The sequence below is a fragment of the Dreissena polymorpha genome, chromosome 13 (assembly GCF_020536995.1).
Source record: "Dreissena polymorpha isolate Duluth1 chromosome 13, UMN_Dpol_1.0, whole genome shotgun sequence".
Lineage (NCBI taxonomy): Eukaryota > Metazoa > Mollusca > Bivalvia > Myida > Dreissenidae > Dreissena > Dreissena polymorpha.
In genome coordinates this window covers 25,971,883-26,116,061 of record NC_068367.1, presented here as the reverse complement: position 1 = coordinate 26,116,061, position 144,179 = coordinate 25,971,883, and the positions used below count along the sequence as shown (strand labels likewise).

The window sequence follows — 144,179 nt, the reverse complement described above, 5'->3', positions numbered from 1 at the left end:
ACGGCCAGTCTCACAGAAATAAAATAAGCCTTGATATAAATATAATAATTGTTTGCAGATATTACACATAAATAAGTATCTTTAAGATATTACCGGTAATAACAATAATAACAATCATTATCAGAAGTAGTTGCTTTTTTAACAAAAATAATAGGTAGAAAACATTTTAAGTCGAAATGAAATCAAGAAACAAACATAATAGTAGATAAATTTAATATAATGTTTTAATTCAATTATGCTGTATTCTTCACAAATTTCATGCCATATTTATGTTAAAAACAGTGATTAAATTTACCTTTTTTTTTTTTTTTTTTTTAGATTTTTCATCTTTGCTTTCAGGCAGTCACGTGTTAGGGAAAATTCTGGACCACTGCTCCGGAAGATAGAGTATGGGTACTTTGCTCTTTGAAATTTCCGCTCAATGCGTCCCACGATTCTACGCAATGTGACAGGTTCGTATTCATCATCATTATTCTTGCGAATGGAGAGCAGATATGTGGCAAGATATTCATCTAGATGGTCGACTGATAAATTGTGGATTGCCTTCGTTTCGCCTTTCTTCGAAGGATATTTTTGGAATCGACTGACATCTGCCAGTGTTTTCCGGATATTGTTTTTGTTATCTTCAGCTTCAATGATTTTTTTTTTACATCTTCGGTTGTTATTTCTATGATGTGGTCTGATATGTTTTCACTGTTCTCAATTTCCGATTTTGTTTCAGTAACCATTTTTGGGGGAACTTATTAACTGTTTTTACTTGCTACATTAATTGAGTCTTTTATGGCTTTACATAGTAATAAAAAATCACGATTTCATTAAATCTGATTATTTTTGCACAACATTTAAACACATTTCTCAGAAAAGAAATCTGATACGAACACAATCTATTCAATAGATAGCATTAATTGAAAATTAAATTATTAAGTTTACATGTACCTCTAACCGCTCAATAAAACTCATGATCTTGTGCAGGTACTTTGAATGTCTGTCATAAAATAAAGATTGCCAACAGGAACAATTACTAAATACAAACCTGAAATAAATGATAAAACGTGCCCAATTCTTCATAGGCCGAAAACACCCACCCAATCTTATATAACGATCAAACTGTCAACTAAATGACCACGTAAATACAAATCACCAAATAAACCAACAAGGCTTAGAAGCTGTTTAGGCAACTTATCAACTTTCAATACTGTAAAATTATAATTTTTCGTGGAAAGTTAATTTTCGTTGATTTCGTGGGTTCATTTTTACACAACTTTAACATAAACACATTTGACAGTGACCGAGTCAAATTCGTCTTTTTTTCGAAGTCAGAAATTCACTAATTAACAAGTCCGTAAACCTTGTTTTGTTTTTTTTTAAACAAAAGTTTATTCCTACGAATATAAATGATTTTTCAAAGGAGACGAGAAAGTAAAGATCAAGTCATTCAAGCTGGAGATTCGCCCTTGAGTAATGCTGGTCATTGGTGTTCTGTATGACCTCACCCTCGAACACTTACTCGATAATCTGCCTCTCTGAGATAGGGATGATCGACTCCACCGAGTTGTCAATCTCGATCTGCTCTGCTGCCAATATGACCTGTTCCGTGGACACCATCTGGTCTTCCGTACCCTGAACGACGACCTTGATAATGTGGCCCGAGTTGATAGTCACGTTCTGAACGGTGGTCTGCATCGTTCCCGATGACGTCTGGGTGAGATAGTTGAAGTCGTATGCGATGTCTTGTAGGCTCTGGACTGCAACACGGGTCTGTACCAGAGTCTCGTCATCCTCGTTGTCCGAGCTGTTCTGCACAGGCGTTTGAGTGCAAGTTGATGTTCCATCTGGAATGGAGATTGTTGGAATATTGAATTTAAAGAGACTTGTTAGCAGTTTTTGATTTACTATAAAAACTTTACAGAGGTATATCAAAGTTTATAGTGTTAGTGTTGGTTTATCGGTTTGTATCTCCGTATAAAATGTTATAAGTTTGTGGAGCGAACTTCTTAATTATTTAAGCAAGTTACTTTTAACTTGAAATGTTTAATTACAATGCTGAGCTTAGTGATCAACATGTTCCCGAGTAATTGGCACTTTTACTTATGCATTTTTATTTTTATTTAATTGAAAAAATGTATTAGATTTTACGTACTTCCACTTTTCCAAAATGATTGAATTAAACTTGAATTATATGTAAGAAGATTATCATAGACACTGATTTCATGCGTAGTGATCCAGTCGTTCCTAAGTTATCTTGATCTAAGCCATTCTTATGACAGGTGCATACACGGTTCAAGCACATTCTTTTCACATTTCTCAAGCGATTTAATTAAAACTTGAAACTTGAAGTTCATTGTTAAGAATCGTGAATGTGCTTGACACAGTGTATTGTGCGGTGAGCAATTTATTTCTGAGTTATGTGGGCTTAAACATAGCCATGGGTATGGCATCTATGCCTGTAACAATGCGGTGACTTGTTTGTTGTAACAATTGACACAGCTTCAGTTTGTGTTCCATTTACAATTCGTATTCGCTTAAGAGTACCGATTGTGTGTCTCAAAATATATATTAATATTTTTATTTTTTTTGAAAATGTTATCACAAGAATGATTTAAATGGTTTATTAATCTCAGTTGTAGCATGGCCATCTTTCTTAGTAGACATATACACTAGTGTGTCAATATTGTAGTTGTATATCAGAATTAAGCTTAAGGTCTTAAACAATGGCCACTATTTTTGTCAATTTTTGACAAAAAGTATTATTCAATTAACTTATCCCTCATGAACAGTGTTTCGTGACCTTAACCTATTATTCGAGTACCCAGAACATCTATGTCATTGTGTAAGGGACACAAAGTATAATGAACAGATTAAGGATTTATTGAATTCCCCTGTCCTGCTCTGCTGCCCGGGATAATAAATAATGACAAAATGGATGGTAAAAGCCTGAAGCGACAGCTGGCTGCGTCAACTTTGAACGTCCAATGGCCTGCACTCCGAAGTAATCCGGAGTAATTCTAAGATTACTTGGGACACATGTTTGCCACGATACAATGTTCTTTTAATATAACTCTTCAACCAATTATGTAAGTTTTAGTGACGCTTAGATAATTTTCATTGTAAATAAAATTTTATCAACGTGTTCCCTGTAACTATAACTTAAATTTGGCCGTATTAATAGTACACTGATCTTTGGACCAGTTAAGTAATTTTGTATGTCTTTGACAACACATTTACTGATAATTTATTGCAAGTTGGTCTCTAAAGAGAATATATAAATCACAATTCCCTGAATGGATGATAGAATAAAAACCGTGTATTTGTGTCATTCTATATTATTTAATGGTTGATGTCTAACTTTCAAATGTTCTATAATTTACATGCGCAACGTAGTACAATTTTCAAGGTTTAATGTCAACATCACTTTATGTCGGATGAATAAATAAATGTGCATTATTATTTGCGACATATACACTTGAATACATTCTGGCAGTATAGCAACATAAAAAACTGAAATGTATTCTGCTATAAGCAAGTAATGCATTTCTATCTATACAGTGCATGTGGCTGCTTTTAGTCGGAGCAATTATATGAAACACATCCTTATTCTATAACATAATATAGAAGACAACATGCCTAAATTACTATGTTTCGCATAGATAATGTTATTTTTTGCTTTTTTATGACATCAGAAAGTCGATAGCTATGTAGTATCAAAACTAGTTCACTGAAATTGATCACGCTTTTCACAGATGGCGAAAGGATAGAGTGTGTTTTAGAAAAAAATGATCATGTTTTCTTGGTATTGCAAAATCTTATATGGATTTTTATTTAAAGCCATCTTCGAGTTTTAGTATTTCGCATGAATTTGATATTATATTGTAATATTTTGGTTAAAGAGGCATATCTTTTTTCTTCAATAAATTTCATAGTATGAGGTTCAGGATGGAAACAATGTTAAAGTGATAATAACATGTCATGACTGTTGATCTCATAAGCTGTTATAAAAACTTATACATAGTGAGCTTTAAGAATACCGTGTTCAATGCTAAACACACCAAATAGATAAAATATTTTGTGCAGATAAACTGTATAAGCTTATCAAGCTTGCTATACAGTATTCTTTTGTGTATACCTTTAAATTCAGCTTCATATACATTCCGAATTGTTTGTTGAACATTTTGCTGTGAATTGGTATACACACATAACCATTATGATAATATATACTTGATATTTATAATTTTAAATTCAAAAAATAATATACATTCATGAGGGTTTAAGGGCCTGTTATGTATCCTGTAATGAATAACAAATTGCACTTGCCTATAAATAATATGACACACAGTTAGATGTTTAAGCCACAGTTACATTAAAATACGTTTTTTATTTGAAACTGCATTGATTTTTAATTATGAATTTTGCGTTCACGAATCAGCCTTGCACAGTTTAACAAAGACATAAAGCAAACATATATCTATTTATTATGTAATACCGTACTAAGTATCGCGCCAGTAATTTTTTATTGCAAAGGGTAACGCATATATAATTATACTAAAATTCCATCAGTTTGGCATATTTAAAATTGCAACCGTCTGATGCCGAACACTGACCATGAACTTTCAACTATATCACACTCCATCTCATTGCCGAACACTGACCATGAACATTGAACGCGGACCGTTTGAGTTATATCACACTCCATTTAAGTGCCGAACACTGACCATGAACATTGAACGCGGACCGTTGGAGTTATATCACACTCCATTTCATTGCCGAACACTGACCATGGCCATTGAACGCGTACCGTTTGAGTGCTTTCACACTCAATCTAAGCATTCAGTTGCAACAACGATGACGATGAACATTGAACGTGGATCAGTAACGTTGAACACTGACCATGAAGATTGAACGCGGATTGTTGGAGTTGAATCATACTCCATCGCAGCATTAAGCAGAAACGATTTAAATATCAGTTTGCTGAAACTTTATACCGGACAGAATGTAACATCAAGATAAAGCACTGATCAAGTCATAATTTCAGTACGGAGTAGGCAGTATAGTTCGTGCCATCGAGTACCTGCATACTTCACGATATGCAGATTTAATTAAAGCGACGTAAAATCTGTAAAATTGGCTTGCATGGCACGTATAATTTTAAAAAAGTATTAATAGAGATGTGAAAGTTAACATGCTTTGTTTTCCAAAGTTGACTTTCGCAGAACGGAAAATGAGGATAGTCGCAATAACCTAGTTTAAACGATACATTTGGATCAAGCAGTAAAATCGTATAACATTACTTTATTTTCGATTAAATTTAACACCATAAAGGCACACATCACATTTTGAGACAAAAGTGTTATCCTAAATTCTGCTAATGGTAGTGGTGAGAGTAGTTAATTTGCACTGTCATTTGAAAGTCAAAGAAGAGTCTATCATCATCATCATCAGCAGCAGCAGCATCGTCATCATCATCATCATCATCACCATCATCATCATCATCATCATCATCATCATCATCATCATCATCATCATCATCATCATCATCATCATCATCATCATCATCATCATCATCATCATCATCATCATCATCATCATCATTATCATCATCATCACCATCATCATCACCACCACCACTAAGATCATGGTCATCATCAGCATCATCATCAGCAGCAGCATTATCATCATCCTTATCAGCAGCAGAAGAAGCATCATCATCATTATCATCATCATCATTATCATCATCATCATTATTATCATCATCATCATCATCATCATCATCATCATCATCATCATCATCATCGTCAAACCCTTGACCGGTTTGGCCGTTGGGGGCTAATGAGGGATGACGATACATCAAATCCCCCTCCACTCAAGGTCCTCCATGGGTAATTAGGTGTACTCTTTTAGATTGTCCATCCAGCTTTTTTTTCTGACGGCTTCGACGTCGACCTTCCTCTAGTGTACACTGGCGAACAGTCTTGCACATGGAGTCTTGCAAAGTGACGTGTCAAAACCAAGCCAGCTTTCGTCGTTTGACGGTCGCCAGTAGGGGCTCATGTTGACCAACAAGTGTTGCAGTCATGTTCCAGAAGTACTCGTTGGTCGTGTGCTTCGTATATGAGATGCGGAACAGTCTTCGGATACATTCATGTTCAAATGCCTGTTTCATGCGTTCTGTGTCCGCGTGAAGCGTCCAGGTCTCGCAGCCGTAGAGTAGGATGGCGACTAAGACGGACTTGTAGAGCCTGTACTTGGTGTGGAAGCTGATGGAACTGCTTTTCCACAACCTGCTCAGTCTAGCCATCGCTGCGGTCGCCATGACTGTTCTTATTCGGACCTCAGTAGAACTTGGACAGGCTTGGGCCCAAGTACTTGAAGCTGGTCACTACTTCTAGTTTCGTGCCGTTCATGATGATGTCTGCACTGGTGTTGGTCGTGCTGTTTACCACGATCTTCGACTGTTCCGTGCTGACCTCTATCCCGTATTCTCTTGCTCTTTCATAGAGTCTCTTGGTGAGATCTTGAAGTTTACTGCTGGTGCCACCCATGAGGTCAATGTCAATTACGAATCTGAAGTTTGAGATGGGTCTTCCACAGATGGAGACAGAGGTGTTATGTTCATGTTAAGCCTCCTGTTTTATCTTTTCAAGGAAAAGGTTGAACAGAACGGGAGTGAGCAGACATCCCGAACGGACGCCCATTGATGTCCTGAAGAACCCCCCCCCCCCCCCCCCTACTGTCCGTTGAGAAGTACTGCACTGGTATCGTTTCCGTATAGCTGTTGAATGATTTCCACCAGCCCTTCGTCAATGTAATATCCTCTCATAACATGCCATAGACCATTATGCCACAAGCAAAAGAAACAACAATAATTAAAGAAGAAAATGTATTTCACATATAATCACATGTACCAATTGAAGCATTTGCTGTAGAAAAGAATAAACAGCTGGAAACAGATGTAAACGTGTCCACGAAGTAAACAATAGAAACAGAAATATGGAGGTCTGATGATTGATGAAGACGATGTAATGATTTCGCTTACTGACGATATAAATGATGTTTCATATAAAGAAAACAATGAAAGAGACAGAACTTAAAAGGTCGTTCGCCATGAACTTCCTAATACAACGGATGGTGTAAATGATCGTAAAGGTACAAATGACGATGTAGAAGAAGTAGCATTGACTAGGCAAACAGTGGTGGACGATACACATAAGGTAGTAGAAAAGCAATGTGAAAAGGAATCCAATAATTAGAGACATACTGACAAGAAGAATAAAGACTCAACAGTGAAATCCAAAAAGACAAACCGGACAGGAAAGAAATTGTTAAAAGAAGACAATGATGTAAAAGGCGACTTAGCAGATAAAGATCTACCGAGGGAAATCAGGAACTTCAAGGCATGTTATTAAAGGGAGCTTACTCCAAAGAAGATATTTGCTGATGGGAGAAAGATTCCACCAATTGAACTGTTGGCTCAGAAGGAACATAATATCAGTGTAAGGTATGTGGAATCCTTGGTGTTTCCTGGTACTACTTGTTAAACAACAACAGGTCTTACGTCTTTCCATTTAAAACGAAAAATTGTAGTAAATGGAAAATAATCAATCTGGTATAGCATTTTTTAGTAATGTGTCCAGTTTATTTATGAATTATTTATAATTTATTTGTATTTACCAAACAACAACAACAAACTTTATTTTATTAAAGCCACACACCTTGAAATGAAATACATGTTAATCAATACATGTCATTGATGCAATTTGAAAGTTTGCAAAATTGTCTTTAAATGTATAGCCTAGTTAGCAATTAATTTATTATTTTTCAAACGGTACCGCTTGTAAAACCGAAAGTAGGATTTCTATACGTAAACGTCCATTTCGACAAACGCGATTATTTTTAAGTTTTAAAGCGCAAAGAAGACGTTTTTCTACCTTGCGACCACAGTATATATTCTAATTGGCATAGATAAAATTAAATCTATAGCGTAGTTAGCAAGTAATTTATTATTTTTCAAACGGTACCGCTGTTAAAACCGAAAGTAGGATTTCTATACATATACGTCATTTTCGACAATCGCGATTATTTTAAAGTTTTAAAGCGCAAAAAGACGGATTTCTACCTTGTAACCACCAGATATATTATATTTAGCATAGATAAAATTAAATCTATAGCCTAGTTAGCAAGTAAATTATTATTTTCAAACTGTAAAAAAGGTGTATTAGTACTATTGAATTCCCTTTATTTTTATATTTAAAGAAAAGCTAATTATATATGATTTTATTTTGTTAAGTGTGGCGTATTGTTTTTTTTATAAATTATTTTTTGGCATCTCTTAGAACAGACATAGACAACAAATCAAACAACCTCTGCCAGTGTTTTTTTCACTTCACTTATTTTTTATATAAGGGAGGGCACTGCATCAGGGCTTATTATTTGATGACATGAGTTTTCTCCCTTAATATGGACAAAGCAACAATATAAATAAAATAAACTTTAAAGGTTTAAGAAGGTCTAACTGAAACATAGATTACTGATCTGCTGTTCTGTTTGCCCACCCTTTTTCCCCGAGGATTGCATGTCAATCGATAAAATATAAAACCTTGCGTAATTATATACTGTATAAGTGAATATTTCCGCGTGTCGAAAAGTTAGCGAATTCACAAAAACAGACATTTCGCGTGTGGAAATGTTAGCAGAACAGAACAGAACTTAATTTCGACTTGTACATAGTACATCGTCTGTCTTAGCCATGTTATATTATACATTTCAAAACGTCACGTGAAAAAGAAAGTGGGTGTACAATAATAATTAGTGTACATAACGTATTACATAATACATGACAGTGGTTGGAAACAATCGTAATGTTAAAACATATTGTGACAGGTGGCAATCGATTATCATGCTGTTTATATATTTGTAAAATAAACAAAATTGAGAGTGGTTTATCTTACGCATATCATGTGGATGAATATGCTAATAATATTGATAGACAGTGCACATTTTTGTTAATGTCTACAACAAAAATTACAAAATAATACAAATTAAACTATGGCAACAAATTAAACAATCAGGCACGTATATTTCACATCTTGTACGAGTAGAAATTAATTATTTCTTTAGTCGTCTAGAGAAATGTGAAAGATGAATAATAAATTAGAGACGATACGGATCATTATACTAATTAAAAAAAAACATAATATATATATGCATTAAATGCGGAAACACAAGCACGCATGTCTATTTCGCCTCATGTTGTTGCAGGTACTGGTACTGCATTATGAGGATTATATACATACAACAAACAAGCAATCAGATAAACAAACACACAACCGAACCCGCGGAACATAACATTTCAGCTGATATTTAAACAACATTCAATATGGCTTTCCTAATTATCAGAGCTTCTTTCACACAAAAAAGACAACTTAATGAGAACATCTTTATTACATGTGCTCATAAGGCTTAAGAATTTAAATACTGATGGCCGTTTGAGATAATAAGATTTTATGTATTTTTTCCTAATATCTGTATAACATGGGCAGATTAAAATAAAATGATATTCATCTTCAATATCACGTGAGTTACAACAAAAACAATATTTTCTTCCCTAGCTATGCGGTTATTACTAAACCTACCCGTTTGAATTCTTAATGGATGACATGACATTCTTAATCTACAGAAGTAAAATCTGAGACTTTTGGGTAAGATATCTAAATATTTTTCATATTCAAATGATATTTTAAATTCTTTGTACAAAAATAAAACTGGATTTTCAAGTGTGTGAAACCAATGTTGTTTAAAACAGTCTATGACTCTGCATTTAAACTCGGAGAGAAAAGCATTATTATTAAGGTACTGGTAATTTTCAAAGATGTACGCAAATCCATATTCGTTCAGGAGAGTTTTTACACTCGTGACCCAATTTTACTTCCCACTAATACATTCTTTAAGGGCCTCGTCATACACAACTCTCAATATAATGTTATCACTGTCTTTGATTTTTAACCAATATTTGATTATTCTTATGTATCTGTGAACATACAGTGGGTATCTGCCCAGTTCGCCGTACACTGCAGCAGAACACGCATTACTTCTTACGCTTAATAATCTTTTACAAAATTTAAGGTGTATTCTTTCTAATTCTTTGGATTTGGTATAACCCCAAACTTCACATGAATAATTAAGAATTGGCGATACGAATGCATCGAATAGTTGACATAATGTTTTTGGTTAAAGACCAAAGTCGTTGCATTTGCAAAATAGAACATTTAAGGATTTCAAGGCCCTTCCATTAAGATGTTCAATGTTTTTACAAAAGTTCCCAGTGTAGTTAAAAACAGTACCTAAATAGGTAAAATCATCAACTGCTTCGATTGGTTGGCTATTATAGGTCCATTTTATTTGCTAATAATGCCCCGCGTTTTCGAAAAACCATTATTTTTGTTTTTGTAGTATTTACAGTTAAACCCCAAGAACAACAGTATGAAAACAAAAGATCTAAGTGCCTCTGTGTTTCTTCAGGAGTTTTACCTATAATAGCCATATCATCAGCGAACAATAACAAAATCAAAGTTAAATCATCAATACTTAAGCCTGCATCAATATTACACTGCAAATAAAGCTCTAAATCTTCAACAAATAATGAAAACAAAAGAGGTGACATAACCTCCCCTTGTCTCAAACCAACAGCGTAGTTAAAATATTCAGAATAAGTAGAACATGCCTTGACACAAGATTTAACTTTTTGATACATGTCTTTAACAATTCTAAGCAGTTTTCCATCAATACCTGTTTTAAACTTTTTTAACCAAAGTGCATTTCTATAGATAGAATCAAAACATTTCATCGTGTCCACGTATATGACGTAGAGCCTCTTATTTTCATTGAGATATTTCTGGACAAGAGAATGTAAAATAAAAATTGGATCTACTGTGGAACGCCCTTTACGAAATCCGAATTGTGCGTCCGAAATACTGTTATTTTCCGTGCAAAACTTATCAATGCGTTTATTTATGACTGTAGTAAATAGCTTGGACAAGCAGCTTACAAGAGTAATACCACGATAATTATTAACATCGCTTTTGTCGCTTTTTTTATGAAGTGGTATTATCAAGCCTTCCATCCAGTTTTCTGGGTAGTATAAACCCGAATTTAAAATCCCGTTAAAAATACCACACAAATGACTAGCAAGAATATCAATACATTTTTTTAAATACTCGTTTAATAAGTGGTCGCTACCTGGAGCTTTATTACGCTTGAGCGATTTAACTGCACTAAGAATTTCACTCACGGTAATAGGCTGGTCAAGTTCAGTATTACAAACAGATACATTATTAAAATCATGATGTTCACAAAAATATTCTGCTTCTTCATTGTAACAGTTAGATAAATCATTACTTAGATTAGCAAAGTATTCTTTAAATGCATCAATTGAAATATCAGCATAATCGGATTTTTGTTTACTTTTAAAATATTTCCAAAATTCTCTGGGTTTGCATCTTTTAAGACGTTCAATATCTTTCATTTTTTGTCTATAACTTGCATTTTTACATTTCCTTACGATTTTCTTATAAGAGGCTCTACGTTGCATTAAAAGTACCCTATTTGCGTTATTATGATCAGAATTAAATAGGCGTAGTGCTTGCAAATACAATACCCGCGCAGAGTTACCGTCATCATTAAACCAATCTGCATTTTTTAACACAGTTTTTGTTGAGAAAAAAGGCTTGTCATTAACAAAATAGCACCTAGAAAACAATGGAATAGCCACGGATCTAATAATTTCAGAAAAATCATCAACCGTTTTATTAATAGATTTCCTACAACATATATCAATACTTTTGGTAATAATGTTGAAACGCGGTAAGCACCCTATAATACCCAAACGGAAACGCTCCGCGTTTTCGTCGTTCCATTTATGTTTAATTTCACACTTAGGATACTCGTTCTGATCAGGCTTTGGGTATAATAGTGAAAAACGTAACGGTGCGTGGTCACTCCATTCATTAAATGGTTCAATAGTAAAATCATTGACTAGTGAAAAATGACGTTCATTCATTAAAAGATAATCAATAACAGAACAACCGTTATTCGAACAAAACGTGTAGTTACTAGTATTAAATATACGCCCATTCGCAATACGTAGAGAGGTAGATTTACAAAGATCTAGCGAATCGCCCGTATCAAAAGGACATAAAAATATTTCACGTTGTAAAAATTGCGAATTTACCTAAATCTCCCAGTACACACAAATTATACCGCTATAGCTTTTGTGTCAAATTAATTGTCGCATATTGACAAACTATCTAAGGTAACTTTAATTTGAATGACAATACATTACCGTGCTTCAGTGATGTGAGGGGGGAAAACTGTTAACAATGCCTTTTCTCCGATAACAATAATCCTATTGTTATCAAGCGATAAGGTGTGAAAACATGTTTTCCTAACGGGACTACTGTATTGATCGATATGCGACACCTAAACAACTGTTTGTAAAATCAGTTTATTTGTTCAGTCATTTATTTTCAGATGTAACCAAACAGCTTTGGCAATCTTTGGTGTATTCAAAGCCCATAGAAGTCAGGCGTTACTGGATAAGCTTATCAACACAACATTCGAGCTGTCTTCGTGCCTCCGTCCTGCACAGATCAACTTCAACCGTTAGATGCAATACCAAATAAACTGTTCAAAATGAACTTAAAAGTTGTTTCCAAGCGTACTATTCAGATTGTGTTGCAGAAAAAATTAAAAACAATTTAAATGTTGTTGATATCGACCTGCGCACATCATCAATAAAGGAAATCCACACAGTGTGGCTAATGAAGGCACACGAAACAATTTCATCTAATATCGAGATGATTACATCAGCCTTTGATACATGTGGCATTTAAACATTATTTAGCATTGTGCGTACGTTAAACTATCTTTCTTAAATGTAAGTTTCGGAATTAATATAATAAATAAAAAAAATATTACCATCAATCATTTCAAAATCTCAATCTGGTTTCATAAAAGGACGTTACATTGGTGAAAACGTTCGTCTTATCCAAGAATGCATAAACTATTTCAATAATTCAAATAATCCTGGTCTAATATTCTTTGCAGACTTTGAAAAGGCATTCGATTCGCTTGATCATTCATTTATGTTCTCTTGCTTAGAAAATATGAACTTTGGTGAAAGTCTCATTCAATGGGTCAAACTATTCTATACCGATATTAACAGTATAATCATTAACAATGGCTTCTTTTCAAACAGTTTTAACATCGAACGAGGGGTTCGACAAGGATGTCCACTCTCATCATCCCTATTTATTATTTGCATCGAGTATCTATCACATCACATCCAATCAAATAAACACATAAAAGGCATATCACTAGAACCTGACGAAGAAATCAAACAATCCCTATTTGCTGACGATGCAACTTATTTTTTAAATGACAATTACGATTCTTTCCATAACCTTATAGAGTCGCTAACCCTTTACGGAATGACATCGGGTCTTAAACTAAACAAAAGTAAATGTACTGTGCTACGAGTAGGTAAATTAAAACAAAGTAATGTTCAATATAATAAAGAAATGAAATTTAATTGGACATCCGATGAAGCCACAACGTTAGGAATTACTTTCACAAATAATGAAAAGGATACAGTTCTAAAAAACATACTACCTAAATTACAGAATTTTAAAAACTGCTTAAAATCATGGCATCATCGTAAACTTACACTTATTGGAAAAAACACAGTATTGAAAACGTTTGCACTTCCTAAGTTAATATATGTATTTACAGTTCTCCCAAATCCACCAATTGATGTTATAAACGATATAAAATCAGCAATATTTAATTTCATATGGGACGGTAAACCTGATAAAATAAAAAGAACTCAGCTAATTCAATCTGTAGAAAATGGAGGTATCCAATTAACGAACATTGACTCATTCTTGAATGCAATCAAATGCAGCTGGGTTAAAAGATACCTAGATAGTACCAATACGAGTAAATGGAAATTATTCCACCAGAAAATCCTAAAAAAATATGGTGACTCCTTACTCTTTGAATGTAACATCAGCAATACTATCTTACATGAAATTGCAAACGAAAACATATTTCTGTCTGATGTTCTATCAGCGTGGAGCGATGTCACTCATAATTTAGAAACCCAAACCAGCAGTAAAACAATAATATGGAATAATAAAGACATAACGTCAAACAATAAGACGTTTTTCTATAAAGACTGGTTTGAACGAAGCATTAAATATGTCGACCAACTATATGACTACAGAATTAAGGATTTCTACTCTTTTGATAATATATGCTACATATACGGAATACCTTCAAATAATTTTCTGAAGTACTACACACTAATCAAAAGCATACCCATACATATTAAATCTGAAATCAATACAAATAATACACCATGTACTCAAACAACATTTGTAGAAAACATACTTGGAAGAAAAAACAAAACAAATAAAATATTTTACACACTACAAATTAAAAACCCTACAGAAAACTCCAAAATCAAAAATAAATGGCAAGTCCTTTTTGGAGAAAATGAACTAAATTGGAAACACATATTTACCATGCCATATAAAGCAACAATGGAAAGCACACTGAGAAATTTTCAATATAAATACATCCATAGAATTATAGCTACAAATAAATATCTCTATAAATGCAAATTATCTAACTCAAATCTGTGTGACTTCTGCAGTGAAAACATTGAACTATAGAACATCTTTTTTGGGAGTGCAAACACATCCAGCCTATTTGGAATCAATTAATATCTTTTCTTGAACAACATCAACTAAACATTAAACTATCTTTCTTAGATGTAAGTTTCGGAATTAACTCATTGAAATCAATAGACTGTAATAATATTGTGAATTTTATGGTTATATTGATGAAATATTTTATCTTAAACATGAAGTACAAAAAACAAGTACCAAATTTTAATTGTTTTGTCCATAGTCTTAAACTAAAAATCCAGATTGAGAAAGAAATAGCCCTCAGTAATGACACATTACAAATCTTTGAACAAAAATGGAATCGGATTAAATTCTCATAATGTTTTGTCCACTAATATACATTTCACTGTAATGTTAATTTATCCCTCTAAATTAGTTTTGTTTATTTTATTTTTTTCTCAATCGGACAAGATCATTGTGAATATACAACAAAACACACAAGTCCAGTATGCTTTCTTCAGACTTTATACAACTCATCATTGTTCATAACTATTTCTCTGTTGTTCTTTTCTTTTCTCTCTAAAAAATATATATATATATTAGCATATCTTGTATAACATGTCTGAACTTTATTGCTTTGTACAATCACTGTGTTGTATGCTCATATACATGTTTACATTGTATGTATGATATTGAATAAAAAAAAAAAAAAGAAAAAAAATAAAAAAAAAAGTTTCGGAATTAACTCTTTGAAATCAATAGACTGTAATAATATTGTGAATTTTATTCTTATAATGATGAAATATTTTATCTTTATTATGAAGTACAAAAAACAAGTACCAAATTTTAATTGTTTTGTCCATAGTCTTAAACTAAAAATCCAGATTGAGAAAGAAATAGCCCTCAGTAATGACAGATTACAAATCTTTGAACAAAAATGGAATCGGATTAAATTCTCATAATGTTTGTCCACTTATATAGATTTCACTCTAATGTTAGTTAATCTTTCGAAAATATATATATAATATTTTTTTTCAATCTTATAAGATCATTGTGAATGTTCAACAAAACACACACGTCCAGTATGCTTTCTTCCGACTTTATACAACTCATCATTTTTCATAACTATTCTTCAGTTGTTCTTTTCTTTTCTCATTAAAAAAATATATATATTAGCATATCTTGTATAACATGTCTGAATTTATTGCTTTGTACAATCACTATGTTGTATGATCATATACATGTATACAGTGTATGTATTATATTGAATAAAAAAAAGCATTGTGCGCTGTGTGCGTATTTGGTTGTCTTTGTATGCTTTGCACGTTCAGTATATTTGTGAAGTTGTGTGTCTTTGAGTAATGCCGTAACTTAGCAGTATGTTAATAGTTAATCAAACATAATTCAATTTTCAATTCAATGTTTATTGCTATGTGGCCTCCGGCCCTTGCAAGTACAAATAACATAGCATAGTCACACATATCAATACACATATAGACAACATACATATGTAATGGTACAGCTATTGATAATTAAATGATATTCAGTAATGCATTTCTTCGTTCAAAAGCATAATACAAATAACATCGCATATTAACATAATACAAGCAAAATCGCAAAGTCACATTATAGAAATAACATAATACAAATAGCATCACATAGTCTCATAATACAAACAACATCGCATATACACATATAGATCCAGCTATTTATAATTAATTGCTATTCAGCAACGCATTTCTTCTTTCAAAAGCATAATACAAGAACATAGCAATACTCCTGATCAACTTTTCTTCACGGGTACTCATGATTTTATTAAATTTATTTGTATTAGCGGGTGTATAGTACTTTATGGGTATATACATTTTACGAAGGTCTAAGTATGTTGTACATATTAGAAGAAAATGAAATTCATTTTCAATATCATTTTTACAAAAAGGACACAACCTTCGGTCCCTGTCGATATTCAAATAGCGACCCTGTTCAATCATGAGCTTATGTGAAGAAATTCGAAAACATACATAAGCGTTACGAAATTTACGGATTGTTAAAATATTTAAATATGACTCAAATTCAAAGTTACTTTTAAATCCATTGTATGTTTTTAGTTTTGAAGAACTATTACACGCTTCTATCCACTGCTGTACAAAAATGTCTTTTAATCGATGAGCATAATTTATCAAAAATAATGGTTTATTAGCAACTGCTTGTTGTTCCCACACATAACCAAACCCTATGGATTGCAAGTGATTTCGTAATGAAGTAACCCAGTTTACGTATCCTATGTCATTAAAACATTTCAACATTTCATAGCACTTTTTAGTATGACGGGAATATGGTGTTTCCAGTAATCGTAACCAATATTTTACAACTCTCATAGATGAATAAATATGTATTGGATATCTACCACAATCACCTATAATAGCATTATTACATGAGTATATTGGTGCTGACATAAATCTTTTACATGCATATGTGTGAACTCTTTCTACAACTTCAAAAGATTTTAGCCCCCATAATTCCGATCCATATAATAAAATAGGCATCACCTTAGCATCAACAATCTTAAAGTAACAATGATATGGCATAGGCATATAGTCGTATAGTGACGAAAGCATAGATATAATGACACGTTTTGCTTTACAAGACATGTTTTCTGCCATTTTAAACATAGACAGGCTAGACGAAAAATGAACACCTACATAATTGAATCCTTGCACACATTCCAATAGTGCATTATTGTAATACCATTTTTCGTTCAAAGCAGGTCGACCACCATTTTTGAATACAACAATTTTTGTCTTATCCACATTTACATTTAATTTAGAGACAACACAAAATTCGTGAAGATGATTTAGCTGCTGTTGTAGACCTGAAACTGTATCCGAAGCCAGTGCTATATCGTCAGCAAATAATAACATAAATATTTCAACATAATCTGGGGTAAGTTGTATACCTCTTATGTTCTTACTTTTTAAATATTCATATAATTCATTGATATACAAACAGAACAGAATAGGGCTTAAATTACAGCCTTGTCGTAAAATAAACATTTTGTTTATAATACGTTTTTATATATATTTCTCCAAAATGTTATAATCGTAATTATGTAAAATCGATAACAAAGTAGTTTTTATCTTAAACAAGTGTCAAGATTAAATTTCTTACACGATGGTATACAGTAATTATCTTTACCCGGTGTCACCGTAAATTTCTACCTCAATGGGGGCGCAATTTTGGCTGGGGGAAAATTTAGCGAATTTATTGCGTTCGCGAAATTCGCAAACATTTCCACATCGCTAACTTTACCACTTATACAGTACAACTGCAGACTATAAGATGCTGCATCTCGATCCTGAATTGACAAATTGAAAGTTAATTGCTAAATATAGAAATTTCTAGACGCACAAAACCCTGGAAATATCCACGGCCAAATAAGCACCATGCCCCAAAAACTTCTGCTTTAAAGTCCGGTTGTTCGAAGATGGTTATTTGGTGAATGTTTATGAATGAAATTGATGCCATATTGTTTATTTTATTATTCAATTATGTCACTTATAAGTATATAAGATTGGGTGAGTGTTTAAAGATGAGTGGAGTTTATACAAAATATGGTTTTCATGCATAAGCAATTCCAATCCCCCAACAATAAAAAATCTGGTTGTTATACATTAGAGTCTTGTTGGTCTATGATAGTGTCTGGTTGTTATATTTTTGAGTCTATTTGTTCTATTCAAGAGTCTGGTTGTTCTATTTCAGAGTCTGATTGTTCTCTGTTAGAGTCTGGTTGTTCTCTTTTAGAATCGCATTGATCAATTTGAGAGTTTGGTTGTTTTTCAATTTGAGAGTTTGGTTGTTCTATTTTAGAGTTTGGTCATTCTATTTAATAGTATGGTTGTTCTATTTTAGAGACTGATTGTTCTATTTTAGAGTCCCATTGTTCTACTTAATAGTCTAGTTGTCCTTTATAGATTCTGGTTGTTTTATTACAGAGTATGGTTTTTATATTTTAGAGTCTGGTTGTTATATTTAAGAGTCTGGTTGTTATATTTTAGAGTAAGTTTGTTCTATTTTAGAGTCTGGTTGTTCTGTTGTTTGGGTCGGGTTGTTCTATTTTAGAATATGTTTGTTCTATTTTATAGAGTCAATTATATTTTAGAGTCTGGTTGTTCTTTAGAGTTTGGTTGTTTGACTTCTATTTTAGGGTCTGGTTATAACATGGTTGTTTGACTTTTGTTTTAGAGTCTGGTTGTTTGAAGAATTTCTCTCGATTGAGGAATGTGAGGGTCTGATCCGAGTGCATGACAGGCACGTACAGGAGCTGTCAAAGGACAATCCCATCCTCTGCTTTGACAGCATAGCGACGCTCCGCAAACACCTGAAGAATGTGAAGATACAAATTAACGTTTCACCTCGTGACTTCACGCAAGGTATCCTCACAATAAAAAAATAAATGAAATCAATTGAAAGCTAAAAGCACATGTTACACTGGCTCGTATTCATCAAACAATTCTTTGACTTAAATACAGTATTCTTTACATTTGAATGACTTAGACAAACTTGGTATTAACCACCTCTATCTACATTATTCTGTTTGTAAAACGTTTTGTTCATGACATGATCACCAGTAAAATCCTTTATATATTCAAACGCTGGATGTATTTTGTTGGTTTTAAGTCTATTCTGTTTTCTAAAGTCTATAAGTACATACATAATTATTTAAAGCATGAAGTCACTGTCCAATTGTTAATAGCTTCGAAGTATCGGTTTGATGCCATAAAATGGCGGGAAATTTATATCAAATCACGTCTTACCTAACAGGAATCGGTAAGATTATTCACTCGTATTACAAACTAGTACATTGCGCATTGACATCTTCTAAAATGACTGTCTTTCTGTAATCATGTATTACCTGACACAAATAAAATGGCATCATGTGTAGCCTAATACTTATGCGATTGTGAAGCGGCAATAAAGCCCTGGGAGCGAAGCTTAAATTCTCTTTATATGTCTATGTATTCATAAAGCTATTAAGAGAAACTTAAGGAAATTTCTTAAATTCTTAAAACAACTTAAACCTCTTGCTACTTTGTGTTTAGGTCATTTTCTGTAAAAATGTTTTAACAAGTAAATATGGCTAAAACAGTTTATATGTTATGATTAAGCAGTAAACATGGAATTTCTTAACTAATGTATAACTTGAGATTAACATAAGACACTTTGTGAATACCAGCCTAGGTGCAATTACCCGTTGTTCCGCAGAAATAATTAAAGGGGCCTTTTCACAGATTTTGGCATTTTTTAACTTATTCATTAAATGCTTTATATCGATAAATGTAAACATTGGATCGTAAAAGCGCCAGTAAAAAATCAAGAATAAAATTAAAAAAAGGAAATGAACATTGCCCGGACCAGGTTTCGAACCAGTGACCCCTGGAGTCCTGCCAGAGTCCTGAAGTAAAAACGCTTTAGCCTACTGAGCTATTCCGCCGAGTACACATAATGTACGTATTTTATACCTTATATAAGCAATCTTCGTAGTTTCACAAAATTTAACGACAAAAACAGAACTCTCCAAATTATTCAATCGTTTCGCGTTGCAACGCTTTATAATTTTTAGGTTTTAAAATCGGCAAAAGATGCATATAATGGCTATATTGGACCATGGTAAATGTTCAGTATTACTGTTTCCTCACAAATATCATAACTAAAACGAAAATTTGCGAATCTGAAACAACTTTTTTCAATTTTGTCAATTTACCAAAGCGTGAAAAGATCCATTTAAGAGTAGCTAAGAATCGCATAATCCTCAAAGTGAAAGTCAGACAAGAGAAAAAACAACATTGATTATTTGGAAAAAAATATATTGTATTCATATTTGCAAACTGTCTTCTATATTTACTTACACTGGGTCTATTAATAGTCCAGTGACAATAGGCATGGTCTTTAACTCCTTCTTGTTGTACCGGTCTTGCGTATATGTTTCCATTTTATTAATTAATATGTATAGCCTGTGACTACACTCCTAGATTTTACTTGTTCTCATTTCGCAGGTTACAAGTACACAGACTGCACTGAGAATGTTACGGACAAGCGAGACCGCGTGGCGACCATACACGTCTACCTGGACACCATAGAGGAGGGTGGGGAAGGCGAGACAGACATCACAGGTTGGTGCTTTTATAAACCCTTTCCTGCTCAAAACTTGCAGGCTGTTCAGTTTTCATGCTGTTTAATGTTCATCAGATTGTAAGGGTTGGAAATAAAGCCTTTTAAACATGTATATAGTAAGAAAGGTCTTTAAAGTTATTACATTTACAACGACTATACACTCGTCAAAATGAGTATCCTAGCGGACAGGGTTTGTTGGATCGTTGTATCAGGAATAAAGGTTAGTGTCATCTCTTTTTTGTTTGTCATTTCATGTAAAACGGCCTCTACCTTGAGGGACTGGTCAAGGCATCTTCTATACTTGATTAAACTCTGCACTTCACTATCGTCTTTTTTTCTCAGCCAATCTTCTTTTAAGCATGCTATATTTTTGATAGACTCAGTGCAGTACTTGATGTCAGTTTGAATTGATGTCCTCATATTCATTAGAAATATGTCCACCTCCTTCTTGGTATTCTTCTCCAGTTGATCCAAAGAATCATTAATTTTCTTTCGTAAAGCATTGATTTCTTCCAGTATTTTCTTGTGAGATTTCTCCAGAGACTTCATATTTTCCTCCAAGTCATCTTTCTTATGTATCAACTGCTGGTATTGTGTATCAAACGATGCTGACAACTGCTTAAAGTCTTCTTTTTGGTGGAGGTCTTTTACTTTGTCAGCTATTAGTACCACATGACTGCATTTCCTGAAAAAAAAACACATTTAAATATACAACATGTTTGTGTTTTCCCATGCATTGTTAAAGTCACTATCACGCACACCAATACATACGGCTACTGTATTATGCTATATAAAAACATTCGACAACAAGTAGTACCATACGATGGTTAATTACAATAGGAAGACCTTAAAAACAAGTAACATTGATGTAAAAACGTTATATTACAAGCATTCGGCATGTTTTAAGCATCTAAATATCTAAATATCTAAATATTGTTCAACGATGTAATATACTTTCGCTTTCGAGTCAGGATCGGATTCATTCGGGTTGCGTTCATTTGCATAATTTATACAAGCCATTTTCGCATTCGCTAAGTTCCAGTTACCCAGAATTCATTTTGATTTCACAGAATGATTATTCATGAGAGCTACGTCATGCTTCCGACGCTTACCGTATCCAATCTCGTGTTTGCCCGTAAATGTTTGGATATTTTACGGGAGATATAAATGGAATTATTTGTGGCCACAAAAAAAAAATAAAAACTAGCATTTTGTATCTCGTTAAATAAATACTACCAGACAACATCTAACGTTGAAATTTTGCATTTTGCTAAAAGGAACATTGATTTTTTTATGGGTTAGCTTTATTTAACGAAATATTCGATATTTTTGAGCGTGATTGTTACTTTAACATACCAAGAACTAAAATTTATTTGAATCAAGTTATTTGCACACATGAAATATCTTTGAAAGCAAATGTCTTTAAAAAAGAATATGTATTTTGCTGTAATATTTTAACTTCCCTAGTTTTGTCGTTCAGTCCTTAGACCATTCATTTTCGTGTGTTATTTAAAGAATGCTTTGATCTATGTACAAAAACATGTAAATTTGTAATTTGGACAATGCTTTGACCAACAACCATGTTAATTGGTTATTTAGAGAATGCTTTTACTTACAACTTTGTAAATTGGTTATTTAGTGAACGCTTTGACCTTTAATCATGTAAATTGGTTATTTAGAGAATGCTTTGACCTGCAACCATGTAAATTGGTTATTTAGAGAATGCTTTGACCTGCAACCATGTAAATTGGTTATTCAGAGAATGCTTTGACCTGCAACCATGTAAATTGGTTATTCAGAGAATGCTTTGACCTGCAACCATGTAAATTGGTTATTTAGAGAATGCTTTCACCTACAGCTATGTTAATTGGTTATTAAGAGAATGCTTTGACCAATAACCATGTAATTTAGTAATTTACAGGAGAGAAAGATGCCTCTCGATTTTGAAGTCAACCGGGCTAGGATTAGAATTAATTTCGCTTGTAACAGTTCATTTGTTTCTACAAAATATCTTGAGGCTTTGCTGCGTTCATTTTTAACTTGATGTATCAATACAAATCTATCTAGAAAAACAAAAAACGAAAATTTCTTTTTTGTATGCTTTTATTCTTTTCCAATAGTGGTATTGTTTTACTTTCCAATTTCATTTGGAATGTAATCTTGGATGTTAAACCAACGAAGTCAATTCAAAAGTGTGAATCCGAAGTTGTTGACCATCGCTTATACAATTACTGTTTCAATTTGGTAACAAAGAAAATTGTGTTACAGTGAAAAACAGAAAATAGTTCATAATATTCTATTATATTTTTAGATCAGCTAAGCATGGAGTGGTATAGTTGAGCTATTGTGATTGCCATTTGTCTGACATATATCATCGTGCATGCTGTGACTAATATTTGGTTGTCCTGATGAAACTTGGTGCGAATGTTTTTTTCTGGACAATATCTAACCCAAGTTTGAACCTGTGTCATGCACGTTCAAAATCTTTGTCAAATCTTAGTGAAGACAAGATATATCTTAGATAAAGATATTAGGTGTATATATTGACTTTGAAATAATGTGAGAAAATGTACTTTTCTAAAGAATTAAATTGAAAAAAAGTGCAAAAAATATCTTTATTAGAAGTGCACCTGTACTTACTGATGATTGTGGACATGACAGACATGACAAATTGTCTGACTGTGGTCCTCACAGAATATTGTCAGTTTTTGCTTTTCGGTGCTGCTTACATTGCTCTAGTTCAACAACATCAGTTTTAGGCCACTGGCTGATGTTTTTCTTGCTCAAAAGTGCTTGCTTTTGTAAAGATAGTTATGGTGCTCGACACATTTGCTACAGTATAATTTTGAACATTTCTCACAGTACACTTCAGCCTCTGTGTTTCTGTCATTTTCCTGACATGGAAAACAAGAAAAGTCAAGCTCCGGTGGCACTTTTAGGATAATATGTTGTCCGTGGTAAGTCAGTCCATGCATGAGTGTGTTACATTTTTTAGCTTACCTGAGCACAGTGTCCGTAGTACATGATCTTAGGCCAACATTTGCCTTAATACTCTACAGGCCACATTTATTGTATATATAATCTTAATGACATGTGTTCAGAACGTTTGTCTAATTATAGCTAGTTCGTAATTAGGTCACGTGATTTCAAACTCTAGATCACTATGCCTAATTCAAGACGAAGCCAGACAGAGCGGGGGGGGGTCCGTTGCAGTTTTCCTTAAATAGCTTTTGTGAACGCTTTTTGAAGAAACTGGTGTCATTAATTTGTATTCAATTTGTATGAGCAGTCTACCCTCTAATGCGGGACGTATTACAGTTTCACCTTGGCGGCGGGCGGGCGGGCGGCGTCCACAGCAGTTTCCGCTCTCTAATTCAAATAGTTTTCATCCGATCTTCACCAAACTTGGTCAGAAGTTTTATCTAGACAATATCTAGGTCTCGATCAAATATGGGTTATGCCGGGTCAAAAACTAGGTCACAGGGTCACTTGGTGCATTTCAAGCATTTAGCATGGTTTCCGCTCTCTAATTGAAGTAGTTTTTATCCGATCTTCACCAAACTTGGTCAGAAGTTGTATCTGAACAATATCTAGGTCAAGTTCGAATATGGGTCATGCCGGGTCAAAAACTAGGTCACGGATAACTCAGTGCATTTCAAGCATGGTGTCCGCTCTGTAATAGAAGTAGTTTTCATCCGATAATCACCATACTTGGTAAGAAGTTGTATCTAGACAATATCTAGGTCAAGTTCGAATATGGGTCATGCAGGGTCAAAAACTATGTCACAGGGTCACTTAGTGCATTTCAAGCATTTAGCATGGTGTCCGCTCTCTAATTGAAGTAGTTTTCATCCAATCTTCACCAAATTTGGTCAGAAGTTGTGTCTAGACAATATCTAGGTCAATTTTAAATATGGGTCATGCCGGGTCAAAAACTAGATCATGAGGTCACTTAGTGCATTTCAAGCATTTAGCATGGTGTCCGCTCTCTAATTGAAGTAGTTTTCATCTGATCTTTACACAATTTGGTCAGAAAATATGTGTCCAGATGATATGTAGGTCAAATTCAAATATGGGTCATGGTAAAGTTATCAAGTTGTCCAAAACCTTCAAACGGGCGAATCTTGTGACAGTTTGGCACTCTTGTTAAGCATTGAAATCTTGTAAATTTTGTTTGCCTACTGTCCATTGTAGCTTCATTGGGCTTTTGTTGTCTGTTTTATAGAAATGATGTTTGCATGATTTCGATTGGCTTGGAATATATAAATCTACTTAAGAGAAACCCAACTACATGTACAACCACTACTTAAAAAGATAATATTAATTATAAAATATCCAAGCTCCCTAGTCAGTTATTTGATAATCAATCACTATATGCTTTTCTAACACTAATACATATTGTATTCAACAATAAGTACGACAAATTGAATTCGGGACAAGCATTTTATGTTTCATATCATACTAGTAGCTGGACAAATTTAAATGCAGATATAACAGTTCAAAACAAAACTTTAAAATGAGCCATGTTTTGAGAAACTGGGCTTAATGCACATACATATCGTGTTGTACCAGATTAAACTGACTAGACTTCCTTTATATGAAATATACCATAACAAGGGACAAAATTGTCACAAAACCAGGTTTTCATTGTGAAAAAAAATCTGATAAAGGGAGAAAACTCAAACTGAACTTTTGAAATGACCAAAAAAAATTAACCCCCTTTGTAATTTTTTTTTTAAATCTATTTTTAGTCGTGGCGACCTTGACATTGGAGATATTGACGTGATTCTTTCGTGGGACACACCGTCCCATGATGGTGAACAAATGTGCCAAATGATTTTAAAATCTCACAATGAATGACATAGTTATGGCCAGGACAAGCTCATTTATGGCCATTTTTGACCTTTGAACTCAAAGTGTGACCTTGACCTTGGAGATATCGACGTAATTATTTCGCGCGACACACCGTCCAATGATGGTGAACAAATGTGCCAAATGATTTTAAAATCTGACGATGAACGACATAGTTATGGCTCGGACAAGCTCATTTATGGCCATTTTTGACCTTTGAACTCAAAGTGTGACCTTGACCTTGGAGATATCGACGTAATTATTTCGCGCGACACACCGTCCAATGATGGTGAACAAATGTGCCAAATGATTTTAAAATCTGACAATGAACGACATAGTAATGGCCCGGACAAGCTTATTCCGCCAGCCCGCCAGCCCGCCAGCCAGCCCGCCAGCCAGCCAGTCCGCCCGCATTCGCCAATCTAATAACCAGTTTTTTCCTTCGGAAAACCTGGTTAAAAACCGAATATTTCATCCCTTATTACTCTATGAGGACTCCACAGGCTAATCCAGGACGACACACGATGCACGTGTGGTCGGCCCAGCTTTATCTAAAGGTGAATATCCCATTTTTATCTGAAACAATCATTTTCAGGTACTACTACAAAAGTATCTATTCCCTCGGCAAGCGCCCTCCGGAGCCCCCACTTCCTGTGCGAGCCCAGAACACTCCCCGCGTGTCGTGTGACGCGTACGAGAACGGGAGCTGTCGCTGGTATGACGAGTGGAACTTTGAGCATCTGATTGAGTATGAGCGCTGAAAATACACTCTAGTGTAGATCTATAATTCTTTAATAAATACAACTCATTGAAATGAATAGTTTTGTATATTTCTCTTCAAATAAGTATAGGTGTAACTTTTAAGTCATTCTATTTATGTGAATTATTTTATTTCTTTTTTGTGTGTATATTTTGTTAAAATGATACCATTTATACCATAGTAAATGAAAAGATTTAGTTTATTCTTAATGCCTTTTAAATTATTTGTATTCTTTTTTTAATTGATGTTGCTCTCTGCTTTTTTTGTTTCAAACTTTCATTGAATTTACACACATATAAAAATATATATTGCATGATTGATTTTGTATACTTCCATGTAACATTTATTTATGATTGGATGCATTAAGACGATGTACATGTGTAAAAGTCTGTTCTGTTCTGTAAGTATTTATGGAAAATACACTCTCGTGTTAAATTTGTAGAAAATTCACTAAAGTGTAAATGTGTGGTGAAAATACACTTTTAATGTAAATGTGTTTGGACTCTCTTGATCAAACTGTGTAGAAAATGCACTCTAGTATTAATGTGTGTGGGATATACACTCTAGAATAAATGTTTGTTGAAAATGCACTTTTGTGTAAATGTGTTTAGATAATAGACTCTAGTGTAAATTTGTGTAGAAAAGACATGATTTGTCAATGTGTATGGAAAATAACCCTTATGTTAATGTACGTATAAAATACATATTGTATAAATGAGTGTTGAAAATACACTCTAGTGTAAATGTGTTTAGAAAATACACTCTAGTAATAATGTTTGTAGGAAAAACATTCTAGTGTGTAGACAGGTATAGACAATTCAATGCAAATATAAGTGTAAATGTGCGTAGAAATTCACTATAGTGTAAACATGGTTCGAAAATTCAGTATAGTTAAACATGTAGATAGAAAATACACTATTGTAAATGTGCTTAAATATAATATATAGTGAAAACATGTGAGGAATTTGTAGACAATACATTTAAGTGTAATACATTAATGTGAACTGAATATTCACATAAGTGTAATTTGTTAAGAAAAAACCCTCCTTTATAAATTGTGTTGAATGAGTTGAACAGCAAGCATTTGATACAGTTCAAGCGCCAAAAATGCAATTGTTAAATATTGAACAGTGCAATAGTTGCTAATAAAACTGCATCTCTTAGATAAAAATTAGAGCTTTGACACAGACGTGACGTATACCCCCACATGCTGCATTGACACAGAATATTTTGCATGCTGTCCAATGAATGTGAACACATGTACAGAGTAATTTTAAAGTCTCAAAATGAATGACATAATTATGGCCCAGACAAGCTCATTTATGACCTTTTTTTACCTTTGAACTCAAAGTGTGACCTTAACCTTGTTGATATCGACATAATTCTTGCGCGCGACACAACGTTCAATGATGGTGAACAAATGTGCCAAATGATTTTAAAGTCTCACAATACACGACAAAGGTATGGCCCCGAAAAGCATTTGATCTTTGAACTCAAAGTGTGACCTTGGAGATATCGACGTAATTCTTTCGCGCGACACACCGTCCAATAATAGTGAACACAATGTACCAAGTCATTTTAAAATCTAACAATAAATGACATAGTAATGGTCCAGACAAACTTTCGGTTAAAAACACACAAAAGTGACCCCTTGGTCTAGTTTTTGACCCGGCATGACCCATATTCAAATGTGGCCTAGACATCATCTAGATACATACAGAATATTACGCTAGTAAATTGTTCCAAGAGTTTGAGGCAGAGCCTCAAGTGTGATGCGAAATAGCACAAGCCACGAGACTGATACAAACACTTGGAACAATTGACTAGCGTAATATTCCTTTTATTATATACAACAACTAACGAAAACAGTTAACAATTGTATTTTTTGCTTTAACCAAACTGACAAAACAATGACTAAAATGGTACGCCATAGTTTATTTAAGACGCGTATGAATACAGTTTATGTAAATAACCGTGCAAACATTTGAACCGCGAAAACACAGGTTTCCGACACGCTTACCTTAATGACATCGTTAATCATATGTTTATAACAATTAAGTTGACAACTGTTATCCAATGTTAATAACAAAAACGTTGAAACGATATGCACTTCCACTTCTATTCTTGAAACGATAATTATGCACTTCCACTTCTATTCTTTCATGTCTTTATCGAAACTTAGTTAAAACCACGCTATTTTATTGTATTCTTATCGAAATTTACATTTATGCATGATAAACACACACTCCGCAATACGTTTTGCATTCGTTAAATGTTTTGAACAAATAGTTTACTGTTAAAAAACACCACTTCCTACATTTCCTTAAATTCCAGAGAGTTTAAATAAAACTATTGTATTTCGTCACAGAAATGACGTCACACAATGTACTACGTAATATATTTCGTAATATAAAATAGGTGTTTTGTATTTTCGGTGCGCGTAATGTGACGTCATTAAATGGATCGAAGAAAGTAGTCCGGCTAGTAGGGTCATACGGAATCGGAATACATCGAGTATCATAATACGGGATTTATTTGAACGATTGATACAACCTGTATTTTGATAAAAGCACTAAACAGGTGCATGTATATATAATAAAACTTCTGACCAAGTTTGGTGAAGATAAAAAAGTAAACTACAGCATTATATACAAAATTTCAGAACTATACCATCATAACAAGTCAATCTATCAAGAGGAAACAGATTTTCTATTGTAAGACACAGTGACTTTGAGATGGACTCAATTGATCCCAACTGAAAATTAAAGCAGGTATACATGTAAGCTGTCAATAAATAGAAATTTAGCAAAGCCCTATTGAAATTGGGGTCAAATGTCAAGGTCACTATCAAGCTAAGTGGGAAAATCGTTTCTGATCATTAACTCGTCAACCAATTGGCCAATTGGCTTAGTACTTCACAGGTGCATTGGCCATGGCCAGTAAATGACCGCTTTTAAAATTGGGGTCACTAGGTCAGAGGTCAAAGTCATTGTTACATGCTTAGTATGAAATTGTTTCATTTCAATAACTCCTCAACTTATCCACTGATTGAATTGATACTTCTCATATGCATTGGCCTAGGACAGTGTATGACCCCTATTGAAATTGTGGTCACTAGGTCATGGTCACTGGCACAATAAGCGGGCAAAACGTTTCTGCTCAATAACTTGTCAACAAATTAACCGATTGGATTTATACTTCCAATGCGCATTGACCTTGGACAGTAGATGACCCCTATCGAAAGTGGGGTCAATATGTCAAATGTCACTGTCACAATAACTGTGAAAATGGTTTCCGATCAATAACTCATCAACGATTTGACCGATTGGCTGGATACTTCACATGAGCATTGGCCTTGGACAGTAGAAGACCCTTATTGAAATTGGGTTTCAAAGCCCTGTTTAGGGGGGGGGGCATATGTCTCCGACCGTGGAACACTTATTTGCAGTTAGTTACCTCAACAAATTAGGACCCAAACACAATCCAAAGAAAGAAAGCCAACAACGAACAACATTTAAGAAAAATATATCCAATCAAACTCAAGCTAGTGAGTGACCTTGCCCTGGTTCCTACATACACCAAATACAATTCAAACCTAAGTATCCATGCAAGTTTTTAATAGCCCAATTTTCATTAAGATCAGTTGATGCAAACTAAAGTTGTGAACGAGGAAGCGCTCGTTCGAAGCCACCACACATACCTCTTTCCAATAATCAGGATTTCTATTTGTAGTGAAATCCTGGTTAATGATCGGAAATAACTTGAAGTGCAGACTGATCAGGACTTTGGAGTAACAGCTAATACTATCATTGCTGGATTAGCAACCTGTAGGCCCATAACCAGTGAAACTTTTGGGGTCCAAGCCCCAGGCCCTCAGAGTGAAAGAGCACTGTGTTTAATTCTACCGCAGTCTTAGCCTCCTAATAAACACATTGAAAACAAATTTACCTGCAAAACAATATTTTTTGCAATTATTAAATTATTTCAGTTTGTAAGGCAATGTTAAGCCTTTCAATGGAACATAACATTGATGTAAAGTAATTGGAGTTGTCAAGTCATTAGATTAGGCTAAATTACGGAAAAATTATACTTTCGTCACGGTCTCAAGGGGCCCGAAAAGTTGCAGGGCCGATAGGCAGCTGCCTACTCTGCCTAATGGCTTGTCCGGGACTGAATACTATGTTAAAATGACTTGCTTTTCAATGGAATATTTGATAACTGACACTTATGTGTATAAGGATGGTCCAAAAAAAATGAAAGTATCAGGATAGTGTTCTCCAACTCTCCATTGCATGATGCCAGTTTAGAGAGAGAAGCTGTACACTAAATTGGCTGAAAATAGCAATATTTAGGACTTGCTCAACGCTTTCAAAGTTTTGAATATTTGTGTCAAAACATGTGATCGCGAGTAAAAAACACCTTCTGAACACAACTATGAGATTTTAGATACATTTTTATCTGAAACATTGATCATTGATAAAATCAAAGTCAAAATGATCATTACTGTATAAATATTCAATGGTATTTTGGTCCTATTGTTTATGTTCTTTCGGCCATAAACTGTAGTTTGGCATCAACTGCAGAAGATTTAGTTGAGCCTAAAATTTTTGTCTATGGTCCTCCACAACTTAAGTTACATATTGCTTCTGTTCTTCATTGCGTGTCAAACTCGAATTGAACTCTTGAATAAATGCCACCCTACGTTCAGCCAGGTCATTGACAATTTTCACAGATGACACGAGATGTTTGGTTTCTTGATACTTTGGTTGATTTTCGCACTCACTGGGATCAACCTTCAAGAAATCCTGCGATATGCCAAGAAGTGTGAAAAAACAGTTAGTGCTCTTTGTATCAAAGTTGTTTAGTTTCTTGGTAGTCGGATGTTGAAATGGCTGTATTCGCTTTAGAGGCTCATCTGAGCCTTCAACTTCTTAGAGTGCCACTATCATTGATCGCTACTCCTATATAGGGACAGCATCTTCAAAGAAGCCAAAGGCAGCAAGAGTTTGAGAGAGATACCGACGGGGGCGCTCATAGGCTATTGTGGCGGCCTTTGCAATTTCAGTGCAAGATCTAATCGTGGAGCACAGTTTGCTGCTGGGCATACAAACCAGTATTTCAAATATACATAAGTGATGAACAGAAATACTCCTTGCAAGTGATGCCATATTTTCTGACCATAGGAAAGACCTCGAAACTGTCGACCACTGGCGCTTGGGTTTTGCGGATCATATTGCTTGTGAAATAGCCACATTTTTATAGAATAAATGGCCCTCCCCATTCAACGAGCCCTGTGTATAGCACCAGGGTACAGAAACCGTACCCTAAGTTCAGGTGTGCCACCCAAGAAAGTTCAAGCAATTCGCAGTAGTCGTCATTAGGTTGAAATCTATTAAGCTGATACTGTGCAAACTTGATGACAAACTTCCTTCCAAGGAGCAATCATACTTTCTAAAGTGTTATCTTTAACTGCTGTACAAAATGAGTCATGGTCAATTCGTAGCCTATAGTCATTGAAGAAGCCAAACAACTTCATGTTAGGAGACCTTGAGATGTCATGAACACTGAAAACCTTTTCAAGAATAATATGTGAGATGTGGTGACGACAAGCCAAATTGATTAATTTTCAACCAAGCTCGTTTTCCATACAAGTGCCACCTTTTTAGAGTATTTGAAGATGTTGTATCAAAGCAGAGACTCTTGATCATGTCTCGCAAGCCCCAGTCATGAATAGTTTGTGGATTGCTTGTGTCATTGAAGCGGCCGTGCCATCTTGGATATTGGGCACAGGTAACAATTTTACCACATCCTGTCCAGAAACCAGAATCGGAAGTCTATCGACCTTACCTCGTTCTGGACCAGTAAAGTCATCCATTACTGTACCGTCCCAATGCAAAATTAGTGGAACTGCTGGATCAAACATTTCCTTTACTTCCGAGCTAAAAGGCTTGCAATGCTTCATGTTGCATTGTCTTATAGCGCTGATTCTAATAATGACTTCTTCGACATCTTGCTTTAGCAGTCATGTAGATGCCATTGCTGAAAATATATGTACAGCCTTTCTATTAGAAATGTTTGTTCTATTAAGAGCAGCAGCTACTTGAGGAGGCCTGTCTGTGACTTGGGAGCTTTCGGTATGTATGGACCAGCTTCAGGTTCAGCATCTGAAGACTGTGACAACTTCTCAATTCTCTAGAAGTAGCAGTTACAAGTGGCATCGGTACTGATGATGACGCTCCTGTTGATTCAACTTCTGATGAATACTTTTCAGCTGAAGGCTGTTTCAATTTCTCAGCTCTAGAAGTAGCAGCTATACGTGGCATCGCTACAAATGTTGTCGCTCATGTTGAATGTACTTTTGATGAATACTTTTTAGATGCTATTTTCCATTTATTGCTCGTTCTTCCTTCAGTGCAAGTGATTTGTCTTCACCACTCATTCTACCTCTGCGACCTTTCTCACGCTGAACAAGTAGAAACACTCGGTCCTCTTTAATCTGTATGGTTGACATGGCATCCTGATGGGCAATTCAAAAAGATCATTTATTGTTTCGAAGAATTTCTCCTCATAGAAAGATTTATTGCAGAAGTCCGATTGATATCCTTCTTGAGACACTGCCATTCAGAGAGAAATTTGCAGACATGTTCAACCACATGATTTCTGACTTTTGTTGGAATTCGGGAGATCTCCCATATTGGCAACAAAAGTGAAACAGATTTGTCAATACTTTCCTTCAAACTCTTTTTCTCATCAATGTGAAAGTAGAACAAATACTTAAATACATCGCCACATGACGGAAGTTTAGAACTTTTAACATTTTATTTTGTCGCACCGACTAACCAAATTATAGACTTTGCTGAACAAGAACTGTATGCGGATAGGTCATATAAACATTAACTGGAATAAAATTGTTCCATATCTGTGAATACTATTAAGTTGATATAAATATGTTTCACTTATAATGCTATTAGGTTTGCTTTAAACTGAAATTCACATTGTTTGTTGAAAATGTTGTTAAACAAGTATTGCGTTGAAAAGTAATCTTACCTAACTGCATTATTCTTCCAATGTTTTCACTATATGTATATACAAAATATTATGCTAAAGGAAAAAGATTAACTAAAATCACACATGTGTAGGTAACATGACCCAATAAGTAAAAACATGCATTTATTTAAATAAGTAATTTGTAAGATATGTATTTGGTCAGACAATCGAAAAAAAATTGACCGAAACGAGTACAATCGATTTTTAAAACCTGTTGAGCAAGTTCTAAATATTAATTCAATTAAGAAATACTTTGGCTTCTGAGTTTTTATACGACACATCATCAAATGGTGGGTTGGTGGAAAAGACATATTTTCTTTACATTAGGGATGGGACCACCCTAATGTGTATAAATGACAAACTTACACATTAATTAACATTAAGATAAGCTAGCAAGGTACTCTTTTCTATATAAAAATGAAACTATCTTCCACCTTTCTATTTGCAGAGGGCATTCCATGTCACAGTCTTGACTGGTTGTACAAAAATACTATCAAGTTAATTTCATAAATGTATAGGTTCACTTTTACACACGTTAAAATTGTTCTGTAAACGGATCATGGACACAACACAAACAGCTGGTAGAAAATAACAAATATTTATTTATCATCAAAGATGCAATAAAATGTCAATATATACAAGAGTGTGTGATATCAATGCCTAAAATCTACTTGAAAATCGTTAAATGTTCAAATTGAAGAAAAAGGATTACTCATTGTTTATGTATGAACATAGGCTGACACTATGCTACTAGAATCACTGGTCAACATATATAATAAAGAAAATTTGGTTAGCTTACATTTTCCAATATAAAACGAAATTCCCCACTGTGTGTTACATATAACGTACAAAATAAATTTTCTGATAGAAAAAAACTAACATTTTGTTTAAATATTGAATAAACTGTAAAGGCTTCTGTATTTAATGACTTCTTTTGTTTTTATAAAAAAACACAAGATTAAACATTTTGAAAATATATAAGCTTTGAATTTTTTTAACTCAAGTCCTTTTTGACAAGACTCCAAATGTTACATTTCTATTTGGCACCTAAAGAACAAACTTACTGAATTTTTCAACTTAAAAAATAAAAAGCAAAGATTACTTAAAAAATCCTGAATTTATATTTGTTGAAGGCACCATTCAAAAATGTATTCAAAGAACAAGCATAACTCTTACTACGGAGAAATATGAGTACTCGATACCTAATCTTAATCTAATATCAAGATATTAACTAATTCCATAATTGTGTTCACAGTTTTGTTACCAAGAAACAGCATGCATTGCTTTCCACCAATTACAACTGTTACGTGTCACTGCCCAAGTTTTATAAATGCAATAAAACTGGTCTTCCGTTTGTAAACAAATCACGTTATTTTATACATGATAACCTTCATATATTCGCTGCATTCCACATTGGGTATATTTTTTTTTAATTTATTACCTCTTCAAATTAAAGTTAAAGATTCTCAATAACAGCATGCTACACAGTAACACATTTTACAAATCACATTCAAAAATGTATTCAAAAACCTTCATGCTTAACCATACGATTGAAGAATCAAAACCCCGTTAACAGGATCATTCTAAGAAAAAAAATTACCTAAACGCACAAACTGTACCATGACTCACTGTTTAAAACAACGTTTTACTACATTTTATCAATTTACTTGGTAGGTTATGATGCTGCAAACTCAGACCAACAAAATTACCAAAATGTTCAATCTGAAACCTTAACCTACAGAAATAAGTTAATCTTTACCAAAAAGCCCAAGTTGGAGATTAACATTATTGGCCGTCATAATGTAAGACAACCCTGACAAATTGGACTCTTTTACAATATGACTTCATTTGTGAAATATGTATACCCAAGGGCCCATATTTATGAAGAATCCCAAGTCAAAAATTCGAAGTCTAAAGAATGATTAAGATTTTCTTTACAAAAATATGCCTTGTTTGACAAATTTAACAGAAATACCTGTTGCAATAATTATCATGATAAAGCGCTATCTTCACAAATTGACCGAGTTGTTCTACTTTTTATCCATCGGTGAAATCTCTCAAGGTAAGATGAATGGGTGCTTAAAAATAAATTTTAAAAAATACGTAAATAAGTCCTTTTTAGTGTTCCGATGCAGTGTTGCAAAACCGCAATTATTTTAATTCCCAAAATGACTTGCAAAAGGATCTTAGAAAATAAGGGTTAAAGGTTATACAAAATGTCCTCGAAGTATGAGTTATGAAATGGAGGAAACATGATGACTTATATATACCAATTCTGTAATGGCAATGACAATGTATGAAATTATACAATTACAAATCTGTGTGCTTATCATGAAGTATTACTATGAACCCTTCTGGCTCAATGAAATGAAACCATGAGAAAAAGTTCTATGGAATGTAATTGAAATATAAAAGATCATTTTTCTCTGAGTGGGTTATAATGTAAGGTGGGGAGTGAAGCGTAAAAAATGCCATGCAAAGAATTTGATTCAATGAAATAGTACAAAACAGTACCTACTTGAAAAATATTGACAATGAAATAGTACAATACAGTACCTACTTGAAAAATATTGACAATGAAATAGTACAGAGTAGTACCTACTTGAAAGATATTGACAATGAAATAGAACAAAATAGTACCTACTTGAAAAATATTGACAATGAAATAGTACAGAAAAGTACCTACTTGAAAGATATTGACAATGAAATAGTACAAAATAGTACATACTTGAAAGATATTGACAATAAAATAGTACAAAATAGTACCTATTGAAAAATATTGACAATGAAATACCGAGAAATCCTACACATTTTAGACCATACTATGATGTACTAAAAGGCATTGCTCACCAATGTGGATCACTAAGCAATGAAAAAGAAAGAACAACAAATTAAGCGAAATTTTGAAAAATTTAAAAATACTTGGAGATTAAACTATTCTGTTAACTTGTGTGAATTAATACCAAACAGTAATAATGACAAACCTTTACAACCTTTTAGATTGTTATTACTAGAAACTATTACAAAACAGAATATTTGTTATGTTGCCTTAACAAAATGTCATATATTTAGCAATAAAAAGATGCTAAATGAAAAAGCTTTTCAACATTTAGCAGAAGTCACACTTTCCATAAAAATCAACAAATTCAATAACAATAAAAAAGATTCATTTAAAACAACAAAAAAGAGAAAATTGTACAAAGACCTTACTAGAAAATGTCCAGATTAAAAGAAAACAAAATACTGTGACGTAGATGTCATGCCTCCCCTTTCCAGAGACAACACTTCTTGAACAAATCTGTAACAACATCGCATTTTGTAAGGATGAAACAATATTAGCTGGGTTTGCAGGTATTAAAACAAATTCCTTGAAAATGAGTTGTTTGCAGAATAAATACATAATCAACATCTTCTTCTTTAGCCAACACAATGCTTTGTCATAATGCATGTAAACGCTTCAGTTAGTTGTGATGCCATCTTAATTAGCAAAGACCAGAATAAGACTCAGATATCACCCCATTGGTGCAAAAAGGTACCATGTGACATTACAATTAAATGTCACATGGTACCTCTTGGCATCAATTGGGCGATAATATGTTAACATTGATCACACATTACAAAAGGGTATGCATGGTAATGCATTACAGCACTTTTATTCTAATGTTAAGTATAAAAAGCATGTTTGTGCAATGTTGGAGCAGATTTTTTACCATGAAAGCGTTATTCCTTTGTGGGGTGCAGCATGGAAATAATACTTCAATGGTAGAGAAGTAAAATAGTAACAGCTTGGAAGAGTGAGACAATAAAAAAATCTCATGTAAACAGGCGGTACAAACAAACGAAGCGATATTTGTTATTGTAAAGGGCTCCTGAAATGTGCACCATTTTTGATAAAAGATGATATTTCAAAGTGAAAACACATACTGATGATACATGTACTGATGAAACAGTGCAAGGTACAATTGAACCAATGATAAAACACACTGGCGTCTGGTGATTATTGGCAGCCTATTGCCAGATGAAATGAACGATAAATGAACTTTGAAAAATGTTCTTGAGACTATTTTTACACGCGGACGGAATCGATTCTTTTGAACTGTTTACCATAAAATAACAAACAAAATTATGCTCTATGGTATGAAGTTGTCATAGCGTAAAACAGGTCATGTTTCGAAACGAAGAGATTCTAAAAGAAATCATGGATATCTATAGGAATAACAGTGTTATATGTTACACAGAAAATCCCCCTTATAAAAAATACAAACTCCATTTATCTATTCTGTGTAAATCTGAAGAAAATATATATCATATTAACCTAAATAGACAGCCAAAAGAAAGGTAAGCAAACCTTTTCAAGTACGAAGCACACAAAACCACGGTTTAGATTGCTCCTTCTAAAAATAGTAGAAAATGGTACTACCTAGAAACAGTTCACAATCACAATTATTTTCATTAAGTGCTATTTGTTTACACTAAATATTAATTTTTTAATCTCTGAATCTAAGAATAGTTTTCTTGCCAAACTATGACTTAAATTCTTAGTTTTATATGTTTAAAACAAAACGAAAATCACACCATTTGCACTAGTTGAAAGACTTTGACTTTTGGGATGTAAGCAAAAAAAAAAGTACCTCTTTTTTAAAGCATTTGGGAAAAGACTTTTTCCTATGCATTAGGTGTTCAAGAGGCATATGTACAAATATTATTTCCATTCAACTCTGTCAAAGACACTTTAACCCCAGCTAAGATCAAGAAGAATATATAAATATAACATAGCACTTATGTATTCTATAACTACAAAACAAAGCAAATAACACTTAAAAGAATACAGGTGGTCTTCAAAATTGGTCCACATTTAAAAAGATAAAAAATACTCATTAAAACAAAAATGTGTAAATTAACACACAACATGGCGTAAAACAAAGAAATAAATGATGTCATAGTATAATTATTTGTTAAGAGATAAATCAATGCTAAATTGTATCTCAAATTGGAAGAAAATGGGAAATTCATTGTAAACACTTTTTCAACAAATAAAGGGTAGACTGAATACTTCCAACAAAATAATACAACACAGTCCTATACTTATCAATTAGTCAAACCATAATATAAAGTTCTTGATGAAAGGGTTAACAAATTGAATAAAACAATCAATAACACAAAAACAAATTATATATCCATTTTCTTTAATCAAGTGCTTCAGCAAGTAAACAAAAAGACTTTTCTTAAAAGCCATTGTTATCAAGGCGCAATTTCATAAATAACCTTTCAGAGTATTTACATCTCAACCTCTCATAAATAAACAGTTTGTGATTTTTTGTGTATCTCTTTTTTTAAGAACTGACTTCATAAAAAGTTACAACATAAATTGCCATTTGTGCGTTTGTTCTTACTTAGTTGCCAACATAAGTCATTAGCGCTTATATGCTAGTTTAAATCTCAAGCAACAGAAATATTAACTAGATCTTAATAATGAACAAGCAACATTTATCGATATGTTTAACAATTGTTTCCAAAGATATGCATATCGAATAACATTTAAGATTGTATATGATATAAATATGCATATATCTTTTTTTCCGGAGTTATCTAATATAAGAACCATAAAACTGCTACCACATTTAAAAAGTCTAAAGCCCTATAAAATAAATAACAGTGAAAACTCTGTTAATGTTACGCCCTTAATTCAGACAATAATTTTCGTACAGCAAATTTTATGCCATGAACAAACAAGCAATATAGTCCCCTACCGGCTCCACCATTGTCAGAAATTCCACCATTGTCAGAAAAAAAAATGTTGTTGCCATAGCAACACAAATTTTTGACTTAGGAACAAAATGAAATGACGTGCATAATGTCCATATTGCCATCTATCCATGTTTCAAGTTTCATGAAAAAATATTAAGAACTTTTAAAGTTATCGCAGGATCAAGAAAACCACCATTTTCAGCAGTATTTCTAGTCTAATTGTTGCCATAGCAACCAGAATTTTTAAAGTAGGAACAAACTGAATGGCGTGCATAATGCCCATATTGCCATCTATCCATGCTTCAAGTTTCATGAAAAAATATTAAGAACTTTTAAAGTTATCGCAGGATCCAGAAAAGTGCGACTGACTGACAGACTGACAGACAGAGCGCAAACCATATGTCCCCTCCGGTGAAACCGGTAGGGGACAAAAACACCTGCCATTATAAACTTTTATGCCAACTGTAACAGTAACTTTTACTTAAAGTTAACATGCAAAAAAGTAACGATTAACAAACGGGCAAACATCTGCTCATAAAGAAGTCAAGAACAGTACAAAAATAATAATTTAACAAGTATATACAGGCTATTAGTCACTTAGAAATAGGTTACACTTCACTCAACTCAAATAACATACGCAGTTCAACTATATTGTATCCTCAAATGCTGAAACTAGTTTCACTTAACATTTAAGAACAAGAAACCGTTGGAGACGGGTGATGCTCCCCAAAGGTTTTTTTGTCACAATATTGCACTATATATTTAGATAAAAGGAAACGTCTTGAGGGCACAGTAGTTGGAGGAACAAGAATTTTTTATAGAAAATTTCAAAGGGCCATAACTCTGTGAAAAATCATCCGACCAGAACCCGCTGATAATATGCACATCTCCTCTTGGTAGTGTAGCTTCCCCTAAAGTTGCATTGAATTCCGGTCATTAGTTGCTGAGAAATAGCCTGGACAAGAATTGCACTATATGTACAGTTAATGGAAAATTTTAAAGGGCCATAACTCTGTGAAAAATCATCCGACCAGAACCCGCTGATAATATGCACATCTCCTCTTGGTAGTGAAGCTTCACATAAAGTTTCATTGAATTCCGGTCATTAGTTGCTGAGAAATAGCCCAGACAAGAATTGCACTATATGTACAGTTAATGGAAAATTTCAAAGGGCCATAACTCTGTGAAAAATCATCCGACCAGAACCCACTGATAATATGCACATCTCCTCTTGGTAGTGAAGCTTCCCATTAAGTTTCATTGAATTCCGGTCATTAGTTGCTGAGAAATAGCCCGGACAAAATTGTGCACGGACGGACACACGGACGGACAGACGAAGCGGCGACTATATGCTCCCCCCAAAATAAATTTCGGGGGAGCATTAAAAAAGTGGACCAAGCAAGTAAACAAGAAATAAATAAGTCATAATAGTCAAAGTATCAACATGTATTATCCGAATTCTAATATTTTACCACAAGAAAAGCTGGCCTTAACAAGAAAAGCATAGCAGTAGTTTTGTTTTTATAAAAAATGAAAGAAAATTAATATCATCTGATGACCATTTAAAAAAATACTTTTGAGAAGAACATGAAAAGGAGTAGAGTTAATACAGTTAGAAAATGATACATTCTTAAATTATTTAATATTCTCAACTGTCCGTACATTCTTAAATTATTTAATAGTGTATACTGTATTGCTTATCAAGTTATAAATATCCAATTTCATATATTTTAATATAGGCCAAAGAAAGATAATATTGATTAACAAAATGACTTTCAGACGCAATTTCCTGCAGTACACTAACAAATGAAAATCGCTGTTCCAAAAACACACAAAATTACATTTAGTACAGTAACCAATGGAAATTGCTGTTACATAACACAAACAGGACATAATTGATATGCTATGTCTCATTATTAGCCAATTAAAATGTCAAATACATAATAGTGGATTTGAATTGGCAGCTAGAATGAATTATACATTGATACTCTTAAGCCACTTGGCAGAAATGTTTTCTCAATGTGTGAGCAAAGCATAATACGGCCAAGACAATAAGAACATCAGGGCCCTTATTCACCTAACAATTTGTATACTTATGTCTAAGAATAAAGAATATTCATTAAGTTGGTATATTCAAGAATTGCTTGAATTTTGAGTGAAGCTTGGCAATAAGCACCTCTATCTATATCATTCTTAATGTAGAACATTTTGTTAATGACATAATCCCAGTGGAGGCCTGTATATATTCAAACACCGAACACACTTTTCTTGCTTCCAAGTCATTTCTTTATTCTCATACTTAAGTCTACTAATATGTTGGGGAATTCTGGCCCAACTTTCCCTGCACTACACACAAGAACAGCTACAAAGTCTTTGAGCTACTGCCCAATGAGCAAGCACAATGAGAACAGCCATTTTCTTAGGCCATTAATTTGTTTCTGAACAAAAATACAACCTTTCAACACCTGCATTTTGATAAGTGTGTACTATTGTAACTGACTTAAAAATGTGAGGCAGGTACAATAGTTACACGTTGACCCCTGCAACAGAAATCACCAACTTCAGTGCATAGAAGTGAATGCTATTAAGGCATCAGCGATATGCAGTAATAAGCTAATTTGCATTGCTTCTATTCACCATAAACACAAACTGGCACTATTATTTATAAGACTGTGCAGTCCTTTATCATTCAGGACATAATCCTATAAATATTTCTATAAATAGAATATAACATCAGAATCTATAAATAACTTATGCTGACTTTCTATAAATAGACCATTAAACTCCATAAATAAGACATGTATCATTTCGTTTAGTGGAAATGTGCATCATTTTCCATATATAAAACTCTCTTTTATAAATAGAACTCTTATAATCTTTTATGAATAGAGCATCTTCTATAGAAAAAACTCCATCATCTTTGATCAATAGAGCAGTCTTCTATAAATAGAACTCCATCATCTTCTACAAATAGAATGCCCTCCTATAGTCCCCCATCACGAAAGAAGACTACAGCTTGCCCAATCAAGTTGAACGGGCGTTCCAGCTAGTGGCCTTCGATAGATGCAGATGTACTGGTCGATGTGAAGGTAGGTGGGGTATACAACTTCTTCAGCGGGCAGAAGGCTGACCTTTGGCTCGGCTTCAGTTCAAACTTTGTTTTCACGATAGGGCAGAACAGCAGAGGCTCTTTGATGGACGGTTGGCTCGTTCTGAATAAAAATGAAATGGATAATTGGTGGTTATAGACGATTTACAATTTCAATCCACAAATAATCAGAAGAATTAGTTTTCGTTTTCAATGGAAATTGAGTTGTCCATAATCAACATATTTTCTTTTTAATTGATGTTTCTCTATCATTTCTTTACAGTTTAAAGGGTTTTACCAGAGAATTTCGAGGAATTATCAATATATACTCTAATATATATTCCTTTTAAACCAAAGAAGCATAAAATATATCATTTTTTTAGACACTTTGAAAACATTCAAACCAGTGTATAAACAAGGGGCAAAATTGTCACAAAACCAAGTTTTCACTTTGATAAAAAAAAGTCTAATAAAGGGAGACAAATCAAAATGTGCATTGTTTGCCCCTTGTGTAAAATTCAATATATTTTTACACATGGCGACCTTGATTTCAATTTAAACAAGAAACCGTCGGAGACGGGTGATGCTCCCCAAAGGTTTTTTTTGTCACAATATTGCACTATATATTCAGATAAATGGAAACGTCTTGAGGGCACAGTAGATGGGGGGACAATAATTTTTTATAGAAAATTTTAAAGGGCCATAACTCTGTGAAAAATTATCCGACCAGAACCCGCTGATAATATGCACATCTCATCTTGGTAGTGAAGCTTCCCATAGTCTCATTGAATTCCGGTCATTAGTTGCTGAGAAATAGCCCGGACAAAAATTGTGCACGGACGGACAGACAGACAGACGCACACACGGACAGACGAAGCGGCGACTATATGCTTCCCCCAAAATAAATTTTGGGGGAGCATGAAAAAAGTCTGATAAAGGGAGTCAAATCAAAAAGTGCATTGTTACTGATTGTTCATAGTTACCTCCCTTGTTTCAAAATCAATCTATTTTTAGTAGTGGCGACCTTGACCTTGGAGATATTGACGTAATTCTTTTGCACGACACACCGGCCAATGATGGTGAACATATATGCAAAAATGATTTTTAAATCTCACAATGAATGACATAGTTATGGCCCGGACAAGCTCATTTATGGCCATTTTTGACCTTTGAACTCAGTGTGACCTTGACCTTGGAGATATCGACGCAATTCTATCGCATGACACACTGTCTAATGATGGTGAACAAATGTGCCAAATGATTTTAAAATCTCACAATGAACAACAAAGTTATGGCCCGGACAAGCTTGTTCTGCCCGCCTCCCCGCCCGCCCGCCCGCCAACATTCGCCAATCTAATAACCAGTTATTTCCTTTGGAAAACCTCGTTAAAAAGGACATAATACTGCATGTGTACCTGTCTTCTTCGTTGGACTGTACTTTCTCACAGCCATCAGGCGGCTCACGTACGAACTTTGGTTTCGGACTGGCAGCCTTCTTGTTGTGGACTTCTGGCGATAGACGCTCTAAATCACCTGCGAATCAAATCAAATTAGTTATGTCATGGCAGCAACAAGCTTTTCTATACATTGATTTTGAATTATATACAGTAAAAGAAGTACCACATGGTGTCCCTATTATACTGAAAGCTTCAGTGATTGATATAAAGCCCTGCACTATACATCAGATTTTCCCTGCTCCTCAGATGATTATGGAAAGGCTTGTGTAAATGTCTTGTTCTGAAGCAATTAAAAACATCCCAGGCATGTTTGTTTTGAAACTACAAACTACATGTAAATGCAAAATAAAGAGACAAAAAGACGACCAAGGGCCCTTGGTGCGAACATGATATTCCTAAGAAACTTAATAGTTCTAAAATGGACAGTTTTAATGCTAGACATATACAGTAAACAGTACCTCCCCAAGAGAAAACATGTTTCAATGGACAAGACACTTTGTCAAAGATATCATAAGAGAAAATGTTGTGAGCTATTTTTATAACAATTCAGGCAAAATGTGTCTTCTAGAGTTTACAAGGTTCTTACATAACCATAGAAGCAAAACAAAAGTAACCTTTCCCTTTTTGGCCATTCTTTCTACATATCAAAAAATTTAATTCAGCTGAGACATTATTAGAACATTTCTGAGAGCAGGTTTCATTATGATTTGGCAAAAAGAGACTCCAAAGTGTTCACAAGCATTTCTTATTTTACTTAAGTTACCAAGTTTCTAAACCCCACTTACAAAGTTGCTTATTCAGCCAAGATATACTTGGGACAAATATTCTGACTAGGTTTGATTAAGGTTGTGCAATTCATGCAGCCTCTCAAGTGTTTACATGCTAAATGTTGACGATGCAGACCAATTGACAGTGAAAAGGAAATCCCAAAAGCTTAGAAGCATTCTTGGCAAGTTTAATCTAAGTTAATCCAGTACATTTTACCACGTACAAAATTTCAACTTTTGGCTTTCAAGACGGGGTTTAATATATCCAATAAAATCAACCTTCATTATCTATTTGACCTGTGGTCTAGAAAAACTGGCCTTAATGCATGTGAATAAATTGTCATCCCAGATTTGCATTAGCAGTCCGTACAGGATTATCAGGGACAACATTTTCAACCTAAACTGGATTTACCCTAAGGAAAGACTTCCTTTAAACAAAAAAATATGATTAAAGCGTAAACAGCTGTCCGACTATCCAGGACAACCAAATTGTTAATGCGGACATGTAAATAAAGAATTTGCTAGTCCGACGAGACAAGTGGTCGTAATAATTTAATTACTTAGAAAAAATGCATTTAAATCAGTTATTTCTGTGGAGTTACCACAAAACTTTTTCTATTATATTTTGTTTACATTTAAACCACAAAGGGTGAGTTTCAATAGTGCCATGTGATACTACACCGTACTGTTCACAAGGGAAGCAACCCTTAACATTTTCTTTGCCAAGATAACAAGAATATTCTCCCTTGTAAAGAATATGCATTTTATGACACCGATACACACCGATCTTACAGACAATTACCGTAGTGACGTCATCTCTATGTATAGAATGATTTGAACATTTTCTGCTGTATGGTGGCAAAACATAAGTTTTTGTCAGGTATTATGGCTTTGTATAATGTTTAAAAATCAATAATCTCGAGTTTTCCTGTTATTCTAGTCAGTTCTTTTTGTATTGAAATTGCCTAAAATTATGTTAACATGTATTTTGAACGATTAAAGTCTTTATGATTTGAGCATTTTGTATTATTTCATTATTTTGCAAAGTACTGAGCAGAATAAGATATAATGGTAAGGACAAATTGCTTTTTGGTCAGAACGAGTGAAATTTTGGTCTACTTGTCCAACAAGTGGCTTCAAAAGTAAATGTCGAGCCCTGGAAGTTCATTTTTTACCGGTCTCATTGTCACTAGACATGCTATATATCCACTACACCACAACGCCCTAATTATTTTTTAATCCAACATTCTTTATTTAATTACAAGACTCTTTACCTGGCTCCTTGTCAGACTTTGCGTCTCTCGGTGTGCTACCAGAGGAGTCGTAGCTGCTGGACGGCCGAGGGGAGGAATCCATTGACACCACTCCAGCCATAATGGGAATTGTTGGACTGTACGACTGGCTTGGGAATGGACTGTTAAACACCGGACTGCACGAGCTACGACCCCCTGAGCTGCGTCCGGAATTTCGGCCTGAGAATCTTTCATTTAGGAGAAGTTCTTCCGAGCCCCGGGACGAGGAGGACGGTGTCTGGGTGTCGATGCTGCGGGTACCTGCGGGAACTGGGGCTCTGTGGCCGTCCGGTATCTGGATCATCTGAAAAACAGGGGACAGTGTCACAGTGTATTTAGTCTAGTTGAAACTTTTTTATTTTAGCTTGATTGCATTGAAAGCCATAGGTTTATTAAAACGCTTGAGTGTGTTTCCTGGGTAGACCAAATACTTAGTTTATATGGAAAGCTCTTAAAAACGTTCCCAAAACTGAGATTAAACCCATGACCTCCCAGTTGCTAGAGGGACATCATATCCTCTACGCTATGGTTTATTTGTCGCATCATCTGAAATATATTGGAAAGTGTTGTGCTTTAAATGGATTTAGTCAAAGATTCTCTTGTTATTGTAATTGCATTGAGCATGTTTTCCAATTTTGATTAAAAGCATTTCAAACACTAATTTCATTTTATCTATTTGTGTTTCTTTTATAATCTATCAAAGAAACTTTATTTTTTAAATATTTCTCTCATTTAAGAATGTTATTTTGAATGTGTGAATAATTGTAATGGATGCATTCTGTTGTCAAGTAATGGCAAAAAAAAAGTGATTAATTATTTTGCTAATGTGTGAATTTGATTGGTCGTAGAATACGGTCACATTCTCAAGGTGGTGATAAGTCAGTGTGTAAGCTTATAAACAACAGGATTTTTACTCTAACCGAGACTTATTTACTCTTCTGACTCACTGACTCCATGAAAGACTCATTAACTCTCTTTCACTTAATGATACATTTATAAGTAACTCATTTATACTTCATGACTCACTTATTTTTTGAGCTACTCATTTTTGTTCAAATTTACTCTCACTGAGTTACTCATTTACACTCACTGACTCACTCAGAGTTACTCATTTACTTTCACTGATGAAGATTCATTGGATTACCCACCCTCACTAACTCATTTACTTTCACTAACTCACTGATTCTTTGAGTTACTCATATGTTCACTGGCGTATCGAGTTACTCATTTACTCTGACTGGTCCACTGACTCACACTGTCAATCATTTACTCTCAAAGAGTGACTACATTTATCTCTCAGAATCAAACGAAGTTACTCATTTACTCACACATAGCAACTCCTTTACTCGCACATAGTTACTCATTTACTCACACATAGTTACCCATTTACTCACACATAGTTACTCATTCACTCACACATAGTTACTCATTTACTCACACATAGTTACTCATTTACTCACACATAGTTACTCATTCACTTACACATAGTTACTCATTTACTCACACATAGTTACTCATTTACTCACACATAGTTACTCATTCACTTACACATAGTTACTCATTTACTCACACATAGTTACTCATTTACTCACACATAGTTACTCATTTACTCACACATAGTTACTCATTTACTCACACATAGTTACTCATTCACTTACACATAGTTATTCATTTACTCACACATAGTTACTCATTCACTTACACATAGTTACTCATTTACTCACACATAGTTACTCATTTACTCACACATAGTTACTCATTCACTTACGCATAGTAACTCCTTTACTCACACATAGTTACTCATTTACTCACACATAGTTACTCATTCACTTACACATAGTTACTCATTTACTCACACATAGTTACTCATTTACTCACACATAGTTACTCATTCACTTACACATAGTTACTCATTTACTCACACATAGTTACTCATTCACTTACACATAGTTACTCATTTACTCACACACTTGCTCATTTACTCACACATAGTTACTCATTTACTCACACATAGTTACTCATTTACTTACACATAGTTACTCATTTACTCACACATAGTTACTCATTTACTCACACATATTTACTCATTTACTCACACATAGTTACTCATTCACTTACACATAGTTACTCATTTACTCACACATAGTTACTCATTCACTTACACATAGTTACTCATTAACTCACACATAGTTACTCATTCACTTACACATAGTTACTCATTTACTCACACATTTACTCATTTACTCACACATAGTTACTCATTCACTCACACATAGTTACTCATTTACTCACACATAGTTACTCATTCACTCACACATAGTTACTCATTCACTTACACATAGTTACTCATTTACTCACACATAGTTACTCATTTACTCACACATAGTCACTCATTTACTCACACATAGTTACTCATTTACTCACACATAGTTACTCATTTACTCACACATAGTTACTCATTCACTTACACATAGTTACTCATTTACTCACACATAGTTATTCATTTACTCACACATAGTTATTCGTTTACTCACACATATTTACTCATTTACTCACACATAGTTACTCATTTACTCAAACATAGTTACTCATTTACTCACACATAGCCACTAATTTACTAATACATAGTTACTCATTTAATCACAGATAGTTATGCATTTACTCATACATGTAGTTACTCATTTACTCACACATAGTTATTCATTTACTCACACATAGTTATTCATTTACTCATACATGATTTACTCATTTACTCACACACCGTTACTAATTTACTCTTACTCACTTGATCTCTCAAACATTCAAAGAGACAGCAAAATTACAACTCCATAATGTATTCTCCAGAACAGTTTAACCTTGTGAGAAAAAACTTTTCCCCACTACAATCATGACAAAAACCATTGCCACAAATATCAAGATAAAAACCTGCTATTCTCACTGGCAAGCCAATTTTCCCACAGTAGCATGGAGGCATTATTTCAACACTGCTGTTTTTGCTAAGCCAATAAAGAGAAACTTTCGTGATGAGATACAGCATGTCTTATCTACAAACTATCTGCTCCACATGTTCTTCTTGTGATTTGCCCGGAAACCAAGGCAGTTATTGGTGTCCCACATCTGAATATATTAATAAGTTGCATCACTTTTTGTGTGGAAAGCTTGAAATTGAGTTCTGCCCCAAGACAGTGCTCTAAACTATTTTTCCCCTCCATTGATAGTGTGATGTACACTTTCTGTGTTTCTCTTCACAATGAAGAAATATATATACATATATATTTGATGATGAATATCTGTAATATTTACAGACTTAGCTATATTCAAAATTAAACCAGAAAATTAAGATTACTACAAGATAAGTGGCAATACCACAAAATGAGTTTGTCATCCCTTTAGCAATCAATTTGATAAAATGCAAATAACTAGTGTTTTTCGCCATGGCAACCATGTGGTTTGTGTTTTATTAGTGTTACCGCCCTCTCCTATTATTTATTCACCACAGCAAACATTTACTAATTACCATAATCTTACAAGCAAAACAAACAAAACGTGAATGATTTAAACAAGCTATGGTGACTATCGAAATAAAATATTCATGACAATGCACTAGTTTTAACAAAATTTGGTACATGGCTGATTTTAAAAATGGTCATTAAAACATTTAGCTCAGATCGCCAATTATTTGCTAAACTGTAAAAAAATTTTTTTGGAAACCTTCAATTGTGATTTTTTAGGTCCCATTTGGGAAAAAAAAATACTTTTTTCAATTAGGAATGGGCTGTTTACCGAATTTGAGAGAAAAAAACCTCACTGTACACAGTCTCAATAAAAGTTCCTTCTAATTAATAAATGTGTGATCAAGTCCCTTCTTATGATAAAGCACTGACAAATAACGATAGAAATGCAAGAATCAATGTACATGTGCAATATGCTGAACAATCGTGCCAAAGTGATTTTGCCTGATGGCCAAAATGCTGCAATAGACAGTTCCAAGAAATATCGATGAAAAGGTTATTGGTAAATCAGATTGAATGTCACTTCCAACATTTTTACATTACTGCACTCTCACTGATGTCTGTAGGCAAAAAGAATCAAATTAATTCTAAGAAAATAGGGCTTAGTGCATGTGCGTAGTGTCATCACAGATTTGTGCAAGCCATTCCCTTCAAACTTCCTTTAATGTAAGCCCTACCCAATCTTTTCCTTTGTGCAATCACTGCTCAAATTTCTCTTCATGCAAGCCCTGTCCAAACTTCCTATCATGCAAGTCTTTCCCAAACTTGCCTTAATGCAAGCACTGTCCAAATTTCCCTTAATGTAAGCCCTGCCCAATCTTTCCCTTAGTGCAATCACTGCTCAAATTTCTCTAAATGCAAGCCCTGCGCAAACTTTACTCAATTCAAGCCATGGCCCAACTTCCATTTATGCAAGCGCTAGGCAAACTTTCCTTATTGTAAGTCGTGTCTAACTTCCTGAATGCAAGAACTGCCAAAACTTCCTTTCATACAAGCACTGAGCAAACACCTCTTACTGCATCTCTGTAAACTTACCCTCTCTGTCTCTCCCTCAATGTGCATGGTGGTCTCCAACCGTTCCACCAAATACTCCACCTCCTGAAATAAACAATGAAATTATGAACCATAATGCTCTTCAATAACCCATATTGCTCCTTAGTAACTCATAATGCTCTTTGATAAACCATAATGCTCTGTGATAACCCATAATGCTCTGTGATAACCCATAATGCTCATTGATAACCCATAATGCTCTTTGATAAGTCATAATGCTGTGTGATAACCCATAATGCTCTTTAATAAGTCATAATGCTCTGTGATAACCCATAATGCTCTCTGATAACCCATATTGCTCTTTGATAACCCATAATGCTCATTGATAACCCATAATGCTCTTTGATAAGTCATAATGCTGTGTGATAACCCATAATGCTCTTTAATAAGTCATAATGCTCTGTGATAACCCATAATGCTCTCTGATAACCCATAATGCTCTTTGATAACCCATAATGCTCATTGATAACCCATAATGCTCTTTGATAAGTCATAATGCTCTTTGATAACCCATAATGCTCATTGATAACCCATAATGCTCATTGATAACCCATAATACTCTTTGATAACCCATAATGCTCTTTGATAACCCATAATGCTCTGTGATAACCCATAATGCTCATTGATAACCCATAATGCTCATTGATAACCCATAATACTCTTTGATAACCCATAATGCTCTTTGATAACCCATAATGCTCATTGATAACCCATAATGCTCATTGATAACCCATAATGCTCATTGATAACCCATAATGCTCATTGATAACCCATAATGCTCTTTGATAACCCATAATGCTCTTTGATAACCCATAATGCTCTTTGACAACCCATATTGCTCTTTGATAACCCATAATGCTCTTTGTTAACCCACAATGCTAGTTGATTAAATTGGCTTACTATTCTAATAAAACATGTAATGTAATTACTGCAAATTCCCTTTTTAGGGAATATATTGTAACTTCACACAGACACTTACTGTAAATGGATGCAACTATATGCAAGAGTATCTATAGGACATACAAGCCTTTTTAAGGGTCAAACAGATAAAACCAACCACTCTACACTATTATTTGAAGTGGAGTTGTATAATTGTTAACATGTTTTCATACAGGTAGATATTTCACATTAAGTTTTTTTTTGTGTACCTTAAATGACATTTTTAAATATGAAAAAATGACAACAACACTAACTTTAAAACAGTGCCATTAAGATGACCAATAAAATGAATTTCTTTAACTAATAAAACTGTGCCTTTCAGTTGATCACTTATTTGAACTGAGTTTTCAAGTAATGAAACTTTTCCTTAACAATGACCCTTTATTTAAATTTATTTTTCAACTAGTAAATATGTGCCTTTAAGATAATCACTTATTTAAAATGATTTTTTTAACTAATAAAACTAACTAATGTGCCTTTAAGATAACCCATTATTTTATTTTATTTTTTTTAACTAGTAAAATTGTACCTTTAAGATGACCACTTAGTAGTACTGAATGATCAAGTGTTCACGGCATCCTAGCATACCGCATATCAAGCAGTTATTATAACTTGGCAATATTTCAAAGTTGAACAGTGCCTCTTGACACCAAAACACTCTGCACACAGCTTTTCATCATTGAACTTCTGTTCTGCTTAGTGTTTTATCTCTGAACTTACTGATCTGACATTATCACAAGTTACCATCTACATGTAGTTATACTCTTCTCACCTGGAACATAATCGTGATGACAATGTAGAGCCTGATCATTCTCAGATTTAATAAGATGTTACTTCAGCTCTAACGGACTTGTTCAAATATAATAGCATGTTTTGAATTTTGAAATTAAATGCTTTTAATTTATGAATGTAAATATCTGAACTAAAAGCTCCTATTTAAAACAAGAATAACATTTTTAAAGAAACAAGTGATGTGTTTGTCAGAAACACCGTGAATGCCCCCTATTGCGCCGCTTTGAAGCCATATATTTGACCTTTGACCTTGAGGGATGACCTTGTCTTGACCTTTCACCACTCAAAATGTGCAGCTCCATGAGATAAACATGTATGCCAAATATCAAGTTGCTATCTTCAGTAATGCAAAAGTTATTGCAAAACTTTAACCAAGGTTAAAGTTTTGGGACACACACAATGAATGAATGACAGACAGACAGGCCAAAAACAATATACCCCCGATTGTTCGATCCGGGGGCATAATAAAAAAGTTACCCATACCTGGGTTCGAACCACTGACCATTTTTCATTGTGTATTTTATATTTTTAAAAGCAATCCAGGTAGTGTCACAAAATACAATGATAACAACAAAACTTTTCAATAATTTCAATGATTTCGCATTTGTAAAGCTTTACAATTTTCAGGTTTTTAAATTGTTCATAGATGCATATAATGGATATTTTAGTGCATGGAAAATGTTCAGATTTATTGTTTCCTCGCAAATAACATAACTGCAACAAACATCTTAAACATTTTTTTTTCCTTTTGTCAATTTACCAAACCGCGAACTAGGTCCCTTTAAAATTTTACACCCATACATAATTTCAATCAGGCATCCCAGCTGTCACCAAAATAACAACCCACACCAATTCAGATCATGGGCAAATTTTTTGCATTTTATTATGGCTTATAAATAATAAAATGATGTGCCATTAAAGTGTTAAGTTGTAAAAGTCTACTTGAGTCTGGAGTATGGGTCTGGCTCAAATTACTGCTAAAACAACACAACAATTCTAAAAGGATGATTACTAATAAACAGACGCTAACTGCACCTGAGGTTGCTTAAAATTCGTCTTCTTAAACATAAGGAAACACAAAAATAAAAAGAGTAATTTTTTTCTAAATTAAGTGAATACAGCCTCACTATTTTGCAATGTACATGAACTTATCAAGGCATTTGCAAAACACAAAAACTTATGTGAAGTGAAATTTAAAAATAAGCAAATTATCATCATTCAAAACAGACAATCAAACCTGACAGAGCATCAATTATTGTTTCCAACGACTCGGTGTCAATGACATACTTACATCTCTAGACCGTCTATTAGCAAACCAGACGTGGTCCCGTGAAAACAATTATACAAAACTAACCTATAGGTTAAGCAACATCCGGTATTTAACGAGTCGATACTATGCAAAGTCATAACACAGGAAATGTTACAAATGAAAAACAAATAAAAGTGTGCACTACTGAATACAGAGTTCTGGTAAAGTGTTGTGAAAATGAATTGAATAATTTATGGTATCAGCAAATTTTTTGCCTAATTGGGAAAAGTACTGGTACCAGCCCTGTTGGGAAAAAATTGTCGAAAAACCCTGAAATTGGGAAAATTCGGATTGAAGTATTCATATTGGGAAATTGGTGTAATTGATTTTGTGCTCCCAAATACTTTAAAATAACTAAGTGTTGTCCAGTTGTCAATATTATATTTACTTAGGTTCAAGCCATAGAGCTGCATACAGAAACTTACTAAATGTTGCATTTTATTATTTACAAAATAAAATCACAACATAGGGCAACCTTCTATTGGGAAATTTGTAGTTTTTTCCCAATTTGGAAAGTGCCGTTTTCTGGTACTTTATAAAGTAGGAAAGCAATCACTGTGCTTATTTTGAAACAAACTTTTAAAAAAATTCATATATAGTTGAATGACTTTACTCAAATTATTTTAGAATTATTTATGACAGTGAATAATAATTCCCTTAAACAACAGGAAACACTATAACATAAAACCCTTATAACACAAATGTTTTCAAAGGCTCATACAGATTTTGGGCTTAAGAATTCAAAATCCATTCACGCATGACAATGTATATTTTAAATTATATCTACATATTTTAAATCATATCTGTTTATTTTAAACCATATCTGTATATTTTTAACCATATCTGTATACTTTTAACCATATCTGCATATTTTAAAACGTACCTATATATTTTAAATCATATCTGTATATGTTTAACCATATCTGTATATTTTTAAATCACATCTATATACATGTAGCTGAGGTCCCTTCCTTTCAAGAATAAAGTCAAGATTTTTCAATGAATTATAACAGGCCTTACTTTATTGCTATTCAATGGACCAATTATTCTGAGGAAGAAATATCAAATACGTGACCGTGTTCCTATTTATCAAGAAGAAAAGTCCTAGTTATGTTTATAACAAGTAAAGTATAATGTACCGGACTGCTGTATACAATTCACAAGACTTTTTGTTACGCTGCCATGTAAAGCAATGCTTTCAATTAATGTCCGCATTTCCATAAACTTAATTTAAAATTTCAAACCCACTGACAACGTTCTTCAAAAAGCACTTTATCATTCAATACACCAGAGTTTGCGATTTATTGAAGGTACAGGAGATAACCACGGACTGACAAGTGCAATGGATGAATGTTCAATCAATATGCAATGTTTACTAAAAATCTTAACGGTAACCATGCCTTCCTATATACCTAATCCAAGTGAAGACTTTAAGTATTTACCAAGGCTAGACAAATTGTATTGCTGTGTTTTACAAAACCAGTAGGTAAACCAGTCGGCTATAATAATCAAGGGGTTATGAAACTTATTGAAATTTTTCTTTACAGATAAATTCAAAATCCTCTCTGATACTAGGTAGGCCCAATATTGTGTTTTATTGATTATCTTCTATGATGTTTGTCAACGTTTTTTGCTGAAAATAATTCCCAGACTCAAGTTAAAGCCTGGTGACAAATCAAGGTTCTTATATCAGCTATACATTAATTTATTAAAGCTGCAAACACCATTTTTGTTTAGGAGATAGCACTGAAATTATAAATGACAGGGTTTTTTAAAACAGACTCGGATAACATCGCGTCATAGGTGCAAAACGGTACCATGTGCCTTCTAGTTTCAATATCACATCGTACCATTTTGCACCAATGGGACGACATGTTCTTTGTGGGATTTGTTTTTTAAATTACTACTAATTTTTACTTAATATAATTGTAATAACCTCTTAATCAAAAGGTTGACAATAAAAATGAACTGTCTCAAGAACAAAACTACATTATTTGAAGTTGAAGATTCAAATGAAGTTAAAACAGTGATGTTATGAAGTTAATTAACCCTTTACCACTAAGATACGTATTTTGAAGCATTTGTAGTCCCTTAGAAAGTTAAATCTAATTTAAGACCTTTCTTACAAGATTCCAGTTTCAAAGACTTAATTTCCAGCCCTTAGTTACTGATGAGTAGCAAACAGCATAAAACCTCAACTAAGAGCGAGAGACTTGCAGTCTGTTCTGGTTTTATGCTGGTTGCAAGAGCCATTTTCACTTTGCTTCTTATGGGGGGGAAGGGTTAAATTTAATTTGATTTTCTAAGGGACTATAAATGCCTCAAAGTGCGTATCTTGATGTTTAATGGTTAAAGGTTAAGACAAAACCACCATTATTTTAAGGGGCCAAGCAATAAATACTACCCCCACAGGCTGGCCACTTACAAACACGGTAAACAACTCGAAAAGGCTACGATAAAGCCATAAACATGGAAATCAGCTGATTTGAAAAATACCAATATATCACTGAAAACATGGCTTTTATCATGGTAAAGCTTTAGTGATAGCTTTAAATTACATTTTAATAGTTCGCAGCTGAAAAGGGTACAGATAAAATTGCGATTTAACATTGGCAATATGATTTCTTTCCACTGTTATGCAACTGAGGTTGAATTTATTTTCTTTTTAAACAATTGTCATTCATTTAACTGTGAGTTTGTGCATAATGCAAGATAGAAAACCTGAAAGTTAAAAAAACAGATTTGAAACTGAGCTTCTTGCAGTAGAAAGCACCTGTCAATTGCTTGACCTCTACAAGCAAATTACGGATAGTACTTGACTGCTTGATCACAGATAATTATATCCACTACCACCAGTTTCATTAAAAGCATATAAAGAACCCAGTGTTTTCTTCACCATCTTGGGAGTGAGGCTAGGTCCCTTTTGATTGGGACTATTTGCAGTGTTTAACCCTTTCAGTGCGGGAACCGAATTTTGAAGGCCTGTGCAAACAGTTTGGATCCAGATGAGACGCCACAGAACGTGGCGTCTCATCAGGATCCAAACTGTTTGCTATTCTGATAGTATTCTTTGAAAAAAATGGAAGAAAATGCTAATTTTAGAAATTTAGCAGACAACATTTTAGCAGACGACAAATTTCCCAGCATGCAAAGGGTTCAAATAAAAAGGAAATTAGTGGTGTTGCTGTTTTGCTAAAAAATGCTTCAAAATGGAGAATTAAAGCCTTTTCAGTATTATATTTCTAAAGGTTGAAATTATAATATAGCTGGATGGGAAATAAACAAAATGTTGAGATATAAAAATATATATGTTTGGAAACCTTCAATTGCAAATTTTTTGGTCACATTTGGGAAAAATATATAATTCTTTCCATTGGAAATGGGGACGAATACCTGATCTGATTTTGATTGAAAAAAACATTGAAGAACCTACTTGCAATTTCAAGCACTCTTTTGTGAATTGCACCAATAATTCACTAGGTGCAAATTTCCACCCAAAATAAACAGATCAACATTTACATAACAAAACCAAATAATCTTAAAGGGTGTGTGGTAAATCTGCATTTAAAAGATTATATTTTTCAGAAATCCAAACTTTTGATTCCATCATAACCAGGGTGCAGAATCAACGGGGTTTTCAGGTGGTTAGACACGGGCTAGACAGAATGTAAACACACCGTTAAACACTTTATTTTTGCAAATATCTCAAGTTATTGAAAAACATAATTGCAAAAATCTTTAGTGCGTAAAAGACGGTTTTCTTGCAGTTAGTGCCGATATCTTAAGGTATAAGAATAAATCCTTGAATACGTCTGAAATCGGTGACAAAATTTCACCTTGCATGACGCATAGTCGTGCAGTATACATGGAATATTTTAACAAAAACACAGGCTTATTAAATAAAGTAATTCTGATGTATTTCACATTGCCATAAGCAGCATAAAAATTTGTCTTTTATGCACTAGTTGAAATTCTTAAGAAAAATCGTTTGAAAAAGTTATGTGAAAAAAAAACAGCACTAATACGCGAGGTTACATCCAATAACGTTTAATTGGGAAAACCCAACAAAGTCACGTGATCCTGCACCCTAATAACAGGTAATTTGTGTATGTGTCTGTGTATGTGAAATGTGTGTGCTCTTGTGTCAATATAATGCTATGCATAGATTTAATCAACATCTATTATAACATTACCTATAATACATCAAGCAAATTAAAAAAATAGTTAACAGATTTGTTATTGTTATTTCTGACAAATTAACATGTAAACAAACAATACGATTTATATTTGGGAATGAATAAAAGCTACATAACGAAAAACAAGAGGCCCATGAGGGCCTGAATCGCTCTACTGGCTGGAATCAATAGGGCTCAAGCCCTTGATAGTATGAACAATCTGAGTAAGTTTTAAACAAACAGACCCAAAATGAGAAATTCATTGCATAAACAAAAAGAAACGTAAAATTTAAACTTCAAATGGCTCCTTTTCAACAAAAAGTTGGACAAATTTTCTTCACTCTCATTGGGGTTCTGGCCCTTGATGATATAAAACATTCGTTAAAGTTTCAAAAGGATAGAACTTTATATTTAAACAAACAAGAAATGTGTTTGTCGGAAACACTATGTCCCCTTCTGCGCCGCTTTGATTTTTTTTTTTTACCTTTGACCTTGAAGGATGACCTTGACCTTGACCTTTCACCACTCAAAATGTGCAGCTCCATGAGATACACATGCATGCCAAATATGAAGTTGCTATCTTCAATATTGCAAAAGTTATGGCAAAATGTTAAATATTTTCATTTTTTCTCAAATTCAAGGGGAGATAATTCGGGACTTATAACTCCGATATTGCTCATTTTCAATAGGGTTTGACTCATCATTGAGATAAAGACACTGTGCAAGTTGGAAAATGATTGGATGAAAACTGAGGACTTAACTGCGTAAACAAGCCTTATTTCACAATTTCAAATTCAAGGGGAGATAATTCTTGACTTTTTACTCTGATGTAACCCATTTTCAATAGGGTTCGAGTCCTCATTAATATCAACACACTGAACAAGTTTGAAAAGAATCAGATAAAAAATGTGGACTTATCGGATAAACAAGAGAAAGTCTAACACACACACACACACACACACAGACAGACACCAAGCCATCCCATAAGCTCTTCTGGCCTATGGCCAGTAGAGCTAAAAACTGAAATCCCTACCCCATAGTCCACTTCGAGACGGTAATGACAGATTTCCACTCAAGATAAACACACAAACTTTTACATAAAAATAGAATTAAGCAAGAGCTGTGTTTGAGAAACACAATGCCCCCTACTTCGCCGCTTTGAAGCCATATATTTTACCTTTGACCTTGAAGGATAACCTTGACCTTTCACCACTCAAAATGTGCAGCTCCATGATATACACATGCATGCCAAATATCAAGTTGCTATATCTTTTGGGACAGAATGACAGACAGACAGGCCAAAAACAATATACCCCCGATCATTCGATCCGGGGGCATAAAAAAAGAATAATCTCAAAATGTGTTGGTTAAATAAGCAAAAACAACAAAATAACTGAACACCTTACCCCATTGTCCCCCTCAAGACTGTTTCGAGGGCATGACCTGTGCGTGGATCGTTGGAAGTTTACAACTGGAATGGGAACTGATCGCATGAGAACTGCGGGAGCTGTCTGCAAGAGAGCATTGTGATTGGCTGGCACAGGACTGACTCGTTGTTTTGTTTCCAGGCCTTTGTTGGACTTGATCTTCTGACGTATACTGCTGAGCTGAAAATAGATAAATGGATGAGATAAAAAAAAGGAGAATCAAAGCTATTGCAGAGGGTTTTTTTGGTACCTTTGGGCAAAAAAATTGGTTCCATTCCCAGTAAAAAAAAGTATACTTTTTTCAAAAATTACTATAATTCCTTTATCAAAATTTCTTTAAAAACAAGAATATCAGTGAAACTGATGGATGCTCCCCGATGATGCGCTTTGTCAATGTATGTGTTAATAAACACCTAAAAAATATATTATTAGCCTCGGTGACCTTGACCCAGTGACCTCAAACCTCATCAAAATGTAGAGGTCCATGCAAGGTACCTACATGCCAAATATGAAAGCGATTGGTAAAGTATTGAAGGCACTATGAGAAACGGTGGCAAAAGTGTGACAGAAGGAAGTCTATTATTAGCCTCGGTGACCTTGACCCCAGTGACCTCAAACCTCATCAAAAGGTAGAGGTCCATGCAAGGTACCTACATGCCAAATATGAAATCGATTGGTTAAGTATTGAAGGCGCTATGAGAAATGGTAGCAAAAGTGTGACAGAAGGAAGTCTATTATTAGCCTCTGTGACCTTGACCTTGACCCCAGTGACCTCAAACCTCATTAAAAGGTAGAGGTCCATGCAAGGTACGTACATGCTAAATATGAAAGCGATTGGTTAAGTATTGAAGGTGCTATGAGAAACGGTAGCAAAAGTGTGACAGTAGGAAGTCTATTATTAGCCTCGGTGACCTTGACCTTGACCCTAGTGACCTCAAACCTCATCAAAAGGTAGAGGTCCATGCAAGGTACCTACATGCCAAATATGAAAGCGATTGGTAAAGTATTGAAGGCACCAATAATGAGAAACGGTAGCAAAAGTGTGACGGAAGGAAGGAATAACGGAGTGTGACGGAAGGAAGGAATAACAGAACTACAAACTGGCAACCATATGCTCCACCGAAAATATTTTTGGGGAGCATAAAAACTAAAAATAAAAAAAAAGTATTGAAATTTCTACATTTCGTCCATTTCTCTTTCCACCTATGTAATTATATTTAGTTAACAAAGTGATTTTTCAATTGAAAGGGCCCTGGCCCCCATTACCAAAATGCTGAAGAAAAATACTGCATTGTAATTAACTGGAACATCTCTAATTAGTTGATGTTTTCCAAAGGCCTCTTTTGGACTTGATCTTTTGACGTAACTAGGCAAAAAACTGACATTAATAATTCATGAAAACAATGAAAAGCAGAATTATGTGCATACAACTTGACTGCAATAGATGGACATAAGCTGTATTGGGACTGATAAGTTGCTTGAACTCTGGGCCTTTATTTAACTTGATTGTTCTGTTCAATACTGTAATAAATATTGCCTCAATGCCACAGTTCAACTATATCATGGTGTTTATTATTGTGCAAACAAACAAACAATACACATTAATAAAAACATGGACTCAAAGAACAAACAAGTGCTGGTAAAATATCATGTATCTAAATTTACAAATGTGTATGATAATCCTTTTTACCATTCAGCCAAATAAAATAGATTTGTATTGGTCACAAGACAGGTAATCATAGATTCTGATTATGTTTCCACAAGACCAAAGAAAATTAACCCAAATCTTTGTCCAACTTTGACATACTTCTTTCATGATTGGATACTCATTATGGATAATTCAACACACACCCAAATTGCAACATTATTTCATGTGACTTAAATGAAAAAAGTTACCCCTGATGTGATAACACGCCTTTCATTTTGTCTTATGCTAACCATACGAATAAAAAATAGGAAGTGTTTATTACACTAAGTACGTGTTATCGATCAAAGAATTATTTCGGTATTGGAATTAAATTGACGTCATTATCTAGTGCTCATATTGTAATACCATGAAATTGGTTGTCCAAATTGGTTGTCCAAATTGGTTGTCCAAATTTCACCAATTTACATTGTTAACATTAAAAAAACACAATTTTCATCTCAATACATTTCAATTTTCATTTTAAAATAGCACATTTGAAATTGTACCTATAATTAAAATTAATAAAATCAGAATTAGCACAACGGCTTTTATTACAGTTCCATGTCAGAATTAAGACAGGGCTTTTTTACTTCATTTTGGGAATATGACATTACCCCGTAAAATTGAGCGTCAATGTTCATTGAATAAGGGCATTGAATAACAGTTTGATTTATAACACTTAGATAAAAAAAATTAACACTTCTAAAACAGAAATTGTTAATGATTAATTTTTCCGTAAAATCAGCATTACTCCTTTAGATGCATTATTTCTACATTAAAATAGCTATACTTTCAAACATCAAACTATCAATTAGGACTTTGATGATAAGATATGGGAAAAATATATTTTTTGACAATTTGAATATGACCAAACATTCGTATTGATTTAAAATTAATTATATTAAATTCGTGATTTAATATAAGAAATCATGTAAGATTGAAATCTTATCATATCTTAACTGAATACATTTAAATGCACGTGAGTAAACAAAGTTTTAATATGATCCACAGAATGACAAATCCAAACAGGGTCATGTCAATACAGCATGAAGATAAGGCAAACATTGCAAATATGTCTGCAGTGTTGTTTTTTTCGTTACAAAATCGGGTCCGGTATTCGGCCCCATTCCAAATTGAAAAAGAGTATATATTTTCCCAAATGGGACCTTAATATTCCCAATAGGTTTCCAAAAAAAGTACTTTTTTATTATAGATTTCAACATTTTGTTTCTCTCCCATCCAGCCATATCAGTTCAACCTTATTTAAATTGATACTGAAAAACACTTCTATTCTAAATTTGAAGAATTTTTTAGCAAAACAGCAACAACACTCATTTCCAAATTTTAGTCAAAATGCGGTGAATTTTTCCAATTCAAAGGGACCTGGCCCCATTCCCATAATGGTGAAAAAAAAACACTGGTCTGCAATAAGCCCTGAAATTGTTGTTGAAATAAGAGCACCCTGATTCTATATTAATTGCTTTAACAAAATACACCTGCCAACAAAGAAGGTTATGAAAATTCTTAAAGCAATATAGCACCTTTCTCAGATGCCAATTTACAAAATGTATGTACAAATATATTATTCAACATTTAAATTTTTCTACATCTAGACTAAAACGACATGCAAAAACAAATAATTTTTCACACATTTTTACAACGACAAAAAAAACAGTCTTTTGCCTTTTTAAATCATTCAAAAATCTCAATTTATTTTTCATATCTTGGGACTGCGTTTCATACAAAGTATTTCAGAGCCTTAGCTGTAATCTGCTCTCAAACAGACTTATCTTTTTGTCACCAATATTAGAAATATCTCTTTTTACAAGCAGCCTTATTAAGCCAATGTTGGTTTAAACTGTTATTCAATACCAAACTAATATTCTTCCTGCCTGCTAAAATCCATTACTGAAATTAACAGTGTCATTTTAACTCTATCACTGTGGTTATATCAAATGGGTATCGTTGTAAAATCGATAAAACATTATCATGAAAACCGTTTTTAAAACCAACCAAACATTTGACAACTAACACCAAAGGCTTGTTTCAATGATGAACACTTAAGTGTATACATTCAATCAAAACACAGTCAAAATTATATAAAACAAGCAAATTCTTTGAATTGATATCCCCCGCCAATATGCTTCTGGACACAAAAGTGTTGTATTTGACACTCAAAAAAGCATTTTTTCAAGATACAAAGGGCCATAACTCCTTTATTATCCAATGGTGTACAATGCAATTTGGCATGCATCATCCTCTTATCCATATATATACTCATACCAAGTTTCAATGAAACCCGCCAAAGCACTTCCAAGATATGGCTCCGGACACAAAAAAGCATTTTTCCAAGATACAAAGGGCCATAACTCTGTTATTAACAGATGGTGTACAATGCCATTAGGCGTGCATCTTCCTCTTATCCATATATATACTCATACCAAGTTTCATTGATATCCTGCAAAGCACTTTCAAGATATGGCTCCGGACACAAAAGTGCCGGACGTACGGACGGACGAATGGACGGAACGACAGACGGACAGACAATGCCAAAACAAGAGCTGTCACCATAGGATGACTTATGCCCCCTATAAACGCTTGATAAAAGTTATGTGCTTCTTTCGAAACCTAAACACAGATTTCGAAACCTAAACGCGTACCCTAACTTCAAGGTCAAGGTCACAGGGGTAAATTTTTTTGTGTGTATGGAAAGGCCTTGTTCATATACACATGCATACCAAACATGAAGGTTATATCTCAAGGGACAAAGAAGTTATGAGCATTTTTCGAAACCTAAACGCAGATTTTGAAACCTAAATGCAGACCCTTAGTTCAAGGTCAAGGTCACAGGGGTAAACATTTTTGTGCGTATGGAAAGGCCTTGTCCATATACACATGCATACCAAATATGAAGGTTATATCTCAAGCGACATAGAAGTTATGAGCATTTTTCGAAACTTGAACGCCGATTTCGAAACCTAAACGCGGACCCTAAGTTCAAGGTCAAGGTCACAGGGGTAAAAAAATGTGTGCGTATGGAAAGGCCTTGTCTATATACACATGCATACCAAATATGAAGGTTATATCTCAAGGGACATAGAAGTTATAAGCATTTTTCAAAACCTAAACGCAAAGTGTGACGGAAAGACAGACAGACGGACAGTCCGATCACTATATGCCACCTTTTCTTTGAAAAGGGGGCATAAAAACAAAAATTTTAGAACATTATTTTACATAATTAAATATCTATTATATTTTTTATAAATTATTTTTCAAAATCATTAAACAAGAGAAACTAATGGACATTCTGTTTAAAATAAGTAAAACTTTAGTTAGACATTTATGTCACAAACACGAGTGTCAAAGATTTTTGATAGTATAGTAGCGAACTAACTATAAACTTTGAATGTAAACAAAAGTCCACCAATGTCCCTCAGATAGAAGGAAAGGACTTGAAATTTTGGGGTCTATGCAAATCACAATACTGCAAAGAGGATTACAAAGTTTATTTATCTATTTATCTATTTAATTTTCATGCTTTAATTTCTATTCTAATCTCATGCACATTTAAAAACAAATAAGAAATTATAGTCTAGATTATCCCTGATGATCGAATGTCAAATGTTAAAAACAAATGTTCTTGCTGTGCTCCGCTGTATACGTCATACATATATTCAGTTCTCAGGTCCAGTTCTTTCCAGTTACCCGATGGAACTACACAGTACACATCACTGCTACACTTTTTGAGGTTTACTATGATATGAATGCTTCCTTCTTGTCAGTGTGTCTCTCTGTATAATTTATTTGTAGTTGTCTTTACGAAACTGATGGCCAATATTCAACTAGTTCTAGTAAGCATCATACGTCTTATTAAACTTCTATCTTCTATCCCCTTTTCCATCAACTTTCTTCATCAATATTCAACTAGTTCTAGTATGCAACATACGTCTTATTAAACTTCTATCTTCTATCCCCTTTTCCATCAACTTTCTTCATCAATATTCAACTAGTTCTAGTATGCAACATACGTCTTATTAAACTTCTATCTTCTATCCCCTTTTCCATCAACTTTCTTCATCGTAATTCTTACACCAACAAAAATGGGATCTACAAGGATATAAGAATATCCATTCAGATCATTATGCTTATGATTAATCCCTTATAACAGCTTTCAATTATACCACATTTTACTACTTATCAAAATCACATGGCAATAACATAATATTTCCGTAACATCAAGCACTACAAGTTTTACAAGAAAAACGAAACAATACAGAATGATTACTACAATAATGCATATGTTGGACGAGAAAGATTATTGTTAAATAACATACCCCATTTAGATTCCTTCTATAAACACAACACTCTAGATGCCTCCACAATGTGGCCGACGATCAGAAATTCTGATGGCACCTCCTTCCACACAACAAACGCTCTGGTCTTAAGCCCAAATTCAACTGACTCAGAAACACACAGAAAACTCTCGAACTCTGCCATACACTAACCAGGCTTCCTTGAATAAACAAAAGTATCCCCATACCCCAGAACTGACCCTAAATTTCTCATTAGATTTGACCGTATGATTTATGATTTCAGGGCTTTCAGTACTCTTGGATGTGTATCCCAAAGCCGGTTTATAGTAACATTTATACTTGCTATTCTAATTAACTATATTAACATTTACACACACAAAAAAAAAAAAAAACCCTATTTCTTTGACACACCCCCCTGCTTAAGATGAAATTCCCAATTTCTGTCTCAACCTTTTGGATTTGTGTCAAGACTAGGTTCATGACTCATGTCCCAGATTTTCGACTGAGATAATCAGCCCCGACATTTTCAGTTCCCTTTATAGCAACAACAGTGAACCGGTAAGCCTGCAAAACAAGAGCCCAACGCATGATTCTACCATTAGAATCCTTTGCCTTGTTCAGATAGACCAGTGGCATGTGGTCTGTTTCTAACAGAAACTTCTTACCATATAAGTATGTGTGGAATTTCTGTACTCCCCACACAACTGCAAGGCATTCTTTCTCAACCACCGAATAATTTCTTTCCCTTTGCAGCAATTTACGACTAGCATATGCTACCGGAAACTTACCATCCTCATGTTCTTGCAGAAGTACTGCCCCTAAACCTACATTAGAGGCGTCTGTACGTAGAATAAATGGCTTACCTAAATCTGCCATTCGGAGAATTGGTGACATCGTCACTCGTTCCTTCAATTCCTTGAATGCCCTTTCATGAGGTGATTCCCAAACCAAGGTATTGGGTTTACCTTTCTTGGTGAGGTCGGTAAGTGGTACAGCCACAGCGGCAAAGTTTGGTATGAACTTACGATAATAACCTACCAGCCCTAAGAAGGATCGAAGTTCAGTCTTGGTTCGGGGTCTTTCGGCTTGAGCTATTGATGTAACCTTCTGTGGGTTTGGTTCCACTTTTCCGTGCCCTACTTGGTGTCCTAAGATATCAAGTCTCTCACAAGCCAACATGCACTTGCTAGGCTTTGCCGTCAGTCCAGCATTTCGCAGGCGCCCTAAGACTTCTGCAATCAACGTAAGATGCTCCTCCCATGTCTCGGTGAACAGGAACATATCGTCTAAAAAGTTATCCACTCCACTAAGGTCTTTCAGCAACATTCTCATCATTCTGCTGAAGACAGCGGGTGCGCATGCCAGTCCAAATGGCATTCTTCGAAACTGCCATAGCCCGGTGTCAGTTGCAAAGCTAGTATACTTTTTGCTTTCCTCGGAAACTGGAATCTGCCAGTACCCCTTTGACAAATCAATTCTCGAAAAGTAACGACAGTGGGATAAGCGTGCAAAAATGTCATCCTGACATGGCATTGGCTCAGCATCAAAGACTGTGACCTGATTTAACTTGCGAAAGTCCACACAAAATCTATTAGTGCCATCTGGTTTCTTCACTATAACGACTGGTGATCTATATGGTGAATCTGATGGTTCAATGACACCCATTCGTAACATCTCCTGAACTTCTTTGTTTATGGTCTCCTTCACAGCATGTGGAACAGGATATGGCCTTGAACGAATTGGATCATCTGTAGTTGTTTTAATATGGTGTTCTACCAAATTGGTTTTCCCAGGAATGTCAGTTAACACGTCTTGGAAGTCTTGAAGTAATGTTTGCAAAGATTCGCATTGTTTGGCATCTAGGTTTTCACCAAGTTTGACATCTTCAACAGATTCTGATTGTTCTATTATAGGACATTGTATCTCTTCATTAAATCGACCATACTCACTTAAACAGTCCTTCTCACCACTTGGTACCTTGTCGTCTTCAATAATGGCCGCTGCGATATTTATCAGTAATCCAGCCTGACCAGTTTCAGCCTCATTGCCAATTCTCTCCACATATTTCTTCAACATATTGGCATGGTATGTCTTCACGTGACCATTGACGTCAAGTCGGTAGTCTGATTCACCAACTTTCTCTACAATTTCATATGGCCCTTGCCACTGCATGAGCAATTTGTTTCGGTTTGTTGGCAACAGAACTAGAGCTCGCTCTCCTACTGAAAATGTTCTTTGCCTCGCTTTCTTATCGAAGTGTTTCTTGTATTTTCCAGCAGATTTCTTCAGTTCTTCTTGTGCAAATTGCATTGTTTCTGCTAGCCTTTCCTTTAGGTCCAAAACGTATTCATAAACAGTTTTTACCTCTGCACTAAGGGTTTCCTGTGTCAACATCTCTCTTAATATTTGCATTGGTCCTCTTACTGTTCTCCCGTAGAGCAGTTCAAATGGAGAAAACCCTGTGCTTGCCTGTGGGGCTTCTCTGTATGCGAACAAGGCTGGCGAAATGTACTTGTCCCAGTCCTTGGGTCGCTCTGTACACATACGCTTTATCATGGACTTCAGCGTGCCATTCATTCTTTCCACTAACCCGTTACACTGGGGATGGTATGGTGTAGTCACTAACTGTTTCATTGACAACAGCCTACTTATCTCCTTCATGAGTCCAGATGTAAACTGTGCTCCCATGTCACTAAGCATTTCTTGTGGAACTCCAACTCGAGTGAAAATGTCTACTAATGCCTCTGCAACGGTTTCTGTCTCAATGTTCTTCAATGCCATCGCCTCCGGATATCTTGTAGCGTAGTCAACCACCGTTAATATGTACCGGTTTCCTCTGTCACTAACTGGTGTAATAGGTCCAATCAGATCAACAGCCACGCGTTTAAATGGTGTATCTATTAATGGCATTTCTCCCAACGGAACCTTGGAAACTTTTCCTTTTGATGTCATCCTCTGACAGGTATCACAGGAGGTACAGAAACGTTTCACATCTGACATTACCCCAGACCAATGAAATTGTGACAGTACTTTATCCAATGTTTTCTGCATTCCTAGATGTCCTCCTAATAAACTCTCATGAGCTATCTTCATGATTTCATCTCGAAATTCCTTAGGGACAACAAGCTGACAAACAGGTTCTCCCTTGTTATGTTTTGGAGACGTAAATTCACGGTACAAGAATCCATTGCGTTCATAATACCGAGAAGTATTCAGTTTTCCACACTGCTTTACCTCTTCCGACATTGCTTGTTCCCGGGCAGCTTGAAGAGTTGGGTCACTTTTCTGTGCTTCTTGAAACATCTGTGGATTCATCCCCTTGATCTGTGTTGGCACCTTTAGCGGTTTGATTTTGCTTACCTTTTCTTTTGAAGCCTGAGCTCTTGTGACTACTGCTGCCTGTTCGTTCACCGTTTCATCCACTTTCTTCTCTTCTGATATGGTCGCATATTCTCCAATTGCAATATTTCTGATTCCGTCAATATTCCCCAATATCAAGTCGTATACTGGACTTTCAACACACATGGCAATAACCTTACCTGTAAAATAAGGTGTTTCCACAAACACTTTTGCCGTGGGGAATTGTCTCACTGTTCCATCAAGTAAGACACAATTCTGAACTTTCCCAGTAAAACTGTGGTTTGGTACAAGAGACCTCTTTACCACCACTGATGAACATCCAGTATCCCTCAAGACACGAATTTGTTTTCCGTTGACCCATCCTATGCACTCCGGCATATTTTCCCGAATAGGTCCATCACACGCTGCCGACATGACAGGTAATTTGTGACCACATGACAGACTTACCTTTCCTTGGGATAGGCCACACGCCGACAAACTAGATTTACTTACCTTTCGGTCATACTTGTCTTCAGGTCTTCTTCCACCTCTTGCTGGTTCCCAGCTTTTGAAACCATTACCTGAATACTGGCCTGATAGGTTACCACCCCTATGGTTGTTTGTGCCCATGGTGTTCCGACCATTTATCCTCGGGCAGTCTCTACGTAAATGTGGTCCATTGCAAACAAAGCAAGCCTTACCTTTCACACCATCTCTAGTTTCATTCCCCGTTTTGCCATTGCCCTCATGGGCCTCAATATACCGATCTGCACAATCGGCCATCTCTGTTACTGAAGCAAACTTACGCTCCTTTAAGAACACTTGCAGTCCCTTTGAGCACCCATTCAAGTATTGCTCACGTAAAATCAAATCTCTTAAACCCTCATAGGTTTCGTCAGACCCAGCCTGGCACATCCAATTGGTTAAGTAATCTCCCAATCGAATTACAAATTGAGACGCTGTCTCCCCTGATTCACATTTACTACTACGAAACTTTTCCCTGAAACCGTCTTCGTTCAGATTGAACCTTTTTAGCAGGGCATCCTTAAGTTTCTGATAATCATTAGCCTCAGCAACTGTGAGTCTCGAATACACATCCAGGGCACGCCCCTGCAACAGTGCACTCAAATTTGCACCCCAACATTCCTTCTTCCATCCAGCACTCTCTGCAAATCGCTCAAATCTTTTGAGATATGCATCCATGCTATCACGCTTGTCATCAAAATTGGGTAACTTTGGCAACTTAGCCTTAGTACCACTCTCACTAGTAGTACGACTATCACCCCTCTGTGACCCACTACGTAATCTTTCCATCTCAATTTCTCTCTCCATTTCTAATTTCTTAAATTCTCTCTCTCTATTTCTCTCTTCACGCTCATAGGCTCTTTCTTTCCTTTCTGCCTCCTCTCTTTCTCTTATAAAGGAGAGCAAAGTTTCCCCGGACAAACCGGACTTTTCACCCATTTGAAAAAGATTTTCCAAATCAGACATGGTGAAAATCAAACCCAATGAATAAGGGATTTAACAAGAAAGTTAACTCTTATAGTAACCTGCTGGCCCCTTTTAACAGTTTCTCCCCTTTGCCTGACCTGACCAGTGCCTGTGACCTCACACTGACCTGTAGCAAGTCCCCTTAGAGATAACAACCCAGGTATTAACAGCACAGCACACAGAGATAAAATTTCTCTTGAATTTACAGACAAGCTTTTATTTCCTCACTGCAGTATTTCTCTGTGATAATCGAATAGCATAACCCCACCCGTACTACCAGTTTTGTCAAAGATTTTTGATAGTATAGTAGCGAACTAACTATAAACTTTGAATGTAAACAAAAGTCCACCAATGTCCCTCAGATAGAAGGAAAGGACTTGAAATTTTGGGGTCTATGCAAATCACAATACTGCAAAGAGGATTACAAAGTTTATTTATCTATTTATCTATTTAATTTTCATGCTTTAATTTCTATTCTAATCTCATGCACATTTAAAAACAAATAAGAAATTATAGTCTAGATTATCCCTGATGATCGAATGTCAAATGTTAAAAACAAATGTTCTTGCTGTGCTCCGCTGTATACGTCATACATATATTCAGTTCTCAGGTCCAGTTCTTTCCAGTTACCCGATGGAACTACACAGTACACATCACTGCTACACTTTTTGAGGTTTACTATGATATGAATGCTTCCTTCTTGTCAGTGTGTCTCTCTGTATAATTTATTTGTAGTTGTCTTTACGAAACTGATGGCCAATATTCAACTAGTTCTAGTAAGCATCATACGTCTTATTAAACTTCTATCTTCTATCCCCTTTTCCATCAACTTTCTTCATCAATATTCAACTAGTTCTAGTATGCAACATACGTCTTATTAAACTTCTATCTTCTATCCCCTTTTCCATCAACTTTCTTCATCAATATTCAACTAGTTCTAGTATGCAACATACGTCTTATTAAACTTCTATCTTCTATCCCCTTTTCCATCAACTTTCTTCATCGTAATTCTTACACCAACAAAAATGGGATCTACAAGGATATAAGAATATCCATTCAGATCATTATGCTTATGATTAATCCCTTATAACAGCTTTCAATTATACCACATTTTACTACTTATCAAAATCACATGGCAATAACATAATATTTCCGTAACATCAAGCACTACAAGTTTTACAAGAAAAACGAAACAATACAGAATGATTACTACAATAATGCATATGTTGGACGAGAAAGATTATTGTTAAATAACATACCCCATTTAGATTCCTTCTATAAACACAACACTCTAGATGCCTCCACAATGTGGCCGACGATCAGAAATTCTGATGGCACCTCCTTCCACACAACAAACGCTCTGGTCTTAAGCCCAAATTCAACTGACTCAGAAACACACAGAAAACTCTCGAACTCTGCCATACACTAACCAGGCTTCCTTGAATAAACAAAAGTATCCCCATACCCCAGAACTGACCCTAAATTTCTCATTAGATTTGACCGTATGATTTATGATTTCAGGGCTTTCAGTACTCTTGGATGTGTATCCCAAAGCCGGTTTATAGTAACATTTATACTTGCTATTCTAATTAACTATATTAACATTTACACACACAAAAAAAAAAAAAAACCCTATTTCTTTGACAACGAGTAACTCGCAGTCTGTTTAGGTTTTATGCTGTTTCCTGCTCATCAGTAGTTTAGGGTTCGAAATGAAGCCTTTAAAACTTGAATCTAGTAAGAAAGGTATTTAATTAAATGTAACTTTCTTTTGGACTACAAATGTGTCAAAATACCTATGTAAGTGGTTAAAATATGTATCTAAGTGGTAAAAATACGTATCTAAGTGGTAAAAATACGTATCTAAGTGGTTAAAATAGGTATCTAAGTGGTAAAAATACGTATCTAAGTGGGAAAGGGTTAAGATGATCACCTCTAATGGCTGTTTTTTATCCGCATGCCCAAAGGACGCAGATCTTCTATGTTTTTTCTTTTTTCTTTCAACTTTATTCTCTTTCATGTGCACTTCATCCTTGAGGTCATCTGGTGCCTGTAAAATATTAAAAATATTGTCTTTTATTTTGTAATGACGACAAGCTTTTTGTGTGCTATTTATTCAAAACATAGAAAGCAGATATTGCTTTATAGCTTTTTAGAGTTTGGTTTTTTTTTCTTTCTGAAAGTGTCCAGTTATTATGAAATAAGCCCATGTAATATAAATCAAAGCTCTTACTCTGCTAATTCTGGAGGGGGCATTTTGGTTAATTCTCTGAAATGACCTAATTAAAATGTCCAAAACGTTCATGGAGTTGAAGTATAAATTTACAATCTTACTGACAACAAAGGTAGCAAACCCCGCCATCTTTCAAGACTGAAGGGGGATGGGGATGGGTGGGTGTATAGTGCTTCAATTGTAAAGTAGTTATTTTTGTCTTTGTATTTTACAGCCTTTGAGTTTTGGATGGAGAAAAATAGCACAATAAACAACAAAAATTGGGGAAAATGAACTATTATAAATATGATTATAAACAACAGCATTCTTATTGTTTTTAAGTGCAATTGTAAACTTCATTTTAAATTGATATTATAAATAGCTACGGAATTTTATTGCTGTATAATAAACTAAAGAAACCAATTACTGAGTTTTTTTGTAAGATTTTTGGGGACAATTTTTTATTTTTTTTGCCATTTGGAAACAGCCAGTCATTTTTGGGAAAAAAAACACTGCAAAGGCATTTAATTTTTACCAGACTTGACAAAAGTGTTTGGCTATGGGTCTCTAAAACAAGTTATTAACCATTAATGGCCTAATAGACTTGAATACAGGCATTTGCACAGTCCTTGTGTGCATATTGTAAGACTTTTTCACACATAAAGTATACATGTACATAGATCGATAGCAGATTTGCACTTTCAATACATACAGACATTTGAAAACAAAACACTTAAAAGAAATATCTCATCAACAACAATTCAGACATGCAATTTTTAAAACAAGAGGGCCTGAAAGGTCTAAAGTCGCTCACCTGAGATAACAAGATATTATTGGGACAAATCTTCTGACCAAGTTTCACGAAGATCGGAAAATAAATGTGGCATCTAGAGTGTTAACAAGGTTTATTACAATAGCCATATAAGGAAAAATGCCCCGCCCCCTGGCAGTCATGTTTTTCAACCAACCGGCATCATTTATGAACTCGTCCAAGATATTATCGAGATGAATCTTCTGACCAAGTTTCAAGAAGATCGGACAGTAAATGTGGCCTTTAGAGTGTTAACAAGATTTTACTATAGCCATATAAGGAAAAATGCCCCGCCCCTTGAAAGCCATTTTTGTTCAAGCAAACATAGTTATTTTCAAACTCATCCAAGATATCATTGCGACCAATCTTCTGACCAAATTTCATGAAGATTGGACAATAAATGTGGCCTCTTGAGTGTTAACAAGGTTTTACTAAAGCCATATCAGGAAAAATGCCCCACCCCTGTTGGCCATGTTTTGAAGCAACCAAAACCATTTTCGAACTCATCCAAGATATCATTGGGAAAACTCTTCTGACAAAGTTTCATGATGATCGGACCATAAATGTGGCCTCTAGAGTGTTAACAAGATTTTACTAAAGCCATATCAGGAAAATAGCCCCGCCCCTGTGGTGGCCATGTTTTTCAACCAATCGGCATCATTTTTGAACTCGTCCAAGATATTATTGGGATGAATCTTCTGACCAAGTTTCATGATGATCGGACAATAAATGTGGCCTCTAGAGTGTTAACAAGATTTTACTATTATATAGCCTTATATAGCCATATAAGGAAAAATGCCCGGCCCCTTGGCGGCCATGTTTTTCAAGCAAATGTTACCATTTTCGAACTTATCAAGATATCATTAAGACAAATCTTCTGACCAAATTTCATCAAGATTGGACAATAAATGTGGCCTCTAGAGTGTTAACAAGGTTTTACTATAGCCATATTAGGAAAAATGCCCCGCCCCCTGGTGGCCATGTTTTTCAACCAACCAGCATCATTTTCGAACTCGTCCAAGATATTATTGGGATGAATCTTCTGTCCAAGTTTCATGAAGATTGGACAATAAATGTGGCCTCTAGAGTGTTAACAAGATTTTACTATAACCATATCTAGGTTGGCACTATAAGGAAACAAGAGCACTGCCTTGCGGGTGCAGACCGCTCATCTAATTTTTTTTAAAGGTGAAGGGACTCTCAATTTAAATCACAAAGGAGGGAGAGGTGGAGTGAAGAGGGGTGTATAGTGTGGGGGTGTGGACATTTATTACATTATCTTCCAAAAATGCGAACAAAAAATGCAAAAATTTTTTGGGGGGGATTCTTGGGTGCGATGGTTGGACGGTATTTCAAAAATAAAATAATCAAAATAAATATTTGAGTTTTTTAACCGTTTCAAAAAAAATAATTGGGTGGGGGGTGGGGTGGGGCGGGGTATAGTGTATATTGTGGTATGTCAGGTAAGAGTTGTTTTGTCAAAGTATCAATCAAATCTAATCATAAATAAAGAAGTTATGGCAATTTTAGCAAAACTTAATAATTTTACCTTGAGAGTCAAGGTCATTCAAAGGTCAAGGTAAAATTCAACTTGCCAGGTACAGTAACCTCATGATAGCATGAAAGTATTTGAAGTTTGAAAGCAATAGCCTTGATACTTATAAAGTAAAGTTAACATATATTCAAAGTTACTAAGTCAAAAAAGGGCCATAATTCCGTAAAAATGACAACCAGAGTTATGCAACTTGTCCTTTTACTGTCCCCTTATGAGAGTTTGCGAGTGTTCCAAGTATAAAAGCAATATCTATGATACTTTAGCGGTAAAGTGGACCAAAACACAAAACTTTACCAAATTTTCAATTTTCTAAGTATAAAGGGCCCATAATTCCGTCCAAATGCCAGTCAGAGTTACATAACTTTGCCTGCACAGTCCCCTTATGATAGTTAATAAGTGTTGCAAGTATGAAAGCAATAGCTTTGATACTGTAGGAATAAAGTGAACCTTAACACAAAACTTAACAAAATTTTCAATTTTCTAAGTATAAAAAGGGCTCATAATTATGTCAAAATGCCAGTCAGAGTTACATAACTTTGCCTGCACAGTCCCCTTATGATAGTGAGTAAGTGTTGCAAGTATGAAAGCAGTAGCTTTGATACTTAAGGAATAAAATGGACCTAAACACAAAACTTAAACAAAATTTTCAATTTTCTAAGTATAAAAAGGGCACATAATTCTGTCAAAATGCACGCCAGAGTTATCTGACTTTGCCTGCCCAGTCCCCTCATGATAGTAAGTAAGTGTACCAAGTTTGAATGCAATAGCATTGATACTTTCTGAGAAAAGTGGACCTAAACGCAAAACTTAACCGGACGCCGATGCCAACGCCAAGGTGATGACAATAGCTCATATTTTTTTTTCAAAAAATAGATGAGCTAAAAGCTTAGTAGCCAAATCTAGGGGGGGCATGCCCCCACGGACAAATATTTGGATCCTAGATCGTCTGTGGTGCATTTTGGGGCTATTTCCTGAGCAAAGTTAAGACTATTTGTTTCTGAAATTAGCCCTTTATTTGCTTGAAGTTTTGGTGAGCCACTTGCGGACATTTTGCAGCCGATTTATTTGTTTACTAAGACACCGGTGGCATAGTGATAATAATACATTAACACCGTTAAAGAGTTTTCGGTACATGTGGTTTTTAGGTTAGAAACCACTAAAACAGCCTTCCCGTCTCGGTAGTAATTATACCAGTGATAATTTTTCATGTGTGTTTTGCATTATTTGCGCATTAAAATCACCAAAAGCGCATGTGACAAAAAATTCTGCGTCTAAAAAGCGCATTGATTTTTAAATAAGACAAAATCGGAAAGATATTTGTCAATACCGAATTTTTCCGCATTTTATCGAAACGCACAAGGGGATTTTTACTGTAACACCCGCCATATGTGCATCGGAAAGCAAAAGATTTTTACTGTAACACCAGCTATATGTGTACTACGTCATACTACAGTACAGCCAAAGCGGCACAAACAAAATCCGCGGTTATGCCACGGCCAGATTATTAGTCCGCGGCGGCCGAATCGTGTGTTCACGCGGCGTATCGCCGTGGCACTCGGCATCGATCCGCGCAACAACGCCGAGTCTGTATTTACCTCGCGTACTTTCGCGGAGTAAATCCGCCGCATACATACGCGGCGGATCGAGTGAAAAGATATCCACCTACATGTACATACATGTATGTGTAGCGTAGAATTAATTACGTGCAACTGTTTATGTTTCGTTCGATTATCATTATTAAATTTGTAATCCGAAACACACTTCCGAATTTTAATGCTAACGCGTCCTTTGGCAAATTCTAGCGTCAAATAAACAGTGCTAAAATATCCTTTGTTTCATAAAAAGCGTGCGAAAATTATGCAGACATGTAGAACGTCGTTTGGAAAGTTTGGGTGTATTTTGTGTTGTATAAATACATGAACATCACGTCAGGCGTAAATCGCGTGTTCAGTGGGGAAAAAAACGCCCCGATTAGACGTTATTTCATCATCTCTATAAATAGTAACAAATGCCAAAATGTATTTGATACTTGAGGAAATATCGAGAATGTTTGTGTATCGTAAATATTTACCAGCATTTGCTTTAAAACTGGAATATACGGGATTATCGGGTAATTAGTAGCGATATTAACTGTATAATATGAACAAAATAAAACGTGTTTATATACGCATATTCAAACAATAGTTATAATAAGCTGATAATTAACAAAACAACAAATACGTCGTCACCGTCTTGATTATTGATGTGGCTTCAAACTGCTAATTTTCTCAGCTAAAATATAATAGCAGAATCAACATGCAATTAATTTATAAATCCACCATATGCTGGAGCATTGACCACTTGTATGTGCGAAAACATAATTACGTGACCTATTTTATGTGTGAAATACATACACTACGGGCGGGAAACAAACTTAATTGGCCAGACACATTAACTATGCTTACATGTATATGATAATACAATCCGCGCACAATAAAATTATTATGATTTTAATTATTATTATAATTGTTCTTTCAAAATTTGTTAACTACATGTAACTAATAATTTTAAAAAGATTTTTTATTTCATGATGCGCATCGACTCGGCATCATGCCGCGGATCGCAGCATGCCTCGGTGGACAGATGCGAAGTTTCGCGGCGAAATGCAACTTGCCGCCGCATACTGACGCGGCTTCAACGACTGACGCGGCATCAACTCGTTTCGCCTTGCCGCCGCGGATCGCGAAATACATTTGTTTCGCTTTGGCTGTACTGTACGTCATTCGTATCCGCGTTTCATACTGGTTATCTTGTATGTGCGTGAACTATAAGGTTGAAATAGACAACTTAGAATCATACAAACGTTCGCATCCGATTTTGCTTTCTGCACTGTCAAAATGCCACCAAAAAATAAAATTGAAACCCTGTCAAGATCAATTAACTTAGAAGGCTGCATTTGGAGTTGCTGAATGTAATAAACATTTAGCATCATCCGAGAGCGTAAGCGAGGCAAGTACATCAAGTCACCTTCACTTTCGAATTTTAACCAACTATAAGTTATTTGCCATTTAGGCAAAAACTTATTCAAAATAGTAGACGTACTTGCCTCGCTGATGCTCTCGGATGATGTTATAACAAACTCAAAACTGAGTGTTAATGATATGTGTTTTTAGTTATAACAGTTACTTTTAGAAATTTAAATGTAGATCTATATGAATCATTTAAAAATTGTTGATTTTTCAAGATTTTTTATTAATAATTTGAAAACCAAAAAAGCTCATTGTTTTTGGAAAAAGCTCATTGTTTCAGCACATGTGCACTTTAAAAACTCATTGGTTAAAAATGAAAAATTATCACTGTTATACTGCATTTTATGAAGTTAAGGCCCCCCTCACTTTCAGGAAAGGGGGGGGGGGGAATTGATCCTCTCTTTCATTTAAAAGAGGGGGACTCAAAAACAAGATTAATTAAACCCACACAAATCTCTTTTAGAACCAAAATTGTATAAACTAGGAATACATGTATGTTCAATCAGGGCTTTCCTTTGACCCGAGCTCCCGGGTTTTGACGCTTGAAAATTACAGAAGACCCCTTTTTGACTCTTGAGGAAATTACGTCATGCGTCACATTTGACCCGGGGGAATATACCGACTTGCGTCAACGAGATCAAAAGTTGTTAAGACTAAGCGATAATTGGCTCGGGGCGGAGTATCTCATTTAGTACACGCTAATCGTTAACGCCCGTTTCCAATCATCGAAGCACAAATCCACCCAGTAGGCGGAGTTTGGTTAATTAAGAAATCTAGTATTGACCAATTAAAACACTGCTGGTTCGATGACGCGTGTATTAACTTTCCATTATTTATCATAGCGTTTGTTATCAGCTGTTTGCGGAAAAGACGTGTATTAAACCCACCTAGTCGCAATAATCCAACTCCCAGCTATTGACCCTCTGAGCTGTACGTATGTACTCATAAAAGCTCAGAGCATTTAAGAAGAACTATAAACCCACCAAAACAGAATGGACTCATCCGCGTCAGTTTTAATAATATTCAATATAAAATAATAACATCCATATCCACAGAACACCGTAAAGCATATTTTGAGATATTTCCAGAGTATTGAAGAATGTATTTCCAAAGCTGAATGCACCCATCACTGTTTTACTTCATGATTGCTCAGTTCAAAGACGCGCGAAAGTTATGCTGGCATATGTACTGTCTACAACGTCAAATTACACGCTTTGCATCAAAGTTGCTAAAAATAACTATAGAACCGATATAACTGACCTTGTGGCAAAGTGACAATTTTTGCATGAGCTAATTGATTACAAAATACATGTAGGCGTAATAATGGACCGTTTGAGGAGGCATAGAAAACGGCGTGTTTGTCGCACGTCTTCAGTGAAGATGGCACATGAAATAATTAAAGGCCGTCGGAATTTTTGATGGGATTAAATACGGAGGCACCTTTATCGGCGAGTAGAAATAATTTCCTTTTATAGTTTACCGATTTATATAGGCTATTGTGTTTAGGTACCACCCGTATGTTGTTGTTTTTTTGTGATAGCCAGCGGAAATGTTGTTGTTTTTTTTTTACATTTTGTATTTCATTCTTAATTTAATAGCCACGCGAAACGGTCAAACAAAGTTATTGGATAAAGTGTAATTGTGCTTGTGCATTCGGAAAATGTCGCAGAGAAACCTTTTTGAATTCGGAATCGGTAGTAACTCTGAGTGTGTGTAAGACGCCATCGACAAAGCGTACTTTAGATCTAAATGGCAGTGCTCCTAACACCCCCAAACGTGCGAAAGAAGAACATATGACATATTACTCTGCTGTATACATGAAGTTAATGTTGTATTAGAATCTTTTGTATTTATTAATCATTGAAATATTGTGTTTAAATGCATAGTGTTGTAGTGACAGTAAAATGTAAGAAATAAATGTTAACATACATTTTTTTTTTTATTTGTTGCTTTATATATATTATATCTCTGAGTAATTTGCTTAAATTGCAAAAAATCATTGACTCTCCTGCGTTATTATTAGGACTCTCAGAAGTTTGATTTTGACTCTTGAAAATATGGTCCCAAGAGTCCTTGACTCTTGAGATTTGAGGTCTAAGGAAAGCCCTGTTCAATGTATGTTCATATTGAAACTATCCTGAACTTGTCAGTTAATAAAAATTGAAGAAATAAATTCCAAAATATAGTTAACTGTAGAACTTTGAAACTGTTTTAAACTGTTTAGATAAAATGGTTAGATAAGCAGTTCCGATTCTGCATTTGCGTCTGCACTATTTGAGACATCCTCCGATCGCGAACCTAACATTTGGTACTTCCTGAGCTTACACTTACTCTCTGCAACTCACTTTCTAAATCAGTCTTTCGAGTAGCATAGTGACTGTAAAGTAACTCTTATCTACTTTTTAAGCCAATCAAAATCGTTGTTTCTAGGGAAATTAGTTTATAGTGGCTATGTCAATAATGCCATAACTCCGCCCATCTTATTTAATGACAATTCCGTACTGGTCGATTCGATAACGTTGAATAGAAACATGTATAGGTCATTACATGGCACGCTTTAGTGATTCAGTTATCATTTAAACTGCAAAGTAACCCAAATATTCGAAAAAGTCTGGTCCCAGTATAAAGCGTGACCAATGAAGACATTAGCCATGTGGATTATCGACCTAGGCGGTCGTCATTATCCCCTGGGGCCTTTCCATTAAGGATGTTTCCTGTGTAATCTAGGCGATCTTTCTGGCGATTTATACGGCCTAAAAACGGGCATTTACTACAGTAGATTGTGCATTTGAAAAGCATACGGTCTATTTATTTCAATCGCCAATTTTATGGAAATCTTTTTTTTTAATCGCCAGCCAAAAATTTAAATCGCCAATGGCGATTTCGCTGATCGGTAACACTAACGTAGCATATAAGGAAAAATGCCCAGCCCCTTGGCAGCCATGTTTCTCAAGCAAAGGTTACCATTTTTTAACTCATCCAAGATATCAGTGGGAAAAATCTTCTTAGCAAGTTTCATGAAGATCGGAAAATAAATGTGGCATCTAGAGTGTTAATAAGGTTTTACTATAGCCATACATGTATAAGGAAAAATGACCCCTGGCGGCCATGTTTTTCATCAAAAAGGCATCATTTTTGAACTCGTCCAAGATATTATTGGGATGAATCTTCTGACAAAGTTTTATGAAGATCAGACAATAAATGTGGCCTCTAGATTTTACTATAGCCATATATAGCCATATAAGGAAAAATGCCCTGCCCCTTGGCAGCCATGTTTTTCAAGCAAACGTAACCATTTTCGAACTCATCCAAGATATCATTGAAACCAATCTTCCAGAGCTCCAGATAAGGATATTTGAAATATGTAACGGTACTGCCACTGACAGAAAGACAAGGAGTAATGCTTAAAATCAATTAGTACCTGTACTACCATATCCAAAAATACAGGTAGTACTGTACTACCCGTGTTCTTGGATATTGAAGGGTGTATAACTGACTTTACAGAAACATTTGCAGCAATTATAATAAATATATGTAGCTTCTTAAACAGTTATTGTATTAGGTTTTCCATTCTGAATTATGATGCAAATACAACTACGCATTAAAACTCATGACTAATACTATTTCTTCATTTTTCTTGACAAGAAAACACAAGCCAACAAGTAAGCTAAGTAAATGAACACTAATTTCACTGTCTCATACATTTTCCATCATGTTTTCTAACGTTTTAAGCCACCTATGCAATCAAATCGATAAATATCGGGGCGATAATGTCTTTTTCTGGGTTTACCGATTTAATGTCAGGATGGTTAGACGACACCGTATGTAGTCATTATATGACAACAAAGTGTTGTTTTGAACCGCTTTCGGTTAAGCCGGCATTCCATTGCGCGCAGAAATATTGTTTTTGACGGATTTACAAGTTACAGGAAATCACACGACAGAATAGACAATACGATATGAACCCAGTCTACAACTTTGGGTAATTTAAATTAACGAAAAGCGCCATAAGGTAATAGACCAACAAATTACGCCCCGCTGACGCAGACGTATCGGTACGGCCAGATTTTTTTTCGTTAATGCGTAAAATGGATATTAAAGTCGTTATTGAACGTCCAGTTTATAAAAATAAATGTGTAAATCTTCATGAAAAAGCGTACTTACGGCGGTACCGCCCTTATCTGGAGCTCTGATCTTCTTACCAAATTTCATGAAGATTGGACAATAAATGTGGCCTCTAGAGAGTTAACAAGGCAAATGTTGACGCCGCATAACGGACGACGGACAAAAAGCGATCACAAAAGCTCACCATGAGCATGTTGTGCTCAGGTGAGCTAAAAATGGACACCTGTATACTTTACCCCCCACACCACATGCTAGATTCTACTACCTGTACATATTAAAACAAGGGACAAAATTGTCACAAAACCAGGTTTTCATTGTGAAAAAAAAAATCTGATAAAGGGAGAAAACTCAAACTGAACTTTTGAAATGAACAAACAAAATTAACCCCCTTTGTAAGTTTGTTTTTTAAAAAAATCTATTTTTAGTCGTGGCGACCTTGACATTGGAGATATTGACGTGATTCTTTCGTGCGACACACCGTCCCATGATGGTGAACAATTGTGCCAAATGATTTTAAAATCTCACAATGAATGACATAGTTATGGCCAGGACAAGCTCATTTATGGCCATTTTTGACCTTTGAACTCAAAGTGTGACCTTGACCTTGGAGATATCGACGTAATTATTTCGCGCGACACACCGTCCAATGATGGTGAACAAATGTGCCAAATGATTTTAAAATCTGACAATGAACGACATAGTTATGGCCCGGACAAGCTTGTTCCGCCCGCCCGCCAGCCCACCAGCCCGCCCGCATTTGCCAATCTAATAACCAGTTTTTTCCTTCGGAAAACCTGGTTAAACATAGAATAAGGGCTTCATTATTCAACCATTTTAAAATAATGGCAGATTTTTTTATCAGGTAAAATAATGAACTTCGCTTTCATATCTTATACATTTGATTAACACCTTAGTTCTTGTAGACGCCATTTTGTGTCTTGATTTGGACGAAATTTGAAGTCTAAAGTAGACTACAATTTAACCCTTCACCACGTACGTATTTTGACCCATTTGTAGTCATTTAGAATGTTAAATTTAATTAAAGACCTTCTTACTAGATTCAAGTTTTAAAGGCTTCATTTCCAACACTCCAAAACTGCATAAAACCCGAACATTTTACAAGTAACTTGCAGGCTGTTCTGGTTTTATGCTGTTTGCACATAGCAATTTTCACTTTGCTTTTGAGTGGGAAAGGGTTAATAAAATAGATTTTTTTTGTCTTCTGCAAATTGTAACAGGTACATGTACTTACGAGTTAATGTTGCCTAACCCAAACATGTATGAAATGTTAGAGCCTATTCAACCATCAAGGACAGCATTGAATATGAACTTATTTGAAAATATCACATTACCCAAGCCTCTAGATCAAAATTCATTTAAACTACCATAAATTTTGTGTGACACACACGCCCGCATACGAGTGCCAAAAACGCCTGGCAATGTTTCAACAACTCAGTGTTAGACTCGTTTTATTAAACGTGTACAAATCTCTACAAATACTACATACATTTTACAACCATATAAATTACAACCGACAAGAGTCCTTTCAAAAAGTAATCATTAACTTTAATCTTCACCTATCGTGTCACAAATTGTTAGGATTACCGTTTCAATGACCAAAATCCCCCACATAGGCTGGTAGGACTAACTGAGCATGTTATCTGATTAGGAAAGTCTGCCAAAATGGTTCATTCTTTAACAAACAACAATTAATGTTATGGAACAATGAATAAGCTCCTATGTCTGTTATCAATTTTACTCTTTAAAGATCATATTTGTCAAATTGTGGCGATCCATGTTCATTTGTCAATGGTTTTTAGCCTTTATTTGCATGTGACGTCCTTTGTCAACTTTAAAAGGTCTCCTCTGTATGGTTTTTGTGAGCTAACAATACAGGTACTACCACTATATGAGACTTGCACTGTGAAGATGGGGCTTCATGAGTGAGCGTAAAATATGGTACAAGATTGGCCTGTCCAATCCACACCTAGGCTAATCAAGGATGACACTTTCCTCTGTAAAGGTACATGACTTGTATGATTCCGTTAAAGGAAGTCTCTTCTAAGCGAAAATCCAGTATAGGCGAAAAATGTTGTCCCTGATTCTTCAGCTTAAGTTGTCTTGGTATGGAAATATTCTTCCTTTATTTTCTCTTTTTATGGGTTTTCATGAAAAAAAAGTTTTTAACAAATGAATATTTTCTTTAAAGGGATCTTTTCACGCTTTGGTAAATTGACAAAATTGAAAAAAGTTGTTTAGATTCGCAAATTTTCGTTTTAGTTATGATATTTGTGAGAAAACAGTAATACTGAACATTTACCATGGTCTAATATAGCCATTATATGCATCTTTTGACGATTTTAAAACCTAAAAATTATAAAGCGTTGCAACGCAAAACGATTGAATAATTTGGAGTTCTGTTTTTGTCGTTAAATTTTGTGAAACTACGAAGATTGCTTATATAAGGTATAAAATACGCTCAGTATGTGTACACGGCGGAATAGCTCAGTAGGATAAAGCGTTTTTACTTCAGGACTCTGGCAGGACTCCAGGGGTCACTGGTTCGAAACCTGGTCCGGGCAATGTTCTTTTCCTTTTTTAAATTTTATTCTTGATTTTTTACCGAAGCCTTTACGATCCAATGTTTACATTTATCGATATAAAGCATTTAATGAATAAGTTAAAAAATGCCAAAATCTGTGAAAAGGCCCCTTTAATACAAACTGTTTTGATTATTTGAAGCCATTCGCTAATTTAGTGAATTTCAGAGTAAGCCTGACAGGGGGTGGGGCTCTTGCAAAGTTTTTCAACAAACCTGTGTGAACTTGTCCCTCATGAAGGATCCATGGGACCCTGTGTCCACGGGCCATCTACCAGCCAGGTAACAGGGGCCTATCGTGTCCAGGGAGTTAGTTCTCCGCAGACTTGATGAGGGACACGCGTGTACAGGCTTGGACTTCTCAGCTGAAATCACAGAAAGAAACACGAGTAAATACAAAATGAGCCTAGCCCTGGGAAAACAGGGCTTAATACATTTGCATAAAATGTCATCCCAGATAAGCCTATGCAGTCCGCACAGGCCAATCAGGGACAACACTTTACACCTAAATTGGATTTTTCAAAAAGGAGAGTCCCTTTAAAGGAAAAATTCAATCAAAACAAAAAGTGCCATACCTGTTTACCATGTGTAAACTGCATAAATACCATCACTTAACCTGAACCCTTAACAACATATTCTTATCAATCTTGTTTTTAACTCACTATTTTAAGAATAAGGCGGGGGGGAGCATTGGAAATGAAATATTGGGTTTTTTGCTAACACATACTTCAGATTACAAATGATTTCAATATTAATTTACTTCGGATGAACTTATAGAGCTGGATAGGGAAATGACCTATATGTAAAAATCTGTATTATATTCTTCATTTTTTTCTTTCGGAAACCTCAAATTCAGAATCTAAGGAAGTCATTTGGTACAAATTGTTATACCTTTTGAGATTGAGAATGGTGCAAAATTTGACACAGAAACACAATACAATGAAACGGAAACACAATTTATCACATTTTCTACTGTTTACGACTCCAATCAAATCAATCAGTCCAATTATCGAAGCCTCCAAGGTACATCATATCAAGGTGATTGTAGCCACGACTTATTACCAATCACTCAGGAGGCAGACTAACAGATCAATATGACCAGTTACATAGAAAACAATGCATCATCAGATTCCAATGTCAGGAATTCCTAATGTAGTAACATTCTTTCCAAATGAGGTCACTATTATATTTCTTCATCAATTTTGCCGCCTCCGCGGAAGTATAAAATATATGACAAAACAAGCATCATGAGACATCATTTATTTCTACCTTATACAGACAGCAATTGACAACATTTATTTCTACCTTATACAGAGTGAGACAGCAATTACCGCAGTAAGAGGACATTTCAAATACAAATATAGATAAAAGACATGAACATGAATTTAAATCACTTTACTTTTGCAATAAAATCATGCCGTTTTGACTAAAATTGGGCAATTGTAAGAATGTTTTTTTTAGCTTACATGTACAATAAATGCTTTAAAATTAAAAATACACGTGTTTGAAACATTATATTTGATAAGGTTTAACTTATAGAGCTGGACTGATGAAGATACATTTTTCATATATTAAACAAGCTATGTGTTTGTGAAACACTATGTCCCCATATATTTGACCTTTGACCTTGAAGGATGACCTTGACCTTTCACCACTCACAATGTGCAGCTCCATGAGATACACATGCATACCAAATATCAAGTTGCTATCTTCAATATTGCAAAAGTGTACATTAAATTAGCGATTTTGACCCATATTATATTTGACCTTTGACCTTGAAGGATGACCTTGACCTTTCACCACTCAAAATGTGCAGCTCTTTGAGATACACATGCATGTCAACTATGAAGTTGCTACCTTCAATATTGCAAAAGTTATTGCAAATGTTAAAGTTTGCACAAACAAACACACAAACCAACCAACAAACCAACCAACAGACAGGGCAAAAACAATATGTCCCCCACTATAGTGGTGGGGGACACAGGGCTAGCGCTGGCCCAAAATATCTTTGAGCCACCCAGATCTAAGGGGGGGGGGCATGCTCCAGCTCCCCCCCCCCCCCCCCCCCCCCCGCCCCAAAAAATTTTTGTAATTGTCTGTGGTGCGTTTTGGGCCTATTGCCAACCAGTTTTCGTTTGTTTCAAATAACAATATATACAGTATACTATAGATTGTTCATATTTCTTTTAATGACAACAAGCACATGTCACATATCATAATATACATCACATCACAATTTTCATAGTAATAGAGATATTTTCATACAACACATTTTTAACAACATGATGAATGGCATGTAAAATATAAGCATACATTTCATTCACAAAATGCATTGCAAACAAATCCGGCTATATACAGAGATCAAAGTCATGACATGTATCATTATTATTTCATTATTATTCTGCGCTGTTTTTTACCAGCCCACAGTTTGTAGATCACTTTAAAGTCAACATCTTTGCAGTCTTTTCCTTCAATTGAGATTTTCATGAGATGTTCAAAAAAATTTACAGTCAAACAATTTCTTAAATCAGTTTTGATTACATTCTGCCTACTGAACGAGACGTTCACAATCAACTGTAGACACTGGGGTTACTAACAACCTTTAATTAAACTTAAATTGCAATTAAACCGCGCGTGTTTTTCACGTTTTCCTTTGATTAAAATACGCCGCTGTTTGTTTGCATAGTGTGTGAGTAAAACGATCAAATTAATTAATTATCACCTTTTCATTTCAATCGAAAATCGGCAGAAAGTTGTAACATCAACGACATAGAACTAATTATTTAATTAACACTCTTTAATTTAGATCGAAAGTCAGCTTGGAAATAATTTATTTATTGTCACGCTTATTTTCATTTTTAATCTTATAATACGACATTTGCGACCGGCCGCTATTTTGTTTGCAGACGACAATATTAACTGTGTATTCAAAGCTCCACCCATTTTTACGTTTCATTCAACATCATTTCATGTGTAAGCGAGCTCAGTTTTGATTGGCCAGCTACCATGTGCACTTCAATAATAATAAGGTCAAGTGATGTCTCGATACAGGTGCAGACCGGTTTTCGTTCACTGTTCAAATTGCGAATACTTTCATTGAAACAAAGAGAAAAATATAGAAAACCAGTTTCTGGTTAAAATGGCGGCTGTTTTTAATGAAATTTTACGAGATTTAAGCATTTTCGCAAATCGGATTTTTCTTGAGCCAAATTCTCAATATTTTCGCAAATGGCTCAAGTGGCGAACGACAGCGCGAGCCCTGGGGACATAAAAAAAATAATTGGGGGAAACCTTCAAGAGGGAATGTTGGGAAAAATAGATACTTTCTGAGATTGGGCATAGGGCCAACTTTAACATTTGGTCGCAAATTTAACCAGAAAAAAACCCTGCAATGGTATAATCTATTTTAAACACAATAACAATTTGTATGTGACTTGAGTGCTTAGATTCTTCTCCACACACATGTGCAAGTATAGTCATTTTGTTACTTGCTTTTTAAAGCCCACTGAAATCCTTTACATGTACAAAAACTAAGGTCAAAATACCCGAAAAACTTGAACTCAACAAACACTGGACAAATTTAATTCGTAAATTATAGTAGAAAAGAAACTAAGGTCAGAGAATCAAAAAATCTAAAACACAAAAATGTTGAACTACATGTAATGTCACCTGAATCAAAGGTCAGAGAATCAAACCAACTAAAAAACAAGCTATGTCACCTTAAACAGAAACTAAGGTCAGAGGTTCTCAGTAAGTAAAGCACGACTAACGCTGGGCTAATGTCACCTTTAACAGAAACAAAATGTCATAGAATCAAAGGAACTGAAACACAACTAATGCTGGGCTAAATTTATATATGACCTTAAACAGAAACAAAGGTCGTAGAATCAAAGGAACTGAAACACAACTAACGCTGGGCTAATGTGACCTTAAACAGAAACAAAGTTCATAGAATCAAAACAACTAACGCTGGGCTAATGTCACCTTAAACAGAAACAAATGTCATAGAATCAAAGGAACTGAAACACAACTAATGCTTGGCTAATGTGACCTTAAACAGAAACAAAGTTCATAGAATCAAAGGAACTGAAACAGAACTAATGCTGGGCTAAATTTATATGTGACCTTAAACCAGGGTTCGCCGAAACCGTCTGTCTGCCGGTCCTGACCGACACATTTTTCTAAGGACCGACAAGTGATTTAAGATAATCGGTCCGACTGACCGACACAATCGAATGAAAAATGGTTTCAAAAAGATCACTCAAAGTGTATAATATGCTATTGGATTAATAGAAGGTATATACTTTTTTTTCAACTTATGTCAATATCCTTTTTTTCTTACCTTCATTTTGATGTTCTGATGTTTAAAGTTGGATTAGAATTGACTATCACATGCGAGTTCAAAATCAACGGTCTTTGTTAAAAAAGCAACAGAGTGCGTCCGCCATTTTATTTGTTCCATTTAATTTCTCCACAACAAAAACCGCATGAAAACTTGTTTCAACAGGCATTTGTGAGCATTTCTGTTAAATAGTTTCATTATTATATTGTTCTGGGAAGGATATATTTTAATTTACACACCAACAATTTCTGAAATCAAAATTAGATTTTTCACCCGATGTACTATATTTAGGATATTTTAAAATTCGGACATAGGGATATTTATGTTTTGATTTGTTGTTGATAGTTTGTAGCAATATGTTTTGTGTTATTTCAGACAACAAGAATGGATGGTGGTAATTATCATGGGCCTTTCTATCAAGAAATAGGTGTGAAAGACATTCATTTAATGGAACCTGGAAATCAACCACCTCAGCTAAGAGAAAATATTTTAACAATAGGTGTTGTTTTAGAACTTGTGAAATCGGCTAATAAGCAGAAATTGAAGTCATCCAAAGTAGTGTGAATGGGTGTGTGCAATTAAGTCAAACTTGATTGGATGTCACCCTAACTTTTCAAGAACACGGATTTGTAGAGCGGTGCAGGCTAAAAAACAGTTTGACAAAAAGAAGTCTAAAAAGAATACCTTTGGTTTATATGTGGTCAGCGCCCTCACACTACTTTGGGGGAAGGGGTCAGCAGCCCTTAGGAGGGGGAATTTTCGCGGCGTTTCCCTTTTTGGAAGATTTTTTTACTTACTCTCTCATTATTACATGTGTAGATGTTTGCATTATATTCATTGCATTTTTCATAATTTAGTATGTTTGCAAAGATTAAATTGAAATAGAATTACGATATAATAATCATGAGACACATCTTTCAATTTAAAAAAAAAATTTTTTTTTTTTTTTTTTTTAGGAAGAATTTTTCCCCCCAAAAGGGGGAAAAAGTATACTTTTCAGGTGGGGGACTGCCGTCAAATTTCGGCTGCAGATTTAATAGATTGAGGGCCCTGGTGGTTTATTATTAATATAATAATTGTTTAATTATATCGACTTTGGACATGTTTTTATTGTATTTTAATGCGATCAAAACCAATAAACATCAAAAAGGTACTCTCTTTTGTTGTGTTTTGCTGTTATAGTTTAGTCGGACAGTGGGACTGACAGAAACTGATTCGGACTGACAAAAATTTCAAGTCTGTCAGTCCGAATGACTGAAAGATTTTTCAAGTTTTGGCGAACCCTGCCTTAAACAGAAACAAATGTCATAGAGTCAAAGGAACTGAAACACAACTAACGCTGGGCTAATGTCACCTTTAACAGAAACAAAGGTCATAGAATCAAAGGAACTGAAACACAACTAATGCTGGGCTAAATTTATATGTGACCTTAAACAGAAACAAAGGTCATAAAATCAAAGGAACTGAAACACAACATACGCTGGGCTAATGTGACCTTGAACAGAAACAAAGGTCATAGAATCAAAGGAACTGAAACACAACTAACGCTGGGCTAATGTGACCTTGAACAGAAACAAAGGTCATAGAATCAAAGTAACTGAAACACAACTAACGCTGGGATAATGTCACCTTTAACAGAAACAAAGGTCATAGAATCAAAGGAACTGAAACACAACTAATGCTGGGCTAATGTGACCTTAAACAGAAACAAAGGTCAGAGCATCAAAGATTTAGGTAAAACACAACATACGCTGGGCTTTTGTCAACATTTACAGAAAAATAGGTCAGAGAATCAAAGAAGGTAAAACACAACAAACACTGGGCTTTTGTCACCTTTACAGAAAAATAGGTCAAAGCATCAAAGATGGTAAAACACAACAAAAGCTTGCTAATATCACCTTTAACAGAAACTAATCTCAGAGAATCTTTGAAAGTAAAATTCCATTAACACTGGCCTAATTTCAGCAGGCAACCTATAACAATTATATTCTCAATGATCACCATTATCTTATTTCCATCTGGGCATGTAGGAAGGTGGTGGCTTCCAATTACTCACAGACCGATAAAGGAAATTATGGGGACTTTACCTTTGAAGTGACAGTCATATATTTCCAATAACATTGCAAATTCCATTGGGAGTTAATTGGGTTAATCATCACAATAGGTGTGTTATAAAAACTCTTTTTGCACTGAACTTGGCATAGAAAAAAGCTTAGTTCTAAATGCTTGACCATGGTTGCCCACCCTGATTCTGTAAATTTGACACTGGCAGTACATAAAATCTAAGGGCCCACAACACATTCTAGGGTCCAGTGGCTAGTGGGCCTCCGCTAATGTCCATCCCTGAAGTGGGACTTGCTATCAAAAACAAATAGCATATGATTCTGTATTGAATAACAATAATCAAAATCTGCACCATTGGTCTGCTGTATTCAGAGCTGCACCATTGGTCTGCTGTATTCAGAGCTGCACCATTGGTCTGCTGTATTCAGAGCTGCACCATTGGTCTGCTGTATTCAGAGCATTTTTTAAACAAATTTAATAACGTTCTGTGCCATTTGATGCCTGGGCAAAGATTTTCACAAAGAGGAGACTTCCTTTAAATAACAAATAAATTTAGCATAAAAGCAGAAAGTGTTGTCCCTTCCCGTAATTAGCATGTGCTGGCTGCACAGTCTTATCTTAGACACTTAATGCACACGCATAAGCCCCTTTTTTTCCAAGATTTTTTTTCTCAAACACAACAATTGTGTGCCATGGTTATTTATTTGATTGTAAAAGTGCTAGGCTTAAAGGTGCCTTTTCACAGATTTTGGCATTTTTTAACTTATTCATTAAATGCTTTATATCGATAAATGTAAACATTGGATCGTAAAAGCTCCAGTAAAAAATCAAGAATAAAATTAAACAAGAGCGCCGCATGACGGAGCAATATACGCCCGATTCGTGTGCCATTGGAGATGATACACTGATGATTGATGTATTTGTTTTGGAAATAAGCAAAAATGAACTAGAGCTTTGTCACTGAATGTGACTTATACCCCCATACCACTTTGACGCAGGATAAAAAGTTGTTTAAAAGTTTCGGATGAATACAATTTGAATTAGAGTCCGGACAAAGTGGCGCCGTTGAAAATGCACTAATTGACCCTATGACCTAGTTCTTGACCCGACATGACCCATATTCGAACTTGACCTAGATATCAACTAGATGCAACTACTGACCAAGTTTGGTAAAGATCGGATGAATACAATTTGAATAAGAGTCCGGACAAAGTGGCGCTGTTGAAAATGGACTAATTGACCCTATGACCTAGTTTTTTACCTGGCATGACCCATATTCGAACTTGGCCTAGATATCAACTAGATGCAACTACTGACCAAGTTTGGTGAAGATAAGATTTATACAATTTGAATTAGAGTCCGGACAAAGTAAAATGCACTAATTGACCCTTTGACCAGTTTTTGACCCAGCATGACCCATATTCGGACTTGACCTAGATATCAACTAGATGCAACTACTGACCAAGTTTGGTGAAGATCGGATGAATACAATTTGAATTAGAGTCCGGACAAAGTGGCGCCGTTGAAAATGCACTAATTGACCCTATGACCTAGTTTTTGACCCGGCATGACCCATATTCGAACTTGGCCTATATATCAACTAGATGCAACTGCTGACCAAGTTTGGTGAAGATCGGATGAATACAATTTGAAATAGAGTCCGGACAAAGTGGCCCCTTTGAAAATGCACTTATTGACCCTATGACCTAGTTTTTGACCCGGCATGACCCATATTCGAACTTGGCCTAGATATCAACTAGATGCAACTGCTGACCAAGTTTGGTGAAGATCGGATGAATACAATTTGAATTAGAGTCCGGACAAAGTGATGCCTTCCGCCCGCCGCCCGCCCGCCCGCCAAGGGGTTTCACATAATACGTCCCGTATTTTATACGGGCGTATAAAAAGGAAAAGAACATTGCCCGGAGCAAGTTTCGAACCAGTGACCCCTGGAGTCCTGCCAGAGTCCTGAAGTAAAAACGCTTTAGCCTACTGAGCTATTCCGCCGAGTACACATTCTTTACGTATGTTATACCTTATATAACTTTAAGCAATCTTCGTAGTTTCACAAAATTTAACGACAAAAACAGAACTCTCCAAATTATTCAATCGTTTCGCGTTGCAACGCTTTATAATTTTTAGGTTTTAAAATCGTCAAAAGATGCATATAATGGCTATATTAGACCATGATAAATGTTCAGTATTACTGTTTCCTCACAAATATCATAACTAAATTGAAAATTTGCGAATCTGAAACAACTTTTTTCAATTTTGTCAATTTACCAAAGCGTGAAAAGATCCCTTTAAAAAGAACCAACTGCATTGAATGGGTGTAGAGACCTGATTTATGGGATTTTCAAAACAGATACTTGCACAGAAAATCTTAACAAGGATACAAAGCCTATAATTAACCTTGATTATTCCAACACTTCTGTATTAAATTACAATGCAATCATCGCATGGTATGCCGTCATTATGAAAAGTCTGTTATGTAACTTGTGCAGTCATGAGCATGTGCTTTTCACCAAAAAAAGTCCAAAGTCTTCTAAAGAATCTGTAGCAGGCTGACTCTATTATCATTTCTTCAATCAGCCAAATTAACAATTATTATATTGAAAGCATATGGAAACATTATCTTAACCTAGATGGCAAAAAAATGGATAAAAGAGTACAAAAAGTAATCTGAAAACCCAAATTAAAGGCATGGTAATTTTGAAATTTTGATGCAAATGTTTTTATCTGATAATTCTTTGTAAAATGCTGATAACCAGGAAGGTTTGTAACAAACACAGGTGATTTATCGATTTCATAACTTTTTGTTGCATTTGGTTTTCATTCATTAATACATTATAGATTCTGCAAAGGCCATGCCTGTATAAAACCTTACAACTCTTAGACTTCAGACTAACAATATAGAATATTATTTAAATTAAAATTTGTAAGAATTTGTTTAATTTTGAGTCAAGCTTGGCATTAAATACATATAATTATGTATGTCTTACTTTAAGATATTTTGTTACTAATCTTAGCACCTTCCGTAGCCTTTATTTATTCAAATTCAAAGGGTTTTATTTGGAATTTATATGTTAATTCTTTATCAAAATTCTTAAATCTAAGAATTGGTTATTGGCTACTTGCCATAAGGCTTCATAAATATCAGCTGTAATGTTGTTTTTTTTAGAAAACAGAGATTATGTTCAATTTCTTTATTTAAAAACCAATCAATTTATTAAATCACTAATTATCTCGGGATAGGGATAGATATATGGTCTGTAAAATTAATTGCACACATTACATGTATGGAAAAGTATACATGCCAGAAATAAAACATAAACTTTTGTTTATTTCTTTTTCAGAGCACAGACTCTGGAAAACGCAAGAAGAATCTGTGTGGCTCACATCTTATGTCAGAGACAGTAATCTTGTCAGCCAGCAATTTGGTCAAGCCATCAGACAAGCCAGAGTGTTTTTTTTCACCATTTTGGGAATGGGGCCGGGTCCCTTTGAATTGGGAAAATTCCAGACATTATTGACTAAAATTGGGAAATTAGTGTTGTTGTTGTTTTGCTAACAAATGCTTCAAATTGAGAATAGAATTGTTATTCAGTGTTATTGTTAATAAGGTTGAACTGATATGGCTGGATGGTAGATGAGTAAAATGTTGAAATTTATATAAAAAAAAGTAATAATAATTTTTGAAACCTTCAATTGGGAATTTTTAGGTCCCATTTGGGAAAAATATATACTTTTTCAATTGGGAATGGGGCCAAATAACGGACCCGTTTTTAACGGAAAAAACACCACTATACGTTTCAAACTCACATCACTAAAATCCAATCATACTTTAAACTGCGAGGCTCCACAAGATTTCATCACCCTAATCATGTGCTCGGCATACTTTAAAAACAAGCTCCATCACCATGGAAGCGGAGTTTTAGTGTGCATCATTTTTGAGGCTCTGGGATGACTCATAGCAAAACAACAACATAATCATGGGACTTAATCAACAAAATGAGTTGTTCAGTCAACATTTTGAATCATTTCCGTCATTAATAAAAAAAATACCGTTGAAATTTCCATCTTTAATCTTTTTTCTGTAAAAAATCTGGAAGCTAAGTGGGCTACCAGCAAAATTCTAAATTTATTAGACACTTATTTATACGATTAAAGAATTCGGAGCAAGTGTAATTCTTTAAACTGTATGTCAATTCTCTCTTTATTGGAAATTGTTTACCAAAAGCTCAACTCACTATTTACATGTACCTTTCAAATTCTATTTTGCTAAAACACATTTAAATAGGATTAAATGCTTTTTCACATAACATTTGCCAAACTCTTTTGAGTAGACCAACAAATTCTACTTAATCCCCTTACATACAACTCTTTGATATAGCTGTACAGTACCGCGATTTTAAAAAAGAGGCGTGTTGTTATAATGCTTAAATGACACTAACTGCAGGGCTGCTTTTATTGAATCTGGCGTCACGCCAGAGGGTTTATTTACACACAGTGTCTTTTGACTTAGAAATGCTCCACTGCTTTTAAACATGCCACTAATACACACACACACACAAAGCACTTGATAAAATAAATTGAAATTCTTTTGTATACTGTGAAAGAGTGATAACAAGTTTCTCAAAGAATTTTATATTTTCTCATGTGTTAATTGCCTAGGTAATTAGTCTTACGGTACCTGCAATGTTTTGTCTTTTGTAAAGCTTTTAATGTTTATACACGTGTAAGTTCTGTTTATACTGTTGTAAAATGATTTATTGAACAAGATGTTGCAATTTAGACTGGCGAAAATCAACCAACCATGAATCTGGCATGAGCATGTGCCAGCTACCAAATGGTCACTTACATTTGTGATGGACCCTTAGATTTACTGAAAAAAAATTATTGACACAAATCAGCTGGGCAACCATGACCAAAATTTAAGTTTCTTTCCCTGACTAACCTGTCTTAGACTCAAGAGTAAATTAATTAATCCCAAACTTAAAAGTAATGAAAAATGAACAGAGATTGTTAAAACTTATTATTGAAATTATTCTAAAATGACTTGTTTAAAAAACGCTTTAAAATGTTGCAGGTGACGGTGAGGTCTAAAGCCGTCCGTGAAAAAAATGCAACCAAGGGGGATCTTAACTAGGTTATAATCATGAGAACAGAGTAGTAGACTGTTTTAACCCTTTACCAACTAGAAAGTCTTAGATACACATTTGGACACATTTGTAGTCCCTTAGAAAGTTTAATTTAAGTAAAGGCCTTTTTTGATACAAATGTAGATCAAAGTTGTAAGAGGTTTCAGTTCCAACCCTTTGATACTGATGAGCAGCAAACAGCATAAAATCTGAACAGAATACGAGTTACTCGCAGGCTGTTTTGGTTTTATGCTGTTTGCACATTTCACTTAGCTTCTAAGTTGGAAAGGGTTGGAAAGTTGGAACAGTTACTTAACTCAAGCCTACTGCTACCATATTCTCATGCAATAAGAGGAGACACTTGAACCATGCCACTAAGAGCTAGCCAGCAAGATCGGTGGAACTTGGAAGAGAGAAACTAGCTTTTTATACGATAATTTCAATGAGCTGGCAACTGACTAATTGCTATTGGTTTGAAAAAAAAACCAACACAATTGCCACAGTCAGTCTCTGAAAAGAAGCTTTCGACTGCATGGGATTTTGCACTGACAATCTTTTAACTCCTCCGCCTGTTTTGTGCTACCACATCCTGCCACCCTGTTAGATTGCTAGGGAACAGTGCCAGTATTTTGGCTGTAATGAGTTCAAGCCCTGCAGCGAGCGCTATTCTTCCCAGGTTTACTAGAATGCTGTTCAGAGTTTATGGCAGGAGTGGCTAGAGATGGCTTAAGAGGTTAATGGGTGATGAGTGAAGAGTGATGTACGGGTCAGCAGGGGGTTTTCTAAGCATTTTGGGAAAAGGAGTCTGGTCAAATTGGGATTTTTTTTAATCCGTAATATGGCAAATGTGGGAAAATGGACCAATTTTGCAGGCTTTTTCCGCCCTATGCCACGGGTCCGAAATTCGGCCCCATTCCCAATGCAAATCTGGTTGTTTTTTTCCCAATTGAAAAAAAAATCCCAATTCCAAAAAAAAAAAATTTTTTTTTTTTTTTACCTTAAAATATATAAGTTAACCTGATCCGGTGTATAAAATAGAAAGTGTTGCATAATTAAATTATCTGTTGCCTTGAATTTGTTTTAAAAACTGTAAAATATGTTAATGATTATTTAAGACTTTCCTTATTTTCCTCAAAATCCGGCACTTCGCACGATTTCTTTCACCTCAAAAAAGACCTGGCCTTTTCCCCATATTCAGATTAAAAAACCTGCACTTATCTCACATTCTCATAATACTTTGAAAAATTTTAATAATAAGTTATCAAAATAGTCGTTATTTACCAGTTAACGGCTTCTTTAAAATATAAGAAACACTATTTACATGCGAAAATTATTCCAAATTGAGCCAATTTTGCGAATAATTTTTTCCCAAAATGGGGGTTTTCACGACGCGAAATTCCCAAAATTCCAGTGTGGCGTATTCCCAAAATGGAGCGGAAAAAGCCTGTTTTGGGTGTTTTATCACCAAATAATCACACAATAGAACTATAATTCAAATAAGGACAACAAAATCATGTAAATGAGTTATATACTTTCTTAAATGTTTATAAAATACAACTGAAATATACTTATAATAATCATTAGACACTTTTTTTGGAAATTGGGATTTTTTTCATCTTTTTGGTGGGGATCGGATCTGTTTGCTTTGAGATCGGGTCCGTTTTACGGCCTTTTTTAAGTAGTAGAAAACCCCCTAATCAAAAACCTTGTACAGATAAGCTCCATTAATAGAGAATTGTGCTAGTGTTGCAGCAGTCTTGGGTTTGAGACATACAAACAGCCCATGGTGTGCATACCTAAGCATTTCAATGTCATCAAATGACTTGGACCAACTGAAAACTGTTGGAAATGCCCTAATCGCCAATTCTACGATTTGTCATGTTCATTAGGCGGATAGGTGTCAACCTGGCAATCACGAAGATTCGATCCTTGCTGTGGGATTGTTGTTTGTCACTTCAAACAGCTTTAATGCCCCCATTGGAGCTCAGGACTTTTCAATTTAGAACATTTTTAATATCTCACACAAATATCTGGTTGATTTGCATGACTTACGGACAAACAATTCCATTTTATAGGTAGAATCTAGAGAGCCGTCACAGTAAACATTATCAAAGGCTCTGGGAGTCGGTTATTATGGACTTCGGTAGTGTTTCCTAAGTCATGCAAATAAAATAGGTTTAAATAACCACCAATACAATATTAATACTGTATAGTGTCTGGTTAATTTTATACCAGTTTTTAAATGGTACAAACACGGTTTTAAACTATTAGACTATAAGGCTTAGTAATATGAGTGTGACTTGAGCTTAATAAAGCAAATGGCACCTGGCCAACATTTTATTTTTGCACATGAAATAGTGGAAATAGCGGCATGGCTTGCTGGCAATATGCCAACTCATAGTTCTTATATGTGAAAGTATACAAAATATTATTTTCTCTTTTTTTTGTTTGACGACAGCTTTAGATAAAACATATATTTTTATATTTCATTACATTTAATGATTCATAGCTATTTTAAATAAGAAACTGATAAAAGTTATGTCATATTTCCTCTAAATAACGGTTTGCTTATACATGGTTACCTTTTGCATTGGGAGAGTTAACTGGCGATCGTCTGTCGGTTCTGAACGGGGACCTACTCTGGGTGGGCGATGATGCACTTGGACTGTGGGTGCCTCTTAGATGAAATGGCATCACAGCCTTCATAGGCCCGGGCACACGATTTGTTTGTGGTTGCCCTGACATTTTCTAGTCTTTAACTGCACTACTACCTGAAATAAACTCCAATCCACCAGTTCTCAACGTAACTCAATCTAAAATAGTGTATTTCCTGATTTCTTTCAGAATAACTGTCACTGACGCTTCGAAATCCAAGCACAAGTTTTTCTCTGCGAAAGAATCTTACATTTACTTAGTCACGTGGTTTTAAGTCGTTTTTCGATTGGTTTTTAAAAGGTCAGAGGTTCGTGACCGAAAAACGTTATTGTTTGATATTTTCGGCATGTTTTCTTAAATTACAGACCAGAATATCAAGATTTTCACATAACACGGTTAAATGCATTACAAAAACTTCGAAAAAAGTTATCTATACTATTTTATTTGGCCATAAATGAAACTATCGATCATTTAGAGTGACTTCCCTTTAGTTCATTCATAAACAAACGCGCCAAATGTAAACATCCGGTCCACGTGTTTCGGCTGTCACACCTGTCAAACGAACTTATACAACTTTCAATCAATTTGTCGACGTTAAAACACTGCGTCATTGTATTTAAATGTGTTGAAGTTGTTAAACAGCAGTTCATATGCACAAAATAGTGGTTTTATATATTAAGTAATTTATCATTATTCAAAATAAAATTAAATATAAAAAATCGCCTCTATTTGTTCGTTGTGAACGAATTTTGTGGGTTTTTTTCACAGGAGTTTGAAATTCTATCAATATAGCTAATCTAATTAGACTAATGGCTAAATAAAAATTTTGTATACCCCTATATAGTATAAAGACTACTATATAGGGGTATAATTTTTTTATTTAGCCATTAGATTAGCTATATTGATAGAATTTCAAACTCCTGTGGTATAAACATTTTATCCACTCATGTGGTATCAGGTCATTATAAAAACATTTTTTGGGGAATGGAATAATTTATCTTTTGCCTACATATAAGTTTATCAGTTGATTTTTTAGTATCATTATGCCTATTTGATATAACTTATACCACAAAAAACAATGAAAACAGCAGTGGTTTTACATGAAACAATAATCATGTTCTAGTGACAAAGGTACTGTAATTGATACCACAGGTGAAGGGCCCGTGGCCAAGTCACTTTAACACTATCAATTTGTCATAAAACAACATTTTTTATCATATTGACCAAAAAAAAAAAAAAAAAAATTTTTTTTTCTGATATGTTATATATGAACCATATAACATGTCAGAAAAAAAAATATTTTTTTTTTTTTTTTTTTGGTCAATATGATAAAAAATGTTGTTTTATGACAAATTGATAGTGTTAAAGTGACTTGGCCACGCGCCCTTCACCTGTGATTGATACTGCATAAATTAATACTGATTTTGAGTCATTTTCAAGTAGTGATCATAGGCGCTCGATGTCAATGACAAAGTTTTTTATCTCCGAAAAACGTGGGGATATTGTGGTGATGTGCGTCTGTCCGTCCGTCTGTCCTGGCCACCTGCTCCTCCTACACTCATAGCACTAGAACCTCGAAACTAACATACATGGTAGCTATGAGCATATGTGCAATGGTGACAGTGACGGAATTTTGATCTGACCCCTGGGTCAAAAGTTATGGGGGTTGGAGCGGGCCGGGTCAGAGATTTTCACTCATTTTTTATGTTATTTTTACATTAACTTCTTCATTTTTGCACCGATTTACTTCAAATTGATACTGAGCCTCTCTTATGACAATACGGTCAATCTCAACTATGCATGACCCCATTACCAACCCTGGGGCGCCCCGGCCACATAGGCCACGCCCACTCAAAATTGCCTTTTACTATAGTTTCTTCATTTCTACACTGATTCACTTCAAATTGATACTGAACCTCTCTTATGACAATAAGGTCAATCTCAGCTATGCATGGCCCCATTACCAACCCTAGGGCACCCCGCCCACATAGGCCACGCCCACCCAAAATTGCCTTTTACTGTAATTTCTTCATTTCTACACCGATTCACTTCAAATTGATACTGAACCTCTCTTATGACAATACGGTCAATCTCAACTATGCATGGTCCCATTACCAACCCTGGGGTGCCCCGCCCACATAGGCCATGCCCACATAGGCCACACCCACCTAAAATAGCCTTTTACTATAATTTCTTCATTTCTACACCGATTCACTTCAAATTGATACTGAACCTCTCTTATGACAATACAGTTAATCTGAACTATGCATGGCCCCATTACCAACCCTGGGGCGCCCCGCCCACATAGGCCACGCCCACCCAAAATTGCCTTTTACTATACTTTCTTCATTTCTACACCGATTCACTTCAAATTGGTACTGAACCTCTTTTATGACAATACAGTTAATCTCAACTTTGCATGACCCCATTACCAACCCTGGGGCGCCCCCGGCCACATAGGCCACGCCCACCCAAAATTGCCTTCTACTATAATTTCTTCATTTCTACACCGAATACTTCAAATTGATACTGAACATCTCTTATGACAATACGGTCAATCTCAACTATGTATGGCCCCATTACCAACCCTGGGGCGCCCCCGGCCACACCCACCCAAAATTGTCTTTTACTATAATTTCCTTATTTTGGTTATCTCCTTCGTCTGTCCGTCCTGGCCACTATTTCCTCCTACACTATAAGCACTAGAACCTTGGAACTAACACACATGGTAGCTATGAGCACATGAGCGACCCTGCACTATTTGGAATTTTGATCAGACCCCTGGGTCAAAGTTATGGGGGTTGGGGTGGGGCCGGGTCAGAGATTTTTACTCATTTTTAGCTCACCTGAGCATAACGTGCTCATGGTGAGCTATTGTGATCGCCTTTTGTCTGTTGTGCGTCGTCAACATTTACCTTGTTAACACTCTTAAGGTCACATTTATTGTCCAATCTTCATGAAACTTCGAAAATGGTTCCGGTTGGTTGAAAAACATGGCTGCCAGGGGGCGTGGCAGTTTATTCATATATGGCTATTGTAATACCTTGTTAACACTCTAGAAGTCACATCTTTAGTCCAATCTTCATGAAACATTGTCAGAACATGTGTCCCAATAATATCTTGGACGAGTTCAAAAATGGTTCCGGTTGGTTGAAAAACATGGCCGCCAGGGGGCATGGCAGTTTTTCATATATGGCTATAGTAAAACCTTGTGAACACTCTAAAAGTCACATTTTTAATCCAATCTTCATGAAACTTTGTCAGAACATGTGTCACAATAATATCTTAGACGAGTTCGAAAATAGTTCCGGTTGGTTGAAAAACATGGCCGCCAGGGGGCATGGCAGTTTTCCTTATATGGCTATAGTAAAACCTTGTTAACACTCTAGAAGTCACATTTTTAGTCCAATCTTCATGAAACTTGGTCAAAACATGTGTCCCAATAATATCTTGGACGAGTTCGAAAATGATTTCAGTTGAATGAAAAACATGGCCGCCATGGGGCGGGGCAGTTTTCCTTATACGGCTTTACTGTATGGTAAAACCTTGTTAACACTCTTAGAAGTCACATTTGTTGTCCAATGCTCATGAAACTTGGTCAGAATATTTGAACTAATAATATCTGTGCTAAGTTCAAAAATGGTTGAGATCCGTTAAAAAACATGGCCACAAGGGGGCGTGGCATTTTTCCTTAAATGGCTATTTACTACAAAACCTTGTTAACACTCTAGAAGTCACATTTATTATCCAATCTTTATGAAACTTGATCAGAACATTTGTTCTAACAATAGCTAGAGTGAGTTTGAAAATGGTTATGGTTCGTTGAAAAACATGGCCGCCAGGGGGGGGGGTAGTTGTCCTTATATGGCTTTAGTGAAAACTTGTTGACACTAAATTAGCCACATTTATTGGCCAATCTTCATGAAACTTGGTCAGAACATTTGTCCCAATGAAATTTTGCCAGAGATTGAAGCTGGGTCATATGAGCTCAAAAACTAGGTCACAAGGTCAAATATAAAAAAACATGTTTAAAGTCACTTTTTTGGTCCAAAATAATCTTCATGAATCAGCTTGCATTTTTTCAGAATAGTCTAGTTCCTTTGGCTTTCAGGTGAGCACCTTAGGGCCTGATGGCCCTCTTGTTTAAGGTTATTTTACTATTATTTCTTCATTTCTACACCGATTGTCTTCAAATTGATACTGAACCTCTCTTATGACAATACGGTCAATCTCAACTATGCATGGCCCCATTACCAACCCTGGGGCGCCCCGCCCACCCAAAATTGCCTTTTACTATAATTTCTTCATTTCTACACCGATTCACTTCAAATTGATACTGAACCTCTCTTATGACAATATGGTCAATCTCAGCTATGCATGGCCCCATTACCAACCCTGAGGAGCCCCGCCCACATCCACCCAAAATTGCCTTTTACTATAATTTCTTCATTTCTACACCGATTCACTTCTAATTGATACTGAACTTCTCTTATGACAATACGGTCAATCTCAACTATGCATGGCCCCATTACCAACCCTTGAGCACCCCTCCCACATAGGCCCAACCACCCAAAATTGCCTTTTACTATAATTTCCTTATTTCTACACCAATTCACTTCAAATTGATACTGAACCTCTCTTGTTACAATACAGTCAATCTCAACTATGCATGGCCCAATTACCAACCCTTGGGCGCCCCGCCCACATCCACCCAAAATTGCCTTTTACTATAATTTCTTCATTTCTACACCGATTCACTTCTTATTGATACTGAACTTCTCTTATGACAATACGGTCAATCTCAACTATGCATGGCCCCATTACTAACCCTGGGGCGCCTCTGCGGCGCCATTTCTAGTTTTATTAATTTATTTTTTAGTTACCCGTTGTTTATTATAATGCATACACATTCTAAATTAATTAAAAAAACGTCTTCTTAAAAAAAAGATTGTTAGACCATGTATGTATAGATATTGACAATATCTATGTACATAGTCAAACTATCTTTTTTTTTAAAAACGTTTCGTCAGAAGATTTTTATTCATTTAGTATGTGTATGCATTATAATAAACAATGGGTAACTAAAAAACAAATAAATAAATAAACATTGTCATTGACATCGAGCGCCTTTGGTTGTGATTACACATTTGATAATGGGTATACAGGCTTTATTATTTTCATTGGCTGATGGCTATTGTCTACCTCTTCTGTTGATATTGGTCTGTTTAGCAGCCTGCCTCAATGAAGTTTTTTTACTTGTCATAATTCAGTAAACAAGATCAGAATGTACTTCCAACTTCGTTTGGTTGAGATGTACCAGTTTTACTAAGGGTCTTCTGCACAGAACAAATACTTATTTGTACAATATGCTTCAGTGGACAACATTCAATGTTTTATTAATATTTTTCTCGAACATAAAGGTGGTTCTGCCTTATACTTTTGTGTTCTCCCAACATCCAGCGGACAATATTGCCATCCTCATAATGGTAGGAATAGTTTTTCAGTCTGTTCTTTAGTGGTAAGAATAGTTTTTCAGTCTATATTCTTTAGTGGATAATGGGTACATGTATATTCAGATACATTTTCTTAAGTACTGGTCATTCACCCGATAATTGGAGAAACTGTTTCTAATGCTAGCTTCAGATTACTGTGCACAACAACTGGTCACTAGACGCAAGGCTAAGATTCAAGGTAAAATTAAGGAAATATGTACCTTGACACTTAAACTTAGACAAATTAATATTTCTCAAACATCAATAGATTTTAATATTACCATTAGTAATTAGAATGACAAGACGGAGTTTCGTGAGTAAGAACCTGGTACCTTGGTCAAAGGTCAAGATTAACTTGGGGAAATATGTACCACACACTTAGTCTAGCAAGGATGGATTTCTTGGCAGAAGATATCTACATGATGAATCAGAGTTTGGCAGTGTCTCTAGGTCAAGGTGAAAGTGACAAATCAAAGTCCAATAAGGCATGAGCACTTGAGCTTAGTAAAGATTCTGAATAACTTCACATAAATTACAAGCAAACCTAGTTGTGCACACTACAACCAAGTACCTAGGTATAAGGTCAAGGTCAACATCTAAGGTCAAAAGTAAATTTAGAGAAATCTTTCGAGGCTTTATCCAATATTGACCATAATTTTCTTTTTACCGACAGTTGCATCTTTGTGACAATAGCAATGTATAAAAATGGAAAATATCATATATCTTTCATTTGAATTAGTATTGGTTTTACTCAATTCTGCATTGCAGAATAATGTTCTACTGTCATATTTTACTTAACTGACTGGCTGTTATACCGGTAACATTCTTTAATGCAATATGCTGGTTGACTTCTTTTCTTCTGACTTCTGGCGTGGAACAAGTACTGGTTCATGCCAAATTAATACACAGGATTAGTAATGGCCAAGTAATTCTTTACTGGTTTCATAAATGTATTTCCATTTACAAGCAAAACCTGTTTTTAACTGTGAGCTGAACAAGTACTGGTTCTACCATTATTATACAAATGTACTACCTATATAGTCTTTGTTTTGTTGCAACTCAAGGTAAATATTGTTTGTTTTACAATTCTTTATTTAGCTGAGTTACTGATGATTTGAGAAAAATGTGTTCCTGTATATTTGCAAATGTACCTGTAGTACTTCTCGAGTAAAAAAAATATTTTTTTTTTTGTTAAGTCTGAGCATGGATTGATTTGAATGATTTTTGGATTTTTAAATCATAGCAACGAGGATTAAGTTGCAAAATTATTAATACAACTTCAGATGTGGGAGCACATTAAAACCACAATAATGCATACATTTTGATAACTTTTATTTATACACTCGTACACAGTATGTGCATAAACAGTAACAAAAAAACGACCATTATGGTTAGTAGGGCGGGTAATAACGTTCAGATGATGAAAACCATTGTGGACTCTCTTCGTAATTTAAGTGTTGAACACCTGAAATGGGAACATGCACAAAACACATAGAAACTGTTGATTGACAGACCCATTCTTGGACTGTTTGTTCTTTAGAATAAAATTCAGGGGAGACTACTGTTTTCAATTTCTCATTGGGAAGACAGGTTTTCTACTCCTTTACTGGTCAAGAACATTTCACATTGTTGGCTAAATTTCCCAAATTATAAACTTGTTGTAAACAATGGCTAAATTTCCCAAATTTTCGTCATAAGAAAGGGAAACCTATTATCAATACTTTTTGGAGAATGTAAAAAAAAATTTTTTTTTTAATATCTCAATTAAATTAAAACATTAATAAGAAATATTGTAAAGATTGTTCAACATGGTAGCTACATAGTACTGGTTGCTGAACATGCATTCAAAACAAGTTTGCCAAGAAGTTAAATGTTGGAAGTGATTATCTCTATTCATGTCTTCAACTTGCGATCACACCAACATTTTTACAGGACACACAAAAATGGCATGCTTTTCTTAACATTTACCTCTGATACACTAACCTCTACTTTTATGTTTCTTCTTGCTTGAATTCATTCCACTCAAATTTCCAAATTTTGTTCAAAGCTCTTCATACATTATTCAATTATCTTCAACAGATTTCCCCAAAATTTATTATCCACATAATCCCTACATCATTCAACGGTCTTCAACATATTTTCCCCCCAAAAGCGTTACCTTGCACATATTTCTTTTCTAGTGGACTAGACCTAACCATTTTTTTCCAAATCTTCAGAAAGTCCAAATCGAACTTCCTTCAAGCTTCACATCTTCAAAAATACTTCTACTCTTCAAAAATCTACTTCATTTCTTCCAAACAACTTCATTTTCTTTTTTCCAAAACTTCTACCCCCTTTTTACTTCAAACTTTATTCTGACCTCTTCTTTTCAACCTTGTTAATACAAAGCAAAAATAATTTAATTAAATCATTTAAATACCAAATTATTTTGAACATTTTAAAACATAAAACTTCTGAGACAAAAATTCTTTATAAAATATTTTAAATTTACAGTATTTGATAACGATTATTATATATAATAAAAAAAGCTGTAATGTTGACAGATTTCAATTTTTTTTTAAGAAAAAAAACAACAACACTTTCTAGTTCCATTCCAAACATTAAATTGACCAAAAAAAATCGAAATAACCTATGCTTTCTTCAGAAAAACTTCATTTTCTTCTGACACTCTTCAGACATTTTCAGACTTCTCTATATCAAGTTGAACTCAGACCCCATGATTTTTCAACTTGATTCGTCAATTTTCTAACTTGATTCGTCAATTTTCTAACTTGATTCGTCAATTTTCTATCTTCAAGCCTTGAGTAAAAACATGTCAGAGAATTAATAACAAGAAACAACAGTTGTACAAAAAAAAATCTAAACAATGAAAAGGATTTAACATCAGTAATTTAGTACTAAAACATACATGGAGCAAGAGGCAAATGTTTAAGGTAATTCCCTAATATAACTTTATCATGAAATAATGTCTAGCAATATGAGCGCAATGAAACAAACTATCAATTTTTTATGATATGGTTCTTTTTCCTAATTAATGGTAAATTACAAGAAACATGATATTACACTTTTGTCAAATTATATTGGTTTAGCACATTTATAATGTTATCAATTCATGTTATTTATTTTCAGTGCCCCAGCTAGGGGTTGAAAGGGGAAGGGTGTTCTTTTGTAAAAAGGTCAATTTAGCGCACTAGGTAATATTAACCCTTCTGCGTATTTTCAAAATACATTGTAGCATATGTTATATAAAAATCATTTAAAATACGTATTTAATAATACCATGTTATCATGTAAAACATTTTCTACATACTTAATAAAACTCGTATTACAATGAAAGCTGAAATATATATTTAATCGTAAAAAAAAATGCAGTATACTAATCCGACCAAAACAGGGCATGGCTTGGGTCCAAGGGGGCAGGGTAGGACTTTTAGGAGTCAGGGTGCTGCACCCTTTCATTTAGCCCTAGCTGGAGCGCTGATCAAGATAATAGTATCAGTAATATATTACATTAACATCAGTTCAACGGGATGCAGTTACACACACGAATTGTATCGTAATGTTGAGTATGTCGAGTTTAAACTGTCTCTCAACAAATATTCATATGTAAAATGGCCTAAGTACAATGATCAGGGATTTCAATACATATCGGAAAGAAAAAATCCAACATACTTTGCATTGACTAGAGCATTAAATCTTATGTGCATAGTTCTTATAGAACAAAAACTGTTTTATATTTGTTAAAGCACACACAAATAAGTTGTTTATCACATAAATAGTCTTCTTTTGTCTTTTTTTGTAACATGACTTTCCACAAAATAAAATTGGTGGAGTATTTGACAAACATGTCAACAAAGAATAAACTTGACCTCAGATAATTTTTGGTCTCTTTATTCCATTGTCCCCCAAAAAATTTCAAGAATTCGGGAATTCATCTTTTTCAAAATCTACTGAAATCCCTGACTGATAATGATAGTGAAGATGATCGTAAGACAAAATCATAAGATAGATAAAGCTCAATGATGATGATGATGGCAAACATGACGATGATGACGATGAAACGACACTACGGGATGATGGTTGTTCAATCTTTAACTTGTTCCTCTACCTCCAAGCTAAGCCTTCAGTAATTATACCGGCCTGTGAACAAGAAACCAGTAAAACAACAATAGTCAACCTCAGACAAAAACACGGCAATTGCAAAAGGCTTAAGCAAACTTACTAAATTTTTTACTTTTATGTTTAACTACATTTGTTAATAAACATATTGTCAAAAGAACATTAAAGTTGCCAAAAACAATCATGATTTTAGTAACTGAATATTTGTTTGGCTAAAAGAGACATTAAAGCATGCACCAATCTTAAATTTGAGCATGAATTGAGAGACATTTTCCCAACACCTATGGGGGGGGGGATTCCATTTAATAACAATAACAAGCTAGCATTTGAATTTATGACTATAAATACAATTTTTCTCAATAACTTTGCCATCAAACGTCTACAAAAGCCTACCCTAGACTATTTAAAAGATGATAGGCTTACATTATTATCCCTTACATTACAAAGTTGTCAAAAATCAAGACTATGAACAATGGAAAAACAATAACCTTGACAAGCTTGTTTTAAACCCCAAAAGTTAACACTTTGCATGCTGGGTAATTTGTCGTCTGCTAAAATGTCGTCTGCTTAATTTCTAAAATTAGCATTTTCTTCGATTTTTTTCAAAGAATACTATCAGAATAGAAAACATTTTGGATCATGATGAGACGCCACGTTCTGTGGCGTCTCATCTGGATCCAAACTGTTTGCAAAGGCCTTTAAAATTTGGTTCCCGCACTGAAAGGGTTAAAAGTCTCGACACAACTTACCCCGTGAGTACGACCTAGATCGTGACCTAGAGTAGGAATACCCTCTCTTTCGTCCGTAATATGGGGACGGGCTTCGTCTGCTACGTCCATAGTAGGGGGATGGGCTTCTTCGTCGACTACCACTGTAACCACGGTCACCGCCCCCGCCATAGTAACCTCCCCTGTCCCCACCACCGCCGCCACCACCACCACCGTAATATCGGTCGTCGTAGCGGCCTTCCTCATGCCTCTCCCGTCTGCTTAAAACAGGAAGAACAGAAATTGCTAAGTATTGCGACAATTAAATTGGCTTTCACAACAATCATTAATATGATCTTAAGAACTCTATAGATGTTTTGTGGAAACTATTGTAGCCTCGATCTGTGAAACAGCGGGTTTAATGTGCGTAAAGTGTAATCCCAGATAATAAGGGACAAAACTTTCTGCTTTTATAATACTGTTTGTTTAGGGCAAAAATATAGTTTAGGCGGGAAGTGTGACACTTAACCCACATGCATTAAACCTCCTTTTCACAGAGCACAGCTCATTGTCATGTGAAAAGCCCATCAGACCAGGGATGGTATTCCAGAAACAACTTAAGTCATTTCTTAAATATTTTCACTTAAGTTCAAAATTACAATGTTTTGTATTTCTTTACTAAATAAGGAAACACATGTTTTTTTGGTATTCCTAAAATAATATTGGCACAATGATGTTATTTAAATGTATATCCCTATGCCAATCTATTGCAATATGAAATGAAACACTTAAGAAAATTTCCCATTTGATTGGCGAATGGCAGTGTAAGCCCTGCAATTGCCTGACATTTACGACCCTAACCTGGTGGGTTTTTCCCAGGTAAACCCAAAAGTTGTCTGACATTAACTACACTAACATGGTGGGTACTAGGGCTGTCACGATTCACCAGTTAACCGGTATATCGCGGTGCATGTCGTTAAAAAAATAGCACGGCGTTGCCGCACCGTTTTTTTTTTTAAATCTTATTATTATTTTATGAACACAGAGGTTAAATACATATTTTGATAAAATTATTAGTTTGGAAACTGTAGAAGCGATTAAAAAGCGTTAAATAAATAATCCGTTAATATCCAGGTCAAGCAAGTGCTTCAACTTGTAGATGTTTAACTTTCATGTATACAAGACGTAGCTATTCATGTCCGTATGGTTCCGTACCTTTTTGGAAGTTGGGACCGATTTCCATTGAAAATCAGTTTATAATTATCAGAAACATGTTTATTCCATTACTTCTTTTCTTTCTTTGCTATATAAATCGTTCAAAACATAGCACTTATCATCTTATCTTTAGATGCTGAATAAGTCGAGGAAAAGTCAGAACGCTACAGATATTTAATAATGGGCTCCGCTGACTCGCTTTTTAAACCTGTCATTGAAGCGTTTGATTTACACAGATCATAGTCACAGCTATTGTGAAACAACATGGCGAACATTGTCCAAAAAGACGTGAATAACTAGAACAGTTAGTACAAAATTATGAAAAACAAGAAAGCGAAAAGTGATATTTGGCATCATTTTGGCCTGAAACTTATTCAAAGTCAAATCAATGAGTCGATAATGTTACCGTCTTTAGAAGTAAAGTGGATCTAAACACAAAATTTAACAAAATATTCAAAATTACAAAGACAAACAAGAAACCGTCGGAGATGGGTGATGCTCCCCAAAGTTTTTGTTGTCACAATATTGCACTATATATTCAGAATAAAGGAAACGTCTTGAGGGGCATAACTTTGGACAAAATAATATGATGGATGGTTTAGCAACTAAAAAATTTCAAAGGGCCATAACTCTCTTAATAAATCATCCAACCAGAACCCACAAATAGCATGCGCATCTCCTCAAGGTAGTTAGGCTTTCCATAAAGTTTCATTGAGTTCCAGTCAGTAGTTGGGGGGACAAGAATTGCACTATATGTACAGTTAATGGAAAATTTCAAAGGGCCGTAACTCTGTGAAAAATCTTCCGACCAAAACCGGCTGATAATATGCACATCTCCTCTTGGTAGTGAAGCTTCCCATAAAGTTTAATTGAATTCCGGTCATTTATTGCTGAGAAGTAGCCCGGACAAAAATTGTGCACGGACGAATCGCACGGACAGTCGAAGCGGCGACTATATGCTCCCCCCCCAAAAAAAATGGGGAAGCATAAAAGGGCCATAATTCCTACAAAATGCTTGAAACAGTTGTCTGCTCTTGTTAATTGGTTGGGGTCATGTTGGTAAATAAGTATGCAAAATATAAAAGCAATATGTCAAGGGACATTGAAAATATTTGAGGTGGTACGCAAAACATAGAGTTATCAATAATATGCATATTCTAAGTGGAAAAAGGGCCATAATTCTTACAAAATGCTTGATACAGTTGTCTGCTCTTGTTTATAGGTTGGGGTTATGTTAGTAAAGAAGTATGCAAAATATGAAAGCAATATGTCAAGGGACATAGGAAATATTTGGGGTGGTACGCAAACTTTAACATTTGCACGCTCAAGCTAACGCCGACGCTGGGGTGAGTAGGATAGCTCCACTATATATATTTCATATATAATAGTCGAGCTAAAAACTGCCTGACATTATCTACACTAACCTGGTGGATTTTACCAGGTAAACCCCAAAAAAGCCTGACATTAACTACACTAACCTGGTTGGTTTTCACAGGTAAACCCAAACATAGCATGACATTTACTACACTTACCTGGTGGGTTTTCCCATGTAAACCCAAACATTACCTGACATTTACTACACTAACCTGGTGGGTTTTACCATGTAAACTCAAACATTACCTGACATTTACTAGACTAACCTGGTTGGTTTTCCCAGGTACACCCCAGGAGTGGGTGTGTGTGCTCTCCGTGTGATAGAATAGTCCACACGGATACGACGTCCGTCTATCTCCAGACCTGTGCATCGGTCTTTCGCCTGGTACATAAACATAAATATTAACTCCTTTCATAATACCTGTCCTCACATAGTTATGATTCTTTTTTGCATATAATAATGTCAAACCAGGGATTTCAAGAAAAGGAGTCAAGTACATGAACATTTCTCGGGCATCTGACCAAATGTTAAGGGATCATTTGATAATACTGAAGCACAAATTTGCTGCATATGCTTCTTATTATTCCTATTAGTCAAATACTATGTCAAAATGATGCAAAGGCAGATCAAATTCTATGTCAAAATGATGCAAAGGCAGATCAAATACTATGTCAAAATGATGCAAAGGCAGATCAAATACTATGTCAAAATGATGCAAAGGCAGATCAAATACTATGTCAAAATGATGCAAAGGCAGATCAAATACTATGTTAAAATGATGCAAAGGCAGATCAAACACTATGTCAAAATGATGCAAAGGCAGATCAAATACTATGTCAAAATGATGCAAAGGCTAATAATATGCAGGAGTCAAAAGTGAGAAAACTGAAAATGCTTGCATAATTTTTTTTTTATAGTACATCAATTGAAATCCCTGTCAAACGCACATAATATTGGTTAATTTGCTACAAATAACATTTGCTGCAAATTGTACAATGCAAATGTTTTTAAGTTGTCGCCTTTTTATTATCTATAATTATAACGAACAAGGGAATGCTGTGTATTGGTTTATCAATCTGTTGTTATGTGAATACTTACATCACAAGAAGACACTTTAGATGAAATTGTGTGGCTTTGTTAGATTTTTATTATTATTTAAGTTACTTTAAACACTCCTTAAATTATCCATTTTAGCTTTAAACAGAGGGGGTAATCACGTAACAAACAAGATGGCGACGTCCATGCCAAGGCAAGTGTGTTTTTTTGTTATATACCCTTAATTTAATTGTAACTTTTTTTATTCAGCTCACTTTCAAGCCATATTATGAAGAAAGTTACTGGCTTTTATGTCATAGTAATATTCGCTCTTTATCTCGACTTTACTCGCTGCAAAATTTCTTATCAGGATGAGATATAAAGCGAATTCAAATGAGAATTAAACGCTATTCACCTTTTTATTGATATGGCTGGAAAGTGAGCGTCATTAAAAAAATAAACAAAAGTAATAAAGGGTATGAAACGGCGAAAAATAACTGTCTAGGCATGGATGTCGCCATCTTGACTATCACGTGATTACCCCCTCTGTTTATACATGGTTAAATTTAAAGAAACTTGCAACTAGCAACTACATGTTCTACACATTAACTAAGTCCATACACAAACTTTAAAATTGCACAGCAGACAGGTTGTATAACACCTTGACCATTACATCAGACAAACAGATTGACGGTCAAGAGTATTGCTAAATTTGTGGAACATCATGTTGTACACACTATAAGCATCTGTCAAACATTTGTCAAGACATGTGCAACAAGACGGACACATTTTCCAAGTGTCTGAAATAACATGGTCTCTGTGGCGTACCAGATATGTCGTCTGCCTAGCTACCAAGTGGTAATGGGTTGAATACCAACTGTGGGAGCGTTCTTAAGATCGCCCTTAACAACATCTCCCTAGGAAACGGACTCCAAAGCAGTTACATATGCTATAGGCTCTATACATGCAATTGAGCTAAAACAAATAGGTTTTTTAAATTAAAAGTAAAATAAAACGGTCATAAGTTCAGAACAACTCACAAAGATGCCTACCTCAATAGCATCGTCAATGCTTCGGAAGTAAATGAAGGCAAAGCCTCTTGAACGGCCACTCTGTCGATCATACACCACATTGACCTCTTCCAGCTCCCCGTAGCGGTTGAACACCTCGCGCAGGTCGCGCTCCTGGGTGTACAGACTCAGCCCGAATATGCCCAGGCACTTGGAAGGTTCAGGATCATCCTGTTGAGTACAATTCTGTGACCGTGTGATATCAGGCAGAGCAGTGAGCTTACTAAAAAATTCAGGCCTAAGCCTGCGTTATTTTTTTCTTGACGGGAGTTAGCGGAGACCGAAGAAAAATCTTCTCATTCTGAGCGTTTTAAAAAATCAATAAGTTTTCTGTAGCTAAATATTCTAATTTGAAGCCATTGCCAAATGTGACCGTCTCACAAATTTAGTACCTGTATGTTGAAAGAAAATATTTTTAATGTACAATTGTGAAAACCCTTGATTTCTGAAGCATCTTTACATTTTGAGGATTAAACTTAAAAAAAATGTAGGGAAAATAATGTTAGCCAAATATTTAAACCATCAATAAATCCTCAGCATAACTGGTAGTTTTTGGCTGTGAATTGTCAGTATATCTCTCTTTAGTTCACCAGTCTATCAACCACTAAGCACACTAAAAATGTATTGTATATCAAGGAGTTATTTGTATCGTAAAAAGCCTCACGAGGCTTAATGCATGTGTGTAAAATGTCGTCCCAATCCACATTTTCGCATAGAAGGGACTTTCTTTAAAATGAAAAATAAAACACAATAAAGCCGAAAAAGCGTTGCATCTTAGTAGCCTGTGCGGACTGCACAGGCTTATCTGGGACAACACTTTACGCAGATGCATTAGGCCACATTTTCCCAGGGATAGGTTTAAATACTGAAGGTTCATAAAAATCCCTGTACCCGGTTTCCATCGTGTCTCCGTCTAGAAGACATCGGTGATCGACTCCTGCTTCTTTCTTTCCTCGAGCCATGGCGATCTCGGCTGCGACTACGGGAACTTATGGAAACAGAAATGATAGTTATTCAAATATGACAATAAGTATAACAAAACTTTGTCTTAATATAAACCTTCAAATCACCCAACATGCCAACAAACCAATGGTCCCCAAATCTCATAAGTGTTTGTTTATCATTTTCCATTTTGAGAATGGAGCCGGGGCCCTTTGAATTAAATAACATTTAGCTCAAGCATGTTTTTTTCAGACCATTTTGGGAAAAGGAGTCTGGTCAAATTGGGATTTTTTTAGTTGATAAAATGGCAAATTTTTCCCGACAAAATGGACTAAATTGGGGGGGGGGGGGGGGGGTTTCAACAAATATTGACAAATCAGGCCTTTCCTAGCCATTTTAAGAAAAAAATCATATAAATTATAATCATATATTTCGTTGGATGTTTATGAAATAAAATTGAGATATGACAATAATTAAACACTTTTTTGGGGGGTTTGGTTTGGTCACCATGCTCAATGCTTGAAATGCACGAAGTGACCTCGAGACCTAGTTATTGACCCGACATGACCCATATTTGAACTTGACCTAGATATCATTTAGACGTAACAGTTGACAAAATTCAGTGAAGATCAGATGAAAACTACTTCAATAAGAGAGCGGACACCATGTTAAATGCTTGAAATGCACCAAGTGACCTCGAGACCTAGTTATTGAACCGGCATGACCCATATTTGAACTTGACCTAGATATCATTTAGACGTAATATCTGGTTAAATTCGGTGAAGATCAGATGAAAACTACTTCAATTAGAGAGCGGACACCATGCTTAATGCTTGAAATGCACTAAGTGACATCAGGACCTCGTTTTTGACCCGGCATGACCCATATTTGAACTTGACCTACATATCATCTATACACAACTTCTGACCAAATTTGGTGAAGATCGGGTGAAAACTACTTCAATTAGAGAGCGGACACCATGCTTAATCCTTGAAATGCACTAAGTGACCCTGTGACCTAGTTTTTGACCCAGCATGACCCATATGCGAACTTGACCTAGATATTGTCCAGACACAACTTCTGACCAAATTTGGTGAAGATCGGATGAATACTATTTGAATTAGAGAGCGGACACTGCTGTGGATGCCGCCCGCCCGCTGCCCGCCTGCCAAGGATGAAACTATAATATGTCCCGTTTTTAAAAACGGGCGTATAAAAAATAAATCCTACATGTAGTCCATGCATTTAAATATTGGCAAAATTATTTTTTTTAAATGTTTGAACAGAAATTTAACAAATACATTTATGAAAACATGATTCGAAGTCAAATGAAATACCAGTAGATAAACTAATAAAGAAAAGTTTAAACTGACAATTTTTTTAAAGCTAAAAACTTAAACACAGCTAAAAATATAAGTTCAGCTATCTTACTGTCGAGATCTTCTAGGACTTTTTGATGGATGTGAACGTGACCTGGATCTGGAGAAAAAAAAAACAGTAAATCACACACAGACTCTATGTAATGTGTAACTTTGAAAATGTTTAAGAAACAATGAGTGAAACAAATGTTGGCTATGTCAGACACAAGGAGTGATAGGACATTTTTTAAGTTATAATAATGCATATATACAAGACATCAAAATTGGTCACACAAATAAGCAAATAAAGTGTGAATATGTAAATGCATGTTGCATGCAAAATAGATCTTTTTAGTTAATGGTTACTTATAATTTGGTGCTCCCAAACTGTAAGTTTCCAGCTATTTCAGTAGATTTTGAAAACCAGGAGTCAAAATGACCCAAAGTCTCCAAATAATGAGGGGTCAAAATAAAAAAGATAATGGTCAAAATACTGAAGTAACTTGAAATGTTCCTAAATGCATGTCTAAGGTTTTGTAATAGCTTATTTATCATAATAATGAATAAAACAAGTTCACAAAAGCTTTATTATTTCCATAAATGATCATTTCTGGTCATTTTTTCAAGTTGGATTGTGGAAAACAAATGATTCAAAATGATGCAAGGCTAGTTTTTTGCAGGTGTCAAAAATGAGAAAATTGCATCAAAATGCAAAATTCTGCTTCAATTGAAATCACTGCAGTGTAACCCCTTAAAAAGCGGATTAAATTATAGCATATGTTTCAAACACTATGGTTAATAATAAAAACACAAACCTTGAGTATGACCTTTTCCTCTTGTGTGAATGTGAGTGTCTGTGAGATCTGGAACGTGACCTTGACCGTGATGCTGACCTACTTTTTGACCTGGGCGGTGCTGACCCCTCTGACCTCAGAGGTGAGCCTTCATTGGGTGCTGGAGACTGCTCAACATCCTGAAGTTGTAGCAATATATCTTTATTGACTGTAAATGTGGTCATTTGATCAATAAGATTGGTTGATTAATGGAAGCCACAAAAGTGAAGAAAAAGTCACAAACTTGAATTATTATATTAAAAAAGATCAAATAAATATTTAAGAAACGAGTAAAATATTTGCAATTTTAAGAACAGCATTTCTTTCTTTTAACAAGGGCTGTTTGTAAAACATGCGTGCCCCCCATATGGGCTGTCAGTAGTATTGCAGGGCTCGGCCGTGAGGGCGACGTGGGCGACATCTTCGCCCGGGACATAATAATGTCGCCCTTAAATTACATGAAGGAGAAGTTGACTTCGCCTTCTTTTTATACAACATCGACGTTTTTTTCTCTAAACTTTTTCATCTAAAAAATCTCTATTTTCACATGTCATAAAGTCACCGATTACGCTTGTTATGTTATCAGTTTATTATCACAGCAAAAGATCGACTGCTGTGAAAGCTTATCCAGGCAACTAGCATACATGGGCATTCACTCCAAACAATAACGGTTTAGATCAAAAGATCATAGCGAGTGTTATTTCGCCGACAGTTTGGATAGTTCTCTGCTCTGCAAGCCCAATTAGTACACGCCTTGAAGGCGGAGTTAAGCGGTACATTAACATGGATAGTTACCAATGAGAACGCGCGCATTGTATATACATATGCAATAGTTTACCTGAGCGATGAAATGACGTCGTTTTAGACATGTATTTACGCTCAAAAAAGTTTACACACGCAATACATCCCCAACAGTAAATATGAATACGATTTATGCTAGTATGTTCTACTGTTTACTTGTTTCGTGTTTCAAAACTCTTAAACACTAATTATCCAGTCGATGTGCAATTTATTTTGTCAGACATTAATTCATAACCATATAAACGAAAACTAACAACCCACCCGTGCAAACTGTAGACTAGTGCTTATTTCCATAGTTTTATCTACCGTATCCATACTTAAACGACTTTATTTTATATCCCGCAACCTCTTTGCGCGTGCTGTAAGTTGTCTAATGATTACGTGACCATTCGATAATTACATGTTTTTGGCAGACGGCACGGTTAAAAAAGTCGGAAAAATTATTGAAGAAAAACGAAATTGATCGAAGGGTCTATTAATTACGTAGATCCACTACTGTAAATGTCCAGCGAGTTTTGTCAGTTTGTTAATCCACCGATAATTACGAGTAACACCCATCTTATATAAACTGGAATCACAGTTCATTTTTATACTAACAAGTCCTAATACTACACAATAGACTTTGAGAAAACACATTTCCTCGATTAGATATAAATTATCCGAGTAGAATAAAATTGCTACGTCATGACTCATGACCTTCGACATTGCACATGGCAGATGTATTGTAACATTAAACCCGCGTTCAATTCAAAGCTGGCGATTCAAATTACAAGTAATGGTGATTCAATAATGGAGAAAGCATTAACTGGTTTTAACAAACATGTACGTGTAATAAGGTTTGTTAAACCAGATAACAACAAGGAAAATTTGGATTATTAAATGATACAGGTAAGGCATTCTCAAGTGTACATATTTCGGATATGTATACAATTCGGATTAACAGTAATAAATATACTATATGTCCCATGCATTAAGATTGTGTTTTGTTAAGACTCGTTTTTACCACAATTTGGTGATTTCATGACGCGAAGAATTCCCAATGGCATTGGTACCGGACCTGTTCCCAATTGGGTGAAAAAATCACTGACTAATTATCATGTATCGATACATTAATATGATGTAAATAGGGTTTGGATTGTCATTGCATTATTAAAGTACTGTTTATTTTTATGATGCACATGGAAATCACAAGTTTTATTTGTATGAATTGATTTATGTGACTTAATATGTAAGGATTTATTGAATTTGAAAATAGTATTTGTTTGTCATTGATGATGATACTAAGGCTTGGTGTAATGAAGGGTATAAAACAAGCGAAGATGTTATTACACGCCGAACAGAAATCACTTTTCCTTCTAGTGGGCTCACTTCTCCCTAATTTCAGCTCAGGGAGAAGTCACTTCTCCCTCAAGTTTGAACCTAGGCTGAGCCCTGTATTGGCAGCCATTGTGTGAATACGCTGTTTGGCACTGTGACCTTCACCTTTGACCTAGTGACCTGAAAATCAATAGGGGTCATCTGCGAGTCATGATCAATATACCTGTGAAGTTTCATGATCCTAGGCGTAAGCTTTCTTGAGTCATCATCAGGAAACCATTTTAATGTGTCAAGTCACCATGACCTTGACCGTTGACCTAGTGACCTGAAAGTCAATAGGGGCCATCTGCGAGTCATGATCAATGTACCTATGAAGTTTCATGATCCTAGGCGTAAGCGTTCTTGAGTTATCATCCGGAAACCATTTTTCTAAGTTGAGTCACCGTGACCTTGACCTTTGACCTAGTGACCTGAAAATCAATAGGGTACATAGATCTGCGAGTCATGATCAATGTACCTATGAAGTTTCATGATCCTACAGTGTTTTTTTTATATCAATTTCGGGGCCAATATTCAGCCCCATTCCCCTCAAAAAAGAGTATATATTTTTCCCAGATTTTGTAGAAAAAATCCCCTTCAGAATAAAAAAATAAAAATATTTAGAAAGAACTCTCTTATGATAAATATTCATTTCATAACAACTGACAAAGTATATAACAAATTAATAATATTATATGATTTTGAATTATTATAAAGAGTTACAATAAATAAGTATTTCCCAAATCAGTGTACTTTTCATATGAATTTTATGCTTTTCCCATAATTGCCAGGAAAAGGCCTGATGTATCTGTATATATTGTGTCAATATTTGATGATAAAAACATTTTAATTTGGTCCATTTTATTGATAAACAAAATGCGAACAATTGCCATTTTATCGATTAGAAAGTCCCAATTAGACTCAAAATGGCTAGGAAAACTGAGACTGTGCATGAAGCCTTAACTGTCTGAAACTAATGTTGAAAAAATCATTGGTATATATTTTAGAAAAAGGACAGAGAAATTCAGCTGTGAATATTACATTCATACATACATGTGTATTCATATAATAAATTTCAGAAAATATAAAAGAGTGAATTTTTAATTTTCCCCTTTTCCTAAAAAACGACGCGTTTTTCCCCTTTGGACGGGCCCCGCCACGATTCTCCTATTTGTGAAAAAAAACACTGTCCTAGGCATAAGCGTTCTTGAGTTATCATCCGGAAACCATTTTTACTATTTCCGGTTACCGTGACCTTGACATTTGACCTAGTGACCTGAAAATCAATAGGGGTCATCTGCGAGTCATGATTAATGTACCTATGAAGTTTTATTTTCCTAGCCCTAAGACCATTACCAACCCTGGGTCAAACATGCGGCGTGGGGATACGCGTCGGCCTCTGCCGCGCCATTTCTAGTTATTTTTTATTTTATGTTAAACTTTTATTTGTTTATATCCCTATTCAAATAGTTTCTGTCCAGATTTGACACTTAAAAAACTATACATTGATCTTAAAGTAATATGCGCATTTAACTCAATACCGTTTTTTCAATGTCAACAAAAATAAGTGTTGAGAAAGTTTATTGATGTAAGGAAGACTGGTCTTTACGATGGAATTCTTTCACTGGAAAAATCTATCACTAGTCGCGGTTATGTAATCCAGAGTTGGGCCCCTTTGAAAAGTTGTGTTTACTTTCTTTTTCCCTGGCGAAAATAAATGGCTGAAAATGACAGGCTTGACGATTTCAAAAGATATTTCCAGCGAAAATAAAAGGCACTGGCGATTGGGAATGGCACCTAGAATTGTTCGGAACGGTAGATATGGAGATTGGGAAAGGTCCGGTGCTAAAATTGGGAAGCCTCCGGTAGGCTTTGGGTAAGGTATTGTTCCCCAGTACTAGTTAGAGGAAAAAAACGCTAGGGCCGTTGCATTACGAAACAAGTCTGAAGAAAATCATGTTTGCTCTCTTTTTGTGTTTATAAAGTTATCCAGTACATAAGCATCAGTTAGGTTTATCCTAGTATGGTGGAGTACTGTTATCACGAAGAAGAAGAAACGGGAGAATCTGACGACACTTGGCCTGCAGCACTAATTTTAAATTGTACAGCAATCGTATTAGCGAAAGGTTTTATGTAAGTAACACAAAGTTAATGCTTTAATTTATGACCAAGAAAAAATCCAATCATAACTAAAATCGATCGTAAATAACATAAAAGTGGATCGTCATACAAAATGGAGGCAAAACATGGATCGCGAAAACTTATGTCAAAGTCAGATGGACAAAAACGTTACAGTTTATGATGACATTAACCAGACAAGAAGTGTGACCATAATTACTATTATAGAAAAACATATTCATATACCCCGTTTTCGCTCATTTTTAATGTGACGATGTGATTGTTTCTTTCAACTTTTGCTTCGAGTTCTGAGTTCGCGTGCTCCTGATACGACTAATTACCGTCTAATACCGACGCACATCCCCTCCTTCAAATATATTGATAGGAGGGAACCGTCAACAGGAGAGGAACCCTATAATAAAACAGGGTCCTTAATTGGCAAGGAACCAATTGTCAACAATAAGGCAGACATCAAATGTAGTAGACAAGAAACATACAAAGCAAAACCGATGCCACCGACTTGGAACGATCAATGGAAATTAGTTTCAAACTTCACTCAGAATAATTAAAAACATATTTCAGTAAATGTAAGTGTAAATAAATATTAACCGCATAACAAAACGATTTTAATAACACATCGATATAATTTACATTAAAATGAGATACATTGACAAATGATAATACATTTCAATTTAATGACAATTTATTTAGACTGGTCTGAATAGAGCAACATAACTTTTTTGTTCTCCACTGCTCTTTTTGTGGGTTTGAAGCATAGTTTTTATTTGCGCTATTAATGAAATATTTTTATGGACTGAAGAAGCTAAACTGAATAGTAATGTAAAGCTATAACATTTCATTTTAGAAAACAAAAGATTTCATGGGGTTGAGTCATCAGCGATCATTCATGCAGAACTTGAAACACGTTTTGTTAGCAAAACAACACAGGTTAAGTTTGAGGATATTCCATCGAATAATTAAATTACCTAGGTCTAATTTATTTCCTGAATAAAAAAGTTGACAATACAAGTGACTTGGTATGTATTAATATTCTGAAAAGAATTTAATGTAACATTATCTTTACACCATGTTACATCGATTTTTATTACAGACCTATTTTTTCATGGATAAGAAATAGAAACATTGACATCGTCAAGTTATACTCCTAAGTACCGGGTACTCACAAAAAGTAATGTGTTGTTTTTATATTGTTGTTGTTGTTGTTGTTGTTGTTTTACTCTTGAATATTTTAATATTGATCATGAATGCTAACTGAATTCATGTATGTCATAAGGACAATTTCGTGTATACATCAAATTGCAATACTTATATACAATACTTAACAAGATTTATTACGAAACTATTAACTGGGGCTCGCATTCACGCAGCTTGTGGAAAACATATTGTTTTCCTTAAAACTTTTAAACTATGCATCATATAAATTTGATATTGTCTTTTTGGTGGTCAAATGTAGTTGCAGGAGCAACACGTGTTTCTCATTTAACTCCTATTACAATTCATAAATTGAAGTTTATTATTACCGGTACATGTTAAATGAAATGTTTTCGGGGTTTAAATACATGTATAAAATGTTATTCTTTTGCTAACCTTGCTGAAATATTGTTCGAAAATAGCTTATAAAATGAAAATATTTTGAATTTATATTCATAATGTGAACATTCATCTAAATGTTTACTTAAAGGCATCTGTCTTGTTGAGGGTTCTCGCATTTGTTGTTCGTGGACAGATCGCCTATGTGATTATATTATTGAAGAGAATTCTTTTGATTTTAAGGGCACAGAGTTCAAAATAAAAACTAATATGTCATGTTATATACAAAATGTGATTTATGTATTAGTATGCAATGAATGCAAAAAAATAATATTATATAGGCCAAACTGTCGATAAACTTAGAAATAGGCGATCTAGCTGTTCATGAACAATATGTATTTTTATTCCACATTTGATGAGAAAGTCACACGTTACTTACAGTACTTAATAGTTTCCTCGATTAAATTTTATAAAAACAATACTGATACTGATATATCGATACTGATAACACAAACTTCATAAGCATTCATCGGGGCACACCAACCACATTATTGACGGTACTAACATAAATGTCATTTACATAAAATATAGCCAAATGTATATAAACTACTAAACTTTTCGTTGAAAGATCTTTACTCGATACAACTGTTATGAGTATTTTTCATATGCTGTCGTCACATCCAAGAACACAGATACATTTAAAAGACGCATGGAAAAACATTGGATCAACCACCCGATGACGTATGATTATAAATGTGACTATAATGTAATAACCGGAAGCAAAACACCGAGACTATTAAATAGTGAGGACGAAGAAGAGGCCACTACAGAGGTTGCAAAGAACAAGTGTCTGGTGATGGTTGAACTCACAGTTCCTTGGGAGTCGCGCTGTGATGAGGCGATGGATAGGAAAACGGCAACATATGCTGATCTGCAGAGGGAATACAAGGAGAAGGGGTGGCACACGTGGCTATTCCCAGTGGATGTAGGCGTCCGAGCCTTTCCGTCAAAGTCTCTCTGGAGACTTTTCACTGCACTTGGCCTGACAGGAAGAGACAGAAAGCGAGCGGTCAACAGACTTAGGGATGCAGCGGAGAGAGCATCGAGATGGCTTTGGCTAAGGAGAGAAGAGAGGAGCTTGCAGCTGTCTACTGACACGTAGGGGATTGATCAACCCCTGCGGACCCACCACCAGGAGAATGTATCGAGATTAATGGGTCGAAACATTCAGTGATCGGTGGCTCTCGACTGAGGATGTCAGTAGTCCAGCAGTTTAACGACTGTTTACATCTCAAAGACCTGCGGTGGTAAACCACCTAAGGTAACCTAAGGTAAGGTAAATTGTGGTTGAATGGAATTTTAAATAACTTTTGCATACGAAGAGTGAACTTTAAAAAGTAGAGTGACCATTTGAAATTTAAGGTTATTCATTAGTGTACGTGAGAGTGCTGCGTTTGATCTAACAAGATTAATTGTACAGTATTTTAAGATACAAATATAATTGATCAACCATAAATCTATTATCTCTTGCCGAAATAACGAAGACGGTATTTACCTCGTTCCGCCCCAAGAAAGTCCCACAATTCATACTACTTCCTGTTTCAAACTCTACGTGAAGTTTAATTTCACAAATATATTTTTGTTAGTTTTTGGCAGTTTATTAGAGGTAAGTCTGACAACATTTATATATGTAAGACGCTTTAAAAAGCAGCTTATTTCTTAATTTGTTAACTACGGTTCATGGAATGACATTTGAAAGATTGGCTTTTGTTTCGAATTAAAAACAAAACTCAGTTCAGTTTTATTGAATGAGTCAGAATATTGTGCAATACATATAGCTATTGGAGACACGAATTATCTTTCCCAATTTACCAAAATCTTAAAAAAAAAAAGAATTATTGTAATATGTTTTTGGTTGAATTAGAATTGTATTTAATATTACAGTGGCACGACATCATTTTAGACTAGTTTAGCACTTGGTTCTTCTTGAAGGCTTTGAGCTTTTAAGAGTACCTACGTAAAGCTCAGAGTTCTTCCTTATAAAACCAAGTTCCTTGTCAAAATAATTAAGTGTCAAGTTTGTCTATAACATTGTTTTCAATCAACATTGTAACAAACGCAATACCTTTTCACATCGACATCAATTGGTGTGTTTTTTGTGGATAAATGCTCAAAACAAAAAGTTGATATTTAAACCTTTATCAAACCAAAAATCAAAGTTTTAAATTGACCATTCAATCTATCTTACTGAGGTTTCAGAGATACCATTTCCAACAAGAATTTGATTGACAGCTGGAAAAATCAATATTGGTCTCTCGCTGAGCAATTCATGAAATCCAGTAGGCAGAGTCAATGCAGTCATTACCCGATTTACAGTTAAGATTTGTTCATGCTGTGTATTAGAAAACAGCGTACATGTGTATTATCGGACTTCCTAGGGACTGCCGTTTTGAGCATTGTTTGCGCCTGGACGTCCACTAATAGAAGCGCTGTTACCAGAGCTCCAGATAAGGGCTGTAAATACGCCTTTTTCATGAAGATTTACGCATTTATTTTTATAAACTGGACGTACAATTACAGGGTTTTTTTTCTACTGTTTGGGAAGATAGCCCATGGCTTTGGAATTGGGAATTTTATCGGCAATTTCATGAAATTGGGAAAATAAATTCATTAGCCTTTTTATTCCAAACGAAAAGTCCACTGATTAGGGAAATACCTAATTTGATATAACTCTTTATAATCATTTAAATGAAAAGAACAAAACCATTTACTACTTTGTTATATTTAATTGCATTAAAATTGTGATAAAATACACATTAGACACTTCTTTCTAAAAAAAAATAAAAAAAAAGGAAATTAGGAATTTTTTGCCACATTTTGGGAAAAAAGTATACTTTTTGGGATTGGGAACATAGCCGAATTTCGGCTATAAAATCGGGCCAAAAAAACCCCTGAATTACGACATTAATATCCATGTTACGCATTTACAAAACAAATCTGGCCGTACCGATACGTCTGCGTCAGCGCGGCGTGATTTGTTGGTCTCTAACCTAACTTTGTAGACTGGGTTCATATATTATTGTCTATTCTGTCGCGTGATTTCCTGTTACTTGTAAATCCGTCAAAAACGATATGTCTGCGCGCAATTGAATGCCGGCTTAACCGAAAACGGCTCAAAACAACACTTTGTTGTCATATAATGACTACATACGGTATCTTCTAACCATCCTGACATTAAAACTTTAAACCCAGAAAAAGACTTTGTCGCCCCGATATTAAAAGATTTGATTGCATCGGTGGCGTAAAACGTTAGAAAACACGATGGGAAACGGATGAGACAGTGAAATAAGTGTTCATTTACTTAGCTTACTAGTTGGCTTGTGTTTTCTTGTCAAGAAAAATGAAGAAAAAGTATTAGTCATGAGTTTTAATGTGTAGTTGTATTAGCATCATAATTCAGAATGGAAAACCTAATACAGTAACTGTTTAAGAAGCTACATATATTTATTATAATTGCTGCAAATGTGTCTGTAAAGTCAGTCATACACCTTTCAATATCCAAGAACAAGGGTAGTACAGTACTACCTGTATTTTCGGATATGGTAGTACAGCTACTAATTGATTTTAAGCATTACTCCTTTTCTTTCTGTCAGTGGCAGTACCGTTACTAATTTCACAAATCCTTATCTGGAGCTCTGTGTTACTGATTATTGTTATTTTTTTAGTAACTGCAACTAGCAAATTCTTAAGATCAAAGTGATGTGGATTTCTTCAAATATTTTCAGAGCTGATTTACAATCCTCTGTCAATTACATGTATCTTTTTTTCCAACTTAAGGCCAAGTGTCGTATTGGAATATTGACATTTGCCAATGAGAGCCTATGCTTTGCATGAGTTACAGCACTCTTAGGCTTACAATACCTCTTGGAAATTGTGCATTTCATGCATAATATGGTCGCAACATTTATTCCACTTGTAAAGCGTTTTTACAAATTACTGTTGAATTCATACACGTAGTACACAAATAAATGGTTTGTAAATTCTGAAATGAGCCATAATTAGATTTGTAATCCGAACAAGCTATCAAATTTTATGTATTCCTTGTTGTTCCTTTGCTTCCATAAAATGTGCACACCAATTATGCAGACAATCACAGGGGTTTTTGTCTGATTTTGGTGAAAGGGCCTGGTTTTTTTGAGGGGGAAAAATCGCGTGAAATGCCGGATTTTGGGAAAAAAAAATCACGCGAAATGCCAGATTTTCGGGAAAATAAGGACAATCTTTAATAATCAGTTGAACATATTTTTCTGTTTTAAAATAAATTCAAGGCAACAGATACCCAAAAAAATTGGGGGGGGGGGAGCATATAGTCGCTGCTTCGTCTGTCTATGCGTGTGTCCATCTGTCTGTGCACAATTTTTGTCCGGGCTATTTCTCAGCAACTAGTGACCGGAATTCAATGATACTTTATGGGAAGCTTCACTACCAAGAGGAGATGTGCATATTATCAGCCAGATATTGTTGGATGATTTTTTCAGAGTTATGGCCCATTGAAATTTTCCATTAACTGTACATATAGTGCAATTCTTGTCCAGGCTATTTCTCAGCAACTAATGACCCGAATTCAATGAAACTGTATGGGAAGCTTTACTACCAAGAGGAGATGTGCATATTATCAGCCAGTTCTGGTCGGATGATATTTCACAGAGTTATGGCCCTTTCAAATTTTCCATTATTTGTACATACATGTATAGTGCAATTCTTGTCTGGGCTATTTCTCAGCAACTAATGACTGGAATTCAATGAAACTGTATGGGAAGCTTCACTACCAAGAGGAGATGTGCATATTATCAGCCGGTTCTCGTCGGATGATTTTTTTACAGCAGGGCTTTTTTTCCTTCTTTGTGGTTGGCCGTTGACGGACATTTCACAATTTTGACACGGCCAATTCACAAACCTGACATGGCCGTGAATATTTACAAAAACGGCCGTTTTAAATCGTGAAAAACGGACTTTTTGTGCTCAAAACTGTCAAAAACGGCCATTTCGGAACAGAAATATAGGTTTCATAACCTTATTTTTAATTCCGAATTCGCGAGTAATTGTCGACTCGCGTTACTGATGTTTGCTTGTTTTAATCGATTTTAAAGTGTTGTGTAAACGGTAAAACCGGCGTTAATAGTAAAAGCTCTGCCTAGCAACGCCACTATTAAAGAAAATGGCGACGCGGAACGCTCGTTACTACACGAAGAAAATAAAAAAAACGCAAAATATCCCGATTTATTGAAATTAGGATAACAGTGAAGAAACAAAAGCTTTCTACAGAAGGGTAAGTCTTGAAACATGCACATTATAAGGAAAGTTATTTGATAAAAGTGAAAGCATCTGCCGCGGCTTATGTATTGATGGAAGTTAGTCAAAACGGTCCCTAGTCAAAACGTCCCCTAGTATTGATGACCGAGACTACTTATTCGTATCTGTTTACGATTGTAAATCTTGGTAATAATGTGGTCCCTTCATATATATTTTTTTTAATTTAAATGCATATTCATGAGGCATATTCATGATTCAAAATTTGTATGTAGTCTATTTATGCTTTGTGAAAAAATGTGAAAAATAAAATATCTCGTTTACATTTCTTACAAAAGTACTGTTGTTCAATGAATACCTAATGTTTCAGATCAAATCACAACCTCCCAGGGAGATCCTCCTGCAATGGAGAGGGTCAGGCTCACAGAACATGAAAATAATCATATAGAAGGAATTTTCCTCTTCAGATATTGAGAGAATTATTGACATTTTTAAGAGTAAAAAGAACAGAGTTCTAAAGCTGTAAAGTCCAGAATATGTCTGAGTTATGTGCCCTTGAAATGTTCTTTGTTTATAAATGTTATTTCTGTGGTAAAGTGTTGGGACCAGGTATTTTAGTTGCATTTGGTACATGAATGCTTTGCAAATCGGATATATGTATATGTGTTGTTATTGTATCAAATACAGTATTCATAGAAGGAAAATATGCCTTTATTGCATTATTTAAGGAAATTTTGAATTTCACAATTTTAAGAAGTTCGCGACTCGTTTTTTCACAATTTTAAGAAGTTCGCGACTCAATTTTTCACAATTTTGAAAAGTTCGCGACTCAATTTTTCGCAATTTTGACAAGTTCGCGACTCAATTTTTCACAAAGTGAGGGGCCAGGGCCGCTTCACAAAGTCAGGAAAAAAAGCCCTGTACAGAGTTATGGCCCTTTGAAATTTTCCATTGTACATATTCTTGTCAGAGCTATTTCTCAGCAACTTTTTACAGGAATTCAATGAAACTTAATGGGAAGCTTCACTACCAACATGAGATGTGCATATTATCAGCCAATTATGGTCGGATGATTTTTCACAGTGTTATGGCCGTTTGAAATTTTCTGTAAACTGTGCATTTAGTGCAATTCATGTCTGGGCTATCCCCTGCCAAATGTTGTTCTGCACTTCACGAATTATTGGTGAAATATTCATGAACCAATTTCATGAATAATTCACGAATAGTCAGTGAACAGGAAATGAGCCATGTCAGTGAAATGTTCTTGAAATTTTAGTTCATGAACTGTTCATGAACACTAATGGTATGAAGTGTTCATGAAATATTCTTGAAACTTAATGGCATGAAGTGTTCATAAACTATTATTGAACCCTTATGGCATGAAGTGTTCATGAACTGTTCTTGAACCCTAATGGCATTAAGTGTTCATGAACAATTTGTGAACCCTAATGTCATGAAGTGTTCTTGAACTATTCATGAACAACAAAAAAAATGAAAAATTCTTCAGGGTATGCTGTTCATGAACATTTCATGAACATTTTTATTTTATTTTTCAATGGGGCCTAAATTAAAATTGAGTTTGTTTACCCTTTACCGACCGACCCACTTTTTACCCCCCGACCCAAAAAAATTTATTGCGATTTCTGAAAACGTATTTTTTTATTTTTGTTTTTTTCGCCGATCATAAAAGAGCAGACTGCAATATTTATTCATGCGCGTATTTATATCCCTGTCCATTATTATCGCCCCTGATCGATCTAGGTCGCTCCGATGGTTGGAATTTCATATGCCCCAGAATGGACAGTAATGCAAGCGTCTATAACCAGAATGGCGATCGGCGGTGTTCGTGAAAATGGCCGAACGACATCATACTTAACTATTGGTTCGCGAAAGTAGTCAAACATATACGAGTTAATGTTGGTTGTACACATGTTGTTAACGTGATCCAAGATGGCGGACAATGGAAAGAAATAACAATGCTCAGCGAGGACAAATGACTATCGAATTTACGATGGACATCATATAATTAGTATGGATTAATGAAAAGAGCGTGTCATTCTACGATGGAGCATACGTTTTAGATACAAATAAAACTCTTTTTTTTTATGAAATGTATGAACTGAATGTCACAGAACAAGTGTTTGAAAATTGGAATGCAGTCTACTCGCAAAGAAAAATACATCTAACAGTTACAGGATTATTGTTCGAAAATGCAAAATAAAAGACAAACATGATTTGATTTATATGCAAGTGGATCTGTGTTTAATCAGATTCATGTGCATATTCTGCTTTATTATGTTTGCCACACTAAACAGTTTACTGTATTGGCATATTAGTGAAATGGATATGTAAAGGTAAACTTATTTAATATATTAATGTCTCTTAGCTAAATACATCGACAACACTCAAGTATATATGTTTAAAGCGTTAATATATCCACTAACTGAAACTAACACCCTTAATTTATTTCCCCAAATCAAGTTTTCATGCTTATGTTAGTTGCAATAATACAACTCCCAGCTATTGACCCTCTGAGCTGTACGTATGTACTCATAAAAGCTCAGAGCATTCAAGAAGAAATAATGCTTATGTTCAGTTTGCCCTTTTATGAATTTACTTTGCCATGCCGAGACTATGCACTAACCGGTCAAACACTTAAAATTGAGGCCTGTAAAAATTTCAACTGGCCTGTGAATTGTTTCTCCTGGTAGGCAAGTCAGGCCTGTAAAATGTGACGGTCTTTCGCCATGTCTGAATTTTTCCATTAAAGGCTTTGGGCTGTCTTTCTACACTCCTTCAATGCTCAGGGGTTTTTTTACTAAGAAAGTGACGCCGATATTCGGTGTCTTCCCCTACCAGAATTTTTCCCTTAAAAATACCATTTCCCCTCCAAAAATATAATTTTTCACCAAAATATAATATTTTACCCTCAAAGAAATGTTTTTTTCTTTCTTTTGGGAAGTCGACACTTATCCAATTTGTACCATGTACAACGATCTCGCTCTCTCCCGACGAACACTCAAATCTAGGAATCCCAGTGATTCTAAATATAGCTCTTAAATTACGTCATGGAAACCGGGCAACTAATCGTATTAATCATGTGACTATTTTACTGGATTCTGGTCTTGCGCGAGAAGGGTGTTTCGTCCATTAATTACCGGAAACCAGTCGAATTTTCATCCGGGTTATGTGAAAGCCAAGATATAAACCTTAAAACAGAAAAAAGTCTCACAATTGGCGTTCATCACGAACAAAATAAAATGTCGGACTCGGAAAATATTAATTGCGTTGACGCATTTTTTTAAAATGAATCATCAAAAACCGTTGAAACCCAGCAGGATTGGAAGGTACATGTAATCAGCATGGATTAATACTGTCGGATTAATGTGAAAGTGAAAGTAGACAATCGGCAGCTGCCGCACCTTTCCCTTCCAATACTGTAGCAGATCTAGATCGTCCACCCATTCATCATGAAATTGAAATCACAATATTGACATCATTCCCCGGCCCCAGTTGAAAACATTTCCCATTATTAGATCTACCCCTGCAGTTTTATTTAGGACTTTGACTTTAATATCATACTTGTTCATGTGTTTTAGAACAAAAAGGTCAGAGACATGCCTCTTTTTCTAAAAAAAACCCTGAAGTTTGTAGATGAGTCATAGACATTGAAATGAACAGTTTTTTTCCCCCCAAATATGTCTCTTTCGCGCTCTATTTTCCCCTTTTACCCAGCGTCCAGCGTCTTCCCCTTTTTCTAAAAAAAACCCCTGAATTATGCTTGTTGCATGCTAATTAAGCCCAATTTAAGGGAAAGGTTTAAGTTAAAAATAAAAGCTGTCTGGCTGTTAAATAATTACAAATGCATTTGAGCAATTAACATCATATAATGAACAAATATTTGATGTAATAACACACAAGCATGCATTTGATATTAATATATGCAAGAAACAGCAAACAAGATAATGTTAAGCTACATAGGGCTTCTTACACTGCAACAGTGCTTTAATAACAGTGTTTTAAATATTCATAGACAATTAGTGTATTAAAAATATAATTTCTCAAATAAAATAAAATAGTTTTCCTACCTACCTACCCACCTGTAAAATTTAGGGTCGGTAAAGGGCAAACCAACAATATTTTAATTGTGGCCTGGCTCATTTCCTGTTCACGGACTGTCGGTGAATAGTTCATGAACCATATTCTTCATGAGTTCATGAACTGAGGTCAAACAAAGGTTATTATTAGTGTAAGCAAACATGAGAGACTACAAACAATGTCATCAGCCACAGACTGCCAGGCTTAGCACAGAGGCTAGTTTTCAAATTGTCTTCAACACACTGCCATTTCCTTTTCTGGAGCATTTTTGAGAATATTTGTAAATTTGTTGCTTTTTATATATTATATCTCAGTAATTTGCTAAAAGTACAAAATATCATTGACTCTCCTGTGTTATTATTATGACTCATACAAATTTTTTTTTGATTCTTGAAAATTTGGTCATTGACTCTTGAGATTTGAGGTCTAATTTTGGAAAGCCCTGGCTACTTTCCGAAACCCATACCATTCTACAAACGTTGCTTATGTCCGCCATCTATAAATTCTCTTTTAGCAAAGTTAAGTACTGCAATATCATATTTCAAAACAATATGTCAACCGAATTATATATTGATTGCGTATTTGCTAGGTTACTTATTTCTGTTTTTCATTTTTTGCAGTCAAACAAAATGCATATTTTATTTCACATGCAAAATATGTATCACGACATGTTTTCGGACAGTCGTTTTCGGATACGGTGTGATTCGTCGATTTTAATTTATTTTTAACGTTCTTTATACATTTTTATAGAATGACGAATACACATGCGGTGTTACAGATGGTCTGATTAATACAATTTCGCATTGTAGTCACAAGAAATTGCACATATAAAGACAATAAAAATAACAATAAGCTAGCTAGGGCTTGATGGCCTATGACCTCTATTTCCTTTATCTTACGGTCTCAGACTCTCTGCTTAATTTTCCGGATTTCGAATTTGGGACAATTATTGACACCCCTGATATATATTATGTTAGTACCAGTGCGAGTGTTTTTTTCGTATTGATTTCACTATGCTGAGCCTCACAATGTTGGTCACAATTGATGTTTACATTTATTGTGTCTTTTATTGACTGGAATACAAATGTATAAGAAATTAATGTTTAGATGTTTGTTAATTTGTTGCTTTTCATATATTATATGTTAGTAATTTGCTTTAAGTACAAAAGATCATTGACTCTCTTGCATTATTATTATGACTCATACAAATTTGATTTTGACTCTTGAAAATATGGTCCCAAGAGTCATTGACTCTTGATTTTTGAGGTCTAAGGAAAGCCCTGCCTATTGATTTTCAGGTCACTAGGTCAAAGGTCAAGGTCACAGTGACTCGAAATAGTAAAATGGTTTCCGGATGATAACTCAATAATGTTTAGGTCTAGGATCATGAAACTTCATAGGTACATTGATCATGACTGGCAGATGACCCCTATTGATTTTCAGGTCACTAGGTCAAAGGTCAAGAGCACAGTGACTCGAAATAGTAAAATGGTTTCCGGATGATAACTCAAGAATGCTTATGCCTAGGATCATGAAACTTCATAGGTACATTAATCAGGACTGGCAGATGACCCCTATTGATTTTCAGGTCAAATGGTCAAAGGTCAAGGTCAAAGTAACTCGAAACAGTAAAATGGTTTCCGGATGATAACTCAAGAATGCTTAAGCCTAGGATCATGAAACTTCATAGGAACATTGATCATGACTGGCAGATGACCCCTATTGATTTTCAGGTCACTAGGTCAAAGGTCAAGGTTACAGTGACAAAAAACGTATTTACTCAATGGCTGCCACTACAACTGACAGCCCATATGGGGGGGGCATGCATGTTTTTACAAACAGCCCTTGTTTTATGAAGTTATGGGCCTTGGACTAAGAAATTTTCTTTACACTCACAGTTTTCCGAACTGTTTTGTTAAATGCTTGCAAATATTTACCTTATTTTGGGTGTGTTCGTCTATCAACATATCTAGCGTGAGGTTTGTTTTGGTCCATGTTTTTTCATGAAGTGACGGGCCTTGGACTTAGAAACTTTCTCTATAATAACTGTTTTCTGGAGGTTTTTTTTTTTATACGTTTTCAGATATTGAGCTGATTTTCTCTAAAAAATCACTTTTCCACCACTGTTTGCAAAACACTTTAAGATATTTACCTAATTTAAGGTGTGTGAGTCAACCAGGATCAGGGAATTTTTTTTGTCCTATTGGGAAAAGTACCCGTACCGGTCCGATTGGGAGAAATTGAGTCGTGAAAACCTCAAAATTGGGAAACATTGAGTCGTGAAAACCTTGAAATTGGGAAAAATGCGTTGTGAAATGTTCAAATTCAGAAATTAGTGTATTTAATTTTTACTAACAAATACCTTAAAATTGGGAATAACTGATGTCAAGTTGTTAATATTATATTTACTAAGGTTCTAGCCATAGAGCTGCATAAATAAATTAATTAAAGTTCATTAAAAAAAAATAATTTAACCTTCATTTGGGAAATATGTAATTTTTCCCAGATTGGGAAAGTGCTGTTTTCCGGTACTTTACAAAGAAGGAAAAAAATGGCTGAGGATGACTATCAGATCAAGTTTGAGTTTGTTTTTTATGCATGTTGACAGCATTTTTTTTCCTTCTTTATAAAGTATCGGAAAACGACACTTTCCAAATCAGAAAAAAAAACTACATATTTCCAAAGTGCTGTACAAAAAAATCCAAATTAAAGGTTTCCAAAACAAATATAATATTTTTTTTATTTTTTTTTATGCAACATTAAGTTAGTTTAACTATGCAGCTCTATGACTTGAACCAAAGTTAATATAATATTGACAACTTGACACCAGTAAGTTATAAATTTTAAAGTATTTGTGAGCAAAAATCAAATATACCAATTTCCCAAAGTCCCAATTATAGGGTTTTTCGCGCAATTTTCTCCAAGTGAGCAGAAAAATGGCTGATTGAGTTGTGAGACAGACATGGAATGAGGGGGGGGGGGGGGCATCTGTGTGCTATAGACATTTATCTTGTTTTCACATATATATATAAAAAACAAAATCAACATCATCCGTGGTCAATATATGATAAAAAAAATCTACACAAAAGAAGTCAGTATTCCTTTTCTGTATTGATTTTAGTCCAAATAAATTCTGAAATTGTTTTATGATGGCAATATTTAAAATGGGTAAGTTAACAGCATAATCATTAAATGAACATTTAATATTAATACCATAATTGTAGCCTGTTTGAAGTACAACTATTTTTGAACATTTAAAACCCATTGAAACGTCTTATAATTAATATGGCATGTGAAAAGCAAAAAATTGAAAAGCTCATTTACAACTTATATCAACCATTACACTCCTCAAATAATCCCCTGATTGAATATCTGCCCATTCATGCATGGCATCAGTTATTTCTTATATCATTGACTTTAATACAGTACAGCCAACGCGGAACAAAAGTATTTCGCGATCCGCGGCGGCAAGGCGAAACGAGTCGATGCGGCGTCAGTCAATGAAGCCGCGTCAGTATGCGGCGGCAAGTCGCATTTCGCAGCAAAGCTTTGCATCTGTCCGCCGAGGCATGCCGCGATCCGCGACATGATGCCGAGTCGATGCGCATCATGAAATAAAAAATATTTTAAAAATTATTAGTTGCATGTAGTTAACAAATTTTGAAAGAACAATTATAATTATAATTAAAATCATAATAAATTTATTGTGGGCGGATTGTATTAGCATATACATGTAAGAATAGTTAATGTGTCTGGCCAATTAAGTTTGTTTCCCGCTCGTAGTGTATGTATTTCACACATACACAAGGTCATGTAATTATGTTTTCGCACATACAAGTAGTCAAGGCTCCAGCATATGGTGGATTTATAAATTAATTGCATGTTGATTTTGCTATTATATTTAAGCTGAGAAAATTAGCAGTTTGAAGCCACATCAATAATGAAGACAGTGAAGACGTATTTGTTGTTTTGTTGATTATTAGCTTATTATAACTATTGTTTGAATATGCGTATATAAATATGTTATATTTTGTTCATATTATACAGTTAATATCGCTACTAATTACCCGAGAATCCCGTATATTCCAGTTTTAAAGCAAATGCTGGTAAATATTTACGATACATAAACATTCTCCATATTTCCTTAAGTATCAAAAACATTTTGGCATTTGTTACTATTTAAAGAGATGATGAAATAATGTCTAATCGGGCGGGTTTTTTTCCACTGAACACACGATTTACGCCTGACGTGATGTTCATGTATTTATACAACAGAAAATACACCCACACTTTCCAAACGACGTTCTACATGTCTGCATAATTTTCGTACACTTTTTATGAAACAAAGAATATTTTAGCATTGTTTATTTGACGCTAGAATTTGCCAAAGGTCACGTTAGTATTAAAATTCGGAAGTGCGTTTTTGATTACAAATTTAATCATGATAATTTGATAATCGAACGAAACATTAACAGTTGCGCGTAATTAATTCAACGATAATTTGTTAAAGCGCATTACGTGCCATTTCGCTTAATAAAACGTGAAAATAATAATTATGAAACCAAGGTAAATCTTAGTTTCTACGCTACACATACATGTATGTACATGTAGGTGGATATCTTTTTACTCGATCCGCCGCGTACGTATGCTGCGGATTTACTCTACGAAAGTATGCAAGGTAAATACAGACTCGGCGTAGTTGCGCGGATCGATGCAGAGTGCCATGGCGATATGCCGTGTGAACACATGATTCGGCCGCCGCGTACTAATAATCTGGCTGTGGCGTAGCAGCGGATTATGTTTGTGTTGCGTTGGCTGTACTGTAGGTTTTATTTAACCCTTTGAGCGCTGGAACCGGATTTTGAAGGCCTTTGCAAACAGTTTGGATCCAGATGAGACGCCACAGAACGTGGCGTCTCATCAGGATCCAAACTGTTTGCTATTCTGATAGTATTCTTTGAAAAAAAGTGAAGAAAATGCTAATTTTAGAAATTCAGCAGACGACATTTTAGCAGATGACAAATTTCCCAGCATGCAAAGGGTTAAAGGTCTAAAGACCAGTGTCCAACACTCACAATGCAAGATTAAAATATTCTGTTGTTCGATTGAATAAATCAGGAGTGCTGGCGAAATGAAAATATTTTAATTGATTATTCCTGTTTCAATCTGATCACAGGCAAGTGGAAAGCGCAAAATAACAAATGTGTAGGTATTTGTAGGATGTACATTTTTATGGAATCTTTGGTTTAAAGGAGGTACAGGTATTAAATTCTGTTTTCTCGGAGGGAGGCTGAAATGTTTTCGTTGAATTTTTCAGCATTTTGTGATCCCAAACTCTCACCGAGCATGGCATCGAAGGCTAAGGCGTCGCAGCCCGCTGTGATACACAAGGTGATCATGGTCGGTAGTGGTGGTGTCGGCAAGTCGGCGCTCACCCTGCAGTTTATGTACGAGGAGGTGAGATGCAGTGTTTGTTTTCAACATTAACCCATTTATGCCTAGTGGACTCTCCCATCCTTCTCAATTGGATCAATTTATTTCCAAAATTAGGGATGTCGGCCAAATCTCGAGCCCAAATTTTGAAAAAATCCCACTGAAAAATGCGTCATGATACTTTTTGACATTGACAATTGGGCCGAATTTCGAGCCCAACCTTAAAAAAAAATCCCACAAATAAGCGCGTCATATTTTCAGTTTGTTGAGGACTACGAGCCGACCAAGGCGGACTCCTACAGGAAGAAGGTGGTCCTGGATGGGGAGGAGGTCCAGATTGACATCCTGGACACGGCGGGGCAGGAGGATTACGCCGCCATACGGGACAACTACTTCCGCAGCGGCGAGGGCTTCCTCTGCGTGTTCTCCATCACGGAGCAGGAGTCGTTCCAGGCTACAGCTGAATTCAGGTTGGTCATGAACGAAGTTTGCATGAACCCTGTGGTTTTTCACCATTTTTGGAATTGGTCTGAGTCTCTGTGGATTAGGAAAAATTGCCTTGTTTTGACTAAAATTGGGGAAAAAAGTGTTTTGTTTGTTTGCTCACAAATACTTAAAAATTGAGAATAAAAGTTATTAAAATATAACTTTGACTACGGTGCAACTTAAAGATCTTAATAAGAGATGAACTAAATGTTGAGACATATATAAGTATACAAATATATATAATATTTTATAGAAAATCTTTTTAGAATGTGTAGGTCCCATTTGGTAAAAATATATACATTTTTCCATTGGAAATGGGTCCCCTACAGGACCCTAATTTGAACAAAAAAAACACTGGTAAGGGATAGAATTTCGTGTTTGCCCTTTCGCCTGGGGCTAGTAGATTAAGGCCCATACAAGTCAATGTCAAGCGTTGATAATCCAACTGGGAACTTTAAAAGCTTGAATATAAAAAAAATTGCTCACAGTTTATCACATTATTGTATAAAGAATGCAGATTTAGGCGCATCAATGGCATGATGGATTATGTCATGGCAGCCATGTCATCTTGCCTGATTTTGTTTTCTTAAAAGTAATCTCAGATACTTAATAGATATTGGCAGCTATACTCAAAATTAGCCCCAACTTTCATGACTGTAGGAAGTAGATTATGTGTGAGTGCTGGGGCCCACTCCGGGTCCACACATAATTCAGCCACTGGTTTGAAAAGGATCTCACGAACTTCGAAATACACGCAGTCTAGAAAAATATCTATCATAAAACGTGGAAATTTCTTCTCATATTTGTCTATTTCGTGGGATTCTATGAAGAATTAGTTGTAGCAAAGTGGAAACTTTCAAATGTCAGATGTTAACCTGCAAGTTTTGTTTGATGTTGATGTAATATATAAACTTCAAAAATTGCAAACAATATTCTATCAGTTTAATGCTGTAAAAAGCTGTCCAGATTTTAAATACAGCAGAACTTAATAATGTTTCATGTAGATGTAATGTTTAACCCATTTATGCCTAGTGGATTCTCCCATCCTTCTAAATTGGATCAATTTATTTCCAAAATTAGGTAAGTCTATTATATTTATTTCTATATTTAGGATATTTCTTACATAAATTCCTTTAAGCGAACAGCGCAGACCCTGATGAGACACATCATCATGCGGCGTCTCATCTGGGTCTACGCTGTTTGCCAAGGCCTTTTTTCTAGACGCTAGGCATAAATGGGTTAAACTTCAAGAATTGCAAACAATATCCATCCATGTAATGTTGTTAAGATTCTAAACACGACAGAGTGGAATAAAATAACGTAATGAAAATCAAATCATCATCAGGTACAAAGGCAGTTTGTCTTCTCTTATAGACCTCTGCTTGCTGCATTCACATGGAAACCTGCATTTTGAAACTGAGATACATAATTATGTTCATTCTTTGAGGCAATAAATTGTATCTTAATGTGGCCTGTAGATTCTCTGCCTGTAGAATCTAGGGTTTTGAAGAGGAATATTATTGTGAAATATGTTTGCAATTTTTTTGGTATAACAACCCGTTATGAGCAGATTTTATTAGCAATGTTTTGCCTGTAGAGTGAGAATCATTGATTACAGCTGATAAGCCTAATTGGCTTTTAGTCTAAAGGTACATGTCTGTCTGGTCTGTTATTCTGTATATGCCTGGTTCTGTTAGAACATGTATAAATGGTAATTTAACACATTGTAAGGAAAAAAAGAGTGGCCTATTTATTTAAAAGCATTTTTGTGAAGAAATTGTAAATTTTGTTTTGTTCATTTTGATAATTGATTAGTAATTGTTTCCGCCTTGGATGTTGACCAGTATTTGTGCTCATGGTGTTTATTGACTTGCATTTTTATCCATCTTGCCATTTGATAAGTGTTTATGTCAGGTTTTGTAAATTGACTAGTGTTTATTCCAACCTTATTGATTAATGACTAGCAACATATAACATATATTTATAGGATAGTATATATGTCTGTCTCATTAATTTACTTCGACTTGTCTTTGACGCGCAACATCAACATCATACTAGTGTAGGTAGTAAATTGAAATTCACACATGTTTTCAAGGTCATTGTTTAAAGTCTATGATCAAGTTCCATAAATCTAACCTGCACTTTAGCAGAATTATGCCTCTTTTTATGCCCCCAGATCGAAAGATCAGGGGTATATTGTTTTTGGCCTGTCTGTCATTGTATGTGTCCGTGTGTGTGTGTGTGTGTGTTCCAAAACTTTAACCTTTTTCATAACTTTTGCAATATTGAACATAGCAACTTGATATTTGGCATGCATGTGTATCTCATGGAGCTGCACATTTTGAGTGGTGAAAGGTCAAGGTCATCCTTCAAGGTCAAAGGTAAAAAAAAATATTCAAAAACTTTACCAAAACTTTACCAAAACTTTAACCTTTTTCATTACTTTTGCAATATTGAATGTAGCAACTTGATATTTGGCATGCATGTGTATCTCATGGAGCTGCACATTTTGATTGGTGAAAGGTCAAGGTCATCCTTCAAGGTCAAAGGTAAAAAAAATCAAAGCGGCGCATTAGAGGGCATTGTGTTTCTGACAAACACATCTCTTGTTGTACTAAGAAATTGTTTAAAGTGAAAGTGCAACATATGCATATCACTGTTTTTACTACAGGTATTCCATCAAAGCTTCAAACATATCTTCGGGATCATCCTGAGAGGTCACTGACCACGGTACATGACTCTGACCTGCAATTTAGCAGAATAATGCCCTTTTTTTTACTCTGACTTGCAATTAAGCAGAATGATGCCTCTATTTTGACTCTGACCTGCAATTTAGCAGAATAATGCCCCTTTTTTACTCTGACCTGCAATTTAGGAAAATAATGCCCCTTTTTTACTCTGACCACGGTCCATGACTCTGACCTGCAATTTAGCAGAATAATGCCCCTTTTTTTACTCTGACCTGCAATTAAGCAGAAATGATGCCTCTATTTTGACTTTGAACTGCAATTTAGCAGAATAATGCCCCTTTTTTTACTCTGACCTGCAATTTAGGAAAATAATGTCCCTTGTTGACTCTGACCTGCAATTTAACAGAATAATGTCCCTTATTTGACTCTGGCCTGCAATTTAGCAGAATAATGCCCCTTTTTTTACTCTGGCCTGCAATTTAGCAGAATAATGCACCCTATTCTGAATCTGACCTGCAATTTAGCAGAATAATGCCCCCTAATCTGACTCTGACCTGCAATTAAGCAGAATAATGCCCCGATTTTGACTCTGGCCTGCAATTTAGCAGAATAATGCCCCCTATTCTTACTCTGGCCAGCATTTAAGCAGAATAATGCCTCCTATTCTGACTCTGGCCTGCAATTTAGCAGAATAATGCCCCGATTTTGACTCTGACCTGCATTTTAGCAGAATAATGCCCCCTATTCTGAATCTGACCTGCAATTTAGCAGAATAATGCCCCCTATTCTGACTGACCTGCAATTTAGCAGAATAATGCCCCCTTTTCTGACTCTGACCTGCCATTTAGCAGAATAATGCCCCGATTTTGACTCTGACCTGCATTTTAGCAGAATAATGCCCCCTATTTTGACTTTGACCTGCAATTTAGCAGATGCCCCCTATTCTGACTCTGACCTGCCATTTAGCAGAATAATTTGCCTATTTTGACTCTGACCTGCAATCTAGCAGAATAATTCCCCTATTTTGACTCTGACCTGCATTATAGGAGAATAATGACCCCTTTTTATGAAGAAAATGCTGGTAAACATTTGACTTCCTTCAGTTTCTCCTCACTGAAGTATGCAACATGTTGTGCTTAAAAAAATCTGGTTCATGATAATGCCTACAACCTCTCCATCTGTTTATCTAATACAGATATAACAATAAATATAAACAAATGAATATATATATATATATATATACAAATATATACAAATGTGTTCAGGGTCTTTTTGAACATTCACTGATCAATGCTAATAACTGCAATCAGCATTTTAGCCCCCCTTAAACCCTTATAATACCACTTAGATAAGTATTTTTACGCATTTGAAGTCCCTTACAAAGTTAAATTTAATTGAAGACCTTTCTTATTAGATTCCAATTTTAAAAACTTTAATTCCAACCCTTAGATACTGATGGGCAGCAAACAGCATATTTATGCTGTTTGCACATAGCCATTTTCACTTTGCTTCTGAGTGGGAAAGGGTTTAGTCAAGTTAAGAATTGCATGCAGTGTTTTTTTCACCATTTTGGGGAATCGGGCCAGGTCCCTTTGCATAGGGAAAATCATTGTTTTGACTTAAATTGGGAAATTATTAAAGTTGTTGTACATGTATTGCTAATAAATGCTTCAAAATTGAGAATAAAAGTGTTTTCAATATTTACTTATGTTCAAATTATAGAGCTGGATGGGAGATGGAACTAAATGTTGAGATGTAAAAAAAAAGAATATTTTTTTAAACCTTCAATTGGCAATGTTTGGTCCCAATTGAAAACAAACAAACTGTTTTCCATTGGGAATGGGGCCGAATACCGGTCTCGAATTTTACAGAATAAAAACACTGGCATCCAAAATGAAATATAGGTTAAGGTCAATTGACCATTTATGGTAACTGCCTTAATTGATCAATGTTTATTAGTCCCCTACCGGTTTCACCGGAGGGGACTTATGGTTTTCGCCCTGTACGTCTGTGAGTTTGTCACACTTTTCTGGATCCTGCGATAACTTTAAAAGTTCTTAATATTTTTTCATGAAACTTGGAACATGGATAGATGGAAATATGGACATTATGCACGTCATTTCATTTTGTTCCTATGTCTAAAATTCTGGTTGCTATGGCAACAAATAGACTAGAAATACTGCTGAAAATGGTGGTTTTCTGGATCCTGCGATAACTTAAAAAGTTCTTAATATTTTTTCACGAAACTTGGAACATGGATAGATGGCAATATGGACATTATTCATGTCATTTCATTTTGTTCCTACGTCAAAATTTTGGTTGCTTTGGCAACAACAACAAAAAAATCTGACAATGGTGGAGCCGGTAGGGGACATATATTGCTTGGCAATAGTCTTGTGTATTGACTGTTTGAATATTGGCCAATTTCTGTGTGCTTGCTATTGTTTAGACTGCTTCATTGCCAATTTTCACATGTTCTAAAAAAGAGCTTTTGAAGAATATTAAATAAAGAACAGTACTGCACGAAAATTTAGATGCAAAGTATCACTTATGTATTTTTGTTGCTTTTAAAAATAAAAATAAATGGAAATTAGAGGTTTTTATTTGAATTTCAGAGAGCGAAACATACTTTTTCTGTATCACTCTGCAGGTTATGTGATATCAATAATGTATTGCTTTTTTTGCCAGAACTTCCAAATAGAAAGTTTTTTTAGATTTATGTGGCAGAAAGAGAAATTTATCAAATTTAATGACTTTCAGAACTGCCTGGCTGTGAAGATAACACAAAAATAACCTGTTATTTTGAAAGCAGATGTTGAAAGTAGTAAGCGCTCATACTTCAAGAACAAATTGTGTCACATTGTTACCAGAGAATCGTTTTATTTAATTGAAATAGCCAAGAATCGGTTTTCTCTTTAAGTAAAAGTCATTTTCATGCCTCTCTGTGAAGGTTTTCAAACTCAAAAGTTGTTAAGAGAAACAAATTTGTAAAGGGTCCTTCGTAATGTATATATATTTTTATGCCCCCCTTCGAAGAAGAGGGGGTATATTGCTTTGCTCATGTCGGTCGGTCTGTCGGTCGGTCCGTCCACCAGGTGGTTGTCAGACGATAACTCAAGAACGCTTAGGCCTAGGATCATGAAACTTCATAGGTACATTGATCATGACTCACAGATGACCCCTATTTATTTTGAGGTCACTAGGTCAAAGGTCAAGGTCACTGTGACCCGAAATAGTAAAATGGTTTCCGGATGATAATTCAAGAACGCTTATGCCTAGGATCATGAAACTTCATAGGTAGATGATCATGACTAGCAGATGACCCCTTTTGATTTTTAGGTCACTAGGTCAAAGGTCAAGGTCACAGTGACCCGAAATAGTAAAATGGTTTCCGGATGATAATTCAAGAACCCTTATGCCTAGGATCATGAAACTTGATAGGTAGATTGATCATGACTAGCAGATGACCCCTATTGATTTTCAGGTCACTAGGTCAAAGGTCAAGGTCACGGTGACCCGAAATAGTAAAATGGTTTCCGGATGATAACTCAAGAACGCTTATGCCTAGGATCATGAAACTTGATAGGTACATTGATCATGACTGGCAGATGACCCCTATTGATTTTCAGGTCACTAGGTCAAAGGTCAAGGTCACAGTGACCCGAAATAGTAAAATGGTTTCCTGATGATAACTCAGGAAAGCTTATGGCTAGGATCATGAAACTTCATAGGTACATTGATCATGACTCGCAGATGACCCCTATTGATTTTCAGGTCACTAG

At 35.1% G+C, this 144,179-nt stretch overlaps 3 protein-coding genes and 2 long non-coding RNA genes across 32 annotated transcripts in view; 2 read left to right on the top strand and 3 right to left on the bottom strand.

Moving 5' to 3' along the window:
- Window positions 1-34,089: 34,089 nt before the first annotated feature.
- On the bottom strand, window positions 34,090-39,235 carry LOC127854956 (uncharacterized). The gene is made up of 2 exons (XR_008037251.1): window positions 36,064-39,235; window positions 34,090-36,021 (listed from the first exon to the last, which is right to left on the bottom strand). It is a non-coding gene; the product is annotated as an uncharacterized LOC127854956 (long non-coding RNA).
- Window positions 39,236-39,242: 7 nt separating this feature from the next.
- LOC127854945 (protein FAM117B-like) lies at window positions 39,243-98,829 on the bottom strand. Of its 3 annotated transcripts, XR_008037231.1 has the most exons (9): window positions 98,336-98,820; window positions 84,423-84,571; window positions 71,830-71,946; window positions 59,046-59,246; window positions 50,407-50,469; window positions 45,842-46,163; window positions 43,759-43,876; window positions 40,336-42,467; window positions 39,243-40,166 (listed from the first exon to the last, which is right to left on the bottom strand). XR_008037231.1 is itself a non-coding variant. In XM_052390135.1 (8 exons), exons 1-8 carry the CDS (start codon window positions 98,496-98,498, stop codon window positions 42,302-42,304), a joined length of 1,293 nt encoding a protein of 430 aa, XP_052246095.1. In that variant the 5' UTR covers window positions 98,499-98,829; the 3' UTR covers window positions 39,243-42,301. The 3 variants fall into 3 exon arrangements, 2 of the variants coding, with proteins under 2 accessions (XP_052246095.1, XP_052246094.1); XM_052390135.1 differs by having other exon boundaries at window positions 39,243-42,461; window positions 98,336-98,829; XM_052390134.1 differs by having other exon boundaries at window positions 39,243-42,467.
- On the top strand, window positions 88,648-89,217 carry LOC127854958 (uncharacterized). The gene is made up of 2 exons (XR_008037253.1): window positions 88,648-88,719; window positions 88,924-89,217. It is a non-coding gene; the product is annotated as an uncharacterized LOC127854958 (long non-coding RNA).
- Window positions 98,830-105,215: 6,386 nt separating the features above from the next.
- LOC127854948 (transformer-2 protein homolog alpha-like) overlaps window positions 105,216-144,179 on the bottom strand; it is a 191,774-nt gene continuing 152,810 nt past the window's right edge. For 4 of the 15 annotated variants that reach the window (XR_008037236.1, XR_008037237.1, XR_008037238.1 and 1 more), the window contains one exon: window positions 105,216-106,529. Coding sequence is in view for 9 of the 15 variants with exons in the window: in XM_052390137.1 (XP_052246097.1) it covers window positions 106,680-106,699; window positions 108,769-109,007; window positions 111,582-111,697; window positions 113,404-113,607; window positions 114,313-114,409; window positions 115,795-115,842; window positions 116,537-116,694; window positions 121,076-121,090 (897 nt within the window). In the remaining 6 variants the exon portion in view is untranslated. Of the gene's footprint in view, window positions 108,041-108,768; window positions 109,008-111,581; window positions 111,698-113,403; window positions 113,608-114,312; window positions 114,410-115,794; window positions 115,843-116,536; window positions 116,695-121,075; window positions 121,223-144,179 lie in introns of those variants that run through there. The other 11 variants (XR_008037232.1, XM_052390142.1, XM_052390141.1 and 8 more) reach the window with 11 other exon arrangements.
- LOC127854951 (ras-related protein Ral-A-like) overlaps window positions 123,929-144,179 on the top strand; it is a 226,443-nt gene continuing 206,192 nt past the window's right edge. For all 12 annotated transcript variants that reach the window (XR_008037245.1, XR_008037242.1, XR_008037244.1 and 9 more), the window contains exons 1-3: window positions 123,929-124,046; window positions 137,106-137,245; window positions 137,483-137,691. Coding sequence is in view for 3 of the 12 variants with exons in the window: in XM_052390152.1 (XP_052246112.1) it covers window positions 137,135-137,245; window positions 137,483-137,691 (320 nt within the window). In the remaining 9 variants the exon portion in view is untranslated. The remainder of the gene's footprint in view (window positions 124,047-137,105; window positions 137,246-137,482; window positions 137,692-144,179) is intronic.

Bases quoted from the DNA above. Each gene is read 5' to 3' on its own strand.
- LOC127854945 (XM_052390134.1), bottom strand. From the start codon at position 98,498: ATGTCAGGGCAACCACAAACAAATCGTGTGCCCGGGCCTATGAAGGCT. The intron at 84,572-98,335 runs GTAACCATGTAT...CTGTGATTTCAG, and splicing joins TAACTCTCCCAATGCAAAAG to CTGAGAAGTCCAAGCCTGTA. The intron at 43,877-45,841 runs GTAAAGAGTCTT...TTTGATTCGCAG, and splicing joins AAAGTCTGACAAGGAGCCAG to GTGATTTAGAGCGTCTATCG.